The sequence below is a fragment of the Ptiloglossa arizonensis genome, chromosome 9, assembly GCF_051014685.1.
Source record: "Ptiloglossa arizonensis isolate GNS036 chromosome 9, iyPtiAriz1_principal, whole genome shotgun sequence".
Lineage (NCBI taxonomy): Eukaryota > Metazoa > Arthropoda > Insecta > Hymenoptera > Colletidae > Ptiloglossa > Ptiloglossa arizonensis.
In genome coordinates, this window is record NC_135056.1 from 6,365,552 (window position 1) to 6,483,395 (window position 117,844).

At 31.0% G+C, this 117,844-nt stretch overlaps 8 protein-coding genes and 1 long non-coding RNA gene across 20 annotated transcripts; 5 read left to right on the forward strand and 4 right to left on the reverse strand.

Annotated features, from left to right (window-relative positions):
• Positions 1-31,824: 31,824 nt before the first annotated feature.
• Positions 31,825-67,566, forward strand: Nord (neuron derived neurotrophic factor nord). 3 transcript variants are annotated; one of them, XM_076321203.1, is made up of 8 exons: positions 32,082-32,203; positions 45,489-45,704; positions 46,482-46,612; positions 51,409-51,718; positions 57,391-57,634; positions 60,395-60,628; positions 61,415-61,570; positions 65,541-67,566. In XM_076321203.1, the coding sequence occupies exons 2-8, from the start codon at positions 45,673-45,675 to the stop codon at positions 65,904-65,906; spliced, it is 1,473 nt and encodes a 490-aa protein (XP_076177318.1). In that variant the 5' UTR covers positions 32,082-32,203; positions 45,489-45,672; the 3' UTR covers positions 65,907-67,566. The 3 variants fall into 3 exon arrangements, with proteins under 3 accessions (XP_076177316.1, XP_076177315.1, XP_076177318.1); XM_076321201.1 differs by lacking the exon at positions 45,489-45,704 and having other exon boundaries at positions 31,825-32,203; positions 57,399-57,600; positions 65,541-67,565; XM_076321200.1 differs by lacking the exon at positions 45,489-45,704 and having other exon boundaries at positions 31,825-32,203; positions 65,541-67,564.
• Smyda-5 (SET and MYND domain containing, arthropod-specific, member 5) lies at positions 66,563-76,753 on the reverse strand. 2 transcript variants are annotated; one of them, XR_012993418.1, is made up of 6 exons: positions 74,980-76,753; positions 73,645-74,085; positions 70,835-71,212; positions 70,174-70,509; positions 67,391-67,795; positions 66,563-66,751 (listed from the first exon to the last, which is right to left on the reverse strand). XR_012993418.1 is itself a non-coding variant. In XM_076321204.1 (5 exons), exons 2-5 carry the CDS (start codon positions 74,070-74,072, stop codon positions 67,477-67,479), a joined length of 1,461 nt encoding a protein of 486 aa, XP_076177319.1. In that variant the 5' UTR covers positions 74,073-74,085; positions 74,980-76,753; the 3' UTR covers positions 67,388-67,476. The 2 variants fall into 2 exon arrangements, 1 of the variants encoding a protein (XP_076177319.1); XM_076321204.1 differs by lacking the exon at positions 66,563-66,751 and having other exon boundaries at positions 67,388-67,795.
• LOC143151758 (uncharacterized) lies at positions 75,923-78,345 on the forward strand. Its single transcript, XR_012993420.1, has 3 exons — positions 75,923-76,094; positions 76,344-78,108; positions 78,229-78,345. It is a non-coding gene; the product is annotated as an uncharacterized LOC143151758 (long non-coding RNA).
• On the reverse strand, positions 76,765-80,425 carry Smsr (Sphingomyelin synthase related). Of its 6 annotated transcripts, XR_012993419.1 has the most exons (7): positions 79,228-80,274; positions 78,496-78,826; positions 77,994-78,322; positions 77,746-77,904; positions 77,520-77,674; positions 76,922-77,446; positions 76,765-76,838 (listed from the first exon to the last, which is right to left on the reverse strand). XR_012993419.1 is itself a non-coding variant. In XM_076321207.1 (6 exons), exons 2-6 carry the CDS (start codon positions 78,793-78,795, stop codon positions 77,043-77,045), a joined length of 1,347 nt encoding a protein of 448 aa, XP_076177322.1. In that variant the 5' UTR covers positions 78,796-78,826; positions 80,389-80,425; the 3' UTR covers positions 76,768-77,042. The 6 variants fall into 6 exon arrangements, 5 of the variants coding, with proteins under 5 accessions (XP_076177322.1, XP_076177321.1, XP_076177320.1 ...); XM_076321207.1 differs by lacking the exon at positions 79,228-80,274 and adding an exon at positions 80,389-80,425 and having other exon boundaries at positions 76,768-77,446; XM_076321206.1 differs by having other exon boundaries at positions 76,768-77,446; positions 79,617-80,278.
• Sec63 (translocation protein Sec63) lies at positions 80,005-84,467 on the forward strand. Of its 3 annotated transcripts, none has more exons than XM_076321197.1 (12): positions 80,005-80,304; positions 80,955-81,060; positions 81,137-81,251; positions 81,335-81,440; positions 81,636-81,859; positions 81,939-82,100; positions 82,321-82,372; positions 82,652-82,797; positions 82,897-83,044; positions 83,150-83,636; positions 83,727-84,018; positions 84,112-84,467. In XM_076321197.1, exons 1-12 carry the CDS (start codon positions 80,181-80,183, stop codon positions 84,250-84,252), a joined length of 2,103 nt encoding a protein of 700 aa, XP_076177312.1. In that variant the 5' UTR covers positions 80,005-80,180; the 3' UTR covers positions 84,253-84,467. The 3 variants fall into 3 exon arrangements, with proteins under 3 accessions (XP_076177312.1, XP_076177310.1, XP_076177311.1); XM_076321195.1 differs by having other exon boundaries at positions 80,009-80,304; positions 82,321-82,549; XM_076321196.1 differs by having other exon boundaries at positions 80,014-80,304; positions 80,958-81,060; positions 82,321-82,549.
• Positions 84,468-85,116: 649 nt separating this feature from the next.
• Positions 85,117-89,859, reverse strand: Ikkbeta (inhibitor of nuclear factor kappa B kinase subunit beta). 2 transcript variants are annotated; one of them, XM_076321199.1, is made up of 13 exons: positions 89,618-89,859; positions 89,268-89,467; positions 89,029-89,187; positions 88,720-88,937; positions 88,528-88,632; positions 88,100-88,238; positions 87,275-87,463; positions 86,928-87,139; positions 86,440-86,724; positions 86,217-86,366; positions 85,706-86,134; positions 85,530-85,610; positions 85,117-85,285 (listed from the first exon to the last, which is right to left on the reverse strand). In XM_076321199.1, exons 1-12 carry the CDS (start codon positions 89,727-89,729, stop codon positions 85,547-85,549), a joined length of 2,262 nt encoding a protein of 753 aa, XP_076177314.1. In that variant the 5' UTR covers positions 89,730-89,859; the 3' UTR covers positions 85,117-85,285; positions 85,530-85,546. The 2 variants fall into 2 exon arrangements, with proteins under 2 accessions (XP_076177314.1, XP_076177313.1); XM_076321198.1 differs by having other exon boundaries at positions 85,117-85,610.
• Positions 89,860-91,335: 1,476 nt separating this feature from the next.
• Positions 91,336-105,169, forward strand: L(3)80fj (lethal (3) 80Fj). The gene is made up of 13 exons (XM_076320106.1): positions 91,336-91,350; positions 91,430-91,532; positions 92,273-92,468; positions 92,576-92,915; positions 92,999-96,812; positions 96,892-98,377; positions 98,461-99,097; positions 99,208-99,552; positions 99,629-99,822; positions 99,906-100,117; positions 101,229-101,482; positions 101,573-101,794; positions 101,896-105,169. The coding sequence occupies exons 1-13, from the start codon at positions 91,336-91,338 to the stop codon at positions 102,022-102,024; spliced, it is 7,947 nt and encodes a 2,648-aa protein (XP_076176221.1). The 3' UTR covers positions 102,025-105,169.
• A 2,318-nt stretch (positions 105,170-107,487) lies between these two features.
• On the reverse strand, positions 107,488-113,284 carry LOC143151642 (uncharacterized). Its single transcript, XM_076320990.1, has 13 exons — positions 113,234-113,284; positions 112,731-112,906; positions 111,567-111,767; positions 111,355-111,458; positions 111,199-111,285; positions 110,413-110,560; positions 110,083-110,285; positions 109,049-109,312; positions 108,648-108,857; positions 108,023-108,142; positions 107,864-107,903; positions 107,647-107,744; positions 107,488-107,576 (listed from the first exon to the last, which is right to left on the reverse strand). The coding sequence occupies exons 1-13, from the start codon at positions 113,282-113,284 to the stop codon at positions 107,488-107,490; spliced, it is 1,791 nt and encodes a 596-aa protein (XP_076177105.1).
• Positions 113,285-115,832: 2,548 nt separating this feature from the next.
• Positions 115,833-117,190, forward strand: LOC143151643 (uncharacterized). Its single transcript, XM_076320991.1, has 3 exons — positions 115,833-116,047; positions 116,697-116,987; positions 117,178-117,190. The coding sequence occupies exons 1-3, from the start codon at positions 115,833-115,835 to the stop codon at positions 117,188-117,190; spliced, it is 519 nt and encodes a 172-aa protein (XP_076177106.1).
• Positions 117,191-117,844: the final 654 nt, after the last annotated feature.

Below are 117,844 nucleotides of genomic sequence, written 5' to 3' on the forward strand. Positions count from 1 at the left end.
ACGAATCAATAATGTTTATTTTTAGCAAATTATTCATTGATATCGAAAACGATCAACATAATGAATTTCGCAAATGAACCTTTAGCTCGTGTTCCCCTTGTGACACCCCCCCCCCCACCCACCTCCTCCCTCATCAAAAAATAATTACAAGTATAGTTTGAAATTAAAACAACTAGTACGAAAGAAATATAAAAATAAAATTTATAGTAATACCAATAGGTAAGAATCAATACTTAATTACCATAGAACATTTCAATTGGTTTCAAAAAAAATCTTGCGCACCTGGTCACTATCCATTCCAAGAAAAAAATGATGTCCTTGAATTATATTGCGCTAATAGGTATTATGAAAAAATTATCGATACACGAACGATCTATAATTAAAACCGATTGATAAATTCTATATGGAATAGTATACTCCTATTTGTAACCTTGTAATCACTTGTTGGACGGATACGTCGTGCCACGTAACGTAGACTTCATTAAAATCGTTCGTGGAATGGAATTTCAGTAGAAACTTAGAAGATGAAATATAACCGAGTGCGTGATGTCCTACACGCGTGAATTCAAGCGAATTTCTACGGTCTTTGCAACTGCTCTCAAACTATTTTGAAGAGACCTATAAATACGTACCTGCCGGCCGCAATATGCGACAAGTGTACAGAGACCAAATGTTTGTATTTCGTATCTGATCGAATGTTTTAACTGGAACAAATTTTTGATCACGACCACAAACTTTGTTATTTCTCCACCAATGTTTTGAAAGACAAAACCTATGGATCCTTTAATTAACGTTAGGATGATGTCCGTCGTGTTTGGTTTCTGGAATCGTCCGAGACTTTTTTCGAAATTTTTTAGTTCGACGAATAGGAATTTGCGTACTTATGGAAATGAAATAATGTAATTTGTAAAAGAATGTCAAGACCGCATTAATATCAAATAAAATATATTTTTTCAAATGAAATATTACGAGTTCATTAGATAAGATGCTTTCCCTATGATTTGATTATACGACGCATGGTCTTAATTTTAGGTATTTCTTTGTAATTTTGTAAAATTCAATCTAGAGTAAAACAACCAGGTATCACATAATTCGAATTTACGTATTAAACGAAAATTTTTCTAAAAAAAACCTATCAAAATAGTAAAATAAATTTTAAATTTATTTTTGAATCATTTGTAAATATTTGTAAATAATAATTCGTAAAGTAATATTTACATTTCATTGTAATATTTGTTTCTTGTTTTCCTCTTGTTTAACGCAACGTAACAATTTACATATTGGTAAGATGATTACAATTACATAAAAAGTCAATGATTAAATTAAGCAAAGTAAGTTACAAACAATCTAGAAATTTGTTAAGTCAGTTGAGACCCTAAAACTTCTTTTAAGTTTAAAAGTGGACAAATACTTTTTATTTTTGAAAAAGATAGAAAGAAAACGACTGTCAAGTAGCATACTATTTCATGCGTGAATAATATGAAAACATTTTAATAAAATTCAAAAAATTCGAACTTAACTTTTCTGGTAAGGAGGTCAATAGTACTGGAAGCATTTATGTCGATGTCTTGGCCAAGGTGCTGGTTCTCTTCGACAAAAAGATAATGTATCTATGATCTAAAAATATATACAAACAATGTAGTTGACAATAGAAACGCTAATTAATAAAAAGCAAAAAGAAGGAAAAGGAAAATGAACAAGATGAATATTCGATGGAAAATTGTGACAATAACAATAAGACCGATAATTAAGTAAACACAATGAGAAGAACCAAAAAAGTGATTGAAGAAATTAAGAACAAAGATATACTAATAGCTTAACAATGAAGAAAATAAATTCACGAAATATTGTAATACTCGTTTTCGAGTGATAAAATCGAAACCACAGATTCACTCGAAAGCGGAGGCTGTAGCGATTATTTATCTCGCTTTATTTATATAAATGAAAACAAATTAAAAATATACTCAAGAACGATTGAAATCGTTACGCAAAATGTATTTTTTGTCCTTCTGGAGAGAAATTAAGATCACTTAACTCGTTTTATCCATTGTTTCTGTGTAGTCGTTTGTATTTATTCGATGGCCATTATTAACTCACTTTTATAATAAATATTTTCAAACGTCAAACGTAGAAGAAGTTTAAAATATCTCTTTATTCGTGACAAACTCGCTTCATCTTTATTACCTGTTTATTCACTTGTTAATAGTTTCCCCGATTGATATACTGTTTAATCATTTTTATAATACATAAATGCCGTCCCGTTGAAAACCAGAAATACTGAAACAGTCGTAAAACATGCGTTTGTAAAACTTTTGCGAGAACATTAAAACGATGTAGGTATCTTTCATATTGTACGTTAAACTGGACGTGGAAATTAAAACTTTTAATTAAATGCCGTCTAATTCTTTTTTAAAGTGTAAATTCTACTACAGCTACATCGTGGATTGAACGTTTAAAAAGTTTAAAATTACAAAATAATTCGTATGAATTCGTACTAATTTCAATGAATTGTTTCAGTAATGTATGGCATTCTTCTACTTTATCTCCGCTATATATCGAATCAAAATTTCCACAAGTGGAAACTCTCCTGTACACAGGAAACAGCGAATAAACCGAAGGGCCACAGAAGTCTTAATGTATCGAAACAAATAAGAATTTGTTTATTAATGAAAAATTAATATAGGAATTAGAAGTCCAGTGAAAGAAAATAGACTTCTTCATTTATATAGAACTTAACTTTTTTAATTATAATATTCGATAAATAATTTTTCTATCTGAAAAAGTTTCTCTCAAAATTAGTATGTAGCTGTCTTTTGTTTAATTCGTTCGTTACCTTTTGAGTCTAATTTACGTTACACTTTCAGTAAAATAAAGAAAGAAGATACGCAAATATGTACTTTCTCCTCTTCTTTGTCGATCATTCGTTACAATTGCATCAATTTTTCAATTTTGAATGAAACGAAGAAAATAAAGACACGAATAATCTACGACTGAAGGTAGAGAATTTGTTGGAAATAATATACTATGGCTTATCAATCGATTCTGTTGTTTGAAACAGTTTTCAAATGAAATTAATTAAGCGATAAGATAATCTTCAATTATTTTCTATATTTATAGTACTTATACTCGTTTTCATTAATCGTTTTAACGAACAAAAGTGATTTTAGAAACTGGGACAAATTGTAGTTATTTTCTAACAAGTAAAAAAGTTGAACGCCTAACTAAAGACCATTTTCCTGTAATATAAATGATGTCTTCGGAGGCAACGGTGCAGATGCAATATGCACTTGCCTTTTCTTTAAATAGAACCATATCTTACATCTTTTTTAGATAAGTTGATTCTCTTCGTTATACCGTGTATAAAATGATTGATGTATGTTTTTTTTTTTTTTTTGAATTAAAAAATACTCCATATTTTATATCAGAAATTTATTTTATTATAACAAATACTGAAACCGTCAGTAACTGTTCCAAGAGCAGCAAATTTACATTATTTTCTATTAATTATTGATCAAAAATATTAAAATGAAGCCAGTTGTTCAAATATAAGTTCTGATTGATATAAAAATACTACAAAAAGCATAAACAAATAATTAAGAAATCAAATATTAATACTTTTGTCCAATAATGGATATGTGACTTCGTTTAACGAACATGTGCCAGTGCATATTGCACTTATGAAATTGCATGAGATTGGAATTAATGTGACCTTCCCCAAATATACCATAGCATTGCAATTAACTATTGTTTCAACTAAAAGAAAAAAAATAATCAGATTAAAAAACAGATCTTTTTAAAGGAGACATTTTAATACTTACTTTTGTTACTTCAAAACACTTTACAAAAATATTTTACCTCGATGATTTGCATAATTTCAACGTGTCTAACGCAACCTTTTTTTTTCAACTATCCATGTATAATAATACAACCATAAACTAATTTCTTATTTTCTTAAACTTATTTTCTTAAAATAATTTGTAAATATAAATAAACATGTTTACTATCACACGATAAACATTCAAATGTTAATTTATTTCCTTGAAACAAAAAGAAAATTTTGAGAACTCCGAAGAAAATAATATTAAAAAACAAATTTCCCTAAAGCGTATTCGCTCTTCTGAAACACTTTCCCATAACTAGAGAAGGTAATCAAGTGACCTATTTTAAGCTGGTGATCCTGTATAGTATATACATATATAATACCAGGGCGTATAACCAGGGCGTTCGACCAATTCATTCTAACACTTTAACTACCGTGTGTGCTTTATTGTCAGACATTAAGTCTGGATGACACGTATACGATTTTCACTCGGCAGTTAACCCTTTCATGGTCAGCGTACCAGTTATCGATACGTACCAGTTTCGGACAATGTAAATTATCATTAGAATAGCAATTACGTTTCTTTCCGTTTGTAGATTATTCTTTAAGATTAGTCCACTACTTGCAATATATTTCTCGAAGAAACGTTTGCTTTTTCGTAATTTCGTTATATGTGCGCCAATACGGACCACATTTAAAAAAAGAATAAAAAATGCTCGTTGGATGTAAAAGAGAGACACAATGCGGTCAAAACGCTAATATTCCCCAGAACCGTTAAAGTTTGCAGGACCGCGTACGCTCGACGAAAATGCAACCGGCAAAAAATCAATTTTTTCGTCTAAAATTACCGCAGTTCCCCTTAATAGAATTTCAGCGAAATGCTCTACTCGAGCGAGGTTAATCTAGAAACGAATTCGAAGGGTCGCGTTATGGAGCAACATAGGAGAGCAATATATGTATATTGCTTACGCATGTCTTGTACACGCTCCAAATAAGATCTCAGGTTGCCAGTGTGACACCCGAGTACCCGAAAGGGACCTCACGTGGCCGGGTGAGATTTTCTTGTACGGTTATACGGTAACACTTGGACCGCGTAACACTTGGAAGGTGTCGGCGGGTCCTTCGGCCAGGGTCACTATCACGAGGTGGTGGACAGCGAACGCAGAGTAGGTCTTCGCCACGCGAAGAGGAACAAGAGCGACAGAGAAGAAGCAACGAGGCGAAGGAGAGACGGCATTTGAGCGAGTTACGTGTAAACTCGATACTCAGCTGAATCATCGGAACCTGACATTCGAGGCTCTGCCGTGGCTCGTCGAGAAAAGGATCAACCTGGGTGAACCGAAACTTGTAAAAGCAAAGCTTGTGGCGTAAGTCTTTTCGTACCCTCCTTCATCTACGACTAACGTCATTTGTTCCAATACGTTGCGGCTAACCACCTGGCCTCTCTATTACGGCCAGTTTACTACAAACGTGTTCGCTGATCGGCAAATATGTATATCCCGTCGGTGGTTGGATTTCTTCGTGCTGATTAGGTGCGTTGTAAAATGGTAGGAATTCGTTTTCTTCTGCGAAACGATTTCGCCTTGAGGCTGAACGCTGAAGCTGATTTATATTATCCGCGCAGACACCGCGCGGTGCTTGGAACGGTTCCGTTCGGGCAAACATTGTTATAGACAAATATATAACGCCTAGGGAAAGGTAGCTTCTATTTCTTCCTTATTGATCTTCCTGGGCGAAAACAAATTCCAGAAACGTGTGGAAAGAAGTTTTCTTATAAAACGTTTCAACTCTCTTCGCGCGAACCCTCCCTAGCTGTATGCGCACTAAAATATAAATACAGTTATACTATATTTAACTGTCTGACAAAGGATACAATAACGAAGCTGTCGCATCTTAAGATAATTAATTTTTAATATACTATTACTTTATTATATACAAACATACATATATATATATATATATATATATATATACGTAATAATAAAATTAGAATTTAAATCTTATGTAAGAGTGAAACGAAGCATTGTTTAATGCTATTATTTAATGCTGCGACCCAAATTGCTTAAAAATATGTCATTCGTTACTGTATCCCGAATAATTAAAATACATAAGTCTATTATACATCGACCCTTATATAAGTCCCTATATTTGATAAAACTTTCTTACACACGCTTCTGGAATTTATTTTTACTCGTCGTTGGTAAAATCAATGAACAAAGAATACCTTTCCCTAAGTGATACTTACTAGTACGTACTAGTACGTTTCGTTTGTTAGAAAACGAAATGAAAACCAGAACTTTTATCAACCATATGGTGATCCTGTAGATAGGTTAAGTGGCTCGAACTATATTACAGAGTTTAAGTAGAGCAAAGATTAATAAAATAAAAGTAATTTTGAATTTTAAGTATTATAAATGTTCGAGTTTATGATTATATTCTATTTTCTAATCAATGCAGGTACATTCCACCTGATTGCAATAATTGTACAAAACAGTGTAACGTATTTAACAATGTAATTATATTATTCGATTTTACAGCATAACACAACGTAAATTGTATTATTAAAATTGTACAGTATAGTGCACACGTAATAAAAGAAAGTTTCACTTGAAAAGAAGTGCATAATGGAAATTGTCCATCGACGATTACTTTAAAAATTTAGACAATTGTTGCACAAAAATATAAATTTAATGTTTTATAGAATTTGCTTTATTACTATACTATACTATATTATTCTAGATAACTTTTCTTCTTTCTTCCATGTTACCAAAAATATTTCAAATATGCAATGAAATTAATTAATGGCAACGAACACTATCTAACGCGATGTTTATGAAACGAAAATGAAGTGGAAGATATATTTTGATACCATCGATACGTTTATGTTTGAAATTGATACTCATCCAACCATTGTAAAAAAATGGCTTTGAACAATTTGAGACAATTTGAATATTTTGATACCCAAGTATCAAATTATGATTACATCAAGTTTGTTATCTGTTAAATTATATCACAGATCATGATGACTATCACGAGTCATTAGAAGCAGAAGCGGTGACAACTCGATAATCAGTCTAAAAGTAAAAAATAAATAGTAACTTTTGAAGGTTAGAATCTAATAAATTTGAAGGGAAAGTAACAAATATAATTACAACAACAATAATTCAATATTTTGTACATTAATGTGCATTTCAATTTATATTTCATCTTTAACTTTATAGTAATTATTAAAAAGGAAATCATTTTTCCAACTCTTTTATCACTAAGTCGGCCTTGTTCTATATCAATAATAATACCAGCTTCAATTAATACAAAATTAAAAAACTGGCTTCCAGGAATGAAAAATCACGCAAACATTGCATAAAAAATAATTAACAATATCTAAACGATTATCTTAACTAAAATTTATTCGAAATTATTCTGATAATCCTTAACTCTGATGGTTGACAACATTTTATTTATTTAACGTCTTTATCGCACGTATATGTATGTAAAGATGTACGTATCAAATAAACAAGTCAAATATGCTGACAATTGTACAAAAGAGGCGAGATACAAATTGCACAAATTGCTGTTACTAACCTGACCTCAATAATCATACATATATGCAGCTGCATCGTTGTCTTGTCGAGGACTCAATAAACTTGTTGGAATTGCATCAATACTACAAGAAATATCAAGAAGTACCTACATCTTACTGATGCTGATGACAACTTATTTCTATATTTATTTGATAAATCAACGTAATGCTTGAGAATGAATATACGTCGGTATTAATGAATATACCATTGGATTAGTTTCATTGCTAACGCTAAAAAAATCCAGATGCATGCTTAGAAGTAAATATAAATGTTAATGTGGAACGAATTGAGCATTCTATTGTTCGTCGTTTGTATAACTGTATTAAAGTTAACAAACAACATTCTAAACATACTCTATAAAATGGGCGAGTCTTTAAATACCTTAATAGATGATTTACATGTAGTAGAAAGTATATAACATGAAAGAACAATTAAACTAGGTATTACAGAATACTGAAATTGATTAGCAAATTGATCAGTAAGTTCAGAACAAAGGAAAGTAATGAAGCAAGTTATTTATTCTTTTCGAATACTTTCGTCCACTGCCATTTTAATTCGGTTAAAGAAACAATAATTTATGGTGTTTCCTTTGTACCTGCTAAACGGTAAACGAAAAAAGAATTATGTTTTGTTTCGTACATTATCGATATTTATACAAAATTCGTTATTGTATAATTAGCTCGTGGCCAATGAACTAAATTCTCCAAGTCGAAGAGGATTCGAATCGGTCCACCAACACTAGAAATAAACCTGGTGACCAAATTATGCAATTCACTATCTACGAAGACCCACTTCTTTCAAATACCTATGAATCAAGCTGGGTAAAATTTTTAACAAGATCAAAACTTCGAATAACAAATAAAAGATAAGCGACTTTGTATCTATTATTCGTTAAATAGAGATTAGAATTTGAATCGTAGAATTAAATATTTCACAATGAACAAGTAAAAATTTCACTGCCGTGAAATAAATCGCGTTGGTTTCATTCGTCATCTTTTATTCGAGTAAAATGTTGTCCGTCTCTGCTTACGAAACACTGACACGATAGTTGTGTTCTGCGAAACTGCTCGTTAAAGAGTACCACGCGAGCAACATCTACATTAAATTGTCGTTAAAAAATCTTGATCAATGAAAAAGATCGTACAAACGAAACTAGTAATACTCTCTTTGAGAATTCGATGCGACGTGCGATTAGAGAAACACATACACACGTTCACTGAATGCAGAAATTTCGCTGCCAGAACACCAGTAACAACGGTGGTAGTTCCTAGCATTCATTTTACGAGCAGCAGTTTTACGTTTCACCATTTTTTGGACCCGTGGGGTAACCATTGACTTTCTTAAACGAGAACCGTCAGGTTTAGTAGTGTTTCGTTTTTCTAAGAGCCTCCCCATCAATCTTCGTTTTCAACAACAAAGGATAACGCAAAAGCGAAACAATTTCTAGTCGTCTAATGAGTGACTTTATCGAGCTCGTAACAAAGAGTAGTATGTGCCGTCGAGTGGGTTCAGCTCGTGAAAACGTGTTTTTTCTTTTCTCTTTTTATTTTCACATCGAGTCGATCGAAAGAGGAGCAAAGAGATATATACGATCGAAATTTATGCGAGATCCTGACAGAAAGCCGATGAAACGCGAACATGTGTATACATCGCCCGCAGGCCTTATCCGAGCCCTTTACGACCATTCAATCGTCTTCTGTTCACGGTGGGCGCTTCGAACGACAACAAGATCATAGGTCAGTGTACATTAGAGCGGACTAACCGAAACGTTCCTGTTTAAAATCGATGCTCGAACTGTTCAAATGTTTTATAAGTATTACAATACTTCGAATTAATTTCGAATATTTCGGTATATGATTTCGTAATCAGAATTCGAATATCGTTATTCAAATATCATTATTCAAATATCATTGTTCAAGTACCATTATTTAAATAGTTCAGTATTCAGATATCACTACTCGAATATTTCAGTCTTCAAATATCATTATTTGAATATTATTATTCGAACGAGAAATGTTTATATAATTGTACTATTTGCTAATTTTTTCGAAGATAAATTAAACAAGCGTATATTTTAAATTACATTACGATACCTTGCTTTAAAATCATCTTCAGATTTCACTAAACACTATTTCAATAACAAACGTTGAAGAACAAATAAAACAAATTAAATTGTATTTTAGCAATACACGCTTGTTTAAGATAGCACTTATCTCGTTAATTATGTGTATAACTTTTACATGTATACACGTAAATTATAGTAGATATTCGATAACAACATTTTTAGAATATAATTTTTATCGATGTAAATATAAAATATTATTTCACCGATTAGAATTATAATCGTTACAAAAATCAAATTAAATTACAAATTAAAGTAGGTAACTATGTACGTTACAAGTACAAGTGGGAGATAAAATCGATAATTAAAGTTTTAACAAAGCTTCTAATATGAATAGATAATCCGATTCTTTTACTTTATCCTTGCAAAAAAAGTACGGTCGTTAACTCTAGCGGGGGGTAATCTTTTTTATAATGTAAATATGATTATTGGTACCTAAAGTTAGATAAAAAAGGGTACGTTGTTAAACCTTTACAACACGACCAAATGATATTGTTTTACACGTCATTCTAAGGAATTGCAAGAAACATTTTTTTAGAATGAGCTGGACAGATTTATTGTTCGATAACCAGACTACCCTGGTATCCCGATTTTCATTTGTTGGAACAACGATTCAAAATAAAATTAAACTTATTGCAACCACGATACCTATTGTGCCTTATAATTTTAAATGTTTACTTTATACTAATCAAAGGCTTGTGCTTATTAAATTATGATCTCTAGCATACTTTAAAATTTACATATGTTTTCAGAGATTAATAATAGCGTTCTTAACTGTACCTCGCCTTTTACACAATTACGTTCTTCATTTTTATTTTATTTTCCATATGTACACATCGATATGTGCGCAATAAAGACGCTCAATAATAATAAAAAGAAGGATTAGAAACAATATTCTCTATCTTAATGTAAGAATTATCACAAATACTTCAACAATTCTGTAAATAAATAAAATAATGTAATAAAGCGAATTTCTCCAACAGTTTTGTTAGCAAGATATTATACGAACTTAATTATTTTTTCTCATGATCAATAATGTCGTAAAATGTTCTTTTCTCTCCCTGTTTCGTTCTCTGTTCCCGTTTCCCCTCTCAGGATTGTTATCTTTTTTTACACAGAGAACTATAATCGTGAAAATTTTCTCCGATTTTAACCGATGCTCCAAAACTGCATTACCTATCAATTCAAAGAATGGGTCGCAATGTGACAGTTATAGATCATCAGCATCGTTAGATACTCTCCAGCTGCAAAAATAACTATCGACAGTGGTTCTTCGAGGTAACTTCTTTGCTGACGATCACAGACTAACCGGGAAATAATATCGAAACTTTGGATCCAATATCTAAAGCGATCGCAGAGCATCTACCACTTTATTGCCTGAACCTCGCCGGAGAGAAAAAGTAGAAGGCAATTAAGACGGAAACATACAAGTGGTTGAAAAAAGTTAATGGAGTCCATGTTCTTGAGATTGAAATTAAAGAGGTCTACGTTGCATTTTTTCGACCCTACACAAGCACTACTCGCTCGAGGCACCTTTGCAACTTTATTGCCTTCGTGTATGGTAAATACATCTGAAATTAATTGTCCTCTCCCACTTTCTCAAGTACGAGTTTACATGCACGCTTTTATATGCTATTTAATGTCATATCCGCCGGATCCAACTATAAGGGTAGTAGTACTCTAGCGGTATTAGCAAGGTGTAACATTTATATCTTTCAACGGTCTTACAATCTTTGAAATCATCGGATCTTTAAACGAAGATCAGAAATGGCTCGATTCGAGTGCACCAAGGCGTGCAATTTTAAGGTGATTAATACGAGTAATTTGCAAAGGTAGGTCACATTCGAGCAGAAATCAAAGAGAAAAAGAAACGGTTGACTTTTATTCTTTAATAATTCCGTTGGAAGTTATACTTACATTTAAGAAGAAGGTGTCCTCGTGGTACTTTCATGAGAATGAAACTGTTGTCTCGAGAACTTTTGAAAAATTGGTCTCGTGGGCCAGTTATTTTTAGAACTTTTATTTTAACGAAACATGTTGGAAAACAAATACAACTCTGAATTTATATTACACTGTAAGCAATCGTTTTCTTTGACAACGATCCTATCGTATACAATACAAGAACATATTGTTATGTTTATTTCGAACGAAACACGAAACGATAGGAGGCAAATACAATATCCTTGCGATGAGAGCTGAATTTGGGCTGCGCGATAAGTGCTGGGCGCTCTCCCCATCATTTGTGTGTTCACTTCTGACCTGCAAACGTGAGAGAGAAATGGAGCGAGAGCTGCTCAGAGGAACTGAGAAAGAATCAGGAATATAGTAGTAAGAGACGAACGAAGCATTGATACTTTGTCACGTTTCATCTTTCGGATGCTCGATACACCGTCTTTTGTTGTGCACGACAGGCATGCCGTGCGCTTACGACAGAAGGCGTGAGGTGATTACCCGAAAAAGGATCCGCACATTTCGATAACCACTTGGGATTTCGCGCCACAGGTCGCTCGCGGGACCAAAAGGGTGATCAAATTATAGCCAACAAGAAGATAGCGTGTTAGACTAAACCCTGTACACTTAGCAAATTAAAACCTTAAGTTTCTTTTTTTTTTTTCTTCTTCTTTTTTGCGATATCGAATAACGAAATTATTACGTTTTCAATTTTATTTTCATCGAGATACGTTTTGCGTGTTTTTAAGGAAATTCGTAGCCGATTTAAAAACACACCCACTTGATATTTCAAGTGAAACGGTTCGTTTGATAATTACATTTAATAAGAACGATGATCAGAGTGTACAACAACTAATGAAGTTCGCATCGTTCGAAGACTGATCAAATGGTACGTCCTGTTCAAAGGTTCTAGTGATTCAGTGTGCCGTTCGGAGGCTGTCGTGATTCTCGGTAGTTGAAATCTAACGGTATTCTGATCTTTTTACATCAAACTCGGTTTGACCTGACCAAGTTCAAGCTCCCGTCCCACCATCCATGGAGGAACATGTACAATTTAGGTGGAAGTATGTTAAGACCTATGAAAATCGAAACGGGTTCCTCGTTGTGTAATGCACGCAAGACTGAATGCAATCGTCCTGCAGGAAGGCTATAAAGGGACACTGCGTAAGAAACCCTTTGTTCGAGAAAACCGTCTCGCGATATTGTCATAATTGTTTTCGTTACGCGTAGACCTACGATGCGACCTAGGTGCCGTTGAGCGAGGTACAACTGGATTATTTTTCCAACCATCTCCAAATCTACAATGAATATAATGTACACACGTATGTGTACAAACTATAAAGGCTAGAATGACTGTCTCAACAGTAACATTGTTCTTTGGTGTTCGTAGCTCATTGTTAGCCATGTGTCTCGTTAAGAAACTGTCACATAATATTTCGTTACACATTGTACGAAAATTTCTGATTGAATCTAAGGCCACTAACACGTACAATAACTATTATACTTGTACGATTGTTAATTGGATATATCTTTTCCTCTTTTAAAGAACATTACTTACATTACATCACACGATGTTTGCAACGTTCGATGATATTATTATTACTTTAGGAGGAAGAAGAGGATGAGATATGTACATGTAATTAGCAATTGCACTCGCTTAAATATTACGTTCAATCGGAAATTTTTATACAGTAAGAAATATTTGCGACGAAAGTACAGGAAACGTAAAAATTCAATTGTTTAAAATTGTTGACGATTTAGCCTAACACGCGTTCATCCCTTTGGCTACCGATCGCCGACTGGCCGTACGAACGACCTACCGAGCGAAGTCCCGAGTGGATATCGAAATGCGCGGATCCTTTTTCATGTAAGCGCTTCACGCCTCACGCCTTGTATCGTAAACGCACGCCTCGTCGGTCGCGCCCGCAAAGAACGGACTATCGGCATCCGAAAGACGAAACGAGACAAGGTATAGATGCTTCGTCTGTTTCGTACCGTTCCTTATTCGCTTTCAGTCCCTCTGACTCGCTCTCGTTCCATTTCCTTCTCGCCATCATCAAGAAAGAAGCGAGAAACAACCGCTTGGGAATTGTATCCCTTCTACGCTATGTAGCGGCGCCAGTCCCGGTCTGCCTGCTCTCATCGCGAGGATACTATAGTTTCATGAGAAGTGTTCAACAGAAAAGTGAACTTGTCGAAAGTAACGCTCAAATAACCGTTTAACCGATCGAAACCTTTTCTGCTATCGACGAAGAAAATATCTGTATCCGTTACGCAGGATCTTTTATTTTTATTTCTTAGATAGTTTATTTAAAGTAGAATTTTTGCCTCGTTCGAACTTGTCATGCGAGAACTTCTTTTATATAAGTTCCATTTCCATTGTATCAACGAAATCTATTGAAAGAATACTGTGTTCGATCCTAAGCCGATTGATATTCGAATTATATTAATTTCGTTTTAAATCGCTGAGATATTCTTTGTCGATGAAGATAGCTTTTAACTGAAAATAGCTACTGGTTCCAGGCTACTGAAGTACATTGAGAAACAAACCGTACAAATTGTTGAACATAGAATATGCAATGGACTGTCTATAAGTATTTAAATTATTAGAAAGCAGGAAGTATTAGCATTGTATGCCATAGGCAATTCTTAACGAACGAAAATAGTCTTTTCATGCTGCACAATGGAAGTTATTTCTGTCAAATAAAATACGAAAATGGCATGATAGATGGTAGATAAATTAGTCCCGTAGGCAACTATTGTTTAAAAGATTAATGATACGCCTTGATCTTAATTGAAAGATATTGACGCACACTTGTAGACACGTGTTGGCAAATCGTGTGAACGCAATACGACGATTTGGTAACTTTGGTAACATACTTGTTCCCGATAAATATTTTATACGTAGAGTGTTGTATAAAGAGTGTCGTATAAATATTTTTTCTGCAAATCGTTATTTTCAAAACAATCTCGAGTTTAAAAATGTTCGACAATGAGACATTTCAGAGATATTTGAGTTCTATTTTATTCTGAGATATTTAACTTAAACCTGACTTAATGGATCTCATTCTAGACATTCATCACCTTTCTATATAGTATTATATATACAAAATTTCCATTTGCCTAAACAAAAGCAATTAAATATTACGTAATCCTTTCGCTCGAGACTTTTCATTCTTTTAGTTAGGAAAATTTGATTGTTGGTACACAAGAACTGTGAATTATTTCAAATTTTTTAACGTCGAGTTCAAGTTCCTGCGTTCACCTGTTTGGCAGCTACAAGTTAGGCTAAATTTAGCACATTGCGGGCAAATGATTGAACGGACAGTACATAGAAACTTTTGAAATACATTCATTTTTCGATAGAAATAATAAAAACTTATGCGATTAATTAATGAAATTTATCTAAAAACGATAAAAAAAAAACAATCGCTACGGCTCATAGTACGAACAAAAATAATTTTTCACTGGATAACTATAAATGGACTTTGCACTCAAATAACCGCGTATTTAATTAAAATTTGTTTTAATGAATCTGATTACCGCGGAAAACTTGACTTTTGCCTTTACAATCGGGATATTTGCATCAATGGAAATAGTTCTTCAGATTTATAAAAAGGAAGTGGCCGATACCCTGAACCTTTCTTTCGACACAAACCCCCCTGCAACTGGGTTTTTCTGAATTGTCTTTAGAGTTTGCACTTGCACTTACGAAGACGAACGTTCTTGTCTTTTTTTTTTTATACTTTACCGATCAATATTCATATTGACGATGGTGGAGAAAAAAAATTTAAGTGTAATCATAATGATAAATTGGCAATGAAATAAAGTGAAGGCATAATGATAAGATGGTAATGAAATAAAGTGAGGTCATAATGACAAGTTGGTAATCATTTTGTTCGACACGTGTGAAATTTCAACTCATACACTGAGAGAAGTAAAAACTCTTTGTGGTTGTGGGAGCAAACCACTGCACGTTGAATTGTTTATTTCATTCGTCGTTTCGGCTTGTGACGAGGGCTTTCTTCAGGAATAGATCCAATATATTAGAACTAAACAAAGAATATGTATCTATAACAATATTTAATAATCTATAAAACATTGATGAATACCACCTTTGACTTACACGTGCACTTAAATAGACCTTCCTCGTCGATTTATTTTTCATAATATTTTTACTAAATCAAACTCGATTTCTAAACATCAATATTACATTAAACATAAGCAACAATAAATAATTTGAGAAATATTTTACACGGAACAAATAGCACATATTTTAAATTTTCTTTCAAGAGGGCTCAACAAGCTTGGCCTCTTCCTCACCCTTAACCTAGAGTTAAGTATTCATTTACGATTAATTTACTTAAAGCACTCTTAAAAACGTAAACAGGATTGAAAAAGAAGTCAACGCTGTTAAGATACGTATACACGATTGATATTATTGAAGCAATAATATTGTACCGATAACATTGATAAACCGTGACATTTAACGATTGTCCTATAACAATTTATTTTGCTGATTGAATCTACTCATTTCTAAATGACCTTCGTCACTCATTATTAACTATAATAACTATAACAACTTCGTACTTCAATCTCTTCTTCGGTTATGGTCACTCTCTTGTAACTCTTGCGTCAATTGAATTTTATAGAAATAAAAATGCATATCTTTATTGTCCACACTGTCTGCCGATTTGTTCCAAGTTCTTGAACAAGTCTCTTGATTTTTAACGATACAATCCCTCACAGATGCAATATTTTCTTTCGATCGTGTATTACGAGTACGATAACACTTTGATCTCTTAGCCACAGTGAAAAAGTTTCTAAATTTTAATTAAACAAAGAATATTGTCTTTATTCGGCACATTTTAATGACCAAAAATCTCTCGAAATTTTTGTTAAGGTAACACAACGGATAATTGATTTTTCTAATAAGTTTTTATTACAATAACACGTTGTTGACACGTCAAACGTTTCGTGATAAAATTAGATAGTTTACACTACACGATTGCTACCCGAACATTGACATAATCTTGATAAAAAACAAATAACGGCAGGACAAAAGAATAAAGCTTCTTTTATACAACTTTGTACTTATGTATATACAATAAGTAAAAGAAATATTCGAACAGTATATCATGTTTGACTTTGACGCTTATATCGTAGTTAATTATGGAAAAAATGAACTGGAAATTGTTTCTTGAGATTCACTGTTTAATATAGTTTACAAATACGTATAACTTATTTAATTCGTTAAACATAACTATACCATATCATAGATTAAACGAGATCGTAACTAATTTTTGCGTTACAAAAATATTCAGATATCATACAAAACCTACAATTTGAACATCAATTTGATGTTTAAGTTTAATTTATATTTAAGTTTTGTACTTTTAACATTTGACATTACAATATTTTCATTTTATTACACACTCTCATTGCTTAGGTGTGTTAAAAAGAATTTTTTTTAGTAATTTTGTACTTGTTCGGTGTCATCCGTATCCCGTGGTACAAATTGTCCCATAAATTCTCGATGAGATTTAAGTCTGGGGACTGTGAAAGTGGATGTAATACTTTTCAACAATGATAAAGCAAATATTCCTGCACGATCCATACTTTATGTTTCGGATCGTTATTCCGATAAAATGTAAATGTTCTTCGAATACCCGCAGCAATTACACTTTGTGTTAAAGTTTCCTTTAAAATTATTAAATATTTATTTTTGTCCAATATTCCATTAATAAAAATTAATTTTCTCGCTCCACTGTTTGGTGTGCACCCCTAAATCGTAAATTAGTTCGTCGCGTTTAAAAAGAGTTAGCAAATTTTTCAGACATAATTCGAAATTTGACTTACATCACACCGTGTTTTATCCAAAAATGAAAATGACATCGCTTCATCATGACTCTTTTTTAGAAATTACATTTTTTGCAAACGTCGAACGTTCTTTCCTATTTGCTGATATATCATTTCTTAATAGAAATTCGAATATTGTAATAACTTTGTTTAAGGGCACGCCACATTGTCTGTGTACCGAATTGTCGGAATACTCGATCGAGAATTTTCTTTCATTTCGTGTACAATTGTCCGTTGTTCGCATTGCAAAAGTGCTTTAATAAAATCTTCGTGACACAGTTTTCTAAATGACAGTGTAACGACTAAATAGTTCGATAGAAATGATCTCTTAGAGTACACTCGATCGACTGTGTTTGTAAACGTTGAAAAATTTCTAAGAAAATAATATTCTAAGAATTTCTTCTTAAAGAATATTTCTAAGAAAATTAAGAAACGGAGTAAATGCCCGAAATTTTTTGAATATGAAAATTGGGTATGATCTCGTTAAATTTATAATATCGTATAATTATATTAAATTAGTTAAATAAATTATACATATTTGTAAACTACAATAAACAACGCGTCTTAAGAAACAATTTCAAAATCATTTCCCCCACGATTAACTAAGATATAGAGCGTCAATGTCTCACTGTACGTTCAATGAGGAACTCTCATCCATCTTGTTTTGTACCTTGTGACTAGGCCACGTCGTAAAGCGAAGTAAATAGTACAAAAGTACATAGAACACTAAGGCAGTATTACGCAATACTGCATCCGTGTGTCTCAATATATTGGCAGGGCTTCCGTAATACGAAACACTTTTTGATTATTTCGATAAATCGTATCAATCTACCACGTTGTCTCTGGACTAAAACTGGACAAAATTTGATTCGAATGAAATACGATTTATTCGTGATTCGTTTGATTCCATGATTAAAATTCGAATATTGATTCAACGGATAACAAGTTGTTTATCTTTTATTCGTTGTACGAAATATTGTTCTAAATAAAAACTTTTGTCCATCTCTCCCCTAAACAGTCAATATGATTGCCAATATTCGATACTGCGCAATACCGTTTACTGTGCGCGGGCACCTTTATAGAGGTTATTAGCACTATCGCAGATTCTCTTAAAAGAATAGCAACTTGGTTACGTAAGCATTTCCAAATGTCCAGTTCGAAACGACGTAGCGAGATAACTTTATAGCATCAATTTCTTTACAAATATGTTGGACACTCGAGCCAATGAGTCAAGTTGGAAGAGATAAGGCATCTAAATGTACAACGTTGCCCGCACCGTTCACCGCAGTTTGCCGGAGACCTGACCGCATCATGGTCAGCAGAAGATCTGATTTCATTATATTAACTCGTTTCGCAACAATGTATCTCCGTACACGGACGATGCATACCAAGAGCTGCGTACACACTTTATGCGTTTCTCCGCACGCATGATGCTGCAACAAATTATACAGTACAATAACCAATTCCGAAGATAACAGTTGTTCGAATACCTGCGCGTGGTTCATCGAAAAGATACAGGAAAAGAAAAGAGACAAAGGAGAAAAACTATACGCATAACGATGAAAACATCGATCGAAGCGATAACTGGCCAAAAATGGATACCTCGAGGAAGCCATACAACGTCCGTTTTTACCCCTTGTATCGTTTTGCTTCTCTGGGTAAATTTTTCTTGTCGTTCCCTTTTCCGAGTATGCTTATTGCGAACACGATCCTCTCAAAATTCGTGGTCTCTTTCGTGAATTACGTTACACTGGTTCGTAACGAAGGAAGTTCCTCATTACAGGAATAGCTCGATGAGCACGTGCATCGATTGCCAGTGAATTTCTTCGTGTCAAGTTCCATCGTGCAAAGCTAGAAAGCGTGCAGGACAAACCGTGGAACGAATGGCGTTATTTTTTCCTTGCTGAACATCGTGCGTGTACTATCGTTTTTTTAATTACAGATAATCGGTGAGAAAATTAGCACCTTGCATTTGGCGAGGCAAAAACTGTTTACCATTAAACATTACGAATTGTCATGAAGTAGAATAACACGGTGATGCTTGCAGATAGTGATATACATGTGACATTTATACCTGAGACTCTATTTTACAAATATAGTGAATGCCGTTAATAAATAAGATTCTGCAATTTATCCTTCAACTTGATAATTTTGGTCGTATCGTAATTTATTAATATGCTAAACATATATTTCTTTGAGAGTGAAATGAAGGAGAAATATTAAGAAATACTAATTGTTTTTATCTATTGGATCCATCTTAAAGAAATAATGATTGGATTATAATCTAGAATAGTGATATTGTACGTTTTATCGAATAATAATTTATAACAAAATGGTTGCCACTCAAAGAATGTATATATATGTACCTTTAAATAGTCAACGTTAAAGATTCCATTTTTAACGTCAAACTTCTATAGTTATTTTAACGCAAAATAGAAACAAATTAGAAAATGAGAAAATAGTACCTAACGATTAATCGTGCAGTGTTGAACCACGACTTATGTATGTGGTTTATTCGTCCTGGAACTGACCGCCAAAGTCTAATTTTATAGATAATATTTATAAATACAATGTATTTAAAAAAAAAAGAAACAAAAGCTCTGGATTAAAAATAATATAATATCATAAATAAAAGGAATGTGAATATTATTGAGTAATGTTTGATCTTTCCTTCTCCCTATAATACATTTGTTGTGTAATTTTAGTTTCAAAAGTTAAACGTATTCGTGTGTAGTCCTTTATGAAAAGAAATATTAAAGAAATGCAAAGTTTATTTATATGTACATAAATGAATATATTTACATATGTATATGAAATAGGTATAAGAACATAAATGGGGGAACAAATGCGTATTTGTATCTCGATTCTATAAAATTTGAAGTACACAGATTCATTCTACATATTTTGAGAAATTTTGACAACCAATTTTAAAAACACTTTCGATTCTATCTGACGATATTTTGATCTTCGATTCAAAATCTGTCAGATTTTTGAAAATTTTCTATAACTTTGTTAGCTTTTCGAATTCCAAAATAAAACTTTAGGAATATATTTTTAAATAGTAAATCTTTCCGATCATATGAAAAAGAAATTTGTTATGTTTTCGATTCTGCACTGTAGTTATCTTCCTTAAACGTTCAATTTTGTTCAATTTCACCGACCATTTTGTGCTTAGTTTTATTAAAAATAAAAATTAATCATTTGTAATAACTTTCTCATTATTAATGGGCAAGTACTGGGTATTTGCGTATATTTACAATTTTTGTTTCAAGTAGTACCACGAAATAAGTTAAAGACAAGATGGAATAATGCATTTCATTGCACTTGATAACTACATCAATTTTTAGCATCTACATTGTTCATAGAACGAAGCAGAAGACATAAAATTCGAGAAACGAGAAATCCTCCCTTATTGAACGAAATCTTTTAAATGGACCACACTATTTTTAAAGGGCATAACGAAGCGGATTCAATCACTCTACACGTTGCATGTTATAGTCATTGGGAATAAAACACGTATAAAATTGTATCAAAGAAAGCGTAAACCTACATATTGCGTGTATAATGATTGTGAATTAGTGTTGTACCAAAAATTATTGACGTTTAGTCCTAGGTTGCTGGTAAACACATTGGTAAAGCTGATTCAGTAAACTCGGTGCTGTTCTAATAAGCTAGTACAGTAGAATCTCGGTTATTGCACGGGTGCCTTGTTCGTTGCCTTGCGTTGGACAAATGGAAGGGATGATCACTTAGCAGCTAGTAAAGTTGGAGGAAGTAACTGGTAGCAGTGAGTATATTTAGCATAGACGTACCTACTGTACAAGCGGGGCTCATTTTCATTAGTTTCGGTAACCTTGCACGAACCTCGATCATTGATCGATCTGAGATGATCGATCGCGGTTCTATCGTATTCTTCCATACAGAAATCAATCGCAAGATTTCATCGTGTCTAATTCAGGGTTTTCTGAATCAGATTTTCCGATGAGTCAATTCGCAACCCAGAATGAAACTAATAATTATTTTTATGACATTAACTAAATCGATAGAATATAAACGTAACATAATCGTCGTCTACACTCGAATCTATTATATTATTTTGCTTTACCATAAAATTATTTTTCAATTTCCAATTACGAAATTTCGTAATACAGTATTGTCTCTCATATTGTCACAGAAAAGGTGGACAGCTGAAATTTGGTCGCTGCATTTTTTTTTTTTTTTTTCTTTACTTAAAAATAAGCAATATAGATAAATATTAAAAGAAATTATTTATTTCAAGTTAAAAATAATGTTAGCCTTAAGACAAAAAAGTATGTTGAAGTATGTACAATTAAGTATTTTTAAGAAAACTTTTGAGTTAGTTGTCTCGTAAAAATCCAATTAAATTCAAGGACACGAAAAACATATGAACGTTTACTTGTTAGTTCGTTGACGCGAGTTTCAATGCTGACGGGTTCTTTTTTAAATATGAGAAATAAATAAATAATTTTTTCAAATGAAAAGAAGGGATTAAAAAGATTCCAAAGATTATAGTACAATGTATATTCCAAAGAAGAAAATAAAATTTAAAAGAGCTACTTGCATCGTCGTAACTTAATCAACATCGTAACATCCTGAATACCGGATTCAAAAAATGACAGAACAACAACAGAACTTACACATTCTTCGAAATTGAAATCTAGCGATTGTATTAACTGACCAACGACACATCTAAAATGAAAAGTTTCATTGAAATAAATACAAAAGAAAAAAAAAAAGATTAATTGTTTCTTCTCGCACACTTCGTTTTTGAATGCCTACAAATTTAAAATGACAACTGTTTCGCTGTAAACATTCGTCGTTACTACATACATCGTAATTGTTTCGAAACAGTAACGTAGTAATAAAGATTGCAAATACCTGTCGAATGATACTTTTCTACTACGATATGCCTGTTAGGGATCTTATTTCAAGGAAGGGCCCTTTCTGCTCTGAAAATATCAAATTGTATTCACTTTTTCTTGCAGTGTAACATATACAGTAGACTCGCTCACTGTTCGCGCGTCAGATAAATAAATAAAGAATTAGAAAAGGGAAGGGTGGTCGGTTTCGAACGGTGAGAAAGATATTGTTCGATTGTCTCTCGGATCGTCGATGAGACTGAGCACACTCGATACCAATATTCGTGATACCACGCATCGGTAAGTCGTACGTTCTACGGAGGTTTTCACTGACGTTTGACGGTGTTCGCCGCTTTTGGAAGCAAGACTTTCGTGTGTACGATATTGGTTGCGGGGTTCAATGGCGAACAGATCGGGGTAAAAAAGAAAGGAATACCAAAAAAGGCTGATCCCGATGGAGTGCCGCACCGTTACTGATTACACGGGATGCATTCGTGCCCTTCGTGGTAACAATGTAACACGATGTATTCATACCGATACACAGCTATAAAAGATACAACGCCGACACCGGCGTATACGCGTCTCTCGGTGTTGGTTACACGCGCGCGGCGGTCCGAGCGTGCACACGAGGAGCGTAGAATCAAAGAGAACAGGGCCCAAACAGAGAAAGAAAGAGAAAGAGTTATATGCACGGACGACGTACGGTCACCCTGCGATCGACTCACGGGAGTAAAGGTTTTACCGATGGCGTACCCCATACACGCAGAGAAGAGCATATAGGCAGAGGTTCCCACACTGCAGGCCATGATTTATTGGCCTGCCACCCGCCAGACCTGCTGTCATCATCGTCCCATGGTTGATCCAAGATACAGCGAAGCGTACCGTATATAACTTCCCTTTCTGCACGATCTTCGCGCCATATCGGCTCCTTCTTTCCTCGCGCCCCGGCGAAACAGGAAGGTCCCGTTTGATGCCGCTTTACAACCGTCCATCCGCCTTGTTTTACCTTATGCAGCCTGATACCCGCCGCTCTCACCGGGAGTTAATAATTAGCTCTTTCTTATCTATGCCACGGGTATTATCTCGACGTAGGTAGCACACGATTTGCCTTTATTTTTCATCTTCCACCCGGGGACGCGGTTCTGTATTCGCCGGCTACGGATTTTTCTGTCGAAGTCGAATGGTAACGCGACTAATTGCTTGGATTTTTCTAGAGTACTTCCCCATTTGGCACGCGTATCCAGTGCTGTGATAAACATGAAGCTTCGTTGGAAAGAGTTTAGCGTAAATTCTCAAAATACACTACCGCTACAAAGACCCAAGGACACCTACTTTAGCAAATGTCGGGTATTCGGCATAGATTGCAAGGTTCGGTGTACGTTTCTTATCTAATATAATTATAAGTGCACGTTCAATGCTAGTTGTTTGTCAAAATAATAATTAATTCAATTGCTTAACTCTTTTTGCTTGTCAATATTATTGGATAATTTAGCGTATGGTTCTTTTTTGTTGACACTAAGGACGATTCATTTTGATGTGAAAATTTTTCTTTCCAAAATGTAATTTGTATTTGTTCAACGTTTCGAGACACATTCCTCTTCAGGAATAATTGAATATATAAGTCGTACTTATTCTATAATACGTAGAACCAAATAATAATTAAGATCCAATCTGATCAAATAACGAATAAGATATAAGGAATGAAGAAAAAATTTTGGTAGGAGTATTAAAGAAAGGACGAAGAAGGATGTTAAAAAATACCCATTTTTGGCATCGTCCGGAAATGAAAAATTCGTCCATTTTACATTTGGTTGTCTTCTTCTTCGAATATCGAATCACTTCTAAAATAATTAGCGAGAAACCCAGCGGGCAGATGAATTAAACGATAAACGATAAACACATTAACACTACGTCACGATCGTGAGAGGTTGAGATACGAATAAGAGTTAGATCTCAGAGCCAAAAAAGAAGACAGATCTAATTATTTTAATTACAATATCTCTTTCCTTTGATTCTTCACAATTTCTATTTATTCCTATGTAGTAATGATTATATACTTTCAGTTTGTTCAATAGTATTTAATTCATTTGTCCGTTGATTTATTAGTCAGTAAGATTTATTAGTCTTAATTGATGATTCTTATTAATTATTTCTATCTTCAATACTGTCGATTAAGATAGTTCAAACCAGGTAATATTTTTAATGCGAATCGTGGCTTTCGATATTCTGTCCTGTCAACTTGGAAAGCATTAACCGTTGAACAAGTTAATTAATCGAAATTTATTACAAAATGTCAATATATTGTCGAAGTAATCAAAGAACGTATAAAAAGTAGTTACATATTTCTAGGACAGTTCAATATCCGAAGAAATAAACGACGAAATGTAAAATACACATAAGTTCAATCATCATCATATTTATACTTTGAACGCATGTTTGATAACTTCCCATCGTTTCTGGGGAAAGTGATAAGGACATCTTTTGTTCCTTGAAAGACGTTCTAGAAGATCCTGTATGAATTTTTCATTTCCAGGCGATGCCAAAAATGGGCATTTTTTAACACTCCCGTTTAATTATTAAATAAGTCTTTTCGTTAAGTTTAGTTCCTTGAATGCTAAATCCTGAATCAATTCTATTCTAATACGAATGGAATATATCATAACAGAAATTATAAGAAATTTAATCGCAAAGATATAAAAATCGGTGCAGTCTGTGATTAAAAATCGCACCGTAATATTGTTTTACTTTTTGTTTAAGCTTTCCATAATATTGCAACTACATACTTCCTTTCTCTAGAAAAATAATCAGAATTAAATATGTGAAAATATGGAAGAAAATAATAGGTATTGGAGTGAAAAGGATAGAAAGAAATAATATAAACTGTGAAACTAAAAGAATAGACTGTAGGGTAGAGAAAATTTTAAAACGAAGCAATTGTGGTACAATAATCAAGTGGTAAAAAACAAAAGATATGAAAAAAAGCAAAAATTGAAAGAAACTTTTAATTGTAATAATAAATTACAAATTTAAGAAAAACTGTGAGTTTTAAAAAATGTTAAGGCGTATGGATGCAAAGAGTAAAAGAATGTGTGCGATTTATTTGTAAACCAAGTGTATTTCGTGGATGAGAGATTAAGATTAATTAACAAATAATAATAGTCAATCAATTGCTCGACCGAGGACAAGGAATAGCCAAACTTTTCTCTATAAAACTTTAAATGAGATAGTATTCTTCAAAATTTGTTAACGCTTGCAAAAGTTTTCTTAGACTTACATGACAATTGATAATTATTGTGACTTTTGAGTGATAGTGTGTTGTCAGTAGTGACTATAAATCTGCACGTTCGATGTTTCTTAACGGCTACAATAGTCTCGTATTACGATTACTATGGATTAATACCTTTGAAAAGAGAACTATACTCGACTTTAATCTTTTATACAAAGTACTTGATAATCGTATGACAGTTATTACGAACACTTCTTAAACAAATGAATATAAATATACCGAAAAGAAAAGCCAGGGATTTTCCTTCGTTTGAATTTGAATTGTACATCTCTGGATACAAACACACAGATTTCTTCACCAGATTGTATAATTTGGCACAGTTGTGACAACAATCTAAATTTTTTTTAAGGATCTTACTTTGTTCCAATCCAAAATACATAGAGCAAGCGTATAACTTTTGAGCATTCGCTGAATTAATTTAGCATCCGTTTGATTCATGAATAAACTTTACATTTTTTGAGCTTAGGCATATTATTAATATTATATATATAAAAGATTTCTTTGTTTATAAATTAATAAATAAGTACTTTGTAAAAACAATGTTAAGGTGTTATTTCGAACATTGTTAATTGTAACGCGGTATTTTCCCACGAAGGTTTTATACGCCTTCTAGGGGAAATATTTATGACGCAAAGTTTCGATGTGTGTACATATTGAGTGAACTTTCAATAGTGGGACGTGATAGTTCATTACCTTTCTTTTTTCGATACGTGTGAAGTTTCTTCTACCGCCGAGAGTAATTATACGTTCTTCCATCGAATGAATTTAAACAATCGCACGCAGTTCAATCGTAGCGACTCAACTGACCTATTCCACTTATCCGAAGTATTAGGTTACTCCATAATAAATTATTTTTCAGTACATTATCGAAGTAGGAATACACAACTTTTTGTTAATTCTACATCGGATGTGTAATTTCGACTTTTTTCTACAAATCTATCCCGCCTATTCCTTGTTACTATTCGTTATACCTTATTCTATAAAACTATGTCGAATACTGCATTTGAGTTCTAATATAGATCGAAAATAAAAATTCTTCTGCGTTGTTTATAAAGATCATGGTCGAAGTCAATATGTTTACTACCAAATATTGTGGTAGCGAAAATTGAAATGTCATTGACATTTATAGTCATATAAATTGATAGATATACTATATCGATGAAACAAATGTTGATTATCCTTGTATTTTGTTTTGGATAAAGAAACATTCAAATTGCTGTTGGACCACTTCCATCTATTGATCTTGCAACAATACCGCCGTGTTATATTAGTGAAAAAATTATTAATAATAATTGTTTACCATTTCAGTAGTTAATTCCATCTTACAATATTTAAAACAACTTCAATCCATTTACATCAAAAGGCTGCGGTATTAAACTTATTAATATCACCTGCAACCTGTTTTTCGTATATTTATCTTTTCGTGATAAAAATATCGTATATGCATTTGCAAGATGATAAAATTAACGTATACAATCTTCAAATTCATTTTATGACCGTTAATTTTGTCATTTTACGAATGTATATATAATATACATGTACATATACAACTTACGTACACATGTACAGGTTTTAATACGCAGAAACAAGCAAAATTTTGATTATGTATAAAATGTTTTAATAACAAATAAAAGATAAACAACTTTATATCTGTTATTTGTCGAAGAAAAGTTAGAATGCCAAACCCAACATGAAGAAATTATTAACAACACTGAAAAGTAATAAAAAAAAGTTATTGCATTCCTCAAAGTCGTGAATTCGTTAAACAAGTTCTAACAAACAGACTAAGTCACTAATAATCGTTAATAGTTAATATGACTTTAAATATGTTTTTAAAACACAATATTGCTTATCTCTGCCAGTACATTCAACGATACAAGTGAGTCGAATACCTTATTTGTAACATAAAAATAATTCTTTACGATTTCTAAATATATATTTCACTTACTTTCACTTACGTTGAAGTAACTGAGCTCAGGGTTCCAATCAAGTTATTTCCACGCACATGATTTCCGTGAAAACATAAATGAGACGGCGCAGGCGTCGTGTATGTGTCAAAAAGACATACTTCGTGCGCATGTGATGTCCTGAGGATATTCAAGCCCAACCAGTAGAATTATATATTAATAATTATTTTAAAGTGTACCATATAAGTAAAGAAAAATTGTGTTACACGTATCACATAGTTAGGTCATCTAGTCGAACTCTTTGCTGCATTTTCTTTATACCTAATTAAAATCGCGCACAGTACATAATTAAACAACTTATAGCGCGACATGCTCTACAGAGAACAGTTTTGAAAGCACTCGGTAGTAACAAATCCATTAACCGATTAATGTATGTGTATATATATAAATATAAATTTTGCAATTTTTCGCGGATAATTTATTTTGTTTTAGTATACAAACACTCCTGTGTTCCTAAGAGACTGGAGTACACATCAGAAAGCTTATTTTTATGTTAACTCAACTAAGTTGCAACAGTTCTCTGACAACCGATCTCAAGAAATCAATTTTTATTCTCAAATACTATTTTTATCATTTTCTTTAAAAAAATTAACAAAAATGTATATTTCAACTTTATGCATTAATGGATTAACTTGAGGTACGTGGTATGAACTTATTGTCAGGCACAATCATAATTCTTGCGATACATCGATAAGGTTCGGCTCGGGATCCCGTAAGCATGGTGCTAAATAAAAAACGAGATTAAATTGTGCAAAAGTCATCTACTTAATTAATCTCCAAATACAATATAGTCCTTTTCGAAATAACCCTTTAGAGATACAACACACTCGCGCAAACAAGTTTACTATTCCTAGTAGCAGTATCAAAAGTCAGTCTTTATAAGGTTCTTTGTGGCGTCGACCTCAGCCTTTTGAATATTGTCAGTAGTCTCAAAATGATTACCTATGATCTCCAATTGTAAATCTCGAGAAGAAGCTACAAAGTGACAGGTCATGCGAATACGGGAGAAGTTATTGTAATATTTTTACAGACATTTCGTTTCCATGAGTTTATTACTCGTCGTGGGAAATTTTTGGATTCAATCTTTGCACACAATTTCCTCGTGTTCAAATTTTCCATAACAATAATGCGAATTTCTCAGCTATCGTTCACAGTGTTAAACGTTGATATCGATGACAGATGCATGTCTTTTCATGTCCAATGTTAATTTAAGATCTCGTAGAAACCGAGTACGGAGACCGAGGCTCGTCTTCCACCGTTTCTCATTTTCCGAAGACGTCATGCGTTAACGAAGAAGATTGAATTCGAGATAATGAATCAACATCAAACGCATTTTTAATTTTTTGGATCTTCTTAAATATTTTGTATTGCGTATACACATACATGTATATTATTAGTAGTAAATTTTGAATAAATACCTGAATCTTTTAGAAGCACTTAAATAAATAAAGCTAATGTTGAGTTTTTATAAATTTATAATTTTTACTAACAATGAAACAATAGTATTATGAACAATAAACAGTTGGAAATGCATTTACATAAAAGCAGACGTTTTATCTACAAATAGTTCGATCTTCTTCAAATCAATATTAACGTTACTTTTGCATTCTGTTACAAAATCAATAAACATCAATCACACCGTAATAACGGTCAATCACAAGCGCCAAAATCTATATAAATTTGTTCCTCTCCCTTATTGATTAACTAGTATGCACATGATTCACATTTCTTATTCGAAAGGTGACGAATCGCATAGTATACGACAGAAATGAATTTCATTCGCTAATAAAAATAAAAATTTTTATATTCGACATCGTATCTTTAAAAGAATATTATCAATGAATTACTGAGAATGACCTGCCAAAAGTAAGTCCAAACACAATCTTATACGAACTATTTTTAATTTTATGTATTTGAAACTTTTTCGGAAATAATACATACTTATAACGTATAAGTATAAATAATCCGAATACGATCATGTTTGGTCTCATCTTGATCGAGAGAATCTCGTTAATCGATTAATGATACTCTCGTAAAGATACAGTAAGAAATATAAAAACTTTGGTTTTGCATTAATGGCGGTCACACCGATACGCGGGCGCCATCGCTTTGAAGTTCAGCGATCGAGCTCCTGTAATACGAAACGCGCACGCTGTTATATTTAATTTTGTTGCATTTCGTTCACTCTCCTTGTTCGATAGTTCATGCGTGGATGAGTCTGAAGTGAATATAAAAAATGGTCGATTTCTGAAATGAATTCGCAACCGACCCCGACTATATGCGAATGTTCGGTTTCAATTTTTTGCGTATAGTCGGGCACTACTGAACCCGACTTCGCCAACCAGCGATTATCGACTTTTAACAGAATTCCAAAAGCATTCGTACTGGCCTATATGGGTACAAATATCCATTGGTACAACCATTGGGTACAAATACCAACAAATATTGCGCGATATTCCTCTACTCTTGCAGTACAAGAGACTCGAATTTCATATTTATGACATTGGTTATGTTTAAGTCATTGCGACGCGATGGACTATGCTAAGGAATTTTCAAAACTTCGCAAAAGCTAGCAAACTGAAATTTTATAGTCGATTTTAACTATGAACGAAACCTTGGTCCTGGAGTATGATTCTCTTTCGAAACGAGAGTTTATGGAATGACATCGATCAGACGAAGCTCCTTTAAGAAACGCAAAGTCGATCGATCCTAAGCCGACCTAAAGCAATGGTTAGAATATTTTAAGACTCCGAGGGTGTAGTTTTCATTGATTTTCAGAAAAGCAATACTGATGTAAACAAGGGATGTTTTGCTGACTTACTAGGACAATTGCGTTCATTTATCGAAAGAAAACGACAAGGAAGACTTATCGAGACTTGAGACTCCTTCGTGGCGATGCATCAGTTCATACAGTTCGTGTTACGAAGGCAACAATAAAAATAGTACGGATATTTCGTGTTAAGTTACCCACTTTACAGCCTCGAGGTTTAGAATTTTAAATTTAGAAAATTTTAAAATAAAGGTAAACAATCATTTTTACTGGTATACATGCAGTTATTCGAAAAGTTGTATAATTGCTTTGCCTTTTAAAGATGAATGTAAACAATAATTTTTAACCAAATATATATACACTTACTCGCAAAATTGAGCGTATACTTACGCAAAAAAACAAAGAAGTATTGTATTTATGAAATTCCTATATTTTAAGTAATACTTTGCAAAAAATAATAAAATGTTCAAACAAATGTGACACACACGAATGCGCGTATACATAGATAAATAGTAATTGGTAACATAACTACTATATAACGTTTAACTTAATGTTTTAATACTTTCGTAAAACAAAATGAAATGTAGTATTCTTTCCGAAATATTTGTCTTTACAGTTATTTATTTGCAGCGGTCCCAAACGCTCGGTGGTCCCTTAACCAACGAAAGGACTTTTTAATTTATTTGAAATCTGTAACTCGCTCGAAGGGGGGGGTTATTTTCATTTATGGAAATTATTTAAGAAATACCGTTGGCCGAAGCCAGTTAATAATTTATCGTTCAATTCACAAATCGATGCTTCTATATTTCCATTCCTTTCGTCCTAGAAGTAGAAAGTTTCCTTTATTCGTTTAAAATCGAACGAAACCTGCAAACTTATGACAGTTTGCGTCTCAGGCTCCTGAAATGTACAATCCATTGTTCAAATGTTCATCCGACGATGTTCGTTTCCTTCGTAAGTGTATTACGAATGTACCGAAATACAAGGAAACTGTACTAAAAAGTAATAGAGGATTTTCGATCCGGTAAAGGAGCTTTCGTAACGTTGATACGTAACTCGACGCTCGTATATTAATCCGCGGCGAGTGATATGGGCCAGCGATCGCGCGTGGAATATTCCGCTTCCTGATGCAAATAGGTTGAACATCGACAGGATCGTAAGGAGAGAGACACGTGTCGAAAAAGCGAAAGCCACTGGCTACCCCTGCTCGTTACCAGTCCCGCGAACTTCCTTTAAATCGCAAACGGTTCGCAGCCGGTTGCCCCCGCGGACCCGTTCGTTCTCCAAAAATTCCCTCGAATCAGGGTCACCCACGTACACGTGGTCGGTCGCTAGCACATGCACGGCAAAACATAACAACGGAGCCGTACGGTTTGATCGCTCGTGGGGGACGAGGCAGGGTTGAGAGTAAGGGAAAGGAGGTAGAAGCGAGGAGAGGAGTGAGGGTTCCTTCCAGAAGATGTGGCAAACACGAAGTCGCCTCGGTAGAAAGCGTAGAGGGGTTATTTCGTTTCGTCTCAGCGTGGTTTCCCAAGCGGCAGCCTCGCTCGCTGACTGGCATCGTCTACCGTTCGGCACACAGTCGAACTCGTTCGCCACTGGACGACAGACGTCGCGGCGTCACCGTCGTCCTTCGCTCCGAAGTCCTTCCCGTACCAGCTGAAAATTAGCGGCCGTCATGCTCCGTCATGGCATCGAAATCGGTTTCCTCGTCGCGTTTGTGTCAGTGTTCGCGGGCAGAGGCACCGGTTGCGCATTCTGCGAGAGGCTGTCGCAGCAACAGTTGCAGCTGCGTCAGCTACAACAGTTGTCCCAGCAGCAACCGCAGCAACAGGGATACAGGACGATCGGCAGCCCGAGGCCCTTCGGCGCCGAGAAACCGACCAGAGTGCAGGAATTCAACAGGACCGGGGTGCTGCACCCCGAGTACCAGATACCAGCCACCATTCGACCCGGCAATGTGTCTCAGTGAGTACTGGCTACCCTATTCCCTTCGATTATCATCCTTGTCTATATCGGAACCAGGGTACTCGTTCCCGAACTACCGCCGTGAAAATTCACTCGATCGAACGTGTTTGCTCTTCCAGAAACGTTCCACCGAGAATCCTCTTCGGAAATATTATTCAAATTGAATCAATTTTTTACACAAATCATACCCACTTGGCTTTCAGACAAAGCGTACAATCTCCTACCCATTTGGTCGACGTACCAAATATCGTTAGATTTATCATTTTCTTTCTTCTAATCGATATTTCACTGCCCACGTCACAAGCTGAATTACTTTGCGTTAATGCGACACAGATACTACGGTTCAATTTATTTGGATTGTCAGACGATGTAACAGGAATGTAAATATCTGCATTACATTTCCCAGAACGTATCGCATCTACGACTATCGTGGATCGAAATGGACTACAACGATTAATGCACGTACCCTAGAAACAGTCGATTCAATTGGATAAGCATCATTTGCACGCGAGAAAATTAATCGTAACGTAAACATTATTATTGTCTCGTTGAAACAGAAACCGTATTAAAAATTGCTGTACTTCTCATTCGTAACGAGTAGAAAAAATTCAACGTAATCTTGTATAATAATTATACGTTTTTGAGTCATTAATAACTGTATTACAGCGACGTGATCTTTATTGTAGTCGAAGTCGTGGTCCGAACGATGCAGAGGCAATACCACGAACTGTTATAATAATGATTCAATAATAGTGAAATGCAATTTTTCCCTCACGTAGCTACACTTAGTTCGATCTAAAATTAACCGAAACGTAAGAAAGGTGCATTCACTTTTTGCCGAACTATAGAAACAATTCGTGCGAATTTCGTTTGTGCTACACAGCTTGTTTACCATGCACGTGTACCAGAGTCCATGGAGGTCCGAACGTTTATACAGAAACGTCATGCACCCCGTGCCACGTTTCAACAACCATAGCACAGATTTTACAAACACAATTCGATTCACTTTACTGGCGAATGATATAATTCTCTGCGCATTTCATGCGCTACCGAACAAAGAATTTCCTGCACGCTTTTCTTTAGTGGCAAACCTTTTCCCAGAATGTTTATTAGTATTAATTAATAATAATGTACACATTGTTGTTTCATTGTGTAGCATAAATAACGCGATATATTACAGTTTTTATAATTTTATTTAAATTATATCAAATTTATTTATCTAACATGTAACATACCTTTGAAAGAGAGAATGAAAATACTTTTATGTTTAGTAAATTTTCATCAAACTTGATTGTATTATTTTTAAAACAAATAGGGTGCAGTTTCTCTCTTCAATAATTATATGTTTAATAATAGTGTATCCAACGATCGTATAATCTATTCTTTATCTTGTAAAAACTTTTCTGAAAGGTTTGTATTAATAAGAAAGTTTGCAAGTATTATATTCTATATCGTTATCAAAACCTAATACGTAATTGTACGTATAATTTGTTGTAATATCAATACGTTATTACGAAAAAATTTAAATGAAATAATTAAAATAAAGAAAAACGTCGCGCAATTTAATTACTTCGAATCTTCGGTACAGTTTTTCGAAATAGAATTTTGCAACGGTATAAATTTTACCGAAAAGTAGTAAAATCCGGCTAATAATAATATGGAAAATTTTTGCAATACATCACCACCAATAATATTTTATTATTGTCGATTGAAAAATAATAGAATCAGAATAGTGTTAATAGATACTGAAACAACAAATTTTGTACACTGATATTGTCGTTAAACTCTTTACTTTCCCGCAATGGGTCCACGACACTTAATGGTCCGATGCGTCGCGACGCTACGCGTCATAAAGTTTTACTATCAGATGGTTTCCACGAAACTCATACACGAGTCAAATTGCACATTTGCTGCAAACATTCAGACACTGAACTACGTATTAAACTTGAACTTTATATACGTATATATATTTAAACCTTCGACATATGCATGACCTTATTAAGTGCTTTTGCGAATTCGAATTAGTCTGAAAATGTAGAAAATGAAATTCGTTTGTCCTAGTTGCGAAATAGAAACAAGGATGAACGATATTGAGCTACTTGAATATTAAACATAATTGACCCGATTGCAACGATCAATAATTCAGAAGCGAAGCTAAGAATATAACTTTTTTAAGCGTAGCAAGGCATTTTCAATTTTATATAATTTACTCAACTTTTTCGTGTTGTACAATTGAAGATTATTCTGTGCAGAATGTAAATAATCTATGAACATGAATTTTAAGAATTAACGGAATTGATGGTTTCAGAAGTATTAAATAATTGATATGACAATTATGCTTTGTACCAGAGTTGGCCAATGATCGATTATTTTGTGATTACTTTTATAATTCATTAATAATAGTAATCACGATAATTACGATCATTGATCAATCAATAATCTCTCAAATTAATCAATAATGATAAATAACACTTGAATCTATTCAACTTGTATTATTAATTCAATTACCAGCAAAGTATAATCATTTCACAATTAACGAATACTAAATTAAGTATTTCTAAAGATTACATTGGCTTTGAATATTAACATTATTTATAACATCACAATTATTATAACATTACTCACAATCTACTAACTTTCAAAACTCGTACCTATAATTTATTTACACAAAACCTGCATTCACTCATTTAACATAATATAAGAATCGGAAGTGAACAAAAAAAGTTCGTAATATTCATATAATGGTACGGACAAGTTTTGTAAAGTGTATTACATCTATATTATTGAAAAGAAATATTTCCAACGTTAACTAACAATTTAATACTCATAAGACACTTAAACCTAACATATCTCTTGGAATACCGCAATTTTAATGATGTACACAGTGTCTGAAATGAGATTAAGTTAAACTACAAAATCCCACGAATTTTTAAATATTTCCAAAAAATACTTTTAGAAAGAACAAAATAAACTTGAAAAATATACTTAGAAGAAAGAGTAAAACAAAAGAAATATCCAAAATAGTTAATTACAGTATTCAGCTCCCTAGATTAATCGCAGACATTATTTAGCAAGAATAGTCCGTTGCGCAACAAATGTTAAGCCACCTCGCCTTTTCGTCGTAATGTTTATATTTTATTACATTTTATTCTTCTCGTTTCCCTCGTCTATAAACTGTATCCCCAAGAGAATCTAGTAATAAGATGGTTAAATAAATAAATAAATGAGAAATCTATCTATTTGGGCATTGAACGCGAAAAGGGGCTACGGTATAGAATCCAAGAATGCAAAGAAAAACGAGTGCGATGACGACAGATGTGTCTATGACGCGCGTGCTCGTTTGTCTGCCGTTGAAAGCGTCGCGGAACGGATGGTTTCGCGGAACAGGCCAAGAGAAACTAAACTCTCAATGAAAATCACGAGATTTGCGTTTTTAGCCAGAGAGTAAGGCACGGAGCACGATTACGATCACGATCACGATCACGAAATATAGCAGTATTCTCGTTAAATCTGTTCAGTCGCCGCCGTAAGTTGCGCGAGTAAGGCTAGGCACGGACAAGTGTAATGCAACGTGTAATGTATCACACAATGCAACACGAACTTTATGCGCGTGTCACGAACGTTTCACAAATCTAGCTGGAAACAATTGAAATCTACAAACGAATCGTTCACGATGAGAAAACGTTTATTTATACAAATGGTTTCGCAATGGAATACTATTTAATTATTCCTGAAGAAGGTTTTCGTGTTAGGTCAGAACATTGAAAAAGTAAATGCGTTATATTACGTCAGAGACTTTTCTCATGATTTATTTATATAACTTCAATTGTATAAATCAGGAATAAATAAACTCCTTAGTGGAGTTTGCTTGTGGTGAGAGCGACGCATTTATTTGTTTATTGTTAAGATAAAGGCGTTCTTTAGAAATAATTCAATTGTTTTCAGATGAATATCTATTTAAGTTTATCTATTTCTGATTTGTGTCATTAATTTTTATTCAAATTGTCAAGTAAGGAAAATACTACGAGTTGTTCTTCATCTTGTATTAAATCTTCATAGGAATGTTATCAATGGATTGATCAAATTTTCGTCGTTGAAACAAAATCAAAACACGACATCGTTCGAACAATTTTCACTTATACTTATTGTTGGAATAATCTGAACTTCACTGGTGCAATTTTGAAGTTATGGAAAAAAAAAATAAGATGATTATTATTTGGTATCCAATTGCTTGCATAGTATTCCTGAAACTTCCTGCCATAGCTTTACTAAAAAATCAGTTCTGCGACACTCGACCGTCACCAAATGCTAGAATCATTTAGTCTCAATGTCAGGCAAAATGTAATCTGATTAATGATTAAGAATTGTAATTACCGTTTGATCGAACCAATGTCAAATGTATGTCATCGTTAATACTAATTAAAATAATTGATTCATTAATCATTAATCACGAAACAATTACTTTTTTTTTTTATTCCAATTAAACCAGTACGTTAATAATAAAAATATTAAGACGAAAACATTCGGCAAAGCTAAACTATTGTTTCATCGAATTATTACAAATTATTGATTTATATTTACTGATTGAAAATGTATAATAGTTTATTCGTTACTATTACTAATTAATCTTTGCGGCGATTCATTAATTAATGATTCTAATTACCACTTTTACATTTATTAATCAATTACTGTCCAACTCCGAGTTCTGTACGTTTTCCTTAACACGTTGTCTGCCAAGTCAATTTCAAACAATTTTCTCTAGAAGCAGCTCTGGATGTCTTCATAATGTATACTTTTAACGCAATACCTTTGTTATGACCAACTTTACCAGAAATTTCTGCAGAAACCATACTTTCAAACACAAGCTGAATTTCTACGTAGTGTTATTCATACTTGAGTATCATAGTTTAAGAAATAACCTCGCAGTAACCGAAACATCGGTACCATACATACATTATTGCTCAAAAGCATTTGGTGATGTGTCCAATACAATAAAATTTTATTTCTATTTACTAAATAAATGTAATCGCACCTTTCGACTTACATGTATTTTTATTACAAATATTTACTTTAATAAAGATAATAAAATTACACGTACTATTAACATCTTAAAGATAATCATAAAGCTTTTACTCTTTTATCAAACGTACCTGTAACAAATAATCAAATACTTATAACCGATAGTGTATATGTATGAAATGGCAATCGATGCATTAAGTACTGTATTGAGTCCAAATCCCTGTCACAAATCATTTAAAATCATTTGCACAAGGGTAATCTCGTATTTTTGACCTAAAATGGAGGGATTTTACTCGTATAATTTCGTTTCTACGAAGAAATAATCGGTTAAGAATAAAAATTAGTAAAGTTCACTAGAGCACTTTAGTGACATACATACATATCTGTTTTCCAAACGGTAAAATTATTATTATATAAATTAGTTTCTAACCATTGAATAAACCATCGTGAAGAAAATATTTCAAAAATTAAGAAAATGATATCGCCTTGATCAGAAATATTCAATTTCCTGACTTCCTTTTTCTTTTCTCTTAAGTTAGCTACAGAATGTTCAACATTTTAAATTGATAGTAACACATAACTGTTTAGATACATGTATTTTTCTCAAAAATATTTACATTTCAAATCTACCGATCGTGTAATTTTTTAAGTATTGAGCGCATATAATATAGTGCATATAATTGAAAAAATGCTACTGAAATTTAAAAAAGAGGAAAGAGCCTATTGTTGAATTTTATTTTTACTCGTGATCAATTTATGATCAACCAGAGATACGACGTCCACTCGGTACACATTTTGTCATTTAAAAAAATTTATTCTCTTCCTGTTCCTCCGGACTCAGCTCTCCGTTTGTCTTTTTTATAATGACATCGCTACAGTCTTTCAGTGGTCGGCGTTCGTCGTGATGTCGAACATAATTATACGGTTCCTTGACTATCGCCACGCCCATGGCCATCATTATTTGTAAAATTTACTCGAAACCTTCATTGAAGATACAAGAAGCCGAAACAGTCGCAATTTCAATTATTCTAGAATCACAGTGTGTATGTTCGCAGCGAATTGTCAGATTATCCAATTTAAATTTTCATTATTACTTGGAGAGAATTCTCCGAGATATTATTTGAGTAAATCATCTACCGTAAGATCTTCGTAAATGGATTTAATTGCTTTTTACATTTTTGCGTTCAGAGAAAAACTATGTTTAAAATTTTTGAGGCACCATGATATTTATATACACTGACAAAAGATTCGCTTAAATATTCTCCAGATTTGTTAATTTTTTGAATTTTTCAATAAAATTTATGATACATTTCAAAGACTATATTTTTTAAAAATGCTAACGAAAAGAAATCTAACAATGAAAAGAATTTTTTGTATATGTGTCTGTAGATTTATATATATATATATATATATATATATATATATATATATATATATATATATAAAATTTTAATCGATGATACTTTAGATTTGAATATTATATTCTCATATTAAGGTCTGATTTGATTTTGAGCAAAATCAATTTATAGAGAACAATAGTCTTACTTCTTGTAATTTTCTGACTTTTACGAAATGTATATTTATAAACGTTATTTGTAAACGCGGAAAAAATGTTTCAAATAAATCTTAAAGAGAATTAAACTTTACGTAAAAAAGTTATATATACATTTTTTCTGCACTTTATCTAATGGAAAAGAAATTTAATAAACATTTGTTCAATGTATACTTAAACCACATTTTTTCGTCGGGAAGTATCGTAAGGTTTTCGCCTGTATTAATTTTACATCAAATTACCAGACTGTCTCTTTGATAACGTATCGACGTTGACACACATTTTTCTCATTAAAATTAGTAATTTCACTCTATTCGTTAACTTGAACGTTAACGCGCGGCAAATTTTCAACAAAAACACGTCCAAACATTGAGTACAAATTCCTTTGTGTTCGCAAAGAAAATTACACTTTTCTGAACCGTTCGCTAAATATTACGCACAACACGAAACTCGTGAATCGTTTATATCGCATGTTGCATTAAGTGTAGCATTACACCTGTCTGTACCCAGCCTAATCGTAATTTACAGCGGAAGAACGAGAACATTTTCTTGGGCGCTGGATTTAGCCTGTGTTTTCTTTAGAGGCACATTAATATTTCATGACAAATCATAATCAATGATTGAAAATATGAAACAAAATAAATAATTTTGAACTTTTTCATATACACCAGTTTCATATGGTTATAGTACTTAATATTATTTGTTTCGGTTATCCATACACCGATGTATAGAGACGAGAAAATTTCTCATGTAGGTCAAAGTTTCAAATAACAAATAAAAGATAAACTTTCGATGCTTTATTTGTTGAATAAAAATTATAATCCGAATGATACAATTAAATTATGTTACACGTTGAACGAATAAAGTACCCGAATAATTGTTCAATCGAATAGAAGTTCTTATAAATCGCTGTACAAAATTTTTCTTCGTCGTTTGTTATTTGAAAACAATGTTATCCATCTCTGCTAACATAGAATAATAATGAAATAGACTACGGAACACATTTGGCGGGCTTTGCATATGCTGTATGTATTGCAATAACATATATGAGAAAATAGTCTAATAATGAACTGATAACGAAATCCGACTTATTTTTTTCTTTTAAAAATCAAAATTTCCATCATTGTGTTACATATTATGCAAATACGTATATAATTTTTCTCAAATAAAATACAATTTCAATTCCTAGCTCCTTTTTTCCATTTTTACATGTACGTACATATTTCTCTCGATATTATTTTTTAAGATAACATACGCTCGAATCGAAGTTAGATCGGTAACAGTATTTTAGCTGAATCGCGCCTCTTTCGCAAGATTTTCAGCATACTTTGTTTCCTTATCACACGTATGCGTACATCTTCGCATAATAGGTTGCTGAATAAGTTTTGTCGTCCGATAAGAAATGGAGCTAAGTTCGTCGTTTTATTTTTCTAAAAATGGTGCTACCGTTCGACGAACAAGTGTGAAGTTTCTTACGATAGATCTGTCGACTCATTATATGTACACTTGTTCAAAATTGAAGTGTCGTACTGTTTTCTTTTTACAATGGAGAAACGCGACAGAACTTATCGAACAACCTATTACACGTGCAACGAAAATGTTGAATAAAAATAAATAAATAGATAAAAACAAAGTGCTTTCCATTCTGACAATTTCGATAATCACAAAAGAATGTAAAGGTGCAATATACGACGAAAGGAGAAGTGTTCCGCGATTAAACAAGTTTTGGAAACGGTGTTCTCGACCAAGCCGCGCAAATAGGCCGTGGCGACGCTGCGCGTAATAGGCTGCGCTATCGGCGCCGGATTTCGACGAAAGTCGCGAAACGGCCTCGCGGGCCGAATGACAGAATCAATTCGAGTTTGCCGTGGGACAAGCCGGCCGCCAAAATTAGACGACGGGGGTCGTGGCTGCGCGACCCCAGACGCCGCGACGCCGACATTGTGTGTAGACGCTAATTTTACAATAGCCGTTTCAGTGCCAGCCCGTGAGCGAAAAGCACGTGCGGCGTCCCGACGCTCTCTCGTACGATGCTAACGGGATGAGCCGCGACGACGTCCTAGGGGATGGCTGGAGCGAGGAGGGGGGGATAAGATAGCGAAAGTGAGAGCGAGAGTGGCGGTGCGCGCGAGAAAGACGCACCGACCGCTATGCCGAGGCGTAAACTTAACCGGTGCGATCTTTAAAGGGGGACTTTTGCACGGGCACGATCACACATTATGACTAAATATAAACGGCGCACTGCATTTGTGTCTTGACTCCTATCTCCATGCGCGCGTGCACGTCGGCTGATTCCAAGATTATACGGTTATCGGGTAATTATTTCGATTTAGATCCGGGACACTGTTTCAGAAGATGATCCTTGGCAAACGTGACAGCGCGCGACCCTTATTTCGTCATTACGATTTCAACTCCACAGTAACGATCCGTACTTGCGTCAACTTGGATTTGCAATACGTTTTTCATTCTTGGCAAACGAATGAATCGCATTGACACTGTTCAAATAGCAATATACACCATCGGTAAAAAGTTTGGAACATTTTGGTGTTTACAGAGTTTAAGCTTTTTGCTACAAATACAGGGGAATGTTATTGAATTTGGACCACTTTGAAGAATTTAATTTTTATTAGGGATTAGTAAGGAGGGACCTAAACTAGGTAATTGAATTTTGTGCAATTCGTTCGACATGGAAAAATTTATAAATCGAGTACATGTAATTGACCGAAGTAACTGGGTTTTTCTATTGGTACAAAATGGCGTCAACTATTCTAAGTTGGACCACTCGATAAATGGTAAAAGCTATCAAATTTTTGTTTAGAAAAAAGGAAATGCCTGCAACGAGCCGATCTAAATGCAGATAATAGATCACAGTCGAAACTAGGCAATTTTACCAAAACGTTAGAAATTTATGCCTAATTGTTAGACCTATTGAACCTAACGATGGATTAGACTAGAAGAATTCTTAAAGTTTCTGACTTTCGTCTACAGCTGAGTAGTTGCGGATCTTTCGATAAATATTTGACTGTCAACTAACGCAAAACTAACTGTTAACTGTGTGTTTCCTCCCTTGCAAAGAGATGAGCCAGTCAAATAATCAGGTCATTCGCGCTGGAAAAGAAACCAGTATTGTTTCACGGTTTCAACGCTACCCTGGCGAATCAATTCCAACAATTGCGTGGTCGGTTCTTGGAATTGACTCTCCTTTAATTAACCTTACGCTCATCCTGGAGAAAAACTTCCTGTTGCAGAAATTGAAGGGCCAATCGCATACGAATTACCCTCCAAAATATTCTTCTCCGTATTCGCAGTATGATCGACGCGGAAGGTTTGATTCGGGGGGTAAATACATTCTATCTTCGATCATCATGAGGAATAGAAACCAATCCGTTTAAGGTCGATACATACGTGCGATTAAAATATTAGAGTCACAAATAAATATAGATTAAGATACACTTTCAAAGTACAAGTACACGCAAACACAAAATTGTTAACGGAATTGAATTAATGATTCAATATTAAATTGGCGGATGATAAGTTCAAACGAATCAATTCTGAACTTTACAACCTTAGACGGATTAAAATAAAAATACCCGCGGTTAGCTCTGGACACTGTAAATAATGACTACTGAAACAAATTGTGTAGCTTCATGATCTACTTAACGCTGTAGATAACGTTTACTACCAATCGAACAAGACAAATTTTTCCTAAATTTAAAATTACGAAACTGGTCTGACATATGCGACGATCCAGTTTAAGCTATTTCATTGAAAATTTTACTCTTTTCTAATTAAAATATAATACTCGAGAATGATGTGTTCCCCAAGCAAATTAATAGTTAACAAATCGGACCGAACGCTTGACCTACATTCCAAATTCGAAAGGATTATGTAAATGCTCAATAAAATAATGATTATTGTATAATTAAAATTGGCATTGGAGTTAACAAAATTGCACATTTCGATGTTTAAACACAATACTTGCTCGTAAATTTTTAATTTTCTTAAACTTTAAACAAAATTTCGTAAATAGTTTAATCCATCTGTTTTCTACTACCATGTATAAGTTGTTTCTAAAATAAATAACGAATATTCGGCAATACATTCGAATCGTTTTAGTTAATTAAAATGTCATGTTCAATTGTCTGCAAGCGCTTTCGTTTTCAATTTACACTTGGAAATTATACATTAGTGGAAATAGTCTAATATTAAAATAGAATATAAAATTGATTGATATTCGTCAGACAGAAGAGCAACGTGTTTTGTAATCATCGTTACATACTGAATTAAGTTTAAAATCATAATATGGGTTAAATTAGAAGTGATCACTTGCTCTAGGAATCCGCTTCAAGCACATCCTTAGATATAATTACATACAACTCTAAAGGACTAGATAATTCGAAAAGAAAACATTTTTAACGTGTCTATATTTTTATGGTATTTTTGAATCATTTCAACAAGTAAAATTTACTCGTAAAGTTCACTTATTTTCGAAACATACTGTATATATAAATCCATTAACATTAGAAGAGACGGTCGCAATATCATTAATTTTTAATCCTTTTGTTCCATTATCAAGACACGAATAGATGTTTTATATATATCATCGTTTTATAGGTAATCACTTTTTGTACATAATTAATCATCTTTGTTAAAAATAAATGAGTACAATTATTAATACATTGTATTAATACAATGTATTAATGCCTCGGTATTAATACATTGAATGTCGCGTCGTTCGTGTATGAACGGCACCAACGTTTCTTGGTGGGCCACGTTATTTACGTTTGAATGGCTGGTATTATTAGCTAGAAATATGTGTCATACAGAGTGCTAATAAAATGGAGGTTTAATAGTATGGCTCCTTACAAACCGCGGGCTACGCTCGATTCGAGAAAATAAATCTGTGGTTACAAAACAAACGGACGTAATTTATGGATGGAAACTTACAAAACATTAGTGCCAAGACCATATAGACAATTATGTTGATCTCCAATGACATTTTTACGAAATTATCTTGGCACGCAGTGAATATAAACAAAAAATATAAAGTTATTTTTTCTAAAAAAAATGAAAATTTTAAGTTCAGGGAAAATATAGAAGAAAAAATAAAGACATCGGTAGATTACCAAAAGAGGAACAATTTATATGAATTTCAAATAAAGATATTAAAGGGTAAATAAATTATTATATATTGAGTCAAGGATTCTATGATTCTATGATTAACCTCATCGTTAATAATTCCATTTTTAATTATTAAAATGATCGATAATGGTCGATAATTAATGGTACAACCGATCAAAACATAATTCTATATAAAAGAAATAAATCGAAAATATAGAATTAAATTTTTTCATATGAGACTCGGTTTTCGAGAATATCGACATTAAATATTCGCAGAGTTCATGTGCACTTCACTATGTCTTTACTTGATAGATCTTGTGGTTAATTATTGTCTCCAGTCATGTTTATGTTTATAAACACCACCAATGTCACGAATTACTTTGCAACAATTGTAATATTTTACTTTTTTAGTTATGAACAGTCAGTATTTAACAGTATTTCAAACAGTTTCTTTAATAATGAAATTCATCGTACGTAGGTATTCTATTTTCTTGTATATTCTTAATTACTAGTATAATAATCACAAACTTAAACGGAGACAATAATTTACAGCGAGATCTGTTAAATAAAAACATAATTAAGTATACCTATACCTAGCGAACATTTACAGTTAATTTTTTCGATAATCAAGTCTCCAAAATGCAAAAAGATCAAAATGCCAAAAAAGGCATTTTTTTTTGTTTGTGACTTATTTTTTTATGTAGAATCATCCTCCGACCTATGGTACCACCACTTATCAATTACCCTGTATAAAACAATTTTAAAAATACTTATTTTGGTCACTCTTTTCATTATTAATACCCTATATAATTACAGCTGAAACTGTTAATGGCAAAATTAATTATAGCAATTTTTAGTCAATATACAGTACTGTAAATTTATTTAATATCTTTATATGAAATACTTATAAATTACCGTTATTTCATTAGAACATGTGTAATATAGGAAACAGATTTACGTTAGAATGGTATCAGAGTTGGAATACAGCCAAAATGTCATTTGGAAATTTTATTACAAATACCGATTATTTTCATTGTTCATTCTAACCAAAACCATTAAATTCTTCGACATCTTAAATGTTATCGATTTTGTAAAAATTAAAAAAATTATAAATACTTACTGCTTGGTTGAGTTTATCGAATAAAATTTATCAATCAATCAATTAATATCTTAGATGATTATTTAGTCAATGCACGTTATAAAAGTTTATACAACTTTTATTACTGAGAAAGTCATACTAAATTAATTAATGTTTCTGGTACCTGTAATGAAGTTAAATATATGCATTAATAAAACTACATTCAGTATATTAAATATGTCATATTAGATTTATAACAGTTAAGATCATTTATTTTACTTTTAAAAAGTTGAATAAAAATTAATCCTTTTTATAATTTATTTTAAAACTGTTTATCTTTAAAAAATGTATATATTTTTTTATCACTTTTATTGAATTAAGCAACGACCAAGAATGAATATGGCAAAAAATAATGGGCTCACAGGGGTCTTGTTGGGATTTGTTATAAAAATAATAAAAATAATATCAAATAGTATTGGGATTCATTATAAACGTACATATTACTTTGCTTTCAGGTGAAACTGTATCACTGCAACGAAAAAATCCAATAAAATGTGCTACATTTTATTACTTGTAACAGAATGAAAAGTGATAAATGTGTTATAAGTGCAAAACAATGTTGATAAAACTAGAACAAAAACTCAATGAACCTAAATTTAACGAGATGGATGATACTGCTTCTCAGAAATTAAATGGAGGATGTTAGGTTCAACTCTGGGAAGTAGTCTCAGGTCTGGTGCCACATTTCATTTGTTCCTGTATTTAGAATTTAATAAAACTAATAAAGAAAAGGCACGTTCATACAAGTTTGTAGTCTAAAGCGGCATCACAAATTTTTAAGCCATACTACAGGAAGCATTTTTTTAATTTCACTATGTATACGCTTCTTTGTTTCTTCTGAAAGTTCTGCAGACCACAGTTTTAGAAATACTGTCTTAGACGATTATAAAATTGCATGAGTGAATTTACATTTATTTCAAAATTTAACAACTTCAGTACGTTTATTGCCTTTAAAAATGTAACATAGCTAGTGTAAACAACTAGTTATATATATATATTATGTACATATAAAATTATTTAGACTTTTTTCCTATACTAATTTCTGTAACAGTGTGATATACATGACTCAAAATAATTAACAGCTACTAAACTGACTTTATCGTTCAGTAAAGTACACATCGTTTTAAAACCTGGTTTTATTATATGTACTAAATATTTTTTAAAATTGTCACCAAAAATTAAAACATGTCGTATCTCTTGTTTTCCTGTCGAGGGACGAACCAAACATCCAATATGCTGCACAGTGAACCCGAATCTAATATCATCGCCTCACTTGCAAAACAATTATTCCACTAAAATGTTGATTTAAACATCATTTTTATAAAGCGACTGTTTATACCAATAGATAATGGTGTATAGTATTTCATGCAACTGAAGTGTCGTGTTTGATTACGCTTAATATATATCGAGCATCAATATCATACTGGATGCAGATAAAATTATTGCAGGTTCTATTACCTGAGTCCACGCGAAGGCCCGCCTCTCACGTTACTCGTTAGCCCTTGCAGTGGACCAATATCATGGACTGTCAGTTACGTCGAACCACCGGAAAACACCGAAGAAACGGAAGGATCGAAATGTAAGAAATACCAATGGAGCATAACGTGACACTGATTAAATATTTTAACATGTTCGCTACTACGTGTCACACACTTACGTATGTATATACATATCACATCACCGCAGGAGAAGTAACAAGACTAGAACAATGTCCAATGTTTAAGATAGACGAAAGAAATTATTGCAATTTTTTAATATCTCTAATTACGTACTGTTTTAAAGATATAAACCAAAATTTGAACCGAGACTACTACTGCTTCATATGATCCTTCTGCAAGTTACCCCATCATTTTGATTACTCGCAACAACGAGTCTAATATAAAATGTATAGATTAAAATTTGTTTTCTTCCCCAACGGAAGTTGAAATAATTTTAGGCTAGAGCTTTATTGGCCCGTTCACGAATCTATTGTCAAAAATAGTGATGGTTGAAAATTAATTCGACACAACGTTAATTTCAATTAATTTTGAAGTATCATATTTTTTTGAAAATTGAGTTTTAAGCAAAACGAATAGGATTATGTTCTCAATGTCTTTTCTACTTCTAAATTTTCTACAGTTATTAGCACTATTTTTCAAAGAGTTATAAAATGAATAATTTAAAATACAATTAAATATCGCTTAAATTTACATTTCCAACTTTCAGTCAAATCTAAAGTATTATACCAAAAAGTCTTTGCGTGGACATGAAATGACCTATAGGTTACACCTAAAACAAAATATTTGAGAAATAAGAATTCTGCTGTCTTCCAGAAAGTCAAATATTAAAAAATTTTGTAAAAATGTGACACAATGTCACATATCTCGCTAAAAATATGAACGTGTATATTTTGGAAAACATACTAGCTTGTTTAATAACTTTTGTCGTTCGATAAAAACAACCTATTATAGTGATTTAAAAAATTATATATTTATCAACTAATAGGTTCATTATTATATCGTATACTAATCGAATTTCGTATCTACAAATAAAATTAAATACTTAATAAATATATAGTTACAAAATATTTCAAAGTTCTAATCTACAAACATAAAAGTTCTTTAGGACTTTGTATAAATTTTTAGGAATATAAAGAACCATCGGTCCTACACGATGTCTACATAAACAAATGAAGTTCTTAATTATAGACCAGTGCCATATTATTAAATATTGTCAGTTGACTTGTTTAATACATGCACTACATTAAATAAAATTACTACAATAGTAACGTGGTTTGTGACGAACGGTTTCCCAACCAAAGGACGGTAGCGAACGTGTTAACGATAAAACATAATATTATTTGTCAGTTTCTTTACACCGATAATTATTATTCACTAGAACGAATAATTTAAGTAGTATTCATTTTTATTATGTGAAGTAATATTACTACATTTTAGCTCGGATTTATTGGTCGCAGTCTTTAATAAAGCTTCTCTAGCAGATACTGTCTTAGACACGATTAATCGTTTCAAGTCTCCTGTTTATGGAGAATTCTGCACAAACTTAATATAGAAAAAGATATCTTGGTATAATAGTAATTTAGTGACAAATATTTTACAATAAGAAAGAAATATATTGTAAATGCATACATTTTAAACGTGCTCGATTTGAAGCCAAATTATAAAAGAGTTGCCAATTTCTTTGATCCAGTAATTATTTTTCATAAGCGAAAATATTATCGAAATTATATTTTCTCGTACTCTGATACACTTGAGCGGAAATTTTGAACAAACTAAGCCCACTTCAACTTTTAAATGAATGTATTATAATAAATTAAGTAATTCTTTTTGAATTTCATTCGATAACGAAAAGTTAAAGAATTCGATTGGACTACTTAGCAAAAGCTAACATTCTATACACTCATTTTTTCATTTTAAACATAATCATTTCTTGGTTTTCCATATGAAATGGTTCCTCTCGTTATTCTGCATGTAAAAGTACAAAGTGAATGCACGCTCTGCGATATATTTTCATTCTATGCGATATATTTTCGATATATTTAACGATTTGTAAGAAAGAATAATGCAGTAGGTATCTAACAAACAATGATGTAAATACTAATATAAACATAAATATGCTTTATAATGTATTGATTTTTTAATTACCATACTTAAATACTCTCATACACAGAACAGTAAAGAGCTCAATTACTGTGAAAAGATACTATACTGACCATTATTTAATCTTTTTATATTATTCTCGTTACTTTTTCTTCTATTCAAACGTTTCTTATGATGTTCTTTAAATGGATCATAGGTATTCTTTCAAATGTTCAAACAAATTCGAGAATGGATCATCCAACGTTAAATCGCACATTTTTTAGTGTAACCAAATGAAATATTACCGGATAAAAATATTTTAACAATTTTTTTACACTTATTTTAAAGAAATGTTCCTTCGCCATCTGTAGGCGCCAATTTTCGAAAATAATGTTAATGCTACATCAACGCGTACGTGCTATTATTATGTAGGATATGTATCTCCTACAAGGTCTCGGACAAGAATTAATAGTAACCCTTTGCAATAAATATTTCTTATAATATGGTAAATAAGTATAAACATTAAAAATTTACACTTTGTCAATGCCACTTATTGTTGAAAACATTCAAGTGTCCACTGTTCAATGAAAACTACGAGTTAACGGTGAGTATTTAACTGGTTACAAATAAAAAAAATGTCATGAATCAATCCGCATCATAAATTGAAGCTTCTAATGGCGCAAAAGTGCTATTAAAAGTTTCAAAATCAAAACAAATGTCTTTTGTGAGTGGTTTGGCATGCAATTACCTGCACGAAAAGAATAATAGCGCTTTGAACAGTATGTATTAAATAGAATTATTTTAGATGAAATCTAAAGGTACTTAATATAAATAATTTTTTACTGAAAAATTTATAACTATATTTTTTTGTATGAAACACAGATTTTATGTGATCATACGAAAGATCTCCATAAAAGTATCATTTTTTATTCGGTTATTTTGTACACAGTCGGTGAGAACGGTTGATAAAATCGAGTAGAAGATGATTCTTTGTATAAAAATTAATCGAAAATTTCGAATAAAAGTTTTCGAGAAAATAGATTCCTTCGGGTACGGATGCAATTAAGTATTGCAGAAAGAAAGAGAGATTAATCCCAGAGTAAGGGGAATATGGTAGTAAGTAGAACGTGGACCTATTCAGACCTTACGATGATTGACTAAAATGACTCGCAATTACTTCCAAATTAAATCTTTCTGCTTTTTTGCAATGCAACTTAGCCAATGTCTGTTCATTATTCTACTTGTGTTGGTATTCGTAAACATTGACAATGGTATTGCTTAATTGTTAATTTGTTTTACATTATCAGGTAAAACCAATTAAAACAGATAAAGTCATACCGTAGCCAATGCTTACAAACTCTAATGTATAGGAAAAATAATGAGTTAAAATGTATCTTAATAGTACGTAATATTTTTGCAACCTTTATTTAAAACTTTTTCGACTGCATTATTTAAGTTTTCTTTAATAGTATAAAATAATAATCTATTACTTGATTTATTTATAAAAATCATGAGAGGCATATAGAACAATTTATAGTGTATCCATTTACATCGAAGAAAATAAATAATTAAAACGTTGCAGTTTTATTCTTACATGAAATTAAGAATATATAGTAAAACACATGTATATACACGGTAAAAACATGATAAAATATAATTGATCAAATATTTAAGCATTTTAAACAATGTTTAATATTTTAAGAAAATAAAATCATAAAAATAAGTATGGAAAAGATGAAACATGTGTTTTAGATTATGTAAACCGTAATATAATTTGAATTTCTCTTTCCTATAAGAGAAAATTAAAGTTATACAGAAATGTCTAGTAAAATCGGAAGAATAGTTCATCAAAAGAAAGTACAAAAAGAAAAATACAAAGTAGATTAATTAATAATTAATCTACGAAAATTAGATTAAATTCGTATTGTATGGATTATTAAAATTAATAATCGAGGGTAATAACTGAAATGACGCGGTGTTCACAGTGCAATATGAAAGAACTAAATATAACTAAATAATGGTATAAAATGAAAGAACATAATTTATTCATTATTATTCTTATTAATATTGATTTTAATTTTTTGTGTTAGATATTAACCATTTTTCAAGCTATAACAAAGTTATAATTGTACTCAATGTTAATGTTTTCTGACTGACAATTGGTGGAGATGAACGAACATTTAAAATTTAATATTTTTGCAACAAGATGTTCAAAGTAATTTTTATCTCAATCTAAAACTTTAACACAAAAATAAAATGTATATTTGTGTTTGAAACAATACAAAACAATTGTGTTTGTATTGTCAATTAAAGGATTAAAAGTTCAAAGTTTAGTATTTTTGGATCCATAATATTATTACACTTGTATTAAATATGTTCTTCCAATCGAGTAGTTAAAAATTATTTTCTTTGACCAACATTAGTGCTATTTATTTCATAGATCACGCGTTTATTTTCTAAAATAGATATCCAATCTTTTCCCAATATTTCATTTTAAATTGTATTCACAGGTCTAAAGGCACAATTTAATTCATAATTCTTCAATTAAGTTCGCCAAGTCGTACGTTTAATTCCGTACATTTAATTCCATAGTTTAATTCCATTGATTTAATTTTACACAAAGAATCATCTTATACCCGGTTGAAACATTCGTTCTCACGCACTCTGTATTATGCAATGTTTCATATACGTGTACCTGTGGTGGAAGTTTAAAATTAAATTAAGAAGATCGATAAAACTATAGTACGTTAAGACGAAGATCTTATGAATGAGTGAAGTATTATGCTCGATGCAACAGCGCAAACACGATGGCCAGTGAAGACTCTGAAGCCAGGCTCCCCCCTTTTCACGTACAAAGGCGCGGAGGATCAGAATTTCACGATACCGAAGACGCGTGCTGGCCTTTATTGGTTTGAAATTAAAGCCGTGGACCCACCCGATGACAATTTGCAAAAATTGACACCAAGCACGGTGCTATTGTACGCCACGTCCAGCGAATTGGATCACATCTCAGAGTGGTACATGAACGACACGGAAACTCGTCACCGTCCGTTCAAATTTCAACAGCGAAGAAGCAAGCGTCGACTTACAATATCCTGGAACAAAAGGTTAATATATTGTTTGATAAAAATTTAAGGCAGATGAATTTTAATGTATTAATACTTTATTGACAAAACGTAAATGGTTGGTTTGATCTAGTCGATGAATGGCTAATGTTTTCCCTTCCATGTTTAGCGAATTTTATTTACATATACGAAATATATGTGAAACTTTGTACAGAGTCGAAGAAAATATACACTGTTGACCAAAAGTTTCAACCACCACATAAGAAAAACGTTAAGCAGATTTATGCGATTATGCGTGGAAGGATATTGATCTATTATCTATCTTATTTTAATTTGGAAAGAATATATATACATATATATATATATATATATATATATATATATATATATATATAATTTGCATACCAGTCAATACTATAAAATAATTTTCTACTCATGTTTCCTTAAACTGCCTTTTAATCATATCTCACATAATGTTCTTTCAATGTTCATTTCGTAGCTTTCACGAATGTTCTTTCGACGTTATTTTAATCGCATAAATAAAACAAAAAGTACACGAATAGAGAAGGATAATACAGTAATCTGTACTGTTCATCCGTACTATTACTTTCTAGACGCGAATTAAAACAACCGTTAGAGTCATCTTATGGCAATTATCCAATAAAATATAATAAAGAGTAAGATGGTCCCAAATTTTTGGCCGACAATGTATGAAGACAAATTTTTTAAAACCTTTTGTTTGTTTCGAAGCAGAAAATTTCATTCCATTTTTTTTTTTTATTATTTCTTTTTTTTTAATTAGTACACTTAAAGAAGTAAAAACACCTTATTAGTCGTGAGAAAAAATTCTGAACGTAAATCTATTTACTTTAATTCAATATTTCGGCCTATGGTGAAAGTTTTATTTAGAATTCATTTAAATTTTAACACAATGATTTAATATCATACGTTGTACGTTACTTTTTCCTTGTACATATTATTATATTTATTATACTTATATATAATATAACGATAATGTTATTATACTGGTGGTAGATGATTAAAACGTTTCTATTTATGTTGTAACTAGGAATGATGTATAATAGAATATTATATATATATAATGGAAACGTTATGATTTAGCTTCATACATTCTGTGCTAGTTTTTTTTTAAATATATTAGTTACATTTATACATAATATATCGATAATGTAATTATAATTAGAGTATATGGTTAAAATATTTTTGAATGATATATTAGTATACTATATTATATAAAGAAAGCTAACGCAATGAATAAGGCTAAGTCATTATGTTAAAACATGAATGATTCCTAAGGAAAACCTTTATCAAAAGCCTTCACGACCAATACGGAGTTGTCATTCTCTTATATTTATTAATTAAAGTTTAATATTTATCAAGTAAAATAATTACCATAAAATAATCGCTCCATTTTGTCATAAGTTACTAGTTTGCAAACTCACGTGTTCCACGTTCCAAAATTTTTTAAAATCTCTATTGAATTACATTAAACGTGTATATTTATCTGCTTTTCAATTATTATTCACTATTTACTATTTTTGTTCTTATAATTATTTCTGCCCAGTTAAACGTAGACTTCTAAACAATCGCAATGTTATGAAAAATGTAGAATATTTCAAATATTGTAATATTTACAAGTTTCATCCTATTATTAAAGACTTACCTTTCAAACACCATCAATAATTACTGAACAATAGATATTTATTATCCATTCTTATACTGTCATTATCATTTACTGTAGCAATTTGTATTACTTTATACCACCATTGCTAGTGATCGAATCGAACATATCACTAGTAGTATGAAACCATAATAGAATACTATATACGAATCCTAGTCAAGTTAAAACAAAAACAATAATCATCAATTGTTTCGAATACATTCGAAATTTATATGAGAATACAAAACCTTGTAATATTAATATCTTAAATAATATTTAAAGTACATGGCTTAAAAGATTCATTCTGTATAATATTTATAACTTTGCTATAATTTTAAAACTTATATCTATTTAAAGAAATATAATTCGATTTACAATATTAATTTTCAATACACATCTCTTTTTATTTGTATTTCATGTCACAAAGACAGGTACGTGTCATTTGTAGATTAAAATAATAAATTTATTTTACAATGTAATTATTGCGATGTTAGAACTTTCAATTATACAGTATAAAAATCAATGAATATGTACATTTGATACGGTTCGACGGTTACTTTTTAGAGATTTGCAGACATATTTTTGTACCTACTCATAGTAGATTTCGAATCCAGCTTAATGATACAAAGTATTTTGCAAGTACATAATGCGAAACATTGTTTTTACAACTACTACTCCAACCTGACGACATGAACTTAAGATATTGCATCGATTCATGAGTACATAATGAACTTGATCAATCACTACTCATAAATTATTAAATGTCATTTATATAAATTATATAATTATATACATTAGTAAATTATTAGTGGTGGGAGAAGTTTGTAAGAAAAATTGCAAAGAAATATCACTATAAATGGAAAGAAGAAAAGAGGATGTTGAAAATTTGGCAAAATTAAGATAGATCTCGCATCTAAAATATTAATAAAACACCATTCTACAGGTTCCAAGAAGCCAGTTCCAAAAAAGGTTATAAAATGACAAACATGCATTTCATGCATTTGTTCCGAAATTATGATTGTTTAAAATCAACAATGTTTAATCTTTTGCTTCGTAAACTTATCATTTTCTCTACTTTTTTCATAACTTTCCTGCCTTTCCTTGGAATCTGTAGAATGATTCCTTATTAATATTTTAGATACTGGAGTGATCCAAATTTTGACTACTTTTTAACATCCTCCTTTGCAAATTAAATTGAATGCTTCATATATTCCTGTCACAATAGCATATCAAATATAGAAGGGTTTTTAATGTCAGTTAAATATTATATACTAATATGATTGTCATATAAACAAAATTATGAAGATAAACTTATCTATGATCACCATAAGATGCATTCTTCAAAAAGATGATTAATATCGCTTTACATTGAAATGATGGGATACTTATAATCATCTACAAGGTAATTGAATTTCCTATTTCTTCTTATTTTCTATCCATTTTTCAAAAATTTATTCACTGACAAGTAAAGAAGTAACGTTTTGATGATAAATTTAAATAATCAAAAAGAATTATACTTTTTGTAATTTAGAAATATTAAGCGAAGTACCTTATAATGATACAAAAAGAAATATAAATATACAAGGTGACCAACCAAACTGGATCTGTATCGTTGAAATGTTTGAGATATGAAGAAAGTTAGATTAGCAAACAAAACCTTACATTGTTTAGTGCATTACTCGGTGCAGTTTTTTATTCTCCACAAAAAGATATTGAGACAGAAAATAGTCCGTTCGAGGGGTATTTTAACTTTCAACTTGTAATTCATGATTCGTTTCTTTTTATACACATACTCTCTTATGTGTTCTTACATTCTGCCTGTACTCTATTTTTTCTGGAAAAAACTTAATGCTCTCATACATTTTCTTAAAGAATAAGAAACTGTATTGCATAATGCACTAAAAGATATGAGGTTTCATTTGAAAAAGGTGTAACTGCAGTTTGCAACTGCATGCATGCGCTTAAAACCATTTGAACGATAGAGGTCAGTCTCACTTCTGTAGAACATTCTGTGTAATAAGTAATTATAAAATAACGTACTTTTTTAAATAATCTCTTTTATTTAGTAAAAATCTTGTATCATAATATAATTAATTATCCCCTTCTTAATTTACAGATTCCTTTATCTATATATGCGACCTGCTTCCAAGAAGAGGACGAGGAACTTATAAGTCAAAACTTAATTATCGGGTTTTTACAGTTTCTAAAGCTTTAAATTCTTTTCCGAATAAAAGTGCTTGTATTTACAAATACGATATGAAGATTTTTGTAAACGTCGGTTTAAAGTTTTTAATTTTTGAATCAAATTAAATTATACTAAAATAATTATTGTTAAAAAAATATTTCTATCGAAAAGAATTACTCAAATTTTAAACGTGTTTTTCTAGACAAAAGTTTTTCTTACATATAACCCTCCTTTCTTGGAAGCAGGTTACATGTACAATATCATCTCGTTATAAGTCGTCATTCGTGTTTCGTTATAAGTAGTCTCTATCCCTTCCATTGCTTTACCAGTTGTCGCGACGAGTAGAATAGAGAGCGAGTGACCGATTGAGCACTTGACGTCGGCAATCCATAAAATTCGCCCGAGTCTTCGGCGGTTTTAATATCCTATTTAGGAAAAGAAGATAGTGACAATATGTTTTTACTCGAAAATGCAATGACGAATTGTTTGCTATTTCTAAATTTTCCATTATGTTCTTTTAAACAAATCATCCTTCAACGGCCAAAAACTACGTGATTTCAAGCCGTTAATTATTGAGCGTTTTGATTTCCACTCGTACAAGAACATTCGGATGACTATACACAGTACCCAACATATCGTAGAATGTAGCCTGAATCTAATTGTCCTTGACAACCCTTAAAAATCTGCTAACTCTAATAGACTTTATTCGTTCAAAATTTTTACAGAAATGACCGGATTAATTTTGTCATTTCTGAAAGAGCAATGAAGATTTAAAGTGAAAGAAATCATTTAATATCTGAAATAATGTAAATTAAAGGTACTGGAAAATAATATCGTTTTCTAATTTTCTTTTTCTTTTTTTTTTTAAGTAAAATTCATTGAAATTTAAAAAAATTTAAATAACCTTTTCTTTAAAATAAACGATATTTATTCTTCTGCATCCTTATACAATCGAAGTCGCTGAAGACTCGAGTAAAGTTTATGGTTTGCTGCCGTCATGTGCGGTATCACTCTCAGACTGTCGCACTCGCCGCAACAAAGAACAAAAAAACTGCAAACATAGTGGACTCTTACGTTACAAGTTGTGCTTGTCTCTTAAGTGGCCAACCTATAATGAGACAATATTGTACATACATATAAAAAAATAGATTACTGAGTTTTTCCTAATAGTTTTTTTATATGACACACATAACTATGTAATATTCCCATACTCTAATATAAAATTGTGAGATGATCATATCATTACACATTTGATACAATTTACCTGATTCTTCTTTCCATTTTTAGCAATTCTCAAGAAGGAATTATTTCTTCAAAGGGGCTATATTAAAATCAAAGGATCAAAAATCGTTTCATTATGATTTCTCTTGTGCCGTAGCAGGTACCAGTAATCGCTTACCAATACTGACTTGCATATACTATCCACGGGCAATTACCTTCGTATATTTAAATTAAATAGTGTATTCGAGGAAACTTATAATTTTTACGTTCGTTAAAGTCTTCCACGTGCTGTCAGAAAAACAAAAGTCATAGAAAACGGTGAATCGATTTTTTAAAAATTGTAAAACTTTTTATTGAAATATTAATTATTTCTAGCCTGTGTATTAAAATCTATATGTATACGAGTCATCAATATACGATAAGAGAAAACAGAAACCAGACATTTTCTCCGCGGAAGGAAATTCCGAACTCAACGAGTAAGTGGTTAGTAAATTTTGACAAAGAACAGAAGTCTGCATTTTCCCGATTAATTGAACAAAATTCTAACGATTGATTGATATCTCGATGGATTGAAACTAGCTTTCGATAAACGCTACGTATTCGAGGTAGATTCGTTTATTTTTACAGCAACATAGACCCCCACCTTTCGCGCTACTGTTTGGCTGTCACGTCGGGATCTCAGGCTCACCCGTTGACCCTTTGCGCGGCGCAGAATGTTCTGCGTGTTCATCCACACCCGGTGAAAAGAAGTTCATCGTCCAAGGAGCAACAACAGCGCGGGATTCCGGAAGGACTCCATTGCGTGCATCAAACGAAATTGACGCTCCACAGGATGAAGTACGATACTACGTACAATTTCACGTTATACGTGGTTAGTAATCGGGACTTGGAAGGATTTTCTCGGTTAACACGTTGACTATCGATACGCGTATATCAACGATGTTTCGATTGCCGCAGCGTCATTTTTTAAGGCATGACATTCAAATACAAATAACACTAGATAGAAATACAATGGGCGTTTGAAAGCAGAAATGGGTAAAATTGTATTGTAATAATAAATAACGAATAAATGCTGCGCATAACTACACATTATACGGGTTGGTACATATATTATGTACTGCGCATAACTAGATACGCATTACTATATATTTACAACGGTTACTCAGTTGACAGTTATTTGGATAAGCTTTTATTCGTTCAGCGTGAAATGTAATTCCCAATATTATTTGATTGTAACTTTTAATAAACTTTTAATAAACTTTTAATAAACTGATTAACGCATCGAAAGTTGTTTATCTTTTATTCGTTATTCAGAATTTTTATCTGGACGATTATTTCGCCCATCTCTGTTTGAAAGTGTGGCCTTTGCTGAAGCTTGTGGGCAAATTGATCAAAATTAAATAGTATTGTGATTGAATCTGGTTAGAGTCTTATAAAATCGGCTTGGCAATCAACGTGTTAACGATGTATACGTTAATAACGAACGTCAAGTAGCACAGCCAGAATCTTAGCAAGTCTGGTGGGGCCTGACAGATCCCAGTCAACAAATATTGCCTTATAAATAGTAAGAGAATAGCGCCTAACGCACGAGCTCTTGTATATCTTACAAGTAAGTCACTGTACATGATCAACGCACTGTCAGTGTTCTTCGAGCCAGCGTATCTTACGCATCGAAAAGTAAAGAGACAATAGAATCCACTTGACCCCAGTAGAGAACTGACGAGACTTATTTCGATCGAAGTATAGTTGTTGAAATTTATACGAGTATATTCCACCCTGTAATCGAAATACCATTCGTGACAGTGATTGTTTGTATTTTTTATGAATTATGAAATATTCGTACATCTTTACAATTGCATTAAATATATTGTTCACTTGACATTTGTAAATATTCTAGAAAATATTGTTACACAAGTGCTAGGATGTTAAAAACGAAATATATATTTTATTTCTGCTTTCTACAAACTTTTTAAACGTTTAATTCTATGGTTAAAAATATGTAATTACATGTAAACCAAAGTTTTTGTTAAAAAAGGACATGATAAATATAAAAGTATTATTTAGATTGTATATGTTGTTGTAAAGGAATGTATATTTTACGTTTGATAGACTATTGCAACTCTGTTCTATACTCAATACGAGATTTAAAGAACGTTTCTTTTCTTTGAAGACTATATATTAATCGAAAAATTTCAACCTATAAAGAAAAAAGTGTACATGACTTCTACTTATTTAAATTACTTTTAGGATCAGGTAGGCCCCACCAAAGCAGCTGTGTTACAATTTTTCACCAGACTACCGAAGGGTTAATAGGCGAGAAGTATATACAGTAAAACCATGATAATTAGGGTAAAACGAGGCTAAAAATTCCGTACAAGTATCGAGATTTATACTATAATCGAGGTAACCAATTCAATTAAAAGAATCCCTTGCACGGTAGATATCCATTATCTACTGTTCACTACTACCTGTTACGTCCACCTTTAACGTTACTTGTTGCTAAGCGACCATCCATTCCACTTATCAACACTATGTAACAAACGAGGTTTGCCTATGAATATCGGGAATACATTTATCGAGGTTCTACTGTAATATTACTTTCTCTTTCTTTTTTTTTTTTTTTTTTTGGAAAAATACTTATCTATTATGAAAATTTAAATTCAAAAGAAGTGTTGTGCTTACGCAAGGTACAATTTTCTAAGAATTTTTTATTCTTAAATGGTATTAACAAGAAACATCCACGACATTTTCGCCGTCGATTTTAAAAATCATTTCTATGAAATTTTCAAGATTTTTAGAGAAACCAAAAGTATAAATCATACTATTCAGAGCTGGAAAGAAAACAAGTAAAACGGCAGAGGAGTAAAAGGGCCTCTTTCGTACAACTAACAATAAATAATACTAATAATTACTCTAAAGCTAAAATTGTGTGTCAGTCAAGGTGCACAGTCAGTATTGGACCGCATTCCGTAGCCTCGTGTTCATTCCAGCTCTGAATAATCCTTACTTTGCTGCAGTAATTTAATTATGAGAGATAAAATTTGTTTCCAAAGTTTTATAAACATCGACGTCGGACCCTTCGCGAATGTTCCTCGTAAGATAATTATTTCTGTTGTTTTGTATTCGTTGCTAGGTTAAGACGTTGTAGCCCTAGTACAGGGATTCCCAACCTCTTCGTTCGCAATTCAAAATTACAAAATAAATTCTGATGGCAACCCGATTCATGTTAAATTAGAAAATAGAAAATAAAAAAGAACCTTAATTCGTGTCACATTTTTATTTCATTCAAGATGCAAGATATCGCGTCTATTATTATGATATACAAGTACATCCGAAAATATCAATGGCACCCATTCATTGATATTCACATAATACAACCAATAATGCCAAATGCAACCAATTATCTAATATTTATACTATTTTAACAATTCGAGAAATTAATAATACTACTGTTGATGCTCTCTTTAGAAAAAGAAAAACATTTTGAAATATTTCATTTTACAGCTAAAATCTTCTACGTAGGAAATTTTGTACATCTTCTACGACCGACCAAATTGCTCGCGCATCCCAGAGGTTGGGACCCATGAGCTACTATACACACACCTGTAGAATTGTTTTTACTTTGTATTAGGTAAATACACGAAACAATGTCTCGAATCGAGTAGCCACCGATATGATAAAATTTCGGAAAACGCCGGAGTTAATGTTACGCACTGGACGATATACCACGGCCAGTTTACGTAAAACCGACGGACTTGTTAACTTCCGCTACCGTCCACCGGAAAATGTTTCGAGTACCTTCCATATTCTTCCCTGCGGTGGTGGCATCGTCCGAGCGAAAGTATTTGGTCCAGGAATTTTACGGGTAATACAACATCTTTGCAACTATGCTCGTATTATAGTTATCCTACATGATGCCCATTTACATAAGAAGCCCAATTCAAACATAGATATGTAACTTTTTGTACAGTTTTTTTTTTCAAATAATTTTTATTCTTACGAAATATTTAGATTTTCCTTATTCAATTAAATATCTTTCACATATTTGTAAAAGAATGAAGACAATTAATTTGACTTCCCGTTAGAAAATATTTTCATAAATAACTAAGATATAAATTAACAAGTCCTTAACTGTCAAATTTTTGAAGCGCGTTTAGGGACTTAAAGTAAACGAGAATAGTTTATGTATATCTAGATCCGTGATTGTTTAGTTTTCGAAATACGGTGATGTGAAGATATTTGCAATTGTCATTGTATATTGATTAAGTATTGGAACAAAATGAATAATTCTATAGATTGCAGATAAATGTCAGTATTCAACAGAAAGTTTTAAGGAAAATGTATATCAATTTTTATTCGAAAAACGTAAAAGTCTGAATGGATTAAATAACAATCACGTCAACAAAGGTTCAGGCCAAATTGGAATTTGTAATTTTCAAATAATTCTTAAGCTATATTAATTTAGTTACATATAACTACAGTGAAACACATTCAGTTATTTCATAATTTCATCTTTGCGTGTATGATATAGTTATATTTATTTGTATAATATCTGTGATTTTGTAAAAAAAACAAGACAATTATATTTGACAGATATGAAATGAACAATTACTTTCATTGGTATCAATATTACAATAATCTACATTTGTAGGAGAAGGCAGTAGTAGGATATGCATCATTAAGGGTGCCACCTTTAACTTCAGGAAAGACATACACATTACGGATATCCGCATCAACACAGGAGTTAGCACGAGTATTCGCTATAAAGGTATTAGCTACTCAAGAATCGTCTACGATATTTCCACAGGTGTGTTTATACAAATTAATTATTTCTCAAACACGTGATAAACATAAAAACACTTTCTTAGTATGCAAGTTTCAATAGAAGGGAAATATTGGACATTTTCCATTTTGATATTGTTTCGCTGGATCTATAAGCTGCTTATATAATGAAATTTTACAATTTATTTGCCAAAACGGTTTATGAGATTCTTAAACTTGATTTGTATGAGAAAAGAAAAACACGTAAAATCGTTAACACTTAGTGAAACAATTTAAATAAAATTTCAATATATATTTATTGGAAAAATAATATACTTAATAGGATACTTAATTTTACTAATTCACAATTTATCACTATTACCATCTAACACGTATTACTTTTTTTATATTCTTCTTTAAAAAAGTAATTTATTAGCCACATTTTATCATGTACTATCTGACACTTTTCATCTCATATCATGAATAATAATATCAGATTCAATCAATTATAAACGAGCGATTCTGTTAGTACGAGAAATACTTTATTTAGATATTATACCGCTACTTTTTAGAAAGAAATGTCTAATGCATACAAATTTCACTTTCGAAATAGCCACTGTAATGTATTACAGTCATCGTTAATGTTTAGTGCAAAATATTGATTCCTCGATTCTTATTAATAAAAACACGAATTAATTTTTAGTTAATACACATTGTATTTTAAATGATTCCAAACATATTTGGACTTGCTGAACATTTGAGCAAAAAAGTTCTTATTCCAACATTGCATCTATGTAAGCTAATAGATTATTTGTTTCGCTTAATTTGAACATTTGCAACGTATTACTTTTGCTTCTGTAGTAGTTTTATTTTTTTTATCTTATGTCAAAGAATATTAAAAAAGACTTTAGACCAGTACTTTCCAAATTAATGACACCTTGCAATCTAAGAAGAGGCGCAAAAGCAAATTTTTAATGTAGAAAAATGTGGGTAATTTAAACATCTCTTTTTAGATTAATACATTTATCACCGGAGTTAAGAACAAAGTTAGAAATATATTATTTTTGTATCATTTTAAATACCACTTAGTTCGTATAATAAATTACCCCAATCCTAAATTGAACTCCAAGAAAATTATTCAAATAATTTATATGAATTATCGTGATTTTTTATTTTTTAAATATAATTTATTTAATTTGTTTCACACATTTTTAATCATTTTCATTATTTAAATAATTTTTTATATTTAATGAGTAAAAGATTTGATTGATCAAAATCAATAAAAAAATAGCTTAACTTTGAAATAATTAAAATAAACATAAGAAAAACATTTTGTCTATAAATTTTGGGGGTAGAAATTTTATTCTCATTTGAGAGGGAGAGACCCTTTCCGAAATGTTTGACAACCACTGCTTTAGAGACTAATTATTTTATGGAATCTAATAATGATAAAATCTCGGACGATAACAAAAGAAGATATTCGGTATGATCTTACTTCAGCACTAAGATATATAATTCGATATAATTTTGTTTCTGAGTTACAAACTGTTATATATTCTAACAATATATTCTAACGATATTATTAATCAATTTGTATTTCGTATCCAAGAAATGTAAGACATTCGTATTGAAAGCAAGGGTTAAAAATTAAATGATTAGAATATCATCTATTACATTTAAATTTAATATCATTTAGAATATCATTTGTTACATTTGAAAATAATCTTTCTACGCTTACTTGAGTGGGAGGAACAGCTAAAATCATATTTACTAATTTTTGTAATTCGCGTGATTTATTTTTATCATTGTTTCAGTAGAACAAAATATCGGTAGAAGATTTCAGTCTTAATTCTTCTAATAAATTATCTATTTTAAGTTTTATTGAATTATTTTTCTATTAGGAGTAGAATTGAACTGCACATCCGCCTTCAATTAATGAGACTTGAGGGCTCCTCTACATTTGTTTATAAATTTACTATCGGAATATATGGTCGTTTGAAATTATACTTCAGAGAACCGATCGTCGAAGCACATATGTAATCAATCACTCGTGCGTGGCATAAATTATATAAGTTTACGCTGTAAAATATTCTGCTTACAATTTAAAAACAAAATTGATCAAATATGTATCATTCTACCTTTATATAAGTTACCAACAATAATATTCGGAATCATTTCAAATTGAAAGTTTCAACTCTGATTCAAAGACGAAGATATGATATCGCCACAAATATTGTAGATAAAAATTGATTACTGTTTTCAAACTAATTCAATGTGCAATGAAACAATATTAAACCGATATATAGAACCGATACATTAACAGTTTATCGAATCGTAACCGGAATCACTATTGGCTGAAACCTTTTTCTACTCGTAAAAATGAAAGCATTATTTCAGTTCTTCATAATAGTTTCGAAAACTGGATGTTATCAACGCGATAGTCTAAAGTGAGAATCATGACTCAATCAAGCAGTTAAATTTTCCATTAAATCTATTGTACACCTGAACTTCTTCAATGCATTCGAAATTCAATGATACATGTTCAGACTTGTACCCAAGTTAGATGTCGTCATTTCGAGGTCTTCCTCAAAAAGTAACCAAGCGATCAAAGAAATGTAAAACAAACTCTATTTCGAAACAAAGTCATATCGAATATATATTTATATGCACATTTTTTATTGTCAATGTACTCAATTCATCTCTATACCCTATTAAGAAAAATCCTACATGTGCAATGTTGGATTGAAATATATGTATATGTAATATCTATGTGTCAGAATAAAATAAATATATCACCGTTTCATCAAAACAATTTGATCGATTAATATTCGCGAGAATCTGAACCAAGTTACGAAAGTAGAACTAAGGGTTTCCCCGTGTCTCGGATGAAAAAAAATTGGTTAACTCGTTTTATTGTTTCAAATTTTGTTAATTTTGAAGTCCCTTTTCCGACTCGAGAAACAAAACAACTCCCTTAAGTGCAATAAATTCTAAATGCAGATATTCTTTATAATTTATTGCATAGACAACGATTTCGCTTGCAGAAAATTATTTAATTGTCAAAAAAATGGGAATCAGAGGAGGACACATTTTGGAAGTAGAATAAATGTAACAAAATATCTTACTCGAGCCAATTTCATTTTTGTAGTATTTTTGTAGCAAACGCAAAAGGTATGACCGAAAAAATTACGAAGAAGAGTAAAACCTTTTTTATTAACCAATACCTGATTATGACTGCATAAATTGTTAGTGAAACAATCCTAGTTGAAGAAGATCAGATTCAGCGGTAATAGAATTATAAAGATCGTGATTGTCATAATATGCGTGACAGATTCGTTAGATAGAATAACATCAACCATAGTTCGTTAAGCACTTAGCGTTACATTCTTAAAATGTAACCTCGATTTTGGTATAGACTTTGATAACAATGAATTATTATCATTATCTATTTCTTGTCACAAATAATTAGATAGTGATCCATTCCATAAATGAGTTGCATCCATGTAATAATAGAGTTGCGTCAAAATAATAAACTATATCACTGATTCTTCTGATATTCATTGAGCCTACAAGTAAGCTACTTTTCAAGTTTTCTGACTTCACAAACTTCCTCCAAGTATCTAGAAACTGTCACAACACTTACACGAAGTTGCCCTACAAATTCTCTAACAATGTGACGCATATCTAACTCGACCAAGGTTTTTTAGATTACAGGGCTTATCTTTAAATAGACATTTCATGTGTTGTTATCAAATATAATGGAAACAAATTTAATTTTGTATTCGAATGTTCCAAAAATTATTTTTCGTGATTCCCTAAAATTTCAACCGATCGTGAAAAATATATTGAACGTAACGGCGAATGTTCTTCATCTTTTGCGGCGCTTTACTGAAATAGTTAACTCTAGCGCATCCAGGCGTTAAAAAAGTCGGACAGCAACGGATCAAATAAAATCGTTGCTAATATTATCACATTTACTGTGGGAAGAAATTAGAAATGTTCGATGTTTTGTTTAGATACCATCCAGTACACCGCGTGAGTACAGATCTCTAAGGACTTGCCATGAGGTAACAATAGGAGTAGAATCAGCGGGTGCGGCGAAATATTGTATCCTAGGTCGAGAATTAAGAAGTGCTTCGTCACTGGCCAGTGTAACAACAAATCCAGATCAATGCAACCTTCATCCTCGACGACGTTCGGAATATACATTCGAAGTCTGCGAAGAAAAACAGAATGCGCCGAAAGATCGAGCGCTACCCTTCACCCTAAAACGGTTGCAGCCAGGAAAGGCTTACGTCTTACAAATTACAGCTCAAGTGAAGGATCAATCGTTCTCCTATCCGTTGTTAGGTGTACGTACTCGACGTTCCTGTCCACCTTGATTCTAAGAATTCTCGTTAAGTAAAATAAGAACAACCAATGATAATCATTAAGAATGAACATTTTCAAGCACTTGAACTCTTAGTCTTGTTTTTAGATTTGTTTCTTGTTTTAGTTTCTAGCGTTTCTTTCCTCTTTTTTATCGGATTCTAACGTATAAACAATCGAGGTACAACGATGTCTCTGTAACTGTCGCGTAGTTATCCCCACTTTAACTGTATCCCACTTTCTTTCACTGTTTCTCGCTATGGTCCCCCGATGTACCCATAGACGAACGAACCGAAGCCAGATAACAACAGTGAATACCTGGAACACCTACCTCCGTGTCGAACTATTGCGGCACTTGCAATTAGAGAGGCATCATTGTATTATTCATTTATTAAAATTCTTCGATTTGGTAAACAGATAATCTTTTCATTCACCACTGCAGACAATCGAACTAAATTATACCAGCAATCGCATTAACGATTAACGTTTTTACTATCCAAACGTAATTTTGGTTAAAGTGCAACTATTCTGTTGATATTATGATTATTGATCATGTAAATCAACAAAAACAAAGGGTCAACACTTTTTTTATCAAAATTGTCTTTAATGAATATTAAATATGTTTTACGAAAATTCTTTCACTTTTGGAAATTCTTGGGCAAAATTACTTGCTAATCTTTAGTTTAAAGATAAGCTTGTATAATTAACGAATCATTTCAGAACGTTGAAATTTCGACCGACGTTATCGTTGTTCAAAATGTTTAGGTAAGAATGTCTCATTCAAGTTAATCAACGTAATTTTTGTAAACCTTTAATGCACATTCGCTTGAGGTTCTTCGTCGTTGAAAGTTAAGTTATCCTGTGAACATTTTATTTAAAGATTAATTTGATAAAATAGATTTTAGAATAAGCGAATTAATGTTCAATATCCTTTTTAATATAAAAATCTACGATTCCATTTCGAGGCTAAATCTAGTCTAGATTTACAAGCAATCGTGATTCAATAAGATTTACCTGGAACTTGCATTTCTTTCCTAGTTTAAGATACGTTTTAATTACTTTTATTGTAAAAAATAACTCCAAAATTGTTGTCTTTTGTCGAGAAAATAAGAGTCAACTCACGTGAAATTCTACATCCGAAGAAATACATGTTCACGCAAATTAACTCTTCTTTTCTATTCAAACAAACAAAACAAAAAGAAATCATGTAGGTACTAATTACACATTCATACTGTAAATAAACCGTAATTTTAATAATATACTGTTATGTGCAACGTAAAATGTGACATATAAAAATGGACAACAAATGAAACTATGCATCGCGGTGCTAATAATAACGACTATATGTACTATATAGTTACGAATAATCGCAATTCATTTTTATCGTCCAACATTGCATTCATTTATAACAAAAATTTGTCATTTTAATCCTGTGTTATGTTATATACCTGTATAATATAAGGTCGTAAACTGAGAATGATTTTTTTAACATAAATACCTTTTGTAAATGTAATATAATACACTTTATGAAATACAGAAAATTCCAAGAATACAAATTTTATTGCTGGCATTAGATTGTTTAACTTATTGGAGATACTGCAGTTGAGCTTCCATTAAGTTTCTAAGCTTTTCACCGGGTGATTTCGGTGGTTCAAATTGTAACAAGGAAACCGCTTCCGACAAGAGACTTTCTTCATCTTCTCCCGGACAGGTGGACAATTCCCGCAATGTAACCGCAGTATATAATGCTAATCTTGCACCATATGGATCCAATGTTTTGATAGTTTCTATAATACGTTTACACAATTCAGGTTTCTTCGGATTATTTGCAGGTAATAATTGAATTAATGAGTGGCTGACAGTGATACACTGCTGATGTCCAGAATGCAACAGTGCGGTGAGTCTAAAATATTAAACAAATAATTATTACAGTTTACTCTACAAAAAACTAGCTAATGAAACGTTCGAAAAATTAACCGATTTTCCTGAATACACGCACATGAAGTGAAGGGAAGATCTAAAAAAATATACCTATTCCGTACCGTAAAACGTCATAATATCCGCATTTTATTTTCAACAGAAAATTTCACCAATTTTTTTCTTAAATTTTTAACTTATTTTGTTTTAAACAAACACGTCTCTGACTATATCATGAACCACTGAAACATCATAAACCATAATCCTATTTTTGAAAAAGCTAAGATCCAAAGATATGATAAATAAGAGACTATTCGAACAAAGTCATTCGCTAATTAGGGATGATTTTGCCTATTTTAAGAAAAAAAAGAAACAATTCTTTTTTAACTCGCAGTGTTAATTATTAAGTAGGTACCGAACAAAAAAGAAAACATTTTAGATCGACAAAATTATGTCGTTTCCTAGGGCGTAGAGTATTTTGGAGCACTTAACTTATACAAGACTGATCTTTATCCAATTATAAAGAGCTGCATGTAAAACGTTTTTGTTATACTACATCCTCCCACACCGAACTTTACCATACCCATAGTTCTAACAAGTTGACCAAAACTAATAAAAGAAAGAAATGGATCGTATTCCTTCTTATGACATTGCCTATGAAAATTAAATTTATAAGCAATCATCGATAGAAAAACTTCGTGAAGGCATCAAATCTTATTAGTATATTCTTTTATCAAGTCGTAACAAATTTACTTTTCAATGAGAAACTCTCAACGACCGTAAATTTCTACGCATCAAGATTTCCGAAGCAATCTCACGAGCATGAAAACCGCGATTATCTTTACTAAACGTTACGGGAGAATGTAATCAGTATACCAATTGAGGCTTGCGTGTGACTAAAAAGTATTACACGATCAGTGTTGTAACACAGTCTTCGGTTAGTGTAAAAGATACAAACTTGTATTTGAAAATTGGGTAAATATCATTCGGTTTGACGGTACGTAAAATATACAGTCTATCTAACAAGAGCGTGTGCGGCAAAACTCGAAAACTATTTGGGATATTGAGTTGAAGAAAAATACACATATTCTTCATGATATGGACTAAGACGCTTTATTATTAATATAGTGTCCAATCGCCCTCATTATCGATAATTAATTGACATCTCCAAGGCATACTTTCTACTAGTTTCATTGCATAATTTTGGGACAAAGATCTCCACACCAGTCGAATTTGTCGGAACAGCTGCATAACTGTGTAGATTTTCTTTCTCCTAAGCTTGAATTTTATAATAGCCCAAACATTTTCGATCGGATTTGCATCTGGCGATTGTGGAGGTCAATCAAGCACATCGACACCATTTTCTTCCTTCCACGCAGTGCACAGTCGGCTTCGATGCTTCGGGTCGTTGTCTTCTTGTAATAACCAATTTTCATTTCTCCTTGTAAACAACCTTTGGGCAGACGGTAATAAAGCCCTCTGGTAGATTTTAACCATTTTGGCAACATTCAGATTGTCTGTGAACATGTGTAAAGTTCCGAATCCCTGTTTCGAGAAACAACCACAAACGTGCACCTTTACCGAGTGTTTAACGGTCCGTTGCATGAGTCTGTTTGCAGGAGTAGACCAGGTATGAGTTACCGAAGAACCTGCCCAAAAAGAATCCTCGTCGGAAAAATTGACGTTGTCCCAATCGCGGTCCGAATTTGCTCTCGTCCAAGCGAGTCTTTTTTCGACACGTTTGTCGCAGAGTAGCGGTTTTTTTAATGTGCTACGAAATTTCACATTATTGGCCAATAAACTTCTTATGGTTTCGCATGATATATTCACACCTTTTTTACGTAAGATCACTTGGCCCCAAAGTAAGGATAGACCAGGATTTTTCTCGAATATCCGTAGTATCGGTTTGTCTTCCTTTTTCGATGTCTTTGGTGTAATGCCACGATCTGGTAGGTCATCGACGTTTTTTACCTCCAAATATCGATTCACCCACTCACTAACAAATGTTTTCGACTTTTTCATGTACTTAGCAGCCGCTGAGTATGACATGTTTGGTCCTTTCGGATGCGAACACAAAAACACTGCTTCGTAATCTGATGCGTATGCGACACTCGTAATGTGTAACTCTCAAAATATACAATGCCCTGACCAAGAATAGGCGATAACTGCGTATTTTTGTAGAAAGCATCTTAGAGTAAGGGTCAGGGTATCTGCCCGAGTGGGAATTTCCCAGCTAACAATTCATAGGAAAAGTTTTGCTGTACACGCTCTTGTTAGACAGATTGTAATAAATAATGCATAAGTAAGCAAGCAAAAAAATATATTGCTTGTAAATATATTAAAAAAGAAGAGACATAATTTTACCGGGAAAGAAGGTCGAACAACTTGTCTTTTGTCGCTTGAGTCATAACTTCGTCAACATCTTCCTCCAGTTTACCAGTGAACTGCATCACTTCTGAAGCTTTAAGAATTCCTGGACACGAATCGCATTTCCAATCTGATTCAAGGTCTAATGGATCCTTGGGTAAAATGAAACCGTTGTCTTGAGGACATATTAAAGTACCCAGATGTGTGCCCAATTCCGTTGGATCGGCACACCGTTTGCAACGGCAAGAAAAATATTTAGTCTTCTGAAGATGAGTTCTTCGCGCCATTGTTGCCCACAGGGCATGCGTGTACATCGTACTCAAATGCTCCCCTCTGAAATATATATAATCTTATTCGAATTATTTTTAATTATACATAAAAATACGAAAAACCTTTCCAAACGATGGATATTACTTTCATGAGTAATTTTCATAAATTAATTTTCTTAGTTACTCAATTCCATTAATAACAATCACAATTAAATAAGACAAAGAACATTATTGATTCTTAAACGAACCTTGAATTATACCAAAGAAATATAACGACAGAATCACGTAAAGAACCAAGTAAAGCAACAATTATTTTACAATCGATTAGTAATTGAAAGATAATTATATTGTATACAAAAACTATTTTACTTTATATCCAAACAATGTACCTTTTTATAAAGCAAAGTGCCTTCACCGTAATACGGGGCCTCCCTTTACCATCGAATGCAAAACTATGTTTTGTGTTAGCCAGACAACAATGCTCCAAAAGACACGCTGTTTCGTAAATCGCCACCGAACCTTCGGGTGGTATAGTTTCCAGCGCGTTAACGTCTATTAAGCCACAAATTTTTCCTACAATATCCTGACCTCCGCAATTATCCGGTAGAAGACGTTCAACGTGCTGAGTAATATTCTGGACTTCTTCATACGCAGCTGTTCCAGGACCACGAGAATCCTCGTGGCTAAGTAACTTTTCTAAAGACGTCCAGTATTTGGACTTTTTTTGCCACAATATCAACATACGTATTACCAGAAGAATATCACACCTACGAACAATAATAACAATCTTAAATAATAGAAACGATAATCTAAACGGATAATAACATAAGTACTGGGTATTCCTCGAATTGTCACAGGTTCAGGACTGTCAGGAGAGGTATTGTGAGAAGCTAAAGAGAACAGACTTGTGTGCTAGAAAGTAAAGGAAACACTTCTCGACTACGCTTATGGATTCTATTTCATTTTGTCCAATCTAAGAATTATGTAATTTCAATATCATTACTATTTTACTACAAAAGCGGAACCACCCCTTGCATCAAAGTCACCCATATGCCTACATAACTCTTAAATTGAAAAAAATATTGAAAAATACTTTAAACGAGAATTGTACCGGAGGTCTGTTAATTAATAGGAAGAGATAATCGTATATGCTCTACCATAATTTCAAAGTAACAGGTCATTTCATAAGACATTTTTCTGTACATCTAGAAAGAAAAAAAATCCGACGATTGAATAGCTGAACTCGGTCTTCCGTTTGCCAAACGGATGCTCTAACCATTAAACGCTAGCTAGATTGTCGATGATTCCTTCTCTCTTAAATACTTAAGTCGCGTAACACAATATGGCTGCCGCTTACAGTAAACATACAATAAACATGGTGGTTTTAGGCACTCAGATCACAAAAGATTATCAATTCGTTGCATTTAGTCCTTCGCCAATTGTTAAAGCGAATTTAAACTATACGACCGAAATTTTTCAGGTAAAAACGAACGTAAGGAAAATTCACAATTAATTATTGTTTGTTTTTCGAATTTAATGAGAGAGAACATATTATATAAAGTGTTCGTTTGTAAACCTTACATCTACATGTATATTTAAAAAACAACGCGTTTTCGAGGCAAATGTTAAATACAAAAGTTTCTCAGTTTCAAGAGAGCAACTGTCATATTTATTTTTTATTTGATAAACGTTCTAAAAGTTATTCGAAGGTCAACTTTATTTTTTAAATAGAGACCTTCTTTTTTATCTGTGAATACTTATACTATCAGACTTCGTTTTAAAAATATATTTAATCGAATAAAAAATGTTTTCAGTTTTACTATTCCCAAAGTAGAGAACGGGAAATTAAGCCATAGAAATGAAATTTCTTTACTTTTTCCATGACTACCTAATGATACGATCCAATCAATAACAATTTCACATTTTTGCGTGACTTGCAATACGAAAAGAATCAAATAAAAGTTCTGCACAATCTTCGCATGTTTTCAAAATCATTTCTCACTCTTTTTAAAGTTTCTTTTGAATGTTTCAGCATTCCCCTACTATTCGATTTTTGAAATTTTCGATATCTTTTGGTCTTATCTCGAATATTACAGACTTTAAATGCATCTTTTTTTACCAATTCCTTTTCTTGGAAACTTATCGTCTAATTATTGCCTTATTGTCTAATCAATTGACAAACTGCAAATGTATGATGCGAAGGTGCTCCATCTTATTGAAAACAAAGATCTGCGCTAAGTTCCATGTTTTAGTTTTCATCTATTTGATTTTCGAGAACTTGAACCATAAGAGGATAAAAAAGTATAATTGTTATTAATTTGACAATAATATCGTTTAATCTCCAAAAAAATAAGCAAGTTTCGTTTATATGGCTTAATTTTTCATCTACTTTGGGAATAGCGAAACTGAAAAAAAATATTATTTCATTAAATATGTTTCTTTAAAGATGAAGTCTAATAAAAAAAAAAATGTCACATACAAAAGTTTCTTTCTTTTCCGTAGAAAAAGAACCCGTGGATAAAAATGTAGGTTTCTATTCAAAAAAGCAAAGTTGTCCTTTAAATAATCTTGGAAACGCTCAACCGATTAAAAATAAATGACAGTTGCCCTCTTGCAATTGAAAAACTTTCGTATTTCACATTTTTCTCGAAAATGCGTTACGTAACTGTTTCAAATGAACACCCTGTATAAGCCACTACGAATACCAACAAAGTATGGTACCATTTATTCCGGAATTGAAAAAACTTTGCAAGAAACAAAAACTTGAAGGACTCGAACATATTAAAGTTGACACTGGACTAGTGCTTGTACACAAATCAACTAATTCCTATGAAACATCGATAAGTTCGTCTAAGATTAGAAAGAAATCGTGTTCATGTTCACTCCGCAACTGATTAATTATTTCCTCGCATGTGGGCAGATATTTCACGAATATAATTTACTTAAATAAGAAATCGCAAACTTATAAAACGACCCGACATTTCTCCGCCACGATGTAGGAATGTACATACATATTCCGGGTACTTGCCACTTGTATTTACATCGAAATGCGGTTCTAAGAACAGTCCATACCCTTGTACTTCTTCGTTTCAGAATACATACACTTACAAATAATATATAATCATGAAATATCATTATTCTATTATTTTGTCCAGCAACAGCCATTCTAATCTAACATTCTGTGTACAATTTTACAAACCTGGGAATGATCCTCGCTTTTACAAGAAAGGCGCATTCCAAACCGTGTCTATTCTTATCGGTAAGACCGGGACAGTTCTTCTGACACGTTGGCCAAAGACATACCATGCATCTCGTGTTGGTAAATTCGCACTGTTTTCCACAACCGACACAAACTCTTTGATCCGTGTGCAAACCCGGTCCCCAAACCAAAGGTGATTCCGAGAGAATCAGATCGCCCGGATTTAAATCCCTCGACGCTAACAAATGTCGTCCGAGTTCCGAACTCTCGTGAATTTCCCACGCGCGACATACAGACCTGTGTCTAGGCCAGTCTTGTCGCTGATGATCTTTACTGCAATAAACTTGCTGTTTACAACCGCTGCACTTGAGCGTCGCGTTCGAGTGTTCTCTGCAAATCGGACAGCCGGTTTCCGTTTCCAATTCCATATCGCCTTAACGACTGAACATTCAATTATATCCAATTTCTTTATATTGAATAGCGTGCTTCTTATTAATTGTACAATACAGTAATTCCCGCATTCGAGTGACAAGTTTTAACATTGGATTCAAATAATAAACCCCCAATCACTGATACGCATTAAAAATCAAAATTTGATACTCCTGATAAAAATGAAAATTTACATATTTGTCATTATACTTTTGTAACAGTAATATCAATGATTTGGCAACGTTTTCCCGATAAAAATAAAACCAAACACGACTTTCTTCGAATTATTTTTAATTATACGTAATTGAAAGTGATTTAAAATTTAATCGAATAATGTATAATTAAAATTAGCCTCAGTTACGTCGTGTTTGAAATTCTTTTCCATTGGGAAACGCAAGCCTTACAAATTGTTAATACTTTCGTAAAAATATAATGAATAATAAAAAAAACCTTTGTTTTACATTAATGATTGACGCACCGATGATATACTACTGCTCTATTTCACTCACTCTCAGCGTATCACAGTCACTTTTTTCATTGAACGATACATGCAAAACTAAGTCTCAGTTTGAAATAAAAATCGCCACGCACCTCGTTTTCAAATGGACTAACGGTCCAAATTTTGTCACTTGAAAGCGATAAATCAATGTTTACATTCATGCTCTATTAAATTACTCATTATACGATAGAAATAAAAGTATTTTGAAACTATCTAATACAAATAATTTAAAAAATATCTTTTACCGCAATTTCAAAACCAGAAATGCTTTTAAGCATTTAAGCATTTAAGAACAAATTACTTACACGTGCCCAACAAAAACTGCATATGGACGTAAGTGTTATAGGTTTTAAATGAAACAGCTAAAAATACTTTCAAGTATTTAACAAGAAATTAATTATACGTACCTAACAGAAAATGAATAGAAAACTAGTTGTAAAACGATCAAATGAAATAACGATATACATCAGTTTGCATAAAATTATTTTATTAACACTCCATTTTCCGAATAAGAACTAAGTATCGATAAGTAAAATAACATCGGAGTGTTAGCTAGCGGACTGCTGGTACTGACATTACAGCTCTGAAACCACGGCAGTCTACACATCGACGGTTTAATTATAGGTACCGTACACTTGCGTAGACGTTCCTATTTTTGACAAATGAAACTATAAAAAACTCTCATCAAAAGAAGCACAGATTTATCGCAGTAATTGTACAAATAATTTATTGTCCATTAGCGTATTTTATCTCCAAAGAATATTTATCAATGGAAATTGAGACTTGTGCATATTACAATAGACAATATCGCTCATGTTGACATTAAATATCCTTAGAAGAATATATATTGTGGTAATTATTTGTCCTGATGTTTATGTATTTGCGACAAATTCAGCACCTTTTTACACTAATTTTAATGACAATACAGACGTTGTATTTACAAAAATTTGATCTAATGGATATGCGTAATGAATTACGTTGTAAGATATTAAATCTATCGAATGTGCGTCTATTTATAAAGAAATATGAAAAATATTTAAAGTAAGAAAATATCGAAGAACAATTTCATTAACCTAATATAAAACTTTCATATAGATATTAATACATAGAATGATAATTGTTTCTTTCATATCTTTACTATACACCTATTAATTATTTTTTTTTTGTAGTATAATATTAAGAACCATCAGTTAAAATAATAATAAACTCTAATCAAAAATCTATTTGTTACAAATATATAAATATCATGAGTCATCTCATAAGTAGCCTCTTATCAATTATTAATTCTCATAGAAAGTTAACTATTTATCCTCCATTCTGTTTAAACTGCAGAACAAATTGAACTATTAATGTACACAGGTTGCACATACGCATACGAAATATCCATACATACGCATTTACATGTACGTACACTCTATCTGTTTGTCAATATTCAATGAGTAGTCTGATCATGGGTGTTGTGTAATCACTATATTTTTGACTGTTTATAGTCATCCTCTACTACTTCACACAGGTTTTTCTTGTAAGTAAAAACGAATAATAAGAATCAGATCTGAATAGTAGCTGCTAAAATAGATTCAAAAATCAAATCCTTTAGCTTGTACTGCATTTCAGTAAAAAATATATACCAATCAAAAGTGGAAAATCTATTTATACTTCTGCATAATATCGCACTATTTCATTCTCCTATTCCATCAAGACCCATATCAAAAGTTATAGAATAAAATAATATATAAATTTTTTCATCAAATCATTTTTACATTATTTCCAGATTCATCAAGAAATCCATAATCGTGACGTTCATTGACTTGTGACTTTAATTCAGAGCGCAACACTTTAAATATACTCCTAAACTTGTACCCATTTAACCAACAAAAATATAATACTATAACACTGTGGCAGATGCAAGGAACGCTATCCCTACATAAAATTATCACACTTACTTAATATTAAATTTTCGTTAATTAAAAAATGTAAGTTTCCTATCATACAGCGAATTTCGTGTAATGCTATGTGTATTCGAACAGAAACAATTTTCTCATAATTAGCATTGAAAGAAATAATTAATCATTTTGAAGTAAATGTAAAATATTATTTGAACAAAATAAATTGAAGGAAAACTGAAACTGAACTTATGACAAATTATGTTAGTTAAACACCGTAATAACGTAACATTTTATTAGCTAGAACTTACTTTGGAAGGCCACAATATAGTCCAACTGAACTATTATATTACAAATGGCCATTTGGTAAATAGTAGAAAAATCTAGATGAATGATACAAATTTATCTTAGTAACAGCCAGGTCATTGTATTAACTATCATGTAACTTAGAAAAATAAATACTTACAATTAATTTCTTTTCGCTTTTTTTTTCTTTTTATTTGATGTGTAAAGGTAATTATCAAATAAAATTAATATTCTGAATCCTATTATCAAATAAATATAAACCGATACAAACTGTAAATTGGTTAGCGTTCTTTCTTTGTGTTATTTTTAACACTACTGCTTACACTACGCCACGATTTACGAAAACAAATTGAAGACCGCACCAAATGCCAAATGTCTTTCCCTGTACACACTAGATTATAAATTATCAAAGACGGTGATTCATATTCATTTGGAACAATACCGTCAACGGAAGATTCAAAAAAACTAAATAATGGAAACCAAACTCTGGTTCTGTTTGAATCACGTTGCATCAATGCTTGGTTATTTGCTAATGTATGATAATATAGAAATAGTCGAGAAGTTATATAAAAGGCTACAAAAACATCAATGGAATAATGCTCGTGTGCTGCTAAGATAAAAAATATACCAAACATATTGAGCATCCAAGTAAAGGTATGTAAAAAGTACAATTGTGTCGGAGTATCTGTAAGTAAAAAATTTATTAATTGTTATCTGTAATTTCTTGAAAAATGTTTTGAAAATGCAGTAATACTTACATTCTGTAATGAAAAAATTTAACATAGTAAGTGCAACTGTATGGCCGCTAAACATATAATCGCCACAGGTTCTAACACCTTGAATAGACATACCAGCTCCACGCCATATAACATAAGCCATAGCAATCTTATTGTATAGCTCAACATATGCGTAACTATGAAATAAAAATAATAATATATTTCTTTCTTGTAATAACTGTTTTAATCAATAATAAGTTATTTATACCTTGTCCAATCTTCAGGAACCTTTCGTGGTTGACACTGTAAATGTGCGCCTGGTACTGACAAGGAAGTAATAAGCATTGTAACACACCTTAACAGGAAGACTGTACCAGATAAAGCAAAAAATCTTCGTAATAAGATAAATCTGCAAACCACATGACCTCTTTAAACACATTTTTATTATACTGTTTCTTTATACTTACCTAAAATTCATTCTTTGGAAATTCAAATTAATATTGCAGTATGCTTTACCTGTATTTGTGAAAAATTAGTACAATGAGCCATATTGCAAAAAGTATGGTTCCTGTGACTTCACACATATCAAACGCCCATGGAATATGTGGCACATTATCTAAAAATATGTCAGGTAGTGGAGGATATTTTTTCATGTCAGGCACTCTATCATGAACAATGACCATTACAAAGGCAGTAATCCATGTAACGATAAACAAATATGATAAACTAATAACAGCTTTCCAAATTTCAGGTGGTAAATGTGATGCATGACCATCTTCTGATACAGACGCTGAATAAAATTCATGATCTATAGAACCTTCATTATTTAAACCACTACTGGGCATCTGTAAAAATATATACAATATTTGTATTGAAGTACAGAAATATAACTAATATTATTTATGAATATCTTATTTATTAATATATACTTATTAATTTATTAACATATACTTTAATATAAACTCAAAAAATGTGTAATTTTTAAATATAATAAGTTTAAATAAAACTATTCACTTACTTCATGTTTATGATGGTTATAAAAGTTTGATGAAGGAAACAAATCAACATATCCCAACTCAAATAATATTGCCATGTTATCTCTTTGTACCTGTTTTATACTAATATATAATCTTTTTATATCCCCAATTTTCTTTATATTCATGCCTTTAGACTTTAAATCATCCTCCTTTAGAGTCAATAGTACCTTTCCATCAATTTCATGTTCAAGGAACAATTCAATGAATTTTTCATGTCCAGTCTCACCAAGCCACTTTGTCACATCGCTTTGTGTCCAATCAGCTATATTTTTTGCAGGCATTATTTATGTTAATTACAAAGTTGTACAAATCCTGTATAACAAAATATTTAAAATTGATTTAATATTTAAATTATAATTATTTTTATATAAAATTTATAATATATATAATACACATTGAAAAACATAATAACAAAAAAATTGGCATAATAAATAAATACATTAACATTTTCTATGAATAATAAAAACATTGAAATGTTATATAAATGATATGTTTAAATATTAATAGTAATAACAATAATAATAAAAGAAAGACTAATATTATAGCAGGGTCGAGATAATAATGGCAAAAATAGAAAAGACAATAGTAGTAAGAATTAAATCTGTATGTATCCTTTTAATTGAAAATTGTATTGTTTTCTCCGATAAATAATTCTTTGAATTGATTACATTTTGAAATATATCTAACCTAACAACTAAACATTATTTACCTACCTTAAAAATTTAATACGTAGATTATCAAAGCTAGATATCACAATTTTTTAGTGCGTTTAGTATACATAATGTATGCATGTAATCAATATTATGTTATTGTTAAACAAAACCATAAATTGGCAGTATTTGTAAACAAATCAAACCAGGCAAAATCATTAATCGGAATGTCACGAGCACATTTGAACACATTCATCACTTCATTATTTCTTTATTTCAAAGAACAAAACGTATATCTTGACACATTTCGTAATTACTTAATGCAATACTAATTATTAATCATATCAATTAATGATAAATACTGATAAATTAACAATCGACAGTCGAAAAAAGAATTCTGTATCAGATGCAAACGTATTCACAATAAATCAAAGCATCCTAAAATGATATACCAGAAAAGATGAAACACGCTGCTTGTAACTTCATTTTCCACAAGTATATACATATAACATTAGACGTCAAATACAGTTTCTCGCTTTTAATTTCCAACTATGTATGCATGTAGTGACTTTTCATTTCTGTAGTGCCGATGAACAATTCAGGTTGTACATATATCTTGTTTGGACTTCATTATACATTTATGTATAACATTTTTTTATAATAATAGTGCAAATATTTTGTTTACTATTGACTTTGAATGAATGCTCATTCTTAAATGTATAAAGATAGTAGACTGCAATCAAGAACAGTTACTTTTTTTTCATGGAATTTATATTTACAGTAATCGATATTTTTATTAACGGACATAATTATTGTGATTCTTAACGTGCTCCTTTTTTTCTCATTACGTGCTCACAAATATTACCAGCAACGCCAATTGCATATCAAACCTAAACTCTTAACATTCAGTGCTGAGTTGGCAGTCTTGACCGCGACGATGGTACCGTGAATTCAAAGTGGTGTTTAGTAATGAATGTACTTAAACGATATACTTAAATATTATTACTTAATGAGCGATGAGTGGGCAAAAATTTCAATATGACGAAAGTGGCGGTACATTTTTCTACTTTTTACTATCGTTTTTGGCACTTCTCTTGATACCTGGAACGTATTATCTTTGGCCACGTTGTCCGAAGCAAGGTTAGATTTATATAAATCTATTTAGTTGAACATAGAAAATAAGTGACGATATAGTAATATTCCATAATCTATCATATTTCTCACCAATTTAAAGAGTTTTGCCGTATTTTATGCTTACTTCTATCAATATGCAACCTACTCCATAATGTTGTGGCGGAAGACTAATCACCACTTAATTGTGAATATCCCGTTAGTAATTTACTATAACCTCATTAAGAAAGAGTAGTATATTAAATATTCGTATTTAACGATGTATTAGTTTTTAATTTGATGCTGACTGATATATTTTTAAGAAATATATAATTAATTCATATGAATGTTAATTTTCAAACAACTTTGTTTTGCTTTTATTGTATACCTATTAACAATATTTTTTAATAGTTGACATAAAAAATTATATAACTAAATTTACAATCTAAACAGGGATCATTGTTATTCATTACAAAATATGGAAATTTTTATAGGTTGTTTGAAATAAATGTGAATTATAAAAAATTTTATAAAAGTTTTTGTTTCAATAATTTTTAATCATAACGGTCTAAAAAGTGTACATCATACTAATTATGTTTATTAGTAGACATCACATTATATTAGTAGAGAGTTATTCTGTATTAAAGAGATTAACATTCAAAATAATTATTATCCATAAGTAGATCCTGATCAAGAGGCAAAAGAGTGTCAATGTGATGGTTGTAAAAAGAAAAAGATTATCCTGCAACTTAATGAACCTTGGAAAGAAACCAAAGCATTATTTACGTAAGTTAGCTTTTATAAATTGGGCATTTCTGTATATAAATTTTAAAGTTGTTCTAATATTACTGTATTATTATAGAAAATTTCTTATTATTCTTGGATGGGTAATACTTATTTTTCTGGCATATAAAGTATCACAATTTGATTATGAAATGGCCAATTTTGATCCATTTGAAATACTTGGAGTTACTCCTGTAAGTGTAGTAGGGATATGTTAATACAAATATTTCATTTACATGATGATATTATGTATTCATAATATTACAATTATTTGTAGTGTTCATCTCAAAGTGACGTTAAGAAAGCTTATCGTAAACTTTCTTTGATTCTCCATCCAGATAAAGAAACTGGAAATCAAAAAGCATTTATGAAACTAACCAAAGGTTAGAATTAAGATAGAATAATGTAGAATACATCACTCACTAACAGATATGCTTACATACTGGCAGTTAGTTGTATAACAATTTAAGTATATATCTTTTATTAGTAATAATGCCATTATATAAATAATATCAATTGTAGATATTAATATCTTAGTTGCTATTCAAAAATATTAATACTCTCCTCCATATTAATAGCTTATCAAGCATTAACGGACGAGGAAGCACGAAAAAATTGGGAAAAATATGGAAATCCAGATGGTCCAGGAGCAATGAGTTTTGGAATAGCTTTACCATCCTGGATCGTTGAAAAAGAAAATTCTGTATGGGTTTTGGGATTATATTCATTGGTGTTCATGTTTGCTTTACCTACTGTTGTTGGAATGTGGTGGTATAAAAGTATTCGTTACACTGGTGACCAAGTAAATACATAACCAATTTTAAAAAAATATAAGTAAACACTTATTTAGAAATAGTTTAAATTGTATCATTTGTTCTTAGGTACTACTGGCAACTTCTGAAATGTATTATTTCTTCTTTATTAAAACATCTTCAATGTCATTAAAAAGAGTCATCATGATTCTAGCAGCTTCTTTTGAATTTTATAAAAAACAAAATGCAGAAATAGTTGAAAGGCATACAGACAGTGAGGAAGTGTTCTCGGTAAGATGTAATTTACAATGTATTATTCATTTTTAACATATTGTAACTGATTTCTTTTACTTTGGTGAAAGTAGAATAGATTGATAAATGAAAATAAACTAAAAGTGTAGTTTCATTACAATATTTATTATACAAATTATAAATATAGGACCTTTTTATTCCAAAAGTTCAAATTTTTGTATAAAAACGTTGTGTAGTATATATATTTTGTTGCTTTCAGCTCATCAAGCAATTACCCCAGCTAGGAGCAAAAAATAAAGAAGATCCACTATGTAAGCCATATTCAATTAAAGCAAGAGCTTTACTTCATGCACATTTATTTCGTATACCGCTTAATCCAAAAACATTGGACAAAGATAGACAGTACATAGTAAAAAAATGTCCATATTTAATTCAAGGAATGGTAACTGCTGTTAATCGTGTCATTCTATTAGCTTATGCTAGCAGAGGTATACAAGTATGCTTTGTATACTATATATTCGTCTATTTTTATATAAAACCTTTTTATTTTCAAGATATATTGAAATGGATTTAAATGTATTTTTTTCCAGTTCCGCGTTTACCAAGCATAAAAACAGTAGAAAATTGTATGAAATTATGTCCAATGATAGTACAAGGTTTTTGGGAATTTAAAAATCCTCTTTTACAATTACCACATATAACTGAGGATAATTTAAAATGTTTTTTAGCAAAAAAGGTATGATTAAAAGTATTGTAACTTCATACATAGATCTATATTATATTTTATTATATGATATTATTAGAAAGTATTATAGTAATTATATTTTGTTATTAGCATCAAATCAAAAGTCTTCAACAATTCGCACAATTGAAAGGAGAAGAAAGAAGACTGATCCTTAGAAATTTATCAGATAGCCACTATGAAGATGTTATGAAAGTACTCGGAAGTATGCCATACATAGAATTTAAAGTACGATCTGAAGGTACAATTATGTTTAATGTTTACTATAATACAATTCTTCCTATATTTACATGTGAAAAGGTTTATAAAATAAAAGTAAAAATAACTATCAATTTTACAATTTCAGTAATTGACGATGAAAATCCAACAGTTTATACTGCTGGCGCAATTGTAACTGTAACAGTATCATTAACACGCAAAGACATGAAACATTTATTTGGAGATGATACTGTCAAGGAACAAATAATGATTGATGATAGCAAAGTAGCTGCCGAAGCTACTGATGAAGTGTCGGAAGAACAAAATCAGTCTGTAAAGAAGCCAGTATGGCATAGACAGAAAAAGGGTCAAAAGAAATCTCACAAAAAAGGCACTAGTAAAAAGTTTACTTCTATAAAGAATGCACAGACACAATCTCAATCTGGTAATAACAATGCTCAACAAACAAATACCCCTAATTCGAGGAAGAAAGAGTATAAAGTAGAAAAAGAGTCTTCCAGAGATAAATTGTCAGATGTTAGTGACAGTGATGTTGAGAGTGATAGAAGTGATGATGAAGACAGTCATGACAAAAAAGATGTAACCATTGATGATGATGATACAGAATGGGAAAGGTAAGGAATTACTTTTATATTGTATTGGTATTTCTACCACTAATTATTATTATTGAAATTTCGATAATTTATTGACATTTTTATAAATAGGTTTCAACAAAAAATTTCAAAAAGAGAAAAAGTTTTAGAGGGAAGAAGTAATCTATCACACGAAGTGCATTGTCCACTTTTTCCAGATGTTAAACAGGAATATTGGTGGGTTTACATATGTGATCGTAAAAGTCACTCTTTACTGACAACACCTATTTATGTCACATCGTTAGCACACTCTGAAGAAGTTCAGTTAAAGTTTACAGCACCACGATGGCCAGGTGTTTATACATTTACCGTATGTTTACGTAGTGATTCTTATCTTGGTTTTGATCAAGCTCAAAATATTAAGGTATGTGAAGAAATTTATTCATTTACATAATACAAATAAAATTTTCTATAATTTAAATCAACTCATGGTTATTATAAAACTGTTTTTTTGCAGTTGGATGTGAAAGAAGCACCAGAAATACCTACAGAACATCCACAGTGGGATATTTCAGACGAAGAAACTGCAGAAGATGTTGATGCAGCTGATGAACATTCCGAGTTCACAACCGATGAAGATATCAGTGACAATGAGTAATATCTATTTTTCTTGAATAATTGGACAAATAGATATTTAAAAAATTCGCGTTTTTTCCTCTTTTTTTACTTATCAAGTTAATGTACAATGAACTTTTATACGTGGAATTGCATAACCGTTGATGTATGTGGATAATCTAGCAAAATAGTATGGTGTGTAAGATTTCTCAATGAAGAGAAAGTTATAGTAAATAAAAATCATAATATTTATTTTAACATTGTTGTTTAATCCTCTGTTTAGGATGTGTATACAATTTTTTAATAAAATATATCAAAATATATAACTGTTATATTTTTTACTAACTATACATTTTTTAAATATTTGAAGTTTAACAAAATATTAAAATATTATTGGAAACATAGCACTTAATTCTTATACAAGTGAAAGTAAAATAAAAACGTTTGTGTTACATATTCATTCAACCATATCATTTTTTGTTAAATATAAAGAATAGAAACTATTGATGCTGTTCCACTATGCACAGTCAATGCCTTACTTCTGTCGTGAGTACAATGAATTTTAAAATATCGAATATGTATTTTGTAAGTATACTTTAAGTGAAAATAAACATGACATATCATATGCCCATATTTGTAAATATGCATATCACTGATCAATTTTGTTATAGATACTAATTAAAAATACTTTTGTATATTTATTCCTATACATGGTATTCAGTGCTATTTCTGAAGGAAGTAAGTTCAATAATATCTAAAATACATTCTTACTAATTCTTTAATGTATACTTTTCTCAAACATATTATATGAGTATGTATATTTTCCAATTATATATATATATATAATATAATTAATTATTTATATACAATATTTATAAAACAATCTATTTACAGTTTTGGACGAGTGTACATATAATAAAAAAATTTGATTAAATTTTTAATCTAATGTTAATAAAATAAAATCTGCCATGTCTCATATTAATATACAACTTTTTGTAGATTCCTTAACAGCATCTAGTGATATTTTGTGGAAGACAAGACAGAAAAATATGATAAATGGGCCCACTTATACATTTCTTAAAACAGATAAACATGCTAACATCAAATGGGGTGTATTGTATTATATTCAAAGAGCACCAAAAATATTACAATATACTAAAAGTATTGATTAATATGAAAATTTTACAGAAACATTCTATTATAAATAAATTTATATAATAGGTAAGACTACATAAAAAAACTTAATAAAGTAATAAAATTTATGTAATAAATAAAACATCAATAATCTATAAAACAAAATATACAGTAGTTTATACATACATTCTTCAACTGTGTAATTATGGCTCCAGACTAACCATTTCCATATATTTCTTTTGTATTTGTTTCAAGAAATTGTCCAATCTAATCAAATAAAAAGGAAAAAAATAAGTTCATTATTAATATTTACATATGATATTTTTATTGAAACCTACAATAAAAACCCCAAATAAACTTACGTGTAACGTAACACTAAATTGTCATATATTAAATCATTGCTTGTATCTTCATTGCATCTAACAACAGACATTTTTGAAAAATGATTAACAAATTCATTTGATACTTCCATAGCATCATTATTTCTTGAAGTAGTTGCAATTTCATTATTTTCTGAAGTAGTTGCAATTTCATTATTTCCTGAAGTAGTTACAATTTCATTGTTTTCTGAAGTAGTTGCAATTTCATTATTTATCAAACTATTTTTAATTTTATTATGTACATTAACAGGAATGTTTAAATGTATTTCCTTGTTAGAAACATGAGGTATGCAATTAAAGGTACATTGCATAATATTTTGAAGATTTTCACGATATGCTATCATCATAACCATAACTGAATTAAAAATTTGTCCATATGTTTGAAGTTCATCTTCTAATGTTGCTGTGTGTCTAAAAAAAATTAATTATTTTAATCTAATATAAATCATTACAATTAAATGTCAAATATAAGTTAATTCACTTATATACATACTTTATAATGTCAGCAATATTTTCATTATTAAATTGTGCTCCTTGTACTCTCAAAAATTCAAACATTAATTTTACCATTTCTGTTGGTTTTGCACTTTTATGAGAATTCTTGTTCTTACACAGCTCAAATATTTTTACTGCTTTATCGTATCTAGATAGCATTAAAATATGAATCAATTTCCAGCAAACAGTATTTGAAATAGCACAAGATAATGTTCACTTACATTTCTGTTAAATATTTGATACAATCAATACACTGAGCTTTATTTTTCAATTTATTACCATCCTGCATCAATGGATTAAATTTTAATTCAATTTTTTCAGTAACCTTGGCAAGTTTAATAACTTTTTCAAGTTCATTTTCTAAAATATTAATCTTTTCTTTATTTACACATTTTTTTTCCCATTCTGGACGAATTACAGACAATTCACTCAAGAGTGCATTTATATTTGTTAATGCATTCTTTATGTTTTCATTAAATGTATTAAGCCTTGCAATTATTAAATCTCTAAAATTTTACAAAATTATATTTATATTTAACTTTATATGTAGACTGAGAAATTAGGATTAAATTTTTGATAATAATAAGTAATTCTGCATATTTATTTTTTATTAAATAATATGTCTAATTAATATTTTAATAATATTCGTATTTTATTGAGCAGAGAAAATTAAATATCTTTTATATATAAAAATGTATGAAACACTTACACTTTTATGGTCAAAGCAAAAATATATAGTTGAAACCGATATACTTCTTGTGTGATAAAAAATATTGCTGCACGATAATAATCTTTTAATGTTTCACAATCCAATTGACTTCTTGATAATTCTATCATTTTTTGAACTGGTATAGGAATATATGGTGCAGGTATATGATGAAATGATATACTTTTATTTTTGAAGACAAACAGAACCAGATCCTAAGGTAAAATTACTAATTTGAATGAAAAAGAGAATACCAAACAAGAATTTATTTAGAATAAAGTTATTAGTGTTCTAAGAAAATTAAATAAAACTGTAATAAATGCAGAAACATATTTAGTTTTGTGTTATACCTGAATTTGCGATAAGAGTGATGTTTTATTTGTAATGAGAGGTTTACCAAAGTAATCTGTTAAAGTTTGTTGGTTTTTTAGTATTTTAGTATCCTCTTCAATCATGAGTTGTACATCCATGACACTAGTACTGCCATCTACTTCATATGTATAAATTTGACATTTGGATGCACAAAATACATATACTATCTATAAAAGTAAAATATATTCTATAAGTAATAATAGTATTGAACCAATAAGTTAGTCAAAGATTTGATAACTCCTCTACCATTTTGTTGTATTTTCAATGAACCAAGGCATACAACCCATACCAATTGTGTGACACACCCTATATAGTGTTTTAAATATATTACAAAATCCACTTCAAAGACAACACAAACTCATTGAATTCATGTGGAGAGGAAGCAAGAAAAAACTCAGAAACATTAATATTATGTTTAAGAAATCATCGAAATATAGTATTATTAATTTGTAAAGTCATTATTACTGAGTTGCTATATAGTACGAAAAATCGTCTATGGAACGTTATTAATACAAAAGATGGGCCGACAAAACATTAATATGAATGTAATAAATCTTAACCTATTACATTCAAATACTTTTATTATCTTTACTATTGTTTAATTTCTTCTCAAATTTATGTATTATAAGATAAAAGATATCTACTACTACATATTCAACTTATTTTTAATAACTCATAACCCATGTGTTGTTCTTATATATTGAGTCTTTAACCTTTCTGTTGTTCAAATATTTTTATTACTCATTACATGTTATGTATGTTATAAAATATTAATACATGAAATATCATACATTTAATCATACCTGTTTAGATAAGATGGTTTTAAGTAATTTAAATACTGCCAGTTCCATTTCCCCATGTTTATTAAATACTTTTCCCCTTCTCTTTGGATCCCATTGTAACACCACTTTAAACCAATCTTCCAGTTTGTTTTTAAGACATCTGATATAAAATAAAATAAGATTAAATTAAAGTAATCATTTATATATTTTACTTTATCAGTCCTTAGAATACAAAGTAGAGCAGCACTAAATGCTTTATGTAACTGAAACACTTTCCCATCAAACTTATACTAGTGATTAACTATGCATAACTGGATTGCATAATTTTAATCTTTTAATTTTTAATAAATAAAAGTATTTATACACACACAGTTCAGAGCACTAGTCTTTGCTGAGCAAATATATTTGCTTATAGAACTTGGAATTAACAAAACTTTTATAGCTGTTACCTTGATAGACTTGTAGGATAAGCAATACTTTGACCAAAAATCACTTTTCCTTCTAATTCAAAGGCACATATATCATTATATGTTTTATTTTTAATATGTTCCATCCTATATAAATATCAATTAATGAATTTAAAAAAATGTTTCATACATTCATTTTCTACATTTTATTATATTTATAACAGTATAATATACCATGTTATAGTATGCTGCATTTTTGGCAAAAATGGCCTTGTACCAGTGACAAGTTCATAAAAAAGAATGCCTAAACTCCAGTAATCCACAGAACAGCTATATTTCTCTTTCCAAAGAAGTTCTGGAGCTACATAATTTAATGTACCTACTATAGATGCAGATATACTAGCTTCACCAAGACTTTTTGCATATCCAAGGTCTATTAATTTATATGAAATCTAAAACATATTTTGTATGTATAATGTTATTTGTGATTACCTTTTTCTATATATTGAACAAAATTTATATTTAAAATGTAACATTACTCACATTACCACATTCATCTTGCAAAACTATATTTTCAGGTTTTAAATCCCGATGTGTTATATTATTAGAATGTAAATATTCTACTGCAGAAGAAATACCCTTCATTACAGAAATTGCTTCTTTTTCAATAATACCACAGCAATTCTCTGTTTTATTCAATACCTGTAATGTATTAAAATTTTAATGATATAAATAATTATTTTAATTTTACTAGATAGAAAACTAATAATTTTTAAATTTACATTTCTGAGATCACCTCTCCCACAAAATTCCATACACATTATTGGCAAATCCGTTGTGTCATTTGGATGTTTAAATGGTAATTCTAAACTTTCTATAATATTTTTATGTTTTAAGCGTTTCATTATCTGAACTTCATTAAACCATCTTTTCTGTTGTGTTTTTGTCAATTGCATAATATCCCATTTACATTTTTTGATTGCTATGATTTACAAAATATTTTATCATTTATTAAATTATCTAATCTATTATTATTGAAACCTTATTATAAACGTTATAAAATTAAATATTAAATGTTTATTTTCATTATTCTTTTTTTAATATTACTTTTATTATGAAATGAAAAACATACCAAGTTTTTTATTATCACTTGTATGTATCCACAGTTCAACAATACCAAATCCTCCAGTACCAAGAATTTTGTTAAGTCTCCATCCTTCAATAAGAACTGGTGTAGCAGTCATGTTAAATGTTTTTACTAAGAGACACTTAAATTATAAACTAACAAGTTTAAAGAATTCAAATCAGGTTATAAATAATTTATATGTATTTGTGGAAAAAAACAAATGTTTTTTACGTTTTCCATATCACAATCTCAACAATATTTATACATGTTTATTCCTTTAGAAAATAAACATACATTCATTTGCAATTGTAAAGGAACAGTGTTGCCAACATAAAAATGTATCAAATTGAAATCACTGTAAAAATTGGTACACATATGAACAAACCAAACACTTTGTATGAAAAACCTTAAACAATATCACTACAATATGATCATACTCAACGATATAACGTATTTACAGTTGTAAAAACAATACTTTACGACAAAATACTTTTATCAGTATTAGTTATTAACATTAATCACTTATATAATCTAAATCTAATCTATTTTACTATTTTGTTTTAAATTTCTTGTTATAAATAATACATAATATTAAGTTCAAATCATGTAACATAATATATATAATACATACATGTAATATAATATATCAATACTAAAATTTCACGATAATGATCAAGTTACATTTTGTTTTGATTTTCTAAATATTATTTTATATCTAAAATAAGATAACAATAATGTACGCATATATACATGACTATTAGTTATAGTTATAAAATGATTGAAATATATTAATATTGTTGTATAATTTTTGTTCTGTATTGTATTTTGATTATACTATATTTTATTATAAAATTTATTTATACGTATAATTTAAAATATCTCATAAAATAGAATATAATGATATTTTTAAACATTGATATAAATACAATACATATTTCGTTGTTAATTTTGTATCCGATTATATACACTTTCTTTACTTACACAGTGTTCGAAAGTTTAATCGAGTAATAGGAAAAGTGTAATTTATGAACTTACAGTAGACATAATTACAATATTTACGAGGCAGTTATATATATATATATATTATTTATTATATCATTGTTAATATACTTAATTTACTTTCGAATATATATTAAACTTATTTATATTTATTCTTAAAAATTCCGCTATTAAAATATGTATTATAAATAAATATATATTTTTAATAAACATGTTTATACATAAATTTTCTTATACTTTAAAATATCGACATACAATATATGGATGTTAAATGTTGAATCCACTTAAGCTTTAATTAATTAGATGTAGAACTAAGTAATATCTTCATTTTTAGTTTAAGTTTAATAAATATTTTTTGTATAATCGTCCTTATTTACGTATACAATTATGTATGGTTAATTGATATACTTATTAGTATTTCTTCTAAAAATTATATGCAGCATTACTATAATCTATCTTCTTTAAACTTTATAAAATTTAAAACTAAATTAAATATTCATATCACTTACATTCAGTTTCGTCAGTTTCTGGGACAAATTAAAATGCATAGAATGTTGTTATCTTTATTAAGATAAACGTTTTAAAATCTAACAATTTATTACATGAAAATAGATGAACATAGTATCCAATAGTATCTATGATGTGATTTGATAAGATGTCTAATTCAAAGAAATAACAATTTTACGAAGGGTGGCGCTTTAAAACAGTCCGGTTTTTGAAGAAATATGGCGGATGTTGAGGTGAGTCTGTCACGTGGAAGTTGAGAAACCGTATTATTGTTTAATAATTACTGACTATTGATAATTGATTTTGTTGTAGTTAGCGAAAGCATTGAAAGATCTGCCAAATCGAGTTCAAACCGCTAGTAAAAACGAGCGGCGAGAGATTCTGCAAAATGTCGTCAATGTGTTGTCAAATCCTGGTAAGGAACGATAATAGATTTATTTTTGATAAGAACTTATATTTTAGATTAAAAATATTTGTCATTGAAAGAGGAAGATTTGTCTTGTCTCTTGTAAATGTAAATTAAAAGACACATATTAGAAGAAAGAATGCTATGTATGACAATTCAAATTAAAGTATGATACATATACAATATTGTATTTTAGTTACAATGTTAAGAGATTTTGTATTATTGTTATACATAACTTTTACATCTTTTGTTTTATAAATTGCAATTTCAATTGCAGAAAGTATTTTGTTACAATAAATATGTACATATAATAGTAACATTAGTTAGATATTGATATAACAAAATAAATAAATATGCTATAGTGTATATAATAATTTTTTTCTTAAATTAATATTCTTAATTTTTTAAGATCTTTTATTTTCATTGTTTTACATTGAACAGTTCTTAAATAACTATAGAGATTACTTATAATTTTATAGTTATATTCTTTAAATTGTAGTTTTTAGATTAAACGATTAATGTTATATATAATGTTATGCATAACATATATGTTATATATAAATTGAATCAAAATTAAAATAAAGATTTTGGAACATATAATCATTAAACATGATATAATATAAGTATATATTTGAAATTTTTATTGAAACAGGTATACTTTTATTAATTTATATTCATATGTTTAAAATATTAAAGAGTGGTGCAAAAAATATAGTGTTCAATAAAGAAATATTATTTTCATATTTTAGGCATCAATGAGAAGATTGTCAATGGAATTTGCAAAACCATATCTCTTACTTTACATCGATATAAGGACACAACTTCTCAATCATACGTGAAAAATCTAATTGTAGAATTGTTAAAAAAGCAACCAGAAGCTGCTGTGAAACACATGACAAATGTTATTGTAGAACAAGCTTTTTGGCATAAAAATGTAGTTCCTACGTATGTAATTATATAAATATTTCATTGAATACATTTATTTTAAAAACTTTGAATTTCAAACAATACATTGACATTTAATAGATAATTAACAGGATATCATTTTACAGTTTGAACACCGCTTTAACTGCATACCTTGCATTGAAATGGTCAACATTAATTACTCTGTATGGATCTAAACATAAAGCAGACTTTAGTATAGAATTACCAAAACTTGTTGAAGCACAAGCAAATCTAACTGCTGCAGCTTTGGCAACCATGGATAAAAAATTGTCAGAAAAAGTATATGTATTATTAGCATGTCAGTGGTCACATGTTAAAAGCATAGAAACAGCATATCTAGAAGCACTGGTTAAATTAGAAGTTGGAAATGGTATAATTGTTCTTGCTAGTTTACTTACTAAATACTTAGTAAATGCAAAGAAAAGTGAGTTGGTGGTGAAACTAAAGGTAAATCAATATTTGGTACTATATAAACATTTTATTAACTTAACACCAGGATTATCAAATAAATATTTGTATTTCTTTTACAGGCAAACATTATAGACGTTTTTATAAAAGTGACCATTAGTTGCAAGAAGAAACCAGATCTTTACGTTGTTCATACTGCTACACCTCTTCTACGTAGAATATCTCATGATGAATTTAAAAGTCAGTTACTGCCAGCTTTGCAGAAAGCAATGTTAAGAAATCCAGAAATTATTATTGAATCTGTTGGTCATATTGTAAGTGGTTTAAGTCTTGATTTAAGTCAATACAGCCAAGACATAAGTAAAGGATTATTTGCAAATCTGCATTCTAAGGAAGACTTAGTCAGAAATGAGGCTATTGGAGCTTGTCGTAGACTTGCTCTACAATGTTCAGATGCTACTGCTTTGGAAAATTTATTGTCATCTGTGTTTGCTATATTTCATGGATCAGAAGGAAAACTCACAGTTGTAACACACAAAATTTCTGTTTTACAAGGAGCTGGTAATCTTAGTTACAATGCAGCTTCAGGCAGTAGTGTTCAAAGATTGGCAGAAACAGCTTGTGAACATTTTATCAAAGTTTTAGAAACTGAAGTTCATGAGAAAACTTTAATCCATGCACTTGAAATGATGGCCTTATGGTCTAACAAATTTGTAAAAAATGTTCCTAAAAGTGTAATAGATGCATTTAAAGAAGGTATGGCTGCAAAGACTTCAACACCTGCAGTGCGTACTGCTTACATTAAACTTTTTTTTTCTGCACCAGTTGCTTCTCATTCTGGAACAATAACACCATTACTCATACAAGCAATAACGAGAGCTATGCAACAATGTGCACAACCAGCTGCAGTTACAGAAGGTTTAGTAGCTGCTTACTTGCTACTAAAGTTTGTACTTGCTAATCAAGTAGAAAATGATAAACAAACTATACTATGGAATGCAATTGATGATCAAATATTCTTTTCAGAAAAATTTTTAGCAACATGTGGAGATGATATTTTATACCATCTTATATTACTTTGTGAAAGACTTATTACAGAATTTGCTGATAGATTGAATGAAAAAGCATTGAACGGTGTTCACAGAGCAATTATAACATGTGCAACAGCTCCAAAATCTAATACAAGAAAATGTTGTCTTCCATTCATTAAAAAGATTGTAACTGGTTTAAGTACATATGCGCCTGCACAAGAATTACTAATGGAATATAATAAATTTTTAGAAAATGTGAAAATTAAATCTGAAACTGATAAAGAAAATAAAGAAGATTCTTCTACTGGAGAAATAACTGGTAGATGTCTTGCAGATGGATTGCTTGCTATTTGTTCAGGTTCTTTTTTGTTTGAATTGCCAGCTATGCAAATGACAAGAGATGCACTAATACCAGCTCACCATCCTGCAATCTTCAAAGCAATGCCCAATTTATGGTTCAAAATTGCAAAGAACTATAATCTTATACCAAAAGATTTTTTATGTTCTTTCAATCATGAAATAAAAAAAATGCTTGTGCAAAATTACAAGCCTATTCCTAGTTACGAAAATGCCTTAACAAGGGTAGTATCAATTGTACCAGACATTATACTACCTGCAGTAGTATCGAACGTTACAAGCAATCTTAATGATCCAGAAATTTTAAAAGTCACTAAAGATGAATATTTTATTTATCTTACTCCAGAAGGAGAATTGTACGATAAAAGTGTATTGCCAGCAAATGATAAAAATGATATTCTCAATTCAATGAATATGAAAAGAGAGAGCAAGGCATATTCGTTTAAAGAACAGCAAGAAGAACTTCAACTTAGACGTGAATTGTACGAAAAGAAGAAGAAGGAAGGAAAAGTAAAAGAACCGAAATTAACTCCCAAACAAGAAGAAATTCTTAAAGCACAAATTGCAAAAGAAACTACGATTCGTAAAAGATTAATTGAGTTAAAGCGCAGAATAGACAATGCTGTATCTCTAATCATATGTTCAGCTCATGGAAATCGCCACGAACTTTCTGCTTATTTAAAAGATCTTCTAACTCCAATTTTGAAAAATTTTGGATCACCATTAGCTGCTCCTGCAATGTCTGATCTTTATATTTCTTTGAAAGAAGTAGTGAAATTAGGAAATAATCCAATTTTAAACGATCTAGTAGCACATGTTACACTGCGACAATTACAACCACAATGTAATCTAGATCAAGCTTGGCAAGAGGAAAACCTTGATACTGCAGTGAAAAGAACATTAAATCTTTTACATATAACTACAATAAAACAAAAAACATTATTCACAGCTCCGGCCTTTTGTTATATTTTTCCATTTATAAAGAAAACATTATTATCTTATAAAGATGATATTATGATTATACAAGGACTACAGATAATACAGGAGCATGCTAAACAAAGAGGAACTTCTTCTGACTTAAGAGATATGAGACATCCCCGATTACTTCCACGTAAACATATGTTCGATTTGTTAATTGAATTGATGGAAATTACAACTGGAAGAGTACAGACACATGCAGTTGCTACTTTATTAGATGTGGCTCAGTCTGGTAGTGGTCAGCCAGGTACTGCACTAGCAACTAGCACAGATATAGATTCTTTAATTGGTGCTTTACAAAATTCTTTATCTGTAATAAGAGATGCAGCCCTAAGGGCTCTAACAGTTGTAAGACAAGCCTTTCCATCTGAAAGAGAAAATCCTACCCAAATCTTTCATCTTATTAGGAGAATATGGATTGCTAGATTTGATGTCTGTGATGAAAATAAAATTTTGGCTAATGAGTTGTGGACTGCTGCAAATTTAGAAGCAGAGGCAGAGGTTCTTTCTGAAGAACTTATTCAAGACATTGCACATCCTGTAGAACCTGTACAGCAATCTGCTGCTTGGGCCTTGGCACAGTGTTTAACTAATGTTCCACATTTGGTGCCAGGAGTTTTAGACAGGTTATTACAGCTTTATCAGGAAAAATTAGCTATGATTCCACCAAAATTAAATGATTTTGGCCGTGTGGTTGAACAACCTATTGACACTTGGGGTCCAAGAAGAGGTGTTGCACTTGCATTAGCTCAAATGGCACCTCTTCTCACTGCTGAAACAGTGCTTAAACTTGTGCAATTCTTTGTTTCCACTGGTTTGGGAGACAGGAATCAAGCTGTCCGCACTGAAATGTTAACTGCTGCTGTAGCTGCTGTTGATCTTCATGGCAAAATAAATATAACTTCTTTGTTACCTGTTTTTGAGGATTTTATGGACAAAGCTCCAAAGATTGGTAGCTTCGATTCGATCAAACAGTCGGTAGTTATTCTTATGGGATCCCTAGCAAGGCACTTGGATAAAGATGATCCACGTACTAAACCAATAGTTATGCGCTTGATCACTGCTCTGTCCACTCCATCGCAACAAGTGCAGGAGGCTGTAGCAAATTGTCTACCACATCTTGTACCTTCTATCAAGGAAGATGCTCCAAAAATTGTGGATAATTTAATGGATCAATTATTAAAGTCAGACAAGTATGGGGAGCGTAAAGGCGCAGCTTACGGGTTAGCAGGTATAATTAAGGGTATGGGAATACTCGCTCTAAAACAACTTGATATTATGACCACATTAACTAATGCCATTCAGGATAAGAAAAACTATAGGCATCGAGAAGGAGCATTGTTCGCCTTTGAAATGTTATGCACGATGCTTGGCAGACTATTTGAACCTTATATTGTTCATGTACTACCACATTTGCTACTGTGTTTTGGAGATTCAAGTCAATATGTAAGAGCAGCTACCGATGATACAGCTCGAGTAGTTATGAGTAAACTTTCTGCACATGGAGTTAAACTTGTTCTTCCTAGTTTACTAGCAGCATTAGAAGAAGACTCATGGAGAACTAAGACTGGTAAGTGTTCTATAATTGCTGATATTATTCAAAATGCTGACTGCTTTCTAAGTATTGCAAAATTCTTTCATTTTTTAAGGATCTGTTGAATTATTGGGTGCAATGGCATACTGCGCACCAAAACAACTAAGCAGCTGTTTACCAAGTATAGTTCCAAAACTGATTGAAGTACTTAGTGATTCACATACTAAAGTTCAAGAGGCTGGCGCAGAAGCTCTGAAAGTTATTGGAAGTGTAATTCGTAATCCAGAAATCCAAGCTATTGTACCAGTTTTGTTGAAAGCTTTACAAGATCCATCCCATAAAACTGCAACTTGTCTTCAAACTCTGTTGGATACACAATTTGTACATTTTATTGATGCTCCATCATTAGCTCTTATTATGCCTGTAGTGCAAAGGGCATTCTTAGATCGTTCGACGGAAACAAGAAAAATGGCTGCTCAAATTATTGGAAATATGTATTCCTTGACTGATCAGAAAGATTTAACTCCATATTTGCCAACTATCATTCCCGGCTTAAAAACGAGTTTGTTGGATCCTGTACCAGAAGTACGAAGTGTGTCTGCAAGAGCATTAGGTGCCATGGTGCGAGGAATGGGTGAATCCAGTTTTGAGGATTTGCTTCCTTGGTTAATGCAAACACTTACGTCTGAAACAAGTAGTGTTGATCGATCAGGTGCTGCACAGGGTCTTTCAGAAGTTGTAAGGGGGCTTGGTGTTGAAAAACTTCATAAACTTATGCCCGAAATTATTAGTACAGCTGAAAGGACGGATATAGCTCCGCATGTTAAGGATGGTTATATTATGATGTTTATTTATATGCCAAGCGCATTTACCACAGAATTTACACCTTATATTGGACAGATTATCAATCCTATTTTGAAAGCTTTGGCTGACGAGAATGAGTATGTTCGCGAGACTGCACTTAGAGCAGGTCAGCGTATTGTTACTCTTTATGCTGACTCTGCAATTATGTTACTATTACCAGAACTGGAGAAGGGTCTTTTCGATGATAATTGGCGTATTAGATATTCGTCAGTGCAATTACTTGGAGATTTATTATATCGCATTTCTGGTGTTTCTGGAAAAATGTCAACAGAAACAGCTAGTGAAGATGATAACTTTGGAACTGAACAGTCACACTATGCCATAATTAATGCTCTTGGCGCAGAAAGACGAAATCGTGTATTAGCCGGATTATATATGGGCAGATCAGATGTTGCATTAATGGTACGTCAAGCTGCCCTTCATGTATGGAAAGTTGTTGTAACGAATACTCCAAGAACACTGAAAGAAATATTACCTACACTATTTACTCTTTTACTCGGTTGTTTGGCTAGTACAAGTTATGATAAAAGACAAGTGGCAGCACGTACCTTAGGAGATCTTGTTAGAAAACTAGGTGAAAGGGTATTACCAGAGATTATACCTATTTTAGAAAGAGGTCTACAAAGTGACCAGGCTGATCAACGGCAAGGTGTATGTATTGGATTATCAGAAATTATGGCAAGCACGAATAAGGATATGGTGTTAACTTTTGTCATAAGATTAGTTCCAACAGTAAGGTAAATGTTTTATATAGAATAAATATGAAATTTATAATTTAAATTAACAATGAAAAAAATAATAAAAACTTATTTGATTTCAGAAAAGCATTGTGTGATCCATTACCAGAGGTTCGGCAAGCAGCAGCAAAAACATTTGATGGTTTACATTCAACTGTAGGAGTTAGAGCGCTAGACGAAATATTACCAGCAATGTTAACACAGTTAAACTCACCGGATCAAGCAGAAGCAGAGAATACTTTGGACGGTTTGCGTCAAGTAATGGCGATAAAATCCAGAGTTGTTTTACCATATCTAGTACCTCAACTAATCACTCCTCCTGTTAATACAAAAGCATTGTCAATTTTGGCGAGTGTTGCGGGCGAAGCATTAACAAGATTTCTTCACAAGATCCTACCAGCGTTATTAACTGCTCTCTCTAGTGCTCAGGGAACACCAATTGAAGTTCAGGAGTTAGAATACTGCCAAGCTGTAATTTTATCTGTTACTGACGAAGTTGGTGTTAGAACTGTCATGGATCAACTTATGGAGGCTACAAGAGAAGAAGATCCATCTCGACGACGAAGTGCAGCAACTTTGTTGTGTGCTTTCTGCCGAGATACTCGCGCAGATTATAGTCAATATGTCCCACAATTGTTGCGTGGACTCATTCACTTATTTACAGATGAGAATAAGGATGTGTTGCAAATGAGTTGGGAAGCCCTTACAGCTGTTACTAAGGTGAGATGTCATCAGATGTCATCTGATGTTATTATATTGTGATAGTTTTAATTTTAAGTATATTTTTTAGTTAATATAGTTAATATTAATATATCATTTTTATTTTTAAGACTTTAGCATCTGAACAACAGATTGCACATGTACAAGATATTAGGCAAGCTGTTAGATTTGCAGTATCTGATTTAAAAGGACAAGAATTATTGCCTGGATTTTGTTTACCCAAGGGAATTACACCAATTCTTCCAATATTCAGGGAAGCCATATTAAATGGTTTGCCAGAAGCAAAAGAGCAAGCAGCTCAAGGTCTAGGAGAAGTTATAAGATTAACCAGTGCATCAGCATTACAACCCAGTGTGGTACATATTACTGGACCATTGATTCGAATTCTTGGAGATCGTTTCAATTGGAGTGTTAAAGCAGCAGTTTTGGAAACGCTTGCAATTTTACTTGGCAAAGTGAGTTAAATTTCAAAGTGATATAAAAAAAAGTGTCAAAGAATATATAAAATTTATTATTGAATATTTTTGTTAGGTTGGAGTCATGTTAAAGCAATTTTTACCACAACTGCAAACTACTTTTTTGAGAGCATTAAATGATAGTAACAGACAAGTGAGATTAAAAGCTGCTTACGCTTTAAGTAATCTTATTATAATCCATACACGTGTAGATCCACTATTTACAGAACTTCATACTGGTATAAAAACCGGTGATGATCCAGCTATTAGGTAAGCTGAATAATTTATTTCTTTTCATATATTTTGTATATGTTTCTATTATAATTTTTTTAATCTAAAAATATTTTATTCAGGGAAACAATGTTACAAGCTTTGCGAGGTGTACTTACACCAGCTGGTGACAAAATGACAGAACCGATGAAAAAGCAAGTATTTGTTACTTTAAGTAATATGCTTAGTCATCCAGAGGATGTTACAAGAAATGCAGTAGCTGGTTGTTTTGGAGCACTCGTACGATGGCTTAGTCCGGATCAACTTACCATTGCTTTTAATGATCACTTGTTATGTAAGTATTTATCTATAACGTCATTTTTTTCGAAGGTATCTTAAGGTATTTTAAAATAAGTACTATTTTTGCAGTTAACAAGTTCTTGTAAATTAAAACTATATAAATATAGCATGCATAATGTCATTTTATAAGTCGTTCATTATTTCTTATATAAAATGCATTTAATATTAACATATTGAGGACAGGAGACGCCAATTGGCGTCTTTCAGTTTTTAATCGTTGGTGACGGGAGACTGTACGTTCATACGGTATCCTGTAAAAAATGTTAATTACTATAGGATACTCGATTAATACATATGATTTCAACAATTCATGATGCTAGCACATTTGATAAAATGTATCGAAATAATAGTATAAAAACGAAGTCTACTTTTATTGACAAATAAAAGCTTCACTTTCATGAAGAGAGTGAATAGAGCAGATCAATATTTATCCTATTATTCAATATCTTCTAAAACAATCAAAGAAAGTGTCATTTTGGATAATAAATTGTACATTATTCAATTCATTCATAGTACAAATATTACAAATTGATAGCAGTAAAAAACAGAAATATCAAAAAAGAAAATACCGTGTATGTACTGTAAACAAAAGGAGGAGCGACATATGATATATTTGTAAATTTTGTGTAAGACCTTTCCATTGGGGAAATTGTTTCCAAGTATATTGCACTAAAAAATGTTACTAAAAGTATCTTCAAATATGCTCATTGATTTTTAATAAAATATTTTACTTATTAAATACTATACACTTTTTTAAATCTTATAAATCATTTATTAAATAATGTAAAAAATACGTGAGAGTACAGGCTACATGTTTATCAGAGCATATCTCTATCAATGTGTTAACATTATAACTGTTCAATAAAAAATTCAATAATTTTTTATAAAATGAATAATATTTTATGTTAAGAACTTATAATAACATCATTTCCAAAGTATTCACGTATTTATTATTTCGAATAATGTATGGCTCCCTGGGTCATGTGTTCTCGAAAGCATGATGTTTTCAATGTGTTAATATGCAGTGAATTCTTATTTTGATTAATAAGAATTGTAAGAATTTCATATGAAGAATGTTTATAAATTAGCTAATTTAATATTTATAGGTAATGATACGAATGTTGATTGGGTGCTCAGACATGGACGTTCTGCAGCGTTATTCGTTACGCTAAAAGAATCTCCAACAACAGTATATAATAATAAAGAGAAAGATCGTCTTACTGCAGTAATACTTTCGTATTTAGCAGCGGATCGAGTACAAATTGTAATGAATGGTGTACGAGCGTGCGGTTATTTATTTCAATATCTTATGAATAAAGGAGAACCTATACCTCAACAAATTTTGTCTCCTTTCGTGAGGGTAAGAGCATTTCAGGAAATATACACCATCAAATTTGCAAAATCCTTCTTTTTCTTTATGGATAATTAATTCATTGTGAATTCTTTTTAGTCAATGAACAATAACAGCAACGATGTAAAACAATTACTGGCTAGGGTTTGCATTCATTTGGCTCGTAACATACCACCTGGAAAGATGTCACCAGAATTACTTAAGTCACTTCTACCTATGTTGGTAAATGGAACAAAAGAGAAAAATGGTTATGTGAAAGCCAACAGTGAACTTGCTCTCATAGCGGTACTTAGATTGAGACAAGGTGAAGAAGAACATCTGGTAAGTTGTGTTTTTATTAATTGTAATTTTAAGAAATTATTAGAAAAATTTTGAAACTTAAATTGATATTAACTTTTATACTTTAAAATTATATTTTTCAGCGTTGTATGGCTTTTTTGGATGCTGGTGCAAGAGAATCTTTATCGGATGTAGTCAACAAAGTGTTGCGCAAGGTTCTTTCGCAGCCTGAAGGCAAAATAGAAGAATTAGATGATACTTTACTCACGTGAGAGATATTGTACGTCCTGGGGCTCATTACGCGCTGCACCTGTTCTAATAATCATACGATCCATCATTATTCGATCGATTTTTATAAAGAGATTTATTGTTCGTGTACTAGTTGCATTATAAAGAAGTTAGTTCATTCAACACTGTATCTCGATAACCAATTAAACACCGTAAAATGTAACAATCGCTCGATGGCATTCAAGTTACTTAATCTAAGGTGTCCTGTATACCAAATGATTCGAATGGCGATTGTAGATACTTCTATAAAAAATGTTTTCTACGACCGATTTATTAATATGATTTTCTACAATTTCTTTGTCATTATATCAAATTCGTATCAAGAAAGGCACACATTTCTAAGTGAAACTATAGAAAATAATAATACAGAACGTATCAAACTTGGATACCAGAATAATGAATATAATTTAAGAAATGAATCAAATTTCAATGGTATTGTACATTCGCGATGTATATCCTTTTCATACGCGATATTTTACATTGTTTGGTATTTTTTGTGCCTGTTAGGTTCGAAAATAAATTATCTTCATTCGTACAAAAGGTCGAACATATTTCAACGGAAATGCATGGCTATTTTATTTTGTATGAATAATAAGTGTTGCTTTGTTCTAATTTGAATACTAGCGAACTGAGAAAGATATTTACTTGCTATCAAGGATTTCAACAGAGCCGCGCTTTATTGTCATACAAGCATGTTGTACTGTCTTGTACTGTAGTTACATCGGTATATAGTTTATATTTTAGAATTACTTATAGAAATTGTTGAGCCGGCTTAAGCCGTTCCATACTGACGCGATACTTCTAGATCTGTCATTCAAGTGTCTTCGTCCTAGATCGTATTTTGTTTTCAAGACAAAGCTTTCGCTCGTTCCTCAATTTTTGCAATCACTAGATATTCAATTTATTTATTTACATTAGTCACATTGTTCATAATTCGTGAGTGTACGTATTCTGTACATATATCCTATTATATGTTACAATTTAGCGAGAAAATGTGGGACTTTGTACTTTTGTATGTAACTCTGAAAACTGCATGTACATTTGCTCCTACAATGTTAAATTGGATCTTCAGCTTCTTCTTTTTTAAATATCGCAAAGAATGCTGTTGAATATAGAACAGTTATGTAAAAAAAAATTTCAATTCACTGAACATTCATAGATAACTAAGAAAAAAGTAACAAGAAATATAACTCATGGAAATAAGTTGGACTTTTTATTCGCAAATAAACAATATTTTTACAATAAAAACTTTTATAAACTTAAAAAATACTGGCTTCTTTTTTGAAACGTTTCAAAGTCTTACATTTCGATTTTACAACAATATATTTATTAACATTTCTTATAAGGCGTTAAGGGACGATGATGTGATGGACCAGAAGTAACACGTACTCATTGTATTTTAAGCAGAATTACACCTTATAAGCGACCTAGTCGCATTTTGTCGTTCCTTTGTCTTTTTGAGCCCCGGGATTTTCATGAACACGTATCGGGCTATACGTGCAAAGAAGATCGATCAAGTTACTACATTGTTAGGTGACAATGCGTCATGGATTTGCTCGATCCGATGACACAAATTCTGCTACTGTTCGCTTAAGACTGAATCGTTCCATCCGTGGCCGATAACGAGAGTCGATAGCCACGAATTTCTCAATTTTAGAATATTCGATGAATCAATTTCCTACCTGTACCTGTTGCAAAATTCTGCGTGTTTGTATCCAACGTTTAATTCAGTTATCTTTACCGTTGGACACTTTAATGTAAATTCATTTAATAATATTTATTATGCAAATAAGTTTTTTTTAAGCGTTAAGTGAAAGTATCGAGGTTTGGGCTTGGAACATATCGAAATGTACAAGTCATGTACGTTTACTTTTCATTTCTATTATTTTGGTTTTAGCTTTGTTTTTGGTATGCAATAATTTTATAATTTTCAAATATTTAAATGTGCTAGATTGTTTACTACAGTCGAAACAATATCAACGAAACACTTATAGGTCTTTTACTCGACTGTAAGTCATCTCAGAAACGACGTCCTACTTTTACGCCATACCAGTTTACTTGTCTCTTGAGATACAGAGAGCGTCTGTAAGTTTGTGTGAATAAGGAATAGAGTGAAAAACGTGTAGTTACATAATATGGTGGGAATACCGCATCCGTAGCCTTGAGTGATAAGTTGACCCTGTTCCGACTATAGTAGGTAATACGAAAGATCCCATATAGTGAATGTATCGTAAATCTATACATATATTTTTTATTTGAAAAATTCGCGAGGAAACTCAGCCGTGTTTACAAGTAACTCTTCAGACCGTTACAAAAAAATTATATGTATGAGGTAAAATAACGGATCTAAGAATAAAATTTATTTATCATATTTTAATAATAATTTTAAGTTTGTTAATCGTATGTGCACTGAAGTATGTGATTCAAACAGGACGATGCGTTCAAAGATATGCATTCTTTCATTTATGTAGTTGAAGAATATATTTGTTTTTAAATAAACATATATTCGCTGACGGACGAGCGGGGAGGGGGGCTAAAGAATATAATTTATACATTCATGATAATAAACTTTAAGTTGTTTTGCTCGTTGTTCTTATAAAGTTATGTTGTACCTTCTATATCTTCTTGTTTGCGTTTAAAGATAAATATACATGCCAATGTCATTCTAGTTCAACATAATACTTACATCATCTCTATTAATTTCATAATTAACGATAGCAATTAACGAAACTGTTTTCTTTGAAGTAAAGCGAAATAAACATTATATAGTAAATTTAGGGATCATAATTGTTCTGAATATTTAAAACATCAAATAAAATCTGACCTATATTTAAGTTCTGTTTTTAATTTTAAAGTCTTTTCGAGCTGAAAAGTGTTCAACGGTTCGTAAAAACTTCTTTTACATATAAGGGGCTGATTTTGCCACGATTTATTTTGCTTGCATTTCTTTCTCAGTTTCTTTCTTCAAGGAGAGTAATTGTTTCGTTGCCTGTAGTGTTATTTCATAAAATTCAAGAAACGTCAGCTGCAACAATTATTATTTCTATACTGTAAATTATGCACGTCACAAACAACCTGTTTTTGTAAAGTATACTGTATTTATCTAGATGAGAGATGGTTAAGCTAGAATTAATATAATTTCTGCAATTACTTAAAATAACCATTGGTTTTATCTACTTTTCGATAATTAAATTATTAATTATTTAATAAATTTAATTAGATATTATTGATTTACATAAAATTTTTATGGAACAATCATTTTTCTAGTACATATATATATATATATACTTTTTGTATAATTCTCATTTTACTTCATTGTTAATATCATTATCTCTCAATTGTGGTTTAGAAGAAATATTATTTCGAATTGTTATTAATTGCAACATTTTTCTTAGTACTAATTTAACATATATTACGTACATAATACAGCATTTACTTCCATTATGTAACTTTAGCAATGAATGAGTAGCCAATGATTATCAAATATTAAAGATAATCTTGTTCCTGATTCAAAGTCATTTGATTTTCTCTATGTGGTACACTTTATAAGTATAAGTTCAAATAACGTTATTGTAGGGAGTATAAATGAAATTAAAAATTGAATACTGAAACAAAGTTCATAGTTATATATTGCAAGTGTTGCGATATTGAAATTTCAAAAAATCGAAGCACGTACAATCAAATAAACAACTATTATTTTAAGAACTATTCAGCTGCTGGAATTTGAAGATATTTAATTTCATTTTAACTAAACATTTTAAACATATTATTATAAGTTTATACATACCTTGTAATCCATATTAATAATTATACCGCTATCTGAATCTTTAATTTCAGGGCATATTAATGCTATGATTTCTACCATCTTCTTTGTTCCCAATTGTCTAAAAACTAACAATCCGTGAATTGTACTTTGCGTTGTTTTGTTACGACAAGGATTAAAACAATTAACAAAAACGTAGGATGTAATTCGTATGGTGAAAAAAAAGAGACGATTCCTTTCGAAAAAATAAGTCGAAAGCACGGAATTAAACATTTTCGTACGAACTTTGTTTTCGAGAAAATCAATCTTGAAAATTCATAAGATGACTCTCTGATCTACTATGTTCCAACGAATGAACTTCTCTATAAAACTTTACAATAGGCTGTTCTATTTAGTTTTATCGAACGACAAAACTTATCGAGCAACCTAGTACTATACTGTTCAATAAGTTTTATCGAATGACGAAATTTATTGAACAACTTAGTATATGTTATGATTGTAAAAATTAACGGTGACATCAACAGTCCTTATAATTTATTTAAGAACTTACTAATTTGTTACTTTACTATTCTAGGTATTGTTAAAAATGTTATCCTCATTTTCGACAAATCAAGGAAGACGAACTGATTTTTACATATTTTTAAATCGTTATTGCATTTACTTTTTTTAATCGCAAAGATTATCTTCTGCATATGTGCAAATAATGAACTGATATGTGAACGACACATAAGAAAGACATGGGAACAGATAAAAAATAAATTATTATCATTTTCAATATTTACGTTTATAAATAGAAATAATAGCAATAAATTGTTCCGATCTAAGTTGCAAAATTTGCAATTTAATTTTCTCGAAACGAAATCTCGTACGAACAAATTCTATTTTATATTTTGGACTTTTGTTTTATCAGTAATCATTTAATTTTTAGTTACATTGCGAATTACACCCACCTCGTATCATAATCTATAAAAAATGTTACACGTACGTAGATTGCTTTCACACTTTCTTGGTATTTCGATTACACCATGCAAGGTCGAAAAAATGTCATCGACTTTTAGTAGGTAACTGACTTTCTCACCTATCGTCACAGCATTAATTCCATCCGAAAAATGTTTAGCAGTTGCATCAGTCGTTGAGGAAGGTTGTGGATGTGGTGTATCTACATCATTAAAATAGTTATACATTTTAATGTAAAAATACAATTACTATAGAAACTAGATTTTAAGCAGACTCTGCGTGCATACCTTAAAATGTACAAACATAATTGTTCACCAATAATAAACTACTTTAAAGTTGTATGTCTCATTTGAATTTTTCTTATATCTATGTATATAGAGTGACTCACGAAATTGACTATATGTTAGCATAGTTTTTAGTTTCCTTGGAAAATAAATTTCTTAGAACAGTTAACATTCGATTAAAGTCTTTTATGTTATTTGTTTACGTTTCTTCTTGATACTGAAATACGTTGTTACTTGGTGTTGCCCTACAGATCTGACTATTAGTGTTTGAATTCTTGTACAGTGCATTTGATCATAACACAGTTAAAATGATATGAAATTAAAAAGTAAATAAAATATATGATTTATAAGTTAAAAGTAAAATATTGTTCTTATAACGTTAAAACACGCTTTAGTATACATTATACTCGATTTTAAAAATAAAAAATATATTAAATAAAATATTAATCGCATTCATTTCTGTAAGTGGTTAACGGTCTTAAAGAAATAACCTCCAGTATATATTCAATATTATGAAGTAGATAATCAATTTCTGAACAAAATTTGTAAAATAGTAGTGTAAAGTTTTTCCAATATCTAAAAATCTTGTTTAAAAGAAAAACCAACATTCACAACATTAATGACTGTTATCACATAGTTTTGTACATAAAAAATTTCAGGAAGTATCATATATAATGTTTTTAGTGTATAATAATGTTCTCTGAATGAAATTAATAATATATGAAACATTGATGAAATGTTTTTAAATTTCTTAAAATTTCATCATTTAAGTATACAAATTATTTTTACAAACTTTTAAATCATTAGAAATTCTAATACAAAAGGTGTTCTTTTGTTGGCGAAATCTGGTTTAAAAACGCTAAAATAATATTTGTAGAAATGTATAATCTATTTGATCTGGTTTTAGTTTTAACATATTTTGCAATAATGCAAGTTGCAGATGTGTATTACTACAAATTAATTAAACAATTAGTTCACCTTTTAGGGCACACGTAGCTCGAAGAAGATCTTTTGCAGTACATGGAAATCCAATGTTCGTATACAATTCGAATACACAATGCATAGGCAATAAATTCTGGTATTCACGGCATACACTACCTGTCACCCAAAAGTTTCATCAATAGTCTGCAATTAAAAGATTCAACGCCACAAAACATGAATTTAAGTGTAACTTAATCAATAGAAGAAAAATGAATAAACGTAAGGATATTTTTTCGTGCCCCTGGAAAAATGGTATTCTTTCAAGGTTAAATTTTATGTTATCTCGTAAATATTTTCGCAATTTTTAATGATACTAAAGAGTGTCTTAGGACAATATTGTTTATTTCGAAAGAGTAAATATTATGATAAACAAAATTCATTCTTCAAGGTCACCTCTTTTTAAATAGGTCAGAAGTACAGTAGGATCTCCACTTACGTAGTTAATTACTTCTAGAGAGAGAGAGAGAGAGAGAGAGAGAGAGAGAGAGAGAGAGAGAGAGAGAGAGAGAGAAATTCTTGGTAAAATATAAAATTATTATTTGTAACTTTTTATTGACTATTATCTCTGATATGGGATTTAAGAATTTTAGAAAGTACGTATAGTTTTAAATTAATTACATACCGATGTGATTTCCAGAGTGGGGATATATATGATTTTTCAAAAGTTTATCTAAACCGCTAGCGAGTTTTCCATTCACTTCCTGGGATTCAAAGTTATCGTATTTCGTATATATGTGCCAAGAAACTTCTAATAACGCGTGTAAAAATTGCCAAATTTCAATTTTTTCAAAGGGATGATGAGGGTCTTTCATGAAGGTAGACTTATTTTTTGCTGAAATTATAGGCACGTCCATCATAAATAATATTTAAAGATCATTTTTTATTCGAAGCTTTACATATTATTGTAATTTTGTATTGTCATGTTAAGTAAGGATAAACCAAAGAATAATTAGTATAGCGTAAGTAGTATACGATATTATAAAATAGCTAAAATTATTAATCATCTAATTAATAATAATTTACGTTTACCTATATAAATATCGATTTTAATCAAACTTAATCCTTTTTTGTTAATACTACAATCTCGCCATAATTGCCATAAACACAATCTGCTCATTCTAAGATTGCATTTTGGCGTTGATGTTGCGAACAATTTTGCATAATCATTATAAATTTGTCGCAGACGAGAGATGTGCAATGTTAAACAGTTATATGTCCAACGTTTTTCATCCTCCCACTTAGATTTAAAAGTATTTGTCGTTTCCGTAACAACTTTTTCTTTGTTATCTACGATGTAATAAAAATTTAATTAAAAATTTTAATCGAGAATGTTAAGATACAATAGAACAGCTCGATATTTGCACGGAATTTTCGTTCGTTACATTATGTTAATAAGTGGAAGAAATGATCACCTATGTAGGTATTTGATTGGGAATTGTTTCTTATTGGATCGGTTATGTTGATATTTGCATAAATTTCAATATTTGTAACAATAGCCCTGATTTTCTGTAACTATCGAGGTTCTGCTATAGTAATAAATTAATTTGTATATAATAAATGTAGGAATGTAGAGACTCTTTATATACTACAGCAATTAATTGGAATAGGTCCTTTTATAAGTGTTTACATATTTAAATATATGAACTTTTAGTCCAATGTGAGCGAACATAAACATAGTTTTACCATATTTTGTTCTTCGAATTTGATAAAGGAGATATACTATGCAGACTGTTTTATGTATATCAATAAAATTTATGGTAACTTTAATTTCGTAATAGAAACAACTTTTTTAAAATCAAAATCGTTCGCGATTTACGAGTAGGTATATCATAATTGAGTAGTAGGAGAAAATTATACAGGAATGATTAATAGTTTTTGTGTGTATACATATTTTCATCAAATACAATTTACAAAATACGCAAAAACATGAAATAACCTGATTATATAACTAAATAGAATTTGAAAACAATCTTTGGATTATTTATTTTTGGTACATTCTAATTCAAAACAAATTAAAAATAAATTTTTGTAAGAAATAAGAAATATAAACAACTAACCGCTTGAATGTGGTTCCAAACAGGAACAAGATTGGTTTTCACACATGTAACATTTTCCATATAAATTTGAAAGTGCAACATGTGGTTCTAGACGTATTGGATCCAGTAAACGAGCTAGATAATAAGACAAAGATGGGAACTGTTCCGGTTTTAAAATAGGAGTTATCGAAGTTTCCTTTAATTGACTTGGTTTTTCAAGAAATCTACAAAATGTGAAAAATAATTTCAAATACATTTTTTGTTTTTTAAATATGTATATTCTTTTAAACAAAAGTTGTAATTCTTTAATTCCACGATAAATTGTCATCAAATAAAAGTAATTAGTCTTACAATGATTGAGCTTCTTTTACTGTAGGAACATATTCACACGTGTCTTCGAGTTTTGATCGATCTTCTAAACTATCACTTCTGTTGACAGATGAAACCAAAATATCGTTTAAAAATAAAGGATCAGCTTCAAACTTCTCTCCATTATTCCCTAAAAATGTTACGAATGTTGTATCCTTACAGTTATTATAAATGCAGTATTTTAAAATGCAGTATGCACAAAAAATATATATATATATATATATATATATAGGTCAGAAAAGTTTATTAATGAATAAACATTTTATTTTTCTAAATTTCTACAATCCTATACAATTACTAACAATAAATACGAAAAATAATAAATATTAACTAAAATGCTATAATCATTCTCAAATTTTTATTTATTTTCATTTAATAAAGATTACATTTATTTATTAGAGCAAAACATTTTTTTTTAGATACTTCTAATTCTAATAATAAAATACTTTTCGATTAGTGTAATTTACAAAACAATTTTATCAGTAATTTATGAAACTACTTAAGTACTGTGATGACAATTGATATACATATATAATACATTTGTATTTAAAAACGTGTTAATAGAATTCTTTCTCTAATATAGTAACCAATTGTTTATAGATGTTTTTGGCAATAGAAAGTCATACCAATTTTTTAGATAACAATTTAAATATGACCAACTCATTTCTCTGACAGAGAATATTCTCCTTGTTGCGTGATTACATCATTGTTTTAGCATTCTGAACGTTTATTATGTTATTAAATAATATACACTAATATTTACTTTACCAATAATAATTCCGTGACCATGTTTCTTATCGTCCTTCCAGTTTCCGGAATATTCAGCTCCACCTACTGAATTTAACTTTAATTGTCCTGTAACAAGAATTTTGTTAACATTTTACTTGCAAACTGTCGCGTTGTAAAACAAAAATAGTAATTCACCTTTGCCATGGCGCATTCCATTACGCCAGTAACCTACGTAAGAAGCCTCTTGTGGCCACGTGAATGTTTTATTAAAGAATCCTTCCCATACGTACGATCCGTAACTGTAAACATTTTGTTAATGTGTCACAAATAACAAAGTAAACATTTATTACTTTCTTTTACGTTATATTTATTTCGGTACGTTATTACAAAATTTAAAACAAACAAACCCATTCATTGCACCACATTTCCATTCTCCACGGTAAACATTCCCATTAGTCCAAACCACGGTTCCGATACCATGGCGAAGTCCATTTTTCCATTGACCCACGTAACGAGTTCCACTTGGGTAAATTCGTAAACCAATCCCCCACATTTTCTCCAATACCCAATCACCGTCGTATGAACCGTTATTACCGAAACGACAGTAACTTTTGCAACAAATATCAAATTCGTAATTATAAACAAGAATTGCCTAAATTACAGATTTATTGTTGTTAGGTAGTCAGATTTATTGTTAAACTTCACCCAGTGTCATAGAAATTAATCCTTTGATTAGAATTACACCGGTTCTGGTTTATATGAAATTGAATTGGATTCACTCGGTTTCATATTACCGGGGTGGGTAGAGTTTCTGTTCCACGAATCGATTATTTTTTATCTTAAATTGAAGCGAAGCATCGTAGAAGCATCTCAGAGAGAAGAGTGAATAATACTAATGAAAATTAAAATTTGTATTTCTTTTGGTATATCTTCGCGAGAGTATTTTTAATAGATTGATGAGGTTTACTTGGTCAAAATAAATTTAAACATTACGTTACTTGGATTACTTTTAATTATACGTTACTCGAATGATTTTTAAATTCTGAACATTAAAATATTGCGCAACGGAAAATCTGTTTCTTCTAATAGATGTGATAGATATATGTTGATTTCCTTTTATAAATTAAAATTATTAAATAAACACAATCCTTTAATCATTATTCTATCATTATTTAGAATTTTCCAGAATTGTAGATTCCGGTTTTTTGGAAATTTTAAAATAATTCGGAGAAAGTCGTGTTTGGACTTATTTTCATCGAGAAAGCCTCACCAATCCTTTGATGATACAATGATATTCGTCGCATCAGTGGTGAAGCTAAAGAAAAATTACTTCATATAAGTGGTGCCTGATGTATAAGATCATTCTAACTAAAGTTATTTTGTATATCATTCCTTACAGTAGTGCAAAAGAGAAAATTAATATTCGTTACATTATCTTGCTGTTGACAAAACTCAAAGTACTATAAATCTAAATTGCAAATGCAATTCATTACAGATCGGAGTATAACAATCTCAAAGTATTGGAGAAATGGAAATCCGAAATTTTTACAACAGCAAATGTTGATACTTACCCTTTCCCATGTCTATGACCCCTAGACCACTGACCAGTGTACATGAAACGAGTTTCTCCATTCACTAGGAGCCCCTTACCATGACGATAACCATTCGCGAAATCGCCTTCGTACCAATAATCATTATTCCACTCTAATAAACCTCTTCCATGCATACGATTCTGCTCAAAGTCTCCCTAAAAAAACTGTTCAACTATTATTTGTTGTTACAACTATGCATAGGAAAACATGAGGTAACAGTGAAAACCATCGTTTCTTTTTATTTTGACGGTGGAAATCATTCGTTTTTGGTCGTACTAGTGAAATTTAGAAAAAGTAGTCTTATATAATAATGAAGGATAAAATCAGATATCGATAAGGATGAAAATGATTAGAAGATTCCTCATAGGAACACGAAGTATGTATATATGCTTTATTTAAATTATCCTTTTAAATCTCTAGAGCTACTCGATTTTATTTCATTACTCCCTTATATAAAGTTTGATTGAATTAAAAGTAATTACCTTGTATTGAGCACCATTAGACCATTTATACACGCCTTTGCCTTCCATCATTTTCCTACTAATGCAACCACTGTACGTGTTGTTACTAATAAACGTTATATTTGCAAACTCGTCCGGCAATATTAATTTCCATGGCAAATTAAAACCTGATTTAGATTCATCGCTTATATATTTGTTGGGATTATTTTCTTGTTTTGCAAAGTTATTCATACTTTTATCATTTTCTATCCTCTCACTGTCTTTATCTTCTTCAGAATCTTTATCAGAATCAGACTCGAGTTTCTTTCGAGGTCTTTTTCTTAAAAATCTTCCCTCCCAGCTAGATTCAAAAAAAATTGTAATTATTTAAGATACATATAAATATTTTAATTTCATTTAACATACATATTACCATACACTAAATTATTAGTAAATAAATATAATAGTAATTTATTGTTAACTATTGACTTATTATTAATTTATCAATTTGTACATTGTTACATTTGAAATATAAAATAAAAATATTGGTCTTCTTGAAAGAAAAACACTAATATTATTTGTTTATACATAATGTTGCATAATTATTTATCTTCATAATTATTAAATCAATGAGAAAATTATATAGTGTGTGTTTAATATTAGTTCTATTAGTTTGTACATTTATTCTATGGTACTAAAAAAGTAATTTAAATCTATCAAACTTTAAGTCGAATAGTAAAAGATTTCTAATTACTTTTTTACAAAATATTTCAACACGTCGTTGTAAAGTAGATAAATGAATTCCTCCTTGGCATTATATTTACGACGTTTGTCTGCGAGAATATCTTGAAAAGGTAATTCATCCTCAGTACCACCAAATTTATCCGATATGTCATCACTATATTCCATTTTCTCTTCTTCCTTGTCATACGATTCCATTGAAATTACCATTTTCTTATATTTTTGCAATATAACTTATCTTAACGAAGCATTCATCATTTTTATCTTTTTATCTGTTTCTAATAAACCTCAAAGAAATACTTTTAGCGACCTGAAGTAATCAGAGTCAGTGTAAACAGAATATTTTTGAAAGAAACGTTTTACGTCATACTATCGATAATATTTGTTACTTCAAATATCAAATACTTTCAAAATCTTTTCATCTTTGGATCATCTTACTTCAAGCGATTAATGGTGAATCATATGAAATCTCGTCGAATATTTTTGGATTAAAACTGAAAAAACGGCAAAATGTTAACGAAACAGAAACCACCGATAAGTGTAAGATTAATTATTATCATATTGTGAATCGTTAACAAATTTGTATTGATCACAAAATTGGTATAAATATGACAAAATAAAATAAATGTTTGTATCAAGTAATTTTCACTGATAGACATGTAGTCTCTTTTTTTGAATTAAAACTTTATATTTTTTTCTCTTTTTCGATTTCTATTTAAGAATGTATATGCATAAAATTAATATTAAAAAATTAATTACAAATATGAAAAATAAAGGAATATTGTTTCTTGTCAATTTGTATTATTTAAACTAATATGTATGTGTAATAAAAACATAATTAAATTGAGACTGCTATTTATACATATACTATTCAAGAATACCACACGTTATTCTTTACGTCATAGACTATCTTTCCAACTTGCGAAGATAAAGCTAAAGATCTGGAGCCAATCGTTTTTCATGTTCCTGCTAAACATAGCGACAAAGTGAAAATTCATGGATGGTAAGTATACATACACATATATATTCAATAATAATTTTCATACCTTATTTTTTACATTGCACTGAATTTAGTTTACTTTAGACACTATTTTATTTTATGCATTAATTATGTCTGGGAATAACTGTGTAAATATTTTAAGCATACATATATTTTGTTTTATTTACTTATATTTTTCTTCGTTTCATTAATAAAATAATATTGCGTATTAATTACCAGATATTTATATTTTTTAATGTACCTTTTAATAATATCTGTACCTATATTTTCTAAACAGTAATATATTTATAATAATTATACAAAAAGATTACAATAGTTTGTGTAATTATTACCATCAATCGATTTCTAAAACACAGTACGTATACAGTTGCGTCACATACTTCAACTTAGCGAAAAATTTTTCGTGTAATATTAAATCGAAAGAGGGTGAAGCACACCCTGTTATGCGTAGCAACCTACGTAAATCAGTTGTTCTGAGCCTGTTTTTTAGAGAATGCACGGTTCTGCTCGAGAGTAAATGCAATTTGTAATTTTTGCATTATGCATGCAACATAAAGCATTGCATATTTTAACGATTTTATATTGTAGTAAGAGATTGTTTTTCAAAAATAGAAAAAAGAATACGTATTTAATGCTGTAATATGTGTTAAAAGAAAGAGAAGAAAATAGAAAAGTAAACATGTATTAATTATATCAATGTGTTTAGCAATACCAAACTTCATTCCATATTTAAAATCAAGTAAGGTTTAAATATCTTTATTCAGGTATTGTATATAAACTTAAAATACACTTTTATAAAAGCAACTTTTGTTTAGAATAATGAATTGACATTCCGTTGTTATGAAACTATTTAAGTGATTGCATTAATTTTAATATTTATTTAATTGCTTTTGAAGGCAAATGCTCACATTAGCAGAACCCAGAGATAATAAGAATATATTTCCACCTGATGGGAACCTCCATCTCTCGTCGTATCAAAGGCTGGGTCCAAAAGATGAAGGCACAGGAATTACAGAAACGCAAGCTATGCTATCCCAAATAGAACTGAAGCATCTATACGAACCAATTTATCCGCAACGTGCTTTGCTCAATATTAAATCCCTCGCATCGGAAGCGTACGTATAAATATTTTAACTTACATGTAAATACGTACAGTATCTCTGGAAAACGTGTATACATGCTGTTGAATGACTGTACATTTGAATAAGTAACTTTTTAGATTTATTTCCTTCTAATATATTTAATAATGTACAATTAAAGTACATTTGTGGTTAGTTTTAATAGTTAAATAACTCGGAAACAATTAGTTTTACAATAAATATAATTCAATTCTTTTGTTCTCAGAGTTTAAAACTCTATCAAATTCTGCTGTAAAAAATTGTGCATCCTATTTAAAAAAAGTTACTTTCGAAAATTTCTAAAAAAATTGACTTACAAGTAATGTACTATCTTCAGCTTGTAGATGCCTTTGTACTAAAGTATTAAAAAAAATTTGTATTGGTTCACTAATATTGAAAATAATTAAAGTGATCTAATTATATTGTCCACCATATTTGTATGATACTAATGTATTGATTACTGCAGTGTCAATTTTGAAGCTATGATATTTAAATGTTAAATGTAAATAACTCGATATAGAAATCCAATGGGTGTTTGAAAATGTGATTTCTGTAAACGTTTTTGGCCAAGTCCGTCAAGGGATAAGTTATGAATCAATTCAAAGTGGTTTTCTCAAGGAAAATTTTATGGAATCATCTTTTATAGGGTAGAGGAAAAAACAGTACCGACCTTAATAGATGTGTTGTACGATCCTGAAGAGGCCCGATCTATGGATTATAGGACGACAATGGAAGTTCACTATAGATTACCCTATCCTCTGAAACGAAGACCTCTACCGCTACCATCACCACCAGAACCGTGGCTTTTAAATCGACGAACCATCGGTTACAGTCTCGAACAGTTAGAAAAGCGGGACGGTGTACATACTTTTCTGGATGACAACATGGAACTTCATAAACAAATAGCAAACTTAAAATCGAGAAGATATAATTTGAGGTAATCTACCTTCAAAGGTTTTTGATTCTCCTGTATCCGAAGAAAAATGAATTGCAAATATTATCCATATTATCTTACTATATAACTGGAGTCATTATAAATCAAAATTATGAAAAAAAAATTTTCTTTAACTTAGTAGAGTAATTACTGTCATTTTATAAAAATACTTCTAAATTTTGTATATTTCAAGTAGTAAGGAATAAAAGTGAATAAGAATTAAAGGAAATAGCAGTATTAATTCTTGCATAAAATCTGCCTTAAATCATTATTCTTATAACGTTGATAAAACTGTATGGGTAGGAATTGAGAATTATGTTTTGTATTTAAAATAATTAAAAAATTTCTTTTTCACTTAAATTGTTAACAAATCTGATAAAGATCAGAAAACAAATTCTTTCGTTGCACGATATAGATATTATCAAATTGTAATATTTATTATTGTATTCAATTTTAAAATATTGTTTAATATGAAATGGTAATTTTGTACATCGAATGTCACATGCATAAAAGTTATGAGTACGTGTTCATAATTGTCATCGACGCGATATCGCGAAGAACTTGATTTTTCTACCAAGTGACACGGTTTATTTAATCGTGCACAGAACACACTTAATTTCAGTAAAATCCTATAAATTCAGTATTTTCCAACCATTACTAACTAATAGAAATCTGATACCAGCAAAAATACGAATAATTGAATTGTTATATAGAGTATTAATAAACACTTGGAACAGTTTTCAGTATCAATTGTAACTTCTTTCTCAAAATATGTATGAGGCAGATACAATTTACAAGCATGACTTTGGATGCGTGCAATTTAAATTTCAATCAATGAGCGCGTGACCATACATACATAG

What these genes read in the sequence shown, in the direction of transcription:
- Nord (XM_076321200.1), top strand. Translation starts at nt 31,914, where the DNA reads ATGCTCCGTCATGGCATCGAAATCGGTTTCCTCGTCGCGTTTGTGTCA. An exon ending in AGAAACGGAAGGATCGAAAT is followed by an intron (nt 46,613 to 51,408) that starts GTAAGAAATACC and finishes TCGATGCAACAG; the next exon opens with CGCAAACACGATGGCCAGTG. An exon ending in TTGGTCCAGGAATTTTACGG is followed by an intron (nt 60,629 to 61,414) that starts GTAATACAACAT and finishes CTACATTTGTAG; the next exon opens with GAGAAGGCAGTAGTAGGATA.
- Smyda-5 (XM_076321204.1), bottom strand. Translation starts at nt 74,072, where the DNA reads ATGGAATTGGAAACGGAAACCGGCTGTCCGATTTGCAGAGAACACTCG. An exon ending in AAAGCGAGGATCATTCCCAG is followed by an intron (nt 71,213 to 73,644) that starts GTTTGTAAAATT and finishes TATTGTTCGTAG; the next exon opens with GTGTGATATTCTTCTGGTAA. An exon ending in TTGTTCGACCTTCTTTCCCG is followed by an intron (nt 67,796 to 70,173) that starts GTAAAATTATGT and finishes TTAATATTTTAG; the next exon opens with ACTCACCGCACTGTTGCATT.
- Smsr (XM_076321207.1), bottom strand. Translation starts at nt 78,795, where the DNA reads ATGCCTGCAAAAAATATAGCTGATTGGACACAAAGCGATGTGACAAAG. An exon ending in GTTCCTGAAGATTGGACAAG is followed by an intron (nt 77,675 to 77,745) that starts GTATAAATAACT and finishes TTTATTTCATAG; the next exon opens with TTACGCATATGTTGAGCTAT. An exon ending in AAATTTTTTCATTACAGAAT is followed by an intron (nt 77,447 to 77,519) that starts GTAAGTATTACT and finishes TTTTACTTACAG; the next exon opens with ATACTCCGACACAATTGTAC.
- Sec63 (XM_076321195.1), top strand. Translation starts at nt 80,181, where the DNA reads ATGAGTGGGCAAAAATTTCAATATGACGAAAGTGGCGGTACATTTTTC. An exon ending in GAAACCAAAGCATTATTTAC is followed by an intron (nt 81,061 to 81,136) that starts GTAAGTTAGCTT and finishes GTATTATTATAG; the next exon opens with AAAATTTCTTATTATTCTTG. An exon ending in ATTTAAAGTACGATCTGAAG is followed by an intron (nt 83,045 to 83,149) that starts GTACAATTATGT and finishes TTACAATTTCAG; the next exon opens with TAATTGACGATGAAAATCCA.
- Ikkbeta (XM_076321199.1), bottom strand. Translation starts at nt 89,729, where the DNA reads ATGACTGCTACACCAGTTCTTATTGAAGGATGGAGACTTAACAAAATT. An exon ending in TGCAAGATGAATGTGGTAAT is followed by an intron (nt 88,938 to 89,028) that starts GTGAGTAATGTT and finishes AATATGTTTTAG; the next exon opens with ATTTCATATAAATTAATAGA. An exon ending in ATCAAATATTTAACAGAAAT is followed by an intron (nt 86,367 to 86,439) that starts GTAAGTGAACAT and finishes AATGCTATCTAG; the next exon opens with ATACGATAAAGCAGTAAAAA.
- LOC143151642 (XM_076320990.1), bottom strand. Translation starts at nt 113,284, where the DNA reads ATGATGGAAGGCAAAGGCGTGTATAAATGGTCTAATGGTGCTCAATAC. An exon ending in CTAATGGTGCTCAATACAAG is followed by an intron (nt 112,907 to 113,233) that starts GTAATTACTTTT and finishes CAGTTTTTTTAG; the next exon opens with GGAGACTTTGAGCAGAATCG. An exon ending in GTAAAAGAAGCTCAATCATT is followed by an intron (nt 110,286 to 110,412) that starts GTAAGACTAATT and finishes CACATTTTGTAG; the next exon opens with ATTTCTTGAAAAACCAAGTC.
- LOC143151643 (XM_076320991.1), top strand. Translation starts at nt 115,833, where the DNA reads ATGCTCACATTAGCAGAACCCAGAGATAATAAGAATATATTTCCACCT. An exon ending in AAATCCCTCGCATCGGAAGC is followed by an intron (nt 116,048 to 116,696) that starts GTACGTATAAAT and finishes CATCTTTTATAG; the next exon opens with GGTAGAGGAAAAAACAGTAC.